Source organism: Eucyclogobius newberryi, unplaced genomic scaffold (genome assembly GCF_026437365.1).
Source record: "Eucyclogobius newberryi isolate DKJ021-1_F unplaced genomic scaffold, fEucNew1.0.hap1 SCAF_16, whole genome shotgun sequence".
Taxonomy (NCBI): Eukaryota; Metazoa; Chordata; class Actinopteri; order Gobiiformes; family Gobiidae; genus Eucyclogobius; species Eucyclogobius newberryi.
Window position 1 is genome coordinate 3,695,301 of NW_027315790.1, and position 115,256 is coordinate 3,810,556.

At 50.5% G+C, this 115,256-nt stretch overlaps 2 protein-coding genes across 2 annotated transcripts; one reads left to right on the forward strand and one right to left on the reverse strand.

The window, feature by feature from the left end:
- Positions 1-50,175: 50,175 nt before the first annotated feature.
- Positions 50,176-88,046, reverse strand: tfpi2 (tissue factor pathway inhibitor 2). The gene is made up of 5 exons (XM_072447298.1): positions 87,926-88,046; positions 87,436-87,612; positions 59,645-59,824; positions 53,793-53,978; positions 50,176-50,878 (listed from the first exon to the last, which is right to left on the reverse strand). Exons 1-5 carry the CDS (start codon positions 88,002-88,004, stop codon positions 50,796-50,798), a joined length of 705 nt encoding a protein of 234 aa, XP_072303399.1. The 5' UTR covers positions 88,005-88,046; the 3' UTR covers positions 50,176-50,795.
- Positions 88,047-91,449: 3,403 nt separating this feature from the next.
- On the forward strand, positions 91,450-95,450 carry gngt1 (guanine nucleotide binding protein (G protein), gamma transducing activity polypeptide 1). The gene is made up of 2 exons (XM_072447300.1): positions 91,450-91,598; positions 95,282-95,450. Exons 1-2 carry the CDS (start codon positions 91,503-91,505, stop codon positions 95,405-95,407), a joined length of 222 nt encoding a protein of 73 aa, XP_072303401.1. The 5' UTR covers positions 91,450-91,502; the 3' UTR covers positions 95,408-95,450.
- The last annotated feature ends 19,806 nt before the right edge of the window (positions 95,451-115,256 follow it).

A 115,256-nucleotide genomic window follows, 5' to 3' on the forward strand; every position in this document is an offset into this window, starting at 1 on the left:
GCTGATATATCCACCTGTATGCAACTGATGCATCCACCTGTATGCAGCTGATGCATCCACCTGTCTGCAGCTGATGCATCCACCTGTATGCAGCTGATGCATCCACCTTTATGCAGCTGATGGATCCACCTGTATGCAGCTGATGCATCCACCTTTATGCAGCTGATGCATCCACCTGTATGCAGCTGATGCATCCACCTGTATAAAGCTGATGCATCCACCTTTATGCAGCTGATGCATCCACCTGTATGCAGCTGATGCATCTACCTGTATGCAGCTGATGCATCCACCTGTCTGCAGCTGATGCATCCACCTGTATGCAGCTGATGCATCCACCTGTCTGCAGCTGATGCATCCACCTGTCTGCAGCTGATGCATCCACCTGTATGCAGCTGATGTATCCACCTGTCTGCAGCTGATGCATCCACTTGTATGCGCATCCACCTGTATGCAGCTGATGCATCCACCTGAATGCAGCTGATGCATCCACCTGTATGCAGCTGATGCATCCACCTGTATGCAGCTGATGCATCCACCTGTCTGCAGCTGATGCATCCACCTGTATGCAGCTGATGCATCCACCTGTTGATGCATCCACCTGTCTGCTGCTGATGCATCCACCTGTATGCAGCTGATGCATCCACCTGTCTGCAGCTGATGCATCCACCTGTATGCAGCTGAGGCATCCACCTGTCTGCAGCTGATGCATCCACCTGTCTGCTGCTGATGCATCCACCTGTCTGCAACTGATGCATCCACCTGTCTGCAGCTGATGCATCCACCTGTCTGCAGCTGATGCATCCACCTGTATGCAGCTGATGCAGCCACCTGTATGCAGCTGATGCATCCACCTGTATGCAGCTGATGCGTAGACCTGTATGCAGCTGATGCATCCACCTGTCTGCTGCTGATGCATCCACCTGTCTGCAACTGATGCATCCGCCTGTCTGCAGCTGATGCATCCACCTGTCTGCAGCTGATGCATCCACCTGTATGCAGCTGATGCAGCCACCTGTATGCAGCTGATGCATCCACCTGTCTGCAGCTGATGCATCCACCTGTATGCAGCTTATGCATACACCTGTATGCAGCTGATGCATAGACCTGTATGCAGCTGATACATCCACCTGTATGCAGCAGATGCATCCACCTGTATGCAGCTGATGCATCCACCTGTCTGCAGCTGATGCATCCACCTGTCTGCAGCTGATGCATCCACCTGTATGCAGCTGATGTATCCACCTGTCTGCAGCTGATGCATCCACCTGTATGCGAATCCACCTGTATGCAGCTGATGCATCCACCTGAATGCAGCTGATGCATCCACCTGTATGCAGCTGATGCATCCACCTGTCTGCAGCTGATGCATCCACCTGTATGCAGCTGATGCATCCACCTGTCTGCAGCTGATGCATCCACCTGTATGCAGCAGATGCATCCACCTGTCTGCAGCTGATGCATCCACCTGTATGCAGCAGATGCATCCACCTGTCTGCAGCTGATGCATCCACCTGTATGCAGCTGATGCATCCACCTGTCTGCAGCTGATGCATCCACCTGTCTGCAGCTGATGCATCCACCTGTATGCAGCAGATATATCCACCTGTATGCAGCAGATGCATCCACCTGTATGCAGCTGATGCATCCACCTGTCTGCAGCTGATGCATCCACCTGTCTGCAGCTGATGCATAGACCTGTTTGCAGCTGATGCATCCACCTGTATGCAGCCGATGCATAGACCTGTATGCAGCTGATGCATCCACCTTTCTGCAGCTGATGCATCCACCTGTATGCAGCTGATGCATCCACCTGTCTGCAGCTGATATATCCACCTGTATGCAACTGATGCATCCACCTGTATGCAGCTGATGCATCCACCTGTCTGCAGCTGATGCATCCACCTGTCTGCAGCTGATGCATCCACCTGTCTGCAGATGATGCATCCACCTCTATGCAGCTGATGCATCCACCTCTATGCAGCTGATGCATCCACCTTTCTGCAGCTGCTGCATCCACCTGTCTGCAGCTGATGCATCCACCTGTATGCAGCTGATGCATCCACCTGTCTGCAGCTGATGCATCCACCTGTATGCAGCAGATGCATCCACCTGTATGCAGCTGATGCATCCACCTGTCTGCAGCTGATGCATCCACCTGTATGCAGCTGATGCATCCACCTGTATGCAGCTGATGCATCCTCATGTATGCAGCTGATGCATCCACCTGTATGCAGCTGATGCAACCACCTGTATGAAGCTGATACATCCACCTGTCTGCAGATGATGCATCCACCTGTATGCAGCTGATGCATCCACCTGTCTGCAGCTGATGCATCCACCTGTATGCAGCTGATGCATCAACCTGTATGCAGCTGATGCATCCACCTGTCTGCAGCTGATGCATCCACCTGTATGCAGCTGATGCATCCACCTGTCTGCAGCTGATGCATAGACCTATCTGCAGCTGATGCATCTACCTATATGCATCTGATGCATCCACCTATATGCAGTTGATGCATCCACCTGTCTGCAGCTGATGCATCCTCATGTATGCAGCTGATGCATCCACCTGTCTGCAGCTGATGCATCCACCTGTCTGCAGCTGATGCATCCACCTGTATGCAGCAGATGCATCCACCTGTATGCAGCTGATGCATCCACCTGTCTGCAGCTGATGCATCCACCTGTCTGCAGCTGATGCATAGACCTGTATTTAGCTGATGCATCCACCTGTATGCAGCTGATGCATCCACCTGTATGCAGCCGATGCATAGACCTGTATGCAGCTGATGCATCCACCTTTCTGCGTCTGATGCATCCACCTGTCTGCAGCTGATGCATCCACCTGTATGCAGCTGATGCATCCACCTGTCTGCAGCTGATGCATCCACCTGTTTGCAGCTGATGCATCCACCTGTATGCAGCTGATGTATCCACCTGTCTGCAGCTGATGCATCCACCTGTATGCGCATCCACCTGTATGCAGCTGATGCATCCACCTGTATGCAGCTGATGCATCCACCTGTATGCAGCTGATGCATCCACCTGTCTGCAGCTGATGCATCCACCTGTATGCAGCAGATGCATCCACCTGTATGCAGCTGATGCATCCACCTGTCTGCAGCTGATGCATCCACCTGTATGCAGCTGATGCATCCACCTGTATGCAGCTGATACATCCACCTGTCTGCAGCTGATGCATCCACCTGTCTGCAGCTGATGCATCCACCTGTATGCAGCTGATGCATCCACCTGTATGCAGCTGATGCATCCACCTGTCTGCAGCTGATGCATCCACATGTATGCAGCTGATGCAACCACCTGTATGCAGCAGATGCATCCACCTGTATGCAGCTGATGCATCCACCTGTCTGCAGCTGATGCATCCACCTGTATGCAGCTGATGCATCCACCTGTATGCAGCTGTTACATCCACCTGTCTGCAGCTGATGCATCCACCTGTCTGCAGCTGATGCATCCACCTGTATGCAGCTGATGCATCCACCTGTATGCAGCTGATGCATCAACCTGTCTGCAGCTGATGCATCCACATGTATGCAGCTGATGCAACCACCTGTATGCAGCTGATACATCCACCTGTATGCAGCTGATGCATCCACCTGTATGCAGCTGATGCATCCACCTGTCTGCAGCTGATGCATAGACCTGTATGCAGCTGATGCATCCACCTGTATGCAGCTGATGCATCCACCTGTCTGCAGCTGATGCATCCACCTGTATGCGCATCCACCTGTATGCAGCTGATGCATCCACCTGTCTGCAGCTGATGCATCCACCTGTCTGCAGCTGTTTCATCCACCTGTATGCAGCTGATGCATCCACCTGTCTGCAGCTCATGCATGCACCTGTCTGCAGCTGATGCATCCACCTGTCTGCAGCTGATGCATCCACCTGTATGCAGCAGATGCATCCACCTGTATGCAGCTGATGAATCCACCTGTCTGCAGCTGATACATCCACCTGTATGCAGCTGATGCATCCACCTGTATGCAACTGATGCATCCACCTGTCTGCAGCTGATGCATCCACCTGTATGCAGCTGATGCATCAACCTGTCTGCAGCTGATGCATCCACCTGTATGCAGCTGATGCATCCACCTGTCTGCTGCTGATGCATCCACCTGTCTGCAACTGATGCATCCACCTGTATGCAGCTGATGCATCCACCTGTATGCAGCTGATGCATCCACCTGTCTGCTGCTGATGCATCCACCTGTCTGCAACTGATGCATCCTCCTGTCTGCAGCTGATGCATCCACCTGTCTGCAGCTGATGCAACCACTTGTATGCAGATGATGCAGCCACCTGTATGCAGCTGATGCATCCACCTGTATGCAGCTGATGCGTAGACCTGTATGCAGCTGATGCATCCACCTGTCTGCAGCTGATGCATCCACCTGTCTGCAGCTGATGCATCCACCTGTATGCAGCTTATGCATACACCTGTATGCAGCTGATGCATAGACCTGTATGCAGCTGATACATCCACCTGTATGCAGCAGATGCATCCACCTGTATGCAGCTGATGCATCCACCTGTATGCAGCTGATGCATCCACCTGTATGCAGCTGATGCATCCACCTGTCTGCAGCTGATGCATCCACCTGTATGCAGCTGATGCATCCACCTGTCTGCAGCTGATGCATTCACCTGTATGCAGCTGATGCATCCACCTGTATGCAGCTGATGCATTCACCTGTCTCACCTGTCTGCAGCTGATGCATCCACCTGTATGCAGCTGATGCATCCACCTGTCTGCAGCTGATATATCCACCTGTATGCAACTGATGCATCCACCTGTATGCAGCTGATGCATCCACCTGTCTGCAGCTGATGCATCCACCTGTATGCAGCTGATGCATCCACCTTTATGCAGCTGATGGATCCACCTGTATGCAGCTGATGCATCCACCTTTATGCAGCTGATGCATCCACCTGTATGCAGCTGATGCATCCACCTGTATAAAGCTGATGCATCCACCTTTATGCAGCTGATGCATCCACCTGTATGCAGCTGATGCATCTACCTGTATGCAGCTGATGCATCCACCTGTCTGCAGCTGATGCATCCACCTGTATGCAGCTGATGCATCCACCTGTCTGCAGCTGATGCATCCACCTGTCTGCAGCTGATGCATCCACCTGTATGCAGCTGATGTATCCACCTGTCTGCAGCTGATGCATCCACCTGTATGCGCATCCACCTGTATGCAGCTGATGCATCCACCTGTATGCGCATCCACCTGTATGCAGCTGATGCATCCACCTGAATGCAGCTGATGCATCCACCTGTATGCAGCTGATGCATCCACCTGTATGCAGCTGATGCATCCACCTGTCTGCAGCTGATGCATCCACCTGTATGCAGCTGATGCATCCACCTGTTGATGCATCCACCTGTCTGCTGCTGATGCATCCACCTGTATGCAGCTGATGCATCCACCTGTCTGCAGCTGATGCATCCACCTGTATGCAGCTGAGGCATCCACCTGTCTGCAGCTGATGCATCCACCTGTCTGCTGCTGATGCATCCACCTGTCTGCAACTGATGCATCCACCTGTCTGCAGCTGATGCATCCACCTGTCTGCAGCTGATGCATCCACCTGTATGCAGCTGATGCAGCCACCTGTATGCAGCTGATGCATCCACCTGTATGCAGCTGATGCGTAGACCTGTATGCAGCTGATGCATCCACCTGTCTGCTGCTGATGCATCCACCTGTCTGCAACTGATGCATCCGCCTGTCTGCAGCTGATGCATCCACCTGTCTGCAGCTGATGCATCCACCTGTATGCAGCTGATGCAGCCACCTGTATGCAGCTGATGCATCCACCTGTCTGCAGCTGATGCATCCACCTGTATGCAGCTTATGCATACACCTGTATGCAGCTGATGCATAGACCTGTATGCAGCTGATACATCCACCTGTATGCAGCAGATGCATCCACCTGTATGCAGCTGATGCATCCACCTGTCTGCAGCTGATGCATCCACCTGTCTGCAGCTGATGCATCCACCTGTATGCAGCTGATGTATCCACCTGTCTGCAGCTGATGCATCCACCTGTATGCGAATCCACCTGTATGCAGCTGATGCATCCACCTGAATGCAGCTGATGCATCCACCTGTAGGCAGCTGATGCATCCACCTGTCTGCAGCTGATGCATCCACCTGTATGCAGCTGATGCATCCACCTGTCTGCAGCTGATGCATCCACCTGTATGCAGCAGATGCATCCACCTGTCTGCAGCTGATGCATCCACCTGTATGCAGCAGATGCATCCACCTGTCTGCAGCTGATGCATCCACCTGTATGCAGCTGATGCATCCACCTGTCTGCAGCTGATGCATCCACCTGTCTGCAGCTGATGCATCCACCTGTATGCAGCAGATATATCCACCTGTATACAGCAGATGCATCCACCTGTATGCAGCTGATGCATCCACCTGTCTGCAGCTGATGCATCCACCTGTCTGCAGCTGATGCATAGACCTGTATGCAGCTGATGCATCCACCTGTATGCAGCCGATGCATAGACCTGTATGCAGCTGATGCATCCACCTTTCTGCAGCTGATGCATCCACCTGTATGCAGCTGATGCATCCACCTGTCTGCAGCTGATATATCCACCTGTATGCAACTGATGCATCCACCTGTATGCAGCTGATGCATCCACCTGTCTGCAGCTGATGCATCCACCTGTCTGCAGCTGATGCATCCACCTGTCTGCAGATGATGCATCCACCTCTATGCAGCTGATGCATCCACCTCTATGCAGCTGATGCATCCACCTTTCTGCAGCTGCTGCATCCACCTGTCTGCAGCTGATGCATCCACCTGTATGCAGCTGATGCATCCACCTGTCTGCAGCTGATGCATCCACCTGTATGCAGCAGATGCATCCACCTGTATGCAGCTGATGCATCCACCTGTCTGCAGCTGATGCATCCACCTGTATGCAGCTGATGCATCCACCTGTATGCAGCTGATGCATCCTCATGTATGCAGCTGATGCATCCACCTGTCTACAGCTGATGCATCCACCTTTATGCAGCTGATGCATCCACCTGTATGCAGCTGATGCATCCTCTTGTATGCAGCTGATGCATCCACCTGTCTGCAGCTGATGCATCCACCTGTCTACAACTGATCCATCCACCTTTATGCAGCTGATGCATCCACCTGTCTGCAGCTGATGCATCCACCTGTATGCAGCTGATGCATCCATCTTTATGCAGCTGATCCATCCACCTCTATGCAGCTGATGCATCCACCTGTCTGCAGCTGATGCATCCACCTGTATGCAGCTGATGCATCCACCTGTCTGCAGCTGATGCATCCACCTGTCTGCAGCTGATGCATCCACCTGTATGCAGCTGATGTATCCACCTGTCTGCAGCTGATGCATCCACCTGTATGCGAATCCACCTGTATGCAGCTGATGCATCCACCTGAATGCAGCTGATGCATCCACCTGTATGCAGCTGATGCATCCACCTGTCTGCAGCTGATGCATCCACCTGTATGCAGCTGATGCATCCACCTGTCTGCAGCTGATGCATCCACCTGTATGCAGCAGATGCATCCACCTGTCTGCAGCTGATGCATCCACCTGTATGCAGCAGATGCATCCACCTGTCTGCAGCTGATGCATCCACCTGTATGCAGCTGATGCATCCACCTGTCTGCAGCTGATGCATCCACCTGTCTGCAGCTGATGCATCCACCTGTATGCAGCAGATATATCCACCTGTATGCAGCAGATGCATCCACCTGTATGCAGCTGATGCATCCACCTGTCTGCAGCTGATGCATCCACCTGTCTGCAGCTGATGCATCCACCTGTATGCAGCTTATGCATACACCTGTATGCAGCTGATGCATAGACCTGTATGCAGCAGATGCATCCACCTGTATGCAGCTGATGCATCCACCTGTATGCAGCTGATGCATCCACCTGTATGCAGCTGATGCATCCACCTGTCTGCAGCTGATGCATCCACCTGTATGCAGCTGATGCATCCACCTGTCTGCAGCTGATGCATTCACCTGTATGCAGCTGATGCATCCACCTGTATGCAGCTGATGCATTCACCTGTCTCACCTGTCTGCAGCTGATGCATCCACCTGTATGCAGCTGATGCATCCACCTGTCTGCAGCTGATATATCCACCTGTATGCAACTGATGCATCCACCTGTATGCAGCTGATGCATCCACCTGTCTGCAGCTGATGCATCCACCTGTATGCAGCTGATGCATCCACCTTTATGCAGCTGATGGATCCACCTGTATGCAGCTGATGCATCCACCTTTATGCAGCTGATGCATCCACCTGTATGCAGCTGATGCATCCACCTGTATAAAGCTGATGCATCCACCTTTATGCAGCTGATGCATCCACCTGTATGCAGCTGATGCATATACCTGTATGCAGCTGATGCATCCACCTGTCTGCAGCTGATGCATCCACCTGTATGCAGCTGATGCATCCACCTGTCTGCAGCTGATGCATCCACCTGTCTGCAGCTGATGCATCCACCTGTATGCAGCTGATGTATCCACCTGTCTGCAGCTGATGCATCCACCTGTATGCGCATCCACCTGTATGCAGCTGATGCATCCACCTGAATGCAGCTGATGCATCCACCTGTATGCAGCTGATGCATCCACCTGTATGCAGCTGATGCATCCACCTGTCTGCAGCTGATGCATCCACCTGTATGCAGCTGATGCATCCACCTGTTGATGCATCCACCTGTCTGCTGCTGATGCATCCACCTGTATGCAGCTGATGCATCCACCTGTCTGCAGCTGATGCATCCACCTGTATGCAGCTGAGGCATCCACCTGTCTGCAGCTGATGCATCCACCTGTCTGCTGCTGATGCATCCACCTGTCTGCAACTGATGCATCCAACTGTCTGCAGCTGATGCATCCACCTGTCTGCAGCTGATGCATCCACCTGTATGCAGCTGATGCAGCCACCTGTATGCAGCTGATGCATCCACCTGTATGCAGCTGATGCGTAGACCTGTATGCAGCTGATGCATCCACCTGTCTGCTGCTGATGCATCCACCTGTCTGCAACTGATGCATCCGCCTGTCTGCAGCTGATGCATCCACCTGTCTGCAGCTGATGCATCCACCTGTCTGCAGCTGATGCAGCCACCTGTATGCAGCTGATGCATCCACCTGTCTGCAGCTGATGCATCCACCTGTATGCAGCTTATGCATACACCTGTATGCAGCTGATGCATAGACCTGTATGCAGCTGATACATCCACCTGTATGCAGCAGATGCATCCACCTGTATGCAGCTGATGCATCCACCTGTCTGCAGCTGATGCATCCACCTGTCTGCAGCTGATGCATCCACCTGTATGCAGCTGATGTATCCACCTGTCTGCAGCTGATGCATCCACCTTTATGCGAATCCACCTGTATGCAGCTGATGCATCCACCTGAATGCAGCTGATGCATCCACCTGTATGCAGCTGATGCATCCACCTGTCTGCAGCTGATGCATCCACCTGTATGCAGCTGATGCATCCACCTGTCTGCAGCTGATGCATCTACCTGTATGCAGCAGATGCATCCACCTGTCTGCAGCTGATGCATCCACCTGTATGCAGCAGATGCATCCACCTGTCTGCAGCTGATGCATCCACCTGTATGCAGCTGATGCATCCACCTGTCTGCAGCTGATGCATCCACCTGTCTGCAGCTGATGCATCCACCTGTATGCAGCAGATATATCCACCTGTATGCAGCAGATGCATCCACCTGTATGCAGCTGATGCATCCACCTGTCTGCAGCTGATGCATCCACCTGTCTGCAGCTGATGCATAGACCTGTATGCAGCTGATGCATCCACCTGTATGCAGCCGATGCATAGACCTGTATGCAGCTGATGCATCCACCTTTCTGCAGCTGATGCATCCACCTGTATGCAGCTGATGCATCCACCTGTCTGCAGCTGATATATCCACCTGTATGCAACTGATGCATCCACCTGTATGCAGCTGATGCATCCACCTGTCTGCAGCTGATGCATCCACCTGTCTGCAGCTGATGCATCCACCTGTCTGCAGATGATGCATCCACCTCTATGCAGCTGATGCATCCACCTCTATGCAGCTGATGCATCCACCTTTCTGCAGCTGCTGCATCCACCTGTCTGCAGCTGATGCATCCACCTGTATGCAGCTGATGCATCCACCTGTCTGCAGCTGATGCATCCACCTGTATGCAGCAGATGCATCCACCTGTATGCAGCTGATGCATCCACCTGTCTGCAGCTGATGCATCCACCTGTATGCAGCTGATGCATCCACCTGTATGCAGCTGATGCATCCTCATGTATGCAGCTGATGCATCCACCTGTCTACAGCTGATGCATCCACCTTTATGCAGCTGATGCATCCACCTGTATGCAGCTGATGCATCCTCTTGTATGCAGCTGATGCATCCACCTGTCTGCAGCTGATGCATCCACCTGTCTACAACTGATCCATTCACCTTTATGCAGCTGATGCATCCACCTGTCTGCAGCTGATGCATCCACCTGTATGCAGCTGATGCATCCATCTTTATGCAGCTGATGCATCCACCTCTATGCAGCTGATGCATCCACCTGTCTGCAGCTGATGCATCCACCTGTATGCAGCTGATGCATCCACCTGTCTGCAGCTGATGCATCCACCTGTCTGCAGCTGATGCATCCACCTGTATGCAGCTGATGTATCCACCTGTCTGCAGCTGATGCATCCACCTGTATGCGAATCCACCTGTATGCAGCTGATGCATCCACCTGAATGCAGCTGATGCATCCACCTGTATGCAGCTGATGCATCCACCTGTCTGAAGCTGATGCATCCACCTGTATGCAGCTGATGCATCCACCTGTCTGCAGCTGATGCATCCACCTGTATGCAGCAGATGCATCCACCTGTCTGCAGCTGATGCATCCACCTGTATGCAGCAGATGCATCCACCTGTCTGCAGCTGATGCATCCACCTGTATGCAGCTGATGCATCCACCTGTCTGCAGCTGATGCATCCACCTGTCTGCAGCTGATGCATCCACCTGTATGCAGCAGATATATCCACCTGTATGCAGCAGATGCATCCACCTGTATGCAGCTGATGCATCCACCTGTCTGCAGCTGATGCATCCACCTGTCTGCAGCTGATGCATAGACCTGTATGCAGCTGATGCATCCACCTGTATGCAGCCGATGCATAGACCTGTATGCAGCTGATGCATCCACCTTTCTGCAGCTGATGCATCCACCTGTATGCAGCTGATGCATCCACCTGTCTGCAGCTGATATATCCACCTGTATGCAACTGATGCATCCACCTGTATGCAGCTGATGCATCCACCTGTCTGCAGCTGATGCATCCACCTGTCTGCAGCTGATGCATCCACCTGTCTGCAGATGATGCATCCACCTCTATGCAGCTGATGCATCCACCTCTATGCAGCTGATGCATCCACCTTTCTGCAGCTGCTGCATCCACCTGTCTGCAGCTGATGCATCCACCTGTATGCAGCTGATGCATCCACCTGTCTGCAGCTGATGCATCCACCTGTATGCAGCAGATGCATCCACCTGTATGCAGCTGATGCATCCACCTGTCTGCAGCTGATGCATCCACCTGTATGCAGCTGATGCATCCACCTGTATGCAGCTGATGCATCCTCATGTATGCAGCTGATGCATCCACCTGTCTACAGCTGATGCATCCACCTTTATGCAGCTGATGCATCCACCTGTATGCAGCTGATGCATCCTCTTGTATGCAGCTGATGCATCCACCTGTCTGCAGCTGATGCATCCACCTGTCTACAACTGATCCATCCACCTTTATGCAGCTGATGCATCCACCTGTCTGCAGCTGATGCATCCACCTGTATGCAGCTGATGCATCCATCTTTATGCAGCTGATGCATCCACCTCTATGCAGCTGATGCATCCACCTGTCTGCAGCTGATGCATCCACCTGTATGCAGCTGATGCATCCACCTTTATGCAGCTGATGCATCCACCTGTATGCAGCTGATGCATCCACCTGTATAAAGCTGATGCATCCACCTTTATGCAGCTGATGCATCCACCTGTATGCAGCTGATGCATCTACCTGTCTGCAGCTGATGCATCCACCTGTCTACAGTTGATGCATCCACCTGTATGCAGCTGATGCATCTACCTGTATGCAGCTGATGCATCCACCTGTCTACAGTTGATGCATCCACCTGTATGCAGCTGATGCATCTACCTTTCTGCAACTGATGCATCCACCTGTCTGCAGCTGATGCATCCACCTGTATGCAGCTGATGCATCCACCTGTCTGCAGCTGATGCATCCACCTGTCAGCAGCTGATGCATCCACCTGTATGCAGCTGATGTATCCACCTGTCTGCAGCTGATGCATCCACCTGTATGCGCATCCACCTGTATGCAGCTGATGCATCCACCTGAATGCAGCTGATGCATCCACCTGTATGCAGCTTATGCATCCACCTGTATGCAGCTGATGCATCCACCTGTCTGCAGCTGATGCATCCACCTGTATGCAGCTGATGCATCCACCTGTTGATGCATCCACCTGTCTGCTGCTGATGCATCCACCTGTATGCAGCTGATGCATCCACCTGTCTGCAGCTGATGCATCCACCTGTATGCAGCTGATGCATCCACCTGTCTGCAGCTGATGCATCCACCTGTCTGCTGCTGATGCATCCACCTGTCTGCAACTGATGCATCCACCTGTCTGCAGCTGATGCATCCACCTGTATGCAGCTGATGCATCCACCTGTATGCAGCTGATGCAGCCACCTGTATGCAGCTGATCCATCCACCTGTATGCAGCTGATGCGTAGACCTGTATGCAGCTGATGCATCCACCTGTCTGCAGCTGATGCATCCACCTGTCTGCAGATGATGCATCCACCTCTATGCAGCTGATGCATCCACCTCTATGCAGCTGATGCATCCACCTTTCTGCAGCTGCTGCATCCACCTGTCTGCAGCTGATGCATCCACCTGTATGCAGCTGATGCATCCACCTGTCTGCAGCTGATGCATCCACCTGTATGCAGCAGATGCATCCACCTGTATGCAGCTGATGCATCCACCTGTCTGCAGCTGATGCATCCACCTGTATGCAGCTGATGCATCCACCTGTATGCAGCTGATGCATCCTCATGTATGCAGCTGATGCATCCACCTGTCTACAGCTGATGCATCCACCTTTATGCAGCTGATGCATCCACCTGTATGCAGCTGATGCATCCTCTTGTATGCAGCTGATGCATCCACCTGTCTGCAGCTGATGCATCCACCTGTCTACAACTGATCCATTCACCTTTATGCAGCTGATGCATCCACCTGTCTGCAGCTGATGCATCCACCTGTATGCAGCTGATGCATCCATCTTTATGCAGCTGATGCATCCACCTCTATGCAGCTGATGCATCCACCTGTCTGCAGCTGATGCATCCACCTGTATGCAGCTGATGCATCCACCTGTCTGCAGCTGATGCATCCACCTGTCTGCAGCTGATGCATCCACCTGTATGCAGCTGATGTATCCACCTGTCTGCAGCTGATGCATCCACCTGTATGCGAATCCACCTGTATGCAGCTGATGCATCCACCTGAATGCAGCTGATGCATCCACCTGTATGCAGCTGATGCATCCACCTGTCTGCAGCTGATGCATCCACCTGTATGCAGCTGATGCATCCACCTGTCTGCAGCTGATGCATCCACCTGTATGCAGCAGATGCATCCACCTGTCTGCAGCTGATGCATCCACCTGTATGCAGCAGATGCATCCACCTGTCTGCAGCTGATGCATCCACCTGTATGCAGCTGATGCATCCACCTGTCTGCAGCTGATGCATCCACCTGTCTGCAGCTGATGCATCCACCTGTATGCAGCAGATATATCCACCTGTATGCAGCAGATGCATCCACCTGTATGCAGCTGATGCATCCACCTGTCTGCAGCTGATGCATCCACCTGTCTGCAGCTGATGCATAGACCTGTATGCAGCTGATGCATCCACCTGTATGCAGCCGATGCATAGACCTGTATGCAGCTGATGCATCCACCTTTCTGCAGCTGATGCATCCACCTGTATGCAGCTGATGCATCCACCTGTCTGCAGCTGATATATCCACCTGTATGCAACTGATGCATCCACCTGTATGCAGCTGATGCATCCACCTGTCTGCAGCTGATGCATCCACCTGTCTGCAGCTGATGCATCCACCTGTCTGCAGATGATGCATCCACCTCTATGCAGCTGATGCATCCACCTCTATGCAGCTGATGCATCCACCTTTCTGCAGCTGCTGCATCCACCTGTCTGCAGCTGATGCATCCACCTGTATGCAGCTGATGCATCCACCTGTCTGCAGCTGATGCATCCACCTGTATGCAGCAGATGCATCCACCTGTATGCAGCTGATGCATCCACCTGTCTGCAGCTGATGCATCCACCTGTATGCAGCTGATGCATCCACCTGTATGCAGCTGATGCATCCTCATGTATGCAGCTGATGCATCCACCTGTCTACAGCTGATGCATCCACCTTTATGCAGCTGATGCATCCACCTGTATGCAGCTGATGCATCCTCTTGTATGCAGCTGATGCATCCACCTGTCTGCAGCTGATGCATCCACCTGTCTACAACTGATCCATCCACCTTTATGCAGCTGATGCATCCACCTGTCTGCAGCTGATGCATCCACCTGTATGCAGCTGATGCATCCATCTTTATGCAGCTGATGCATCCACCTCTATGCAGCTGATGCATCCACCTGTCTGCAGCTGATGCATCCACCTGTATGCAGCTGATGCATCCACCTTTATGCAGCTGATGCATCCACCTGTATGCAGCTGATGCATCCACCTGTATAAAGCTGATGCATCCACCTTTATGCAGCTGATGCATCCACCTGTATGCAGCTGATGCATCTACCTGTCTGCAGCTGATGCATCCACCTGTCTACAGTTGATGCATCCACCTGTATGCAGCTGATGCATCTACCTGTATGCAGCTGATGCATCCACCTGTCTACAGTTGATGCATCCACCTGTATGCAGCTGATGCATCTACCTTTCTGCAACTGATGCATCCACCTGTCTGCAGCTGATGCATCCACCTGTATGCAGCTGATGCATCCACCTGTCTGCAGCTGATGCATCCACCTGTCTGCAGCTGATGCATCCACCTGTATGCAGCTGATGTATCCACCTGTCTGCAGCTGATGCATCCACCTGTATGCGCATCCACCTGTATGCAGCTGATGCATCCACCTGAATGCAGCTGATGCATCCACCTGTATGCAGCTAATGCATCCACCTGTATGCAGCTGATGCATCCACCTGTCTGCAGCTGATGCATCCACCTGTATGCAGCTGATGCATCCACCTGTTGATGCATCCACCTGTCTGCTGCTGATGCATCCACCTGTATGCAGCTGATGCATCCACCTGTCTGCAGCTGATGCATCCACCTGTATGCAGCTGATGCATCCACCTGTCTGCAGCTGATGCATCCACCTGTCTGCTGCTGATGCATCCACCTGTCTGCAACTGATGCATCCACCTGTCTGCAGCTGATGCATCCACCTGTATGCAGCTGATGCATCCACCTGTATGCAGCTGATGCAGCCACCTGTATGCAGCTGATCCATCCACCTGTATGCAGCTGATGCGTAGACCTGTATGCAGCTGATGCATCCACCTGTCTGCAGCTGATGCATCCACCTGTCAACAGCTGATGCATCCACCTGTATGCAACTGATGCATCCGCCTGTCTGCAGCTTATGCATCCACCTGTCTGCAGCTGATGCATCCACCTGTATGCAGCTGATGCAGCCACCTGTATGCAGCTGATGCATCCACCTGTATGCAGCTGATGCGTAGACCTGTATGCAAATGATGCATCCTCCTGTCTGCAGCTGATGCATCCACCTGTCTGCAGCTGATGCATCCACCTGTATGCAGCTGATGCATCCACCTGTATGCAGCTGATGCATCCACCTGTATGCAGCTGATGCATCCACCTGTTTGCAGCTGATGCATCCACCTGTATGCAGCTGATGCATCCACCTGTCTGCAGCTGATGCATCCACCTGTATGCAGCTGATGCATCCACCTGTATGCAGCTGATGCATCCACCTGTATGCAGCTGATGCATTCACCTGTCTCACCTGTCTGCAGCTGATGCATCCACCTGTATGCAGCTGATGCATCCACCTGTCTGCAGCTGATATATCCACCTGTATGCAACTGATGCATCCACCTGTATGCAGCTGATGCATCCACCTGTCTGCAGCTGATGCATCCACCTGTCTGCAGCTGATGCATCCACCTGTCTGCAGATGATGCATCCACCTCTATGCAGCTGATGCATCCACCTGTATGCAGCTGATGCATCTACCTGTCTGCAGCTGATGCATCCACCTGTCTACAGTTGATGCATCCACCTGTATGCAGCTGATGCATCTACCTGTATGCAGCAGATGCATCCACCTGTCTGCAGCTGATGCATCTACCTGTCTGCAGCTGATGCATCCACCTGTCTACAGTTGATGCATCCACCTGTATGCAGCTGATGCATCTACCTTTCTGCAGCTGATGCATCCACCTGTCTGCAGCTGATGCATCCACCTGTATGCAGCTGATGCATCCACCTGTCTGCAGCTGATGCATCCACCTGTCTGCAGCTGATGCATCCACCTGTATGCAGCTGATACATCCACCTGTCTGCAGCTGATGCATCCACCTGTCTACAACTGATCCATCCACCTTTATGCAGCTGATGCATCCACCTGTCTGCAGCTGATGCATCCACCTGTATGCAGCTGATGCATCCATCTTTATGCAGCTGATGCATCCACCTCTATGCAGCTGATGCATCCACCTGTCTGCAGCTGATGCATCCACCTGTATGCAGCTGATGCATCTACCTGTATGCAGCTGATGCATCCACCTGTCTGCAGCTGATGCATCCACCTGTATGCAGCTGATGCATCCATCTTTATGCAGCTGATGCATCCACCTCTATGCAGCTGATGCATCCACCTGTCTGCAGCTGATGCATCCACCTGTATGCAGCTGATGCATCCACCTTTATGCAGCTGATGCATCCACCTGTCTGCAGATGATGCATCCACCTCTATGCAGCTGATGCATCCACCTGTCTACAGTTGATGCATCCACCTGTATGCAGCTGATGCATCTACCTTTCTGCAGCTGATGCATCCACCTGTCTGCAGCTGATGCATCCACCTGTATGCAGCTGATGCATCCACCTGTCTGCAGCTGATGCATCCACCTGTCTGCAGCTGATGCATCCACCTGTATGCAGCTGATGTATCCACCTGTCTGCAGCTGATGCATCCACCTGTATGCGCATCCACCTGTATGCAGCTGATGCATCCACCTGAATGCAGCTGATGCATCCACCTGTATGCAGCTAATGCATCCACCTGTATGCAGCTGATGCATCCACCTGTCTGCAGCTGATGCATCCACCTGTATGCAGCTGATGCATCCACCTGTTGATGCATCCACCTGTCTGCTGCTGATGCATCCACCTGTATGCAGCTGATGCATCCACCTGTCTGCAGCTGATGCATCCACCTGTATGCAGCTGATGCATCCACCTGTCTGCAGCTGATGCATCCACCTCTCTGCTGCTGATGCATCCACCTGTCTGCAACTGATGCATCCACCTGTCTGCAGCTGATGCATCCACCTGTATGCAGCTGATGCATCCACCTGTCTGCAGCTGATGCATCCACCTGTCTGCAGCTGATGCATCCACCTGTATGCAGCTGATGTATCCACCTGTCTGCAGCTGATGCATCCACCTGTATGCGCATCCACCTGTATGCAGCTGATGCATCCACCTGAATGCAGCTGATGCATCCACCTGTATGCAGCTAATGCATCCACCTGTATGCAGCTGATGCATCCACCTGTCTGCAGCTGATGCATCCACCTGTATGCAGCTGATGCATCCACCTGTTGATGCATCCACCTGTCTGCTGCTGATGCATCCACCTGTATGCAGCTGATGCATCCACCTGTCTGCAGCTGATGCATCCACCTGTATGCAGCTGATGCATCCACCTGTCTGCAGCTGATGCATCCACCTGTCTGCTGCTGATGCATCCACCTGTCTGCAACTGATGCATCCACCTGTCTGCAGCTGATGCATCCACCTGTATGCAGCTGATGCATCCACCTGTATGCAGCTGATGCAGCCACCTGTATGCAGCTGATGCATCCACCTGTATGCAGCTGATGCGTAGACCTGTATGCAGCTGATGCATCCACCTGTCTGCAGCTGATGCATCCACCTGTCAACAGCTGATGCATCCACCTGTATGCAACTGATGCATCCGCCTGTCTGCAGCTTATGCATCCACCTGTCTGCAGCTGATGCATCCACCTGTATGCAGCTGATGCAGCCACCTGTATGCAGCTGATGCATCCACCTGTATGCAGCTGATGCGTAGACCTGTATGCAAATGATGCATCCTCCTGTCTGCAGCTGATGCATCCACCTGTCTGCAGCTGATGCATCCACCTGTATGCAGCTGATGCATCCACCTGTATGCAGCTGATGCATCCACCTGTATGCAGCTGATGCAACCACCTGTCTGCAGCTGATGCATCCACCTGTATGCAGCTGATGCATCCACCTGTCTGCAGCTGATGCATCCACCTGTATGCAGCTGATGCATCCACCTGTATGCAGCTGATGCATCCACCTGTATGCAGCTGATGCATTCACCTGTCTCACCTGTCTGCAGCTGATGCATCCACCTGTATGCAGCTGATGCATCCACCTGTCTGCAGCTGATATATCCACCTGTATGCAACTGATGCATCCACCTGTATGCAGCTGATGCATCCACCTGTCTGCAGCTGATGCATCCACCTGTCTGCAGCTGATGCATCCACCTGTCTGCAGATGATGCATCCACCTCTATGCAGCTGATGCATCCACCTCTATGCAGCTGATGCATCCACCTTTCTGCAGCTGCTGCATCCACCTGTCTGCAGCTGATGCATCCACCTGTATGCAGCTGATGCATCCACCTGTCTGCAGCTGATGCATCCACCTGTATGCAGCAGATGCATCCACCTGTATGCAGCTGATGCATCCACCTGTCTGCAGCTGATGCATCCACCTGTATGCAGCTGATGCATCCACCTGTATGCAGCTGATGCATCCTCATGTATGCAGCTGATGCATCCACCTGTCTACAGCTGATGCATCCACCTTTATGCAGCTGATGCATCCACCTGTATGCAGCTGATGCATCCTCTTGTATGCAGCTGATGCATCCACCTGTCTGCAGCTGATGCATCCACCTGTCTACAACTGATCCATCCACCTTTATGCAGCTGATGCATCCACCTGTCTGCAGCTGATGCATCCACCTGTATGCAGCTGATGCATCCATCTTTATGCAGCTGATGCATCCACCTCTATGCAGCTGATGCATCCACCTGTCTGCAGCTGATGCATCCACCTGTATGCAGCTGATGCATCCACCTTTATGCAGCTGATGCATCCACCTGTATGCAGCTGATGCATCCACCTGTATAAAGCTGATGCATCCACCTTTATGCAGCTGATGCATCCACCTGTATGCAGCTGATGCATCTACCTGTCTGCAGCTGATGCATCCACCTGTCTACAGTTGATGCATCCACCTGTATGCAGCTGATGCATCTACCTGTATGCAGCAGATGCATCCACCTGTCTGCAGCTGATGCATCTACCTGTCTACAGTTGATGCATCCACCTGTATGCAGCTGATGCATCTACCTTTCTGCAGCTGATGCATCCACCTGTCTGCAGCTGATGCATCCACCTGTATGCAGCTGATGCATCCACCTGTCTGCAGCTGATGCATCCACCTGTCTGCAGCTGATGCATCCACCTGTATGCAGCTGATGCATCCACCTGTCTGCAGCTGATGCATCCACCTGTCTGCAGCTGATGCATCCACCTTTATGCAGCTGATGCATCCACCTGTCTGCAGCTGATGCATCCACCTGTATGCAGCTGATGCATCCATCTTTATGCAGCTGATGCATCCACCTCTATGCAGCTGATGCATCCACCTGTCTGCAGCTGATGCATCCACCTGTATGCAGCTGATGCATCCACCTTTATGCAGCTGATGGATCCACCTGTATGCAGCTGATGCATCCACCTGTATGCAGCTGATGCATCCACCTTTATGCAGCTGATGCATCCACCTGTATGCAGCTGATGCATCCACCTGTATAAAGCTGATGCATCCACCTTTATGCAGCTGATGCATCCACCTGTATGCAGCTGATGCATCTACCTGTATGCAGCTGATGCATCCACCTGTCTGCAGCTGATGCATCCACCTGTATGCAGCTGATGCATCCACCTGTCTGCAGCTGATGCATCCACCTGTCTGCAGCTGATGCATCCACCTGTATGCAGCTGATGCATCCACCTGTCTGCAGCTGATGCATCCACCTGTCTGCAGCTGATGTATCCACCTGTCTGCAGCTGATGCATCCACCTGTATGCGCATCCACCTGTATGCAGCTGATGCATCCACCTGAATGCAGCTGATGCATCCACCTGTATGCAGCTGATGCATCCACCTGTATGCAGCTGATGCATCCACCTGTCTGCAGCTGATGCATCCACCTGTATGCAGCTGATGCATCCACCTGTTGATGCATCCACCTGTCTGCTGCTGATGCATCCACCTGTATGCAGCTGATGCATCCACCTGTCTGCAGCTGATGCATCCACCTGTATGCAGCTGAGGCATCCACCTGTCTGCAGCTGATGCATCCACCTGTCTGCTGCTGATGCATCCACCTGTCTGCAACTGATGCATCCACCTGTCTGCAGCTGATGCATCCACCTGTCTGCAGCTGATGCATCCACCTGTATGCAGCTGATGCAGCCACCTGTATGCAGCTGATGCATCCACCTGTATGCAGCTGATGCGTAGACCTGTATGCAGCTGATGCATCCACCTGTCTGCTGCTGATGCATCCACCTGTCTGCAACTGATGCATCCGCCTGTCTGCAGCTGATGCATCCACCTGTCTGCAGCTGATGCATCCACCTGTATGCAGCTGATGCAGCCACCTGTATGCAGCGGATGCATCCACCTGTCTGCAGCTGATGCATCCACCTGTCTGCAGCTGATGCATCCACCTGTATGCAGCTTATGCATACACCTGTATGCAGCTGATGCATAGACCTGTATGCAGCTGATACATCCACCTGTATGCAGCAGAGGCATCCACCTGTATGCAGCTGATGCATCCACCTGTCTGCAGCTGATGCATCCACCTGTCTGCAGCTGATGCATCCACCTGTATGCAGCTGATGTATCCACCTGTCTGCAGCTGATGCATCCACCTGTATGCGAATCCACCTGTATGCAGCTGATGCATCCACCTGAATGCAGCTGATGCATCCACCTGTATGCAGCTGATGCATCCACCTGTCTGCAGCTGATGCATCCACCTGTATGCAGCTGATGCATCCACCTGTCTGCAGCTGATGCATCCACCTGTATGCAGCAGATGCATCCACCTGTCTGCAGCTGATGCATCCACCTGTATGCAGCAGATGCATCCACCTGTCTGCAGCTGATGCATCCACCTGTATGCAGCTGATGCATCCACCTGTCTGCAGCTGATGCATCCACCTGTCTGCAGCTGATGCATCCACCTGTATGCAGCAGATATATCCACCTGTATGCAGCAGATGCATCCACCTGTATGCAGCTGATGCATCCACCTGTCTGCAGCTGATGCATCCACCTGTCTGCAGCTGATGCATAGACCTGTATGCAGCTGATGCATCCACCTGTATGCAGCCGATGCATAGACCTGTATGCAGCTGATGCATCCACCTTTCTGCAGCTGATGCATCCACCTGTATGCAGCTGATGCATCCACCTGTCTGCAGCTGATATATCCACCTGTATGCAACTGATGCATCCACCTGTATGCAGCTGATGCATCCACCTGTCTGCAGCTGATGCATCCACCTGTCTGCAGCTGATGCATCCACCTGTCTGCAGATGATGCATCCACCTCTATGCAGCTGATGCATCCACCTCTATGCAGCTGATGCATCCACCTTTCTGCAGCTGCTGCATCCACCTGTCTGCAGCTGATGCATCCACCTGTATGCAGCTGATGCATCCACCTGTCTGCAGCTGATGCATCCACCTGTATGCAGCAGATGCATCCACCTGTATGCAGCTGATGCATCCACCTGTCTGCAGCTGATGCATCCACCTGTATGCAGCTGATGCATCCACCTGTATGCAGCTGATGCATCCTCATGTATGCAGCTGATGCATCCACCTGTCTACAGCTGATGCATCCACCTTTATGCAGCTGATGCATCCACCTGTATGCAGCTGATGCATCCTCTTGTATGCAGCTGATGCATCCACCTGTCTGCAGCTGATGCATCCACCTGTCTACAACTGATCCATCCACCTTTATGCAGCTGATGCATCCACCTGTCTGCAGCTGATGCATCCACCTGTATGCAGCTGATGCATCCATCTTTATGCAGCTGATGCATCCACCTCTATGCAGCTGATGCATCCACCTGTCTGCAGCTGATGCATCCACCTGTATGCAGCTGATGCATCCACCTTTATGCAGCTGATGCATCCACCTGTATGCAGCTGATGCATCCACCTGTATAAAGCTGATGCATCCACCTTTATGCAGCTGATGCATCCACCTGTATGCAGCTGATGCATCTACCTGTCTGCAGCTGATGCATCCACCTGTCTACAGTTGATGCATCCACCTGTATGCAGCTGATGCATCTACCTGTATGCAGCAGATGCATCCACCTGTCTGCAGCTGATGCATCTACCTGTCTGCAGCTGATGCATCCACCTGTCTACAGTTGATGCATCCACCTGTATGCAGCTGATGCATCTACCTTTCTGCAGCTGATGCATCCACCTGTCTGCAGCTGATGCATCCACCTGTATGCAGCTGATGCATCCACCTGTCTGCAGCTGATGCATCCACCTGTCTGCAGCTGATGCATCCACCTGTATGCAGCTGATGTATCCACCTGTCTGCAGCTGATGCATCCACCTGTATGCGCATCCACCTGTATGCAGCTGATGCATCCACCTGAATGCAGCTGATGCATCCACCTGTATGCAGCTAATGCATCCACCTGTATGCAGCTGATGCATCCACCTGTCTGCAGCTGATGCATCCACCTGTATGCAGCTGATGCATCCACCTGTTGATGCATCCACCTGTCTGCTGCTGATGCATCCACCTGTATGCAGCTGATGCATCCACCTGTCTGCAGCTGATGCATCCACCTGTATGCAGCTGATGCATCCACCTGTCTGCAGCTGATGCATCCACCTGTCTGCTGCTGATGCATCCACCTGTCTGTAACTGATGCATCCACCTGTCTGCAGCTGATGCATCCACCTGTCTGCAGCTGATGCATCCACCTGTATGCAGCTGATGCAGCCACCTGTATGCAGCTGATGCATCCACCTGTATGCAGCTGATGCGTAGACCTGTATGCAGCTGATGCATCCACCTGTCTGCAGCTGATGCATCCACCTGTCAACAGCTGATGCATCCACCTGTATGCAACTGATGCATCCGCCTGTCTGCAGCTGATGCATCCACCTGTCTGCAGCTGATGCATCCACCTGTATGCAGCTGATGCAGCCACCTGTATGCAGCTGATGCATCCACCTGTATGCAGCTGATGCGTAGACCTGTATGCAGCTGATGCATCCACCTGTCTGCAGATGATGCATCCACCTGTCTGCAGCTGATGCATCCACCTGTATGCAGCTGATGCATCCACCTGTATGCAGCTGATGCATCCACCTGTATGCAGCTGATGCATCCACCTGTCTGCAGCTGATGCATCCACCTGTATGCAGCTGATGCATCCACCTGTCTGCAGCTGATGCATCCACCTGTATGCAGCTGATGCATCCACCTGTATGCAGCTGATGCATTCACCTGTCTCACCTGTCTGCAGCTGATGCATCCACCTGTATGCAGCTGATGCATCCACCTGTCTGCAGCTGATATATCCACCTGTATGCAACTGATGCATCCACCTGTATGCAGCTGATGCATCCACCTGTCTGCAGCTGATGCATCCACCTGTCTGCAGCTGATGCATCCACCTGTCTGCAGATGATGCATCCACCTCTATGCAGCTGATGCATCCACCTCTATGCAGCTGATGCATCCACCTTTCTGCAGCTGCTGCATCCACCTGTCTGCAGCTGATGCATCCACCTGTATGCAGCTGATGCATCCACCTGTCTGCAGCTGATGCATCCACCTGTATGCAGCAGATGCATCCACCTGTATGCAGCTGATGCATCCACCTGTCTGCAGCTGATGCATCCACCTGTATGCAGCTGATGCATCCACCTGTATGCAGCTGATGCATCCTCATGTATGCAGCTGATGCATCCACCTGTCTACAGCTGATGCATCCACCTTTATGCAGCTGATGCATCCACCTGTATGCAGCTGATGCATCCTCTTGTATGCAGCTGATGCATCCACCTGTCTGCAGCTGATGCATCCACCTGTATGCAGCTGATGCATCTACCTGTCTGCAGCTGATGCATCCACCTGTCTACAGTTGATGCATCCACCTGTATGCAGCTGATGCATCTACCTGTATGCAGCAGATGCATCCACCTGTCTGCAGCTGATGCATCTACCTGTCTGCAGCTGATGCATCCACCTGTCTACAGTTGATGCATCCACCTGTATGCAGCTGATGCATCTACCTTTCTGCAGCTGATGCATCCACCTGTCTGCAGCTGATGCATCCACCTGTATGCAGCTGATGCATCCACCTGTCTGCAGCTGATGCATCCACCTGTCTGCAGCTGATGCATCCACCTGTATGCAGCTGATGTATCCACCTGTCTGCAGCTAATGCATCCACCTGTATGCGCATCCACCTGTATGCAGCTGATGCATCCACCTGAATGCAGCTGATGCATCCACCTGTATGCAGCTGATGCATCCACCTGTATGCAGCTGATGCATCCACCTGTCTGCAGCTGATGCATCCACCTGTATGCAGCTGATGCATCCACCTGTCTGCAGCTGATGCATCCACCTGTCTGCAGCTGATGCATCCACCTGTATGCAGCTGATGTATCCACCTGTCTGCAGCTAATGCATCCACCTGTATGCGCATCCACCTGTATGCAGCTGATGCATCCACCTGTCTGCAGCTGATGCATCCACCTGTATGCAGCTGATGCATCCACCTGTTGATGCATCCACCTGTCTGCTGCTGATGCATCCACCTGTATGCAGCTGATGCATCCACCTGTCTGCAGCTGATGCATCCACCTGTATGCAGCTGATGCATCCACCTGTCTGCAGCTGATGCATCCACCTGTATGCAGCTGAGGCATCCACCTGTCTGCAGCTGATGCATCCACCTGTCTGCTGCTGATGCATCCACCTGTCTGCAACTGATGCATCCACCTGTCTGCAGCTGATGCATCCACCTGTCTGCAGCTGATGCATCCACCTGAATGCAGCTGATGCAGCCACCTGTATGCAGCTGATGCATCCACCTGTATGCAGCTGATGCGTAGACCTGTATGCAGCTGATGCATCCACCTGTCTGCAGCTGATGCATCCACCTGTCAACAGCTGATGCATCCACCTGTATGCAACTGATGCATCCGCCTGTCTGCAGCTGATGCATCCACCTGTCTGCAGCTGATGCATCCACCTGTATGCAGCTGATGCAGCCACCTGTATGCAGCTGATGCATCCACCTGTATGCAGCTGATGCGTAGACCTGTATGCAGCTGATGCATCCACCTGTCTGCAGCTGATGCATCCACCTGTATGCAGCTTATGCATACACCTGTATGCAGCTGATGCATAGACCTGTATGCAGCTGATACATCCACCTGTATGCAGCAGATGCATCCACCTGTATGCAGCTGATGCATCCACCTGTATGCAGCTGATACATCCACCTGTATGCAGCAGATGCATCCACCTGTATGCAGCTGATGCATACACCTGTATGCAGCTGATGCATAGACCTGTATGCAGCTGATGCATCCACCTGTATGCAGCTGATGCATCCACCTGTATGCAGCTGATACATCCACCTGTCTGCAGATGATGCATCCACCTGTATGCAGCTGATGCATCCACCTGTCTGCAGCTGATGCATCCACCTGTATGCAGCTGATGCATCCACCTGTATGCAGCTGATGCATCCACCTGTCTGCAGCTGATGCATCCACCTTTATGCAGCAGATGCATCCACCTGTATGCAGCTGATGCATCCACCTGTCTGCAGCTGATGCATCCACCTGTATGCAGCTGATGCAACCACCTGTATGCAGCTGATACATCCACCTGTCTGCAGATGATGCATCCACCTGTATGCAGCTGATGCATCCACCTGTATGCAGCCGATGCATAGACCTGTATGCAGCTGATGCATCCACCTTTCTGCAGCTGATGCATCCACCTGTCTGCAGCTGATGCATCCACCTGTATGCAGCTGATGCATCCACCTGTCTGCAGCTGATGCATCCACCTGTCTGCAGCTGATGCATCCACCTGTATGCGGCTGATGTATCCACCTGTCTGCAGCTGATGCATCCACCTGTATGCGCATCCACCTGTATGCAGCTGATGCATCCACCTGAATCAGCTGATGCATCCACCTGTATGCAGCTTATGCATCCAGCTGTCTGCAGCTGATGCATCCACCTGTCTGCTGCTGATGCATCCACCTGTATGCAGCTGATGCATCCACCTGTCTGCAGCAGATGCATCCACCTGTACGCAGCTGATGCATCCACCTGTCTGCAGCTGATGCATCCACCTGTATGCAGCTGATGCATCCACCTTTATGCAGCTGATGCATCCACCTATCTGCAGCTGATGCATCCACCTGTCTGCAGCTGATGCATCCACCTGTATGCAGCAGATGCATCCACCTGTATGCAGCTGATGCATCCACCTGTCTGCAGCTGATGCATCCACCTGTATGCAGCTGATGCATCCACCTGTATGCAGCTGATACATCCACCTGTCTGCAGATGATGCATCCACCTGTCTGCAGCTGATGCATCCACATGTATGCAGCTGATGCATCCACCTGTATGCAGCTGATGCATCCACCTGTATGCAGCTGATACATCCACCTGTCTGCAGATGATGCATCCACCTGTATGCAGCTGATGCATCCACCTGTCTGCAGCTGATGCATCCACCTGTTTGCAGCTGATGCATCCACCTGTATGCAGCTGATGCATCCACCTGTCTGCAGCTGATGCATCCACCTGTATGCAGCTGATGCAACCACCTGTATGCAGCTGATACATCCACCTGTCTGCAGATGATGCATCCACCTGTATGCAGCTGATACATCCACCTGTATGCAGCTGATGCATCCACCTGTCTGCAGCTGATGCATCCACCTGTCTGCAGCTGATGCATCCACCTGTCTGCAGCTGATGCATCCACCTGTCTGCAGCTGATGCATCCACCTGTATGCAGCTGATGCAGCCACCTGTATGCAGCTGATGCATCCACCTGTATGCAGCTGATGCGTAGACCTGTATGCAGCTGATGCATCCACCTGTCTGCAGCTGATGCATCCACCTGTCAACAGCTGATGCATCCACCTGTATGCAACTGATGCATCCGCCTGTCTGCAGCTTATGCATCCACCTGTCTGCAGCTGATGCATCCACCTGTATGCAGCTGATGCAGCCACCTGTATGCAGCTGATGCATCCACCTGTATGCAGCTGATGCGTAGACCTGTATGCAGCTGATGCATCCACCTGTCTGCAGCTTATGCATACACCTGTATGCAGCTGATGCATAGACCTGTATGCAGCTGATACATCCACCTGTATGCAGCAGATGCATCCACCTGTATGCAGCTGATGCATCCACCTGTCTGCAGCTGATGCATCCACCTGTCTGCAGCTGATGCATCCACCTGTATGCAGCTGATGTATCCACCTGTCTGCAGCTGATGCATCCACCTGTATGCGAATCCACCTGTATGCAGCTGATGCATCCACCTGAATGCAGCTGATGCATCCACCTGTATGCAGCTGATGCATCCACCTGTCTGCAGCTGATGCATCCACCTGTCTGCAGCTGATGCATCCACCTGTATGGAGCTGATGTATCCACCTGTCTGCAGCTGATGCATCCACCTGTATGCGAATCCACCTGTATGCAGCTGATGCATCCACCTGAATGCAGCTGATGCATCCACCTGTATGCAGCTGATGCGTAGACCTGTATGCAGCTGATGCATCCACCTGTCTGCAGCTTATGCATACACCTGTATGCAGCTGATGCATAGACCTGTATGCAGCTGATACATCCACCTGTATGCAGCAGATGCATCCACCTGTATGCAGCTGATGCATCCACCTGTCTGCAGCTGATGCATCCACCTGTCTGCAGCTGATGCATCCACCTGTATGCAGCTGATGTATCCACCTGTCTGCAGCTGATGCATCCACCTGTATGCGAATCCACCTGTATGCAGCTGATGCATCCACCTGAATGCAGCTGATGCATCCACCTGTATGCAGCTGATGCATCCACCTGTCTGCAGCTGATGCATCCACCTGTATGCAGCTGATGCATTCACCTGTCTGCAGCTGATGCATCCACCTGTATGCAGCAGATGCATCCACCTGTCTGCAGCTGATGCATCCACCTGTATGCAGCAGATGCATCCACCTGTCTGCAGCTGATGCATCCACCTGTATGCAGCTGATGCATCCACCTGTCTGCTGCTGATGCATCCACCTGTTTGCAGCTGATGCATCCACCTGTATGCAGCTGATGCATCCACCTGTCTGCAGCTGATGCATCCACCTGTATGCAGCTGATGCAACCACCTGTATGCAGCTGATACATCCACCTGTCTGCAGATGATGCATCCACCTGTATGCAGCTGATACATCCACCTCTATGCAGCTGATGCATCCACCTGTCTGCAGCTGATGCATCCACCTGTCTGCAGCTGATGCATCCACCTGTCTGCAGCTGATGCATCCACCTGTCTGCAGCTGATGCATCCACCTGTATGCAGCTGATGCAGCCACCTGTATGCAGCTGATGCATCCACCTGTATGCAGCTGATGCGTAGACCTGTATGCAGCTGATGCATCCACCTGTCTGCAGCTGATGCATCCACCTGTCAACAGCTGATGCATCCACCTGTATGCAACTGATGCATCCGCCTGTCTGCAGCTGATGCATCCACCTGTCTGCAGCTGATGCATCCACCTGTATGCAGCTGATGCAGCCACCTGTATGCAGCTGATGCATCCACCTGTATGCAGCTGATGCGTAGACCTGTATGCAGCTGATGCATCCACCTGTCTGCAGCTTATGCATACACCTGTATGCAGCTGATGCATAGACCTGTATGCAGCTGATACATCCACCTGTATGCAGCAGATGCATCCACCTGTATGCAGCTGATGCATCCACCTGTCTGCAGCTTATGCATCCACCTGTCTGCAGCTGATGCATCCACCTGTATGCAGCTGATGTATCCACCTGTCTGCAGCTGATGCATCCACCTGTATGCGAATCCACCTGTATGCAGCTGATGCATCCACCTGAATGCAGCTGATGCATCCACCTGTATGCAGCTGATGCATCCACCTGTCTGCAGCTGATGCATCCACCTGTATGCAGCTGATGCATTCACCTGTCTGCAGCTGATGCATCCACCTGTATGCAGCAGATGCATCCACCTGTCTGCAGCTGATGCATCCACCTGTATGCAGCAGATGCATCCACCTGTCTGCAGCTGATGCATCCACCTGTATGCAGCTGATGCATCCACCTGTCTGCTGCTGATGCATCCACCTGTATGCAGCTGATGCATCCACCTGTCTGCAGCTGATGCATCCACCTGTATGCAGCAGATGCATCCACCTGTATGCAGCTGATGCATCCACCTGTCTGCAGCTGATGCATCCACCTGTATGCAGCTGATGCATCCACCTTAATGCAGCTGATGCATCCACCTATCTGCAGCTGATGCATCCACCTGTATGCAGCTGATACATCCACCTGTCTGCAGCTGATGCATCCACCTGTATGCAGCAGATGCATCCACCTGTATGCAGCTGATGCATCCACCTGTCTGCAGCTGATGCATCCACCTGTCTGCAGCTGATGCATCCACCTGTATGCAGCAGATATATCCACCTGTATGCAGCAGATGCATCCACCTGTATGCAGCTGATGCATCCACCTGTCTGCAGCTGATGCATCCACCTGTCTGCAGCTGATGCATAGACCTGTATGCAGCTGATGCATCCACCTGTATGCAGCCGATGCATAGACCTGTATGCAGCTGATGCATCCACCTTTCTGCAGCTGATGCATCCACCTGTATGCAGCTGATGCATCCACCTGTCTGCAGCTGATATATCCACCTGTATGCAACTGATGCATCCACCTGTATGCAGCTGATGCATCCACCTGTCTGCAGCTGATGCATCCACCTGTCTGCAGCTGATGCATCCACCTGTCTGCAGATGATGCATCCACCTCTATGCAGCTGATGCATCCACCTCTATGCAGCTGATGCATCCACCTTTCTGCAGCTGCTGCATCCACCTGTCTGCAGCTGATGCATCCACCTGTATGCAGCTGATGCATCCACCTTAATGCAGCTGATGCATTCACCTGTCTGCAGCTGATGCATCCACCTGTATGCAGCAGATGCATCCACCTGTATGCAGCTGATGCATCCACCTGTCTGCAGCTGATATATCCACCTGTATGCAACTGATGCATCCACCTGTATGCAGCTGATGCATCCACCTGTCTGCAGCTGATGCATCCACCTGTCTGCAGCTGATGCATCCACCTGTCTGCAGATGATGCATCCACCTCTATGCAGCTGATGCATCCACCTCTATGCAGCTGATGCATCCACCTTTCTGCAGCTGCTGCATCCACCTGTCTGCAGCTGATGCATCCACCTGTATGCAGCTGATGCATCCACCTGTATGCAGCTGATGCATTCACCTGTCTGCAGCTGATGCATCCACCTGTATGCAGCAGATGCATCCACCTGTATGCAGCTGATGCATTCACCTGTCTGCAGCTGATGCATCCACCTGTATGCAGCAGATGCATCCACCTGTCTGCAGCTGATGCATCCACCTGTATGCAGCAGATGCATCCACCTGTCTGCAGCTGATGCATCCACCTGTATGCAGCTGATGCATCCACCTGTCTGCTGCTGATGCATCCACCTGTATGCAGCTGATGCATCCACCTGTCTGCAGCTGATGCATCCACCTGTATGCAGCAGATGCATCCACCTGTATGCAGCTGATGCATCCACCTGTCTGCAGCTGATGCATCCACCTGTATGCAGCTGATGCATCCACCTTAATGCAGCTGATGCATCCACCTATCTGCAGCTGATGCATCCACCTGTATGCAGCTGATACATCCACCTGTCTGCAGCTGATGCATCCACCTGTATGCAGCAGATGCATCCACCTGTATGCAGCTGATGCATCCACCTGTCTGCAGCTGATGCATCCACCTGTCTGCAGCTGATGCATCCACCTGTATGCAGCAGATATATCCACCTGTATGCAGCAGATGCATCCACCTGTATGCAGCTGATGCATCCACCTGTCTGCAGCTGATGCATCCACCTGTCTGCAGCTGATGCATAGACCTGTATGCAGCTGATGCATCCACCTGTATGCAGCCGATGCATAGACCTGTATGCAGCTGATGCATCCACCTTTCTGCAGCTGATGCATCCACCTGTATGCAGCTGATGCATCCACCTGTCTGCAGCTGATATATCCACCTGTATGCAACTGATGCATCCACCTGTATGCAGCTGATGCATCCACCTGTCTGCAGCTGATGCATCCACCTGTCTGCAGCTGATGCATCCACCTGTCTGCAGATGATGCATCCACCTCTATGCAGCTGATGCATCCACCTCTATGCAGCTGATGCATCCACCTTTCTGCAGCTGCTGCATCCACCTGTCTGCAGCTGATGCATCCACCTGTATGCAGCTGATGCATCCACCTGTCTGCAGCTGATGCATCCACCTGTGTGCAGCAGATGCATCCACCTGTATGCAGCTGATGCATCCACCTGTCTGCAGCTGATGCATCCACCTGTATGCAGCTGATGCATCCACCTGTATGCAGCTGATGCATCCTCATGTATGCAGCTGATGCATCCACCTGTCTACAGCTGATGCATCCACCTTTATGCAGCTGATGCATCCACCTGTATGCAGCTGATGCATCCTCTTGTATGCAGCTGATGCATCCACCTGTCTGCAGCTGATGCATCCACCTGTCTACAACTGATCCATCCACCTTTATGCAGCTGATGCATCCACCTGTCTGCAGCTGATGCATCCACCTGTATGCAGCTGATGCATCCATCTTTATGCAGCTGATGCATCCACCTCTATGCAGCTGATGCATCCACCTGTCTGCAGCTGATGCATCCACCTGTATGCAGCTGATGCATCCACCTTTATGCAGCTGATGCATCCACCTGTATGCAGCTGATGCATCCACCTGTATAAAGCTGATGCATCCATTTTTATGCAGCTGATGCATCCACCTGTATGCAGCTGATGCATCTACCTGTCTGCAGCTGATGCATCCACCTGTCTACAGTTGATGCATCCACCTGTATGCAGCTGATGCATCTACCTGTATGCAGCAGATGCATCCACCTGTCTGCAGCTGATGCATCTACCTGTCTGCAGCTGATGCATCCACCTGTCTACAGTTGATGCATCCACCTGTATGCAGCTGATGCATCTACCTTTCTGCAGCTGATGCATCCACCTGTCTGCAGCTGATGCATCCACCTGTATGCAGCTGATGCATCCACCTGTCTGCAGCTGATGCATCCACCTGTCTGCAGCTGATGCATCCACCTGTATGCAGCTGATGTATCCACCTGTCTGCAGCTGATGCATCCACCTGTATGCGCATCCACCTGTATGCAGCTGATGCATCCACCTGAATGCAGCTGATGCATCCACCTGTATGCAGCTGATGCATCCACCTGTATGCAGCTGATGCATCCACCTGTCTGCAGCTGATGCATCCACCTGTATGCAGCTGATGCATCCACCTGTTGATGCATCCACCTGTCTGCTGCTGATGCATCCACCTGTATGCAGCTGATGCATCCACCTGTCTGCAGCTGATGCATCCACCTGTATGCAGCTGAGGCATCCACCTGTCTGCAGCTGATGCATCCACCTGTCTGCTGCTGATGCATCCACCTGTCTGCAACTGATGCATCCACCTGTCTGCAGCTGATGCATCCACCTGTCTGCAGCTGATGCATCCACCTGTATGCAGCTGATGCAGCCACCTGTATGCAGCTGATGCATCCACCTGTATGCAGCTGATGCGTAGACCTGTATGCAGCTGATGCATCCACCTGTCTGCAGCTGATGCATCCACCTGTGTGCAGCAGATGCATCCACCTGTATGCAGCTGATGCATCCACCTGTCTGCAGCTGATGCATCCACCTGTATGCAGCTGATGCATCCACCTGTATGCAGCTGATGCATCCTCTTGTATGCAGCTGATGCATCCACCTGTCTACAGCTGATGCATCCACCTTTATGCAGCTGATGCATCCACCTGTATGCAGCTGATGCATCCTCTTGTATGCAGCTGATGCATCCATCTGTCTGCAGCTGATGCATCCACCTGTCTACAACTGATCCATCCACCTTTATGCAGCTGATGCATCCACCTGTCTGCAGCTGATGCATCCACCTGTATGCAGCTGATGCATCCATCTTTATGCAGCTGATGCATCCACCTCTATGCAGCTGATGCATCCACCTGTCTGCAGCTGATGCATCCACCTGTATGCAGCTGATGCATCCACCTTTATGCAGCTGATGCATCCACCTGTATGCAGCTGATGCATCCACCTGTATAAAGCTGATGCATCCATTTTTATGCAGCTGATGCATCCACCTGTATGCAGCTGATGCATCTACCTGTCTGCAGCTGATGCATCCACCTGTCTACAGTTGATGCATCCACCTGTATGCAGCTGATGCATCTACCTGTATGCAGCAGATGCATCCACCTGTCTGCAGCTGATGCATCTACCTGTCTGCAGCTGATGCATCCACCTGTCTACAGTTGATGCATCCACCTGTATGCAGCTGATGCATCTACCTTTCTGCAGCTGATGCATCCACCTGTCTGCAGCTGATGCATCCACCTGTATGCAGCTGATGCATCCACCTGTCTGCAGCTGATGCATCCACCTGTCTGCAGCTGATGCATCCACCTGTATGCAGCTGATGTATCCACCTGTCTGCAGCTGATGCATCCACCTGTATGCGCATCCACCTGTATGCAGCTGATGCATCCACCTGAATGCAGCTGATGCATCCACCTGTATGCAGCTGATGCATCCACCTGTATGCAGCTGATGCATCCACCTGTCTGCAGCTGATGCATCCACCTGTATGCAGCTGATGCATCCACCTGTTGATGCATCCACCTGTCTGCTGCTGATGCATCCACCTGTATGCAGCTGATGCATCCACCTGTCTGCAGCTGATGCATCCACCTGTATGCAGCTGATGCATCCACCTGTCTGCAGCTGATGCATCCACCTGTCTGCTGCTGATGCATCCACCTGTCTGCAACTGATGCATCCACCTGTCTGCAGCTGATGCATCCACCTGTCTGCAGCTGATGCATCCACCTGTATGCAGCTGATGCAGCCACCTGTATGCAGCTGATGCATCCACCTGTATGCAGCTGATGCGTAGACCTGTATGCAGCTGATGCATCCACCTGTCTGCAGCTGATGCATCCACCTGTCAACAGCTGATGCATCCATCTGTATGCAACTGATGCATCCGCCTGTCTGAAGCTGATGCATCCACCTGTCTGCAGCTGATGCATCCACCTGTATGCAGCTGATGCAGCCACCTGTATGCAGCTGATGCATCCACCTGTATGCAGCTGATGCGTAGACCTGTATGCAGCTGATGCATCCACCTGTCTGCAGCTGATGCATCCACCTGTCTGCAGCTGATGCATCCACCTGTATGCAGCTGATGCATCCACCTGTATGCAGCTGATGCATCCACCTGTATGCAGCTGATGCATCCACCTGTCTGCAGCTGATGCATCCACCTGTATGCAGCTGATGCATCCACCTGTCTGCAGCTGATGCATCCACCTGTATGCAGCTGATGCATCCACCTGTATGCAGCTGATGCATTCACCTGTCTCACCTGTCTGCAGCTGATGCATCCACCTGTATGCAGCTGATGCATCCACCTGTCTGCAGCTGATATATCCACCTGTATGCAACTGATGCATCCACCTGTATGCAGCTGATGCATCCACCTGCCTGCAGCTGATGCATCCACCTGTCTGCAGCTGATGCATCCACCTGTCTGCAGATGATGCATCCACCTCTATGCAGCTGATGCATCCACCTCTATGCAGCTGATGCATCCACCTTTCTGCAGCTGCTGCATCCACCTGTCTGCAGCTGATGCATCCACCTGTATGCAGCTGATGCATCCACCTGTCTGCAGCTGATGCATCCACCTGTATGCAGCAGATGCATCCACCTGTATGCAGCTGATGCATCCACCTGTCTGCAGCTGATGCATCCACCTGTATGCAGCTGATGCATCCACCTGTATGCAGCTGATGCATCCTCATGTATGCAGCTGATGCATCCACCTGTCCACAGCTGATGCATCCACCTTTATGCAGCTGATGCATCCACCTGTATGCAGCTGATGCATCCTCTTGTATGCAGCTGATGCATCCACCTGTCTGCAGCTGATGCATCCACCTGTCTACAACTGATCCATCCACCTTTATGCAGCTGATGCATCCACCTGTCTGCAGCTGATGCATCCACCTGTATGCAGCTGATGCATCCATCTTTATGCAGCTGATGCATCCACCTCTATGCAGCTGATGCATCCACCTGTCTGCAGCTGATGCATCCACCTGTAAGCAGCTGATGCATCCACCTTTATGCAGCTGATGCAGCCACCTGTATGCAGCTGATGCATCCACCTGTATAAAGCTGATGCATCCACCTTTATGCAGCTGATGCATCCACCTGTATGCAGCTGATGCATCTACCTGTCTGCAGCTGATGCATCCACCTGTCTACAGTTGATGCATCCACCTGTATGCAGCTGATGCATCTACCTGTATGCAGCAGATGCATCCACCTGTCTGCAGCTGATGCATCTACCTGTCTGCAGCTGATGCATCCACCTGTCTACAGTTGATGCATCCACCTGTATGCAGCTGATGCATCTACCTTTCTGCAGCTGATGCATCCACCTGTCTGCAGCTGATGCATCCACCTGTATGCAGCTGATGCATCCACCTGTCTGCAGCTGATGCATCCACCTGTCTGCAGCTGATGCATCCACCTGTATGCAGCTGATGTATCCACCTGTCTGCAGCTGATGCATCCACCTGTATGCGCATCCACCTGTATGCAGCTGATGCATCCACCTGAATGCAGCTGATGCATCCACCTGTATGCAGCTGATGCATCCACCTGTATGCAGCTGATGCATCCACCTGTCTGCAGCTGATGCATCCACCTGTATGCAGCTGGTGCATCCACCTGTTGATGCATCCACCTGTCTGCTGCTGATGCATCCACCTGTATGCAGCTGATGCATCCACCTGTCTGCAGCTGATGCATCCACCTGTATGCAGCTGAGGCATCCACCTGTCTGCAGCTGATGCATCCACCTGTCTGCTGCTGATGCATCCACCTGTCTGCAACTGATGCATCCACCTGTCTGCAGCTGATGCATCCACCTGTCTGCAGCTGATGCATCCACCTGAATGCAGCTGATGCAGCCACCTGTATGCAGCTGATGCGTAGACCTGTATGCAGCTGATGCATCCACCTGTCTGCAGCTGATACATCCACCTGTCAACAGCTGATGCATCCACCTGTATGCAACTGATGCATCCGCCTGTCTGCAGCTGATGCATCCACCTGTCTGCAGCTGATGCATCCACCTGTATGCAGCTGATGCAGCCACCTGTATGCAGCTGATGCATCCACCTGTATGCAGCTGATGCGTAGACCTGTATGCAGCTGATGCATCCACCTGTCTGCAGCTGATGCATCCACCTGTCTGCAGCTGATGCATCCACCTGTATGCAGCTTATGCATACACCTGTATGCAGCTGATGCATAGACCTGTATGCAGCTGATACATCCACCTGTATGCAGCAGATGCATCCACCTGTATGCAGCTGATGCATCCACCTGTCTGCAGCTGATGTATCCACCTGTCTGCAGCTGATGCATCCACCTGTATGCGAATCCACCTGTATGCAGCTGATGCATCCACCTGAATGCAGCTGATGCATCCACCTGTATGCAGCTGATGCATCCACCTGTCTGCAGCTGATGCATCCACCTGTATGCAGCTGATGCATCCACCTGTCTGCAGCTGATGCATCCACCTGTATGCAGCAGATGCATCCGCCTGTCTGAAGCTGATGCATCCACCTGTATGCAGCTGATGCATCCACCTGTCTGCAGCTGATGCATCCACCTGTATGCAGCTGAGGCATCCACCTGTCTGCAGCTGATGCATCCACCTGTCTGCTGCTGATGCATCCACCTGTCTGCAACTGATGCATCCACCTGTCTGCAGCTGATGCATCCACCTGTCTGCAGCTGATGCATCCACCTGAATGCAGCTGATGCAGCCACCTGTATGCAGCTGATGCGTAGACCTGTATGCAGCTGATGCATCCACCTGTCTGCAGCTGATACATCCACCTGTCAACAGCTGATGCATCCACCTGTATGCAACTGATGCATCCGCCTGTCTGCAGCTGATGCATCCACCTGTCTGCAGCTGATGCATCCACCTGTATGCAGCTGATGCAGCCACCTGTATGCAGCTGATGCATCCACCTGTATGCAGCTGATGCGTAGACCTGTATGCAGCTGATGCATCCACCTGTCTGCAGCTGATGCATCCACCTGTCTGCAGCTGATGCATCCACCTGTATGCAGCTTATGCATACACCTGTATGCAGCTGATGCATAGACCTGTATGCAGCTGATACATCCACCTGTATGCAGCAGATGCATCCACCTGTATGCAGCTGATGCATCCACCTGTCTGCAGCTGATGTATCCACCTGTCTGCAGCTGATGCATCCACCTGTATGCGAATCCACCTGTATGCAGCTGATGCATCCACCTGAATGCAGCTGATGCATCCACCTGTATGCAGCTGATGCATCCACCTGTCTGCAGCTGATGCATCCACCTGTATGCAGCTGATGCATCCACCTGTCAACAGCTGATGCATCCATCTGTATGCAACTGATGCATCCGCCTGTCTGAAGCTGATGCATCCACCTGTCTGCAGCTGATGCATCCACCTGTATGCAGCTGATGCAGCCACCTGTATGCAGCTGATGCATCCACCTGTATGCAGCTGATGCGTAGACCTGTATGCAGCTGATGCATCCACCTGTCTGCAGCTGATGCATCCACCTGTCTGCAGCTGATGCATCCACCTGTATGCAGCTGATGCATCCACCTGTATGCAGCTGATGCATCCACCTGTATGCAGCTGATGCATCCACCTGTCTGCAGCTGATGCATCCACCTGTATGCAGCTGATGCATCCACCTGTCTGCAGCTGATGCATCCACCTGTATGCAGCTGATGCATCCACCTGTATGCAGCTGATGCATTCACCTGTCTCACCTGTCTGCAGCTGATGCATCCACCTGTATGCAGCTGATGCATCCACCTGTCTGCAGCTGATATATCCACCTGTATGCAACTGATGCATCCACCTGTATGCAGCTGATGCATCCACCTGCCTGCAGCTGATGCATCCACCTGTCTGCAGCTGATGCATCCACCTGTCTGCAGATGATGCATCCACCTCTATGCAGCTGATGCATCCACCTCTATGCAGCTGATGCATCCACCTTTCTGCAGCTGCTGCATCCACCTGTCTGCAGCTGATGCATCCACCTGTATGCAGCTGATGCATCCACCTGTCTGCAGCTGATGCATCCACCTGTATGCAGCAGATGCATCCACCTGTATGCAGCTGATGCATCCACCTGTCTGCAGCTGATGCATCCACCTGTATGCAGCTGATGCATCCACCTGTATGCAGCTGATGCATCCTCATGTATGCAGCTGATGCATCCACCTGTCCACAGCTGATGCATCCACCTTTATGCAGCTGATGCATCCACCTGTATGCAGCTGATGCATCCTCTTGTATGCAGCTGATGCATCCACCTGTCTGCAGCTGATGCATCCACCTGTCTACAACTGATCCATCCACCTTTATGCAGCTGATGCATCCACCTGTCTGCAGCTGATGCATCCACCTGTATGCAGCTGATGCATCCATCTTTATGCAGCTGATGCATCCACCTCTATGCAGCTGATGCATCCACCTGTCTGCAGCTGATGCATCCACCTGTAAGCAGCTGATGCATCCACCTTTATGCAGCTGATGCAGCCACCTGTATGCAGCTGATGCATCCACCTGTATAAAGCTGATGCATCCACCTTTATGCAGCTGATGCATCCACCTGTATGCAGCTGATGCATCTACCTGTCTGCAGCTGATGCATCCACCTGTCTACAGTTGATGCATCCACCTGTATGCAGCTGATGCATCTACCTGTATGCAGCAGATGCATCCACCTGTCTGCAGCTGATGCATCTACCTGTCTGCAGCTGATGCATCCACCTGTCTACAGTTGATGCATCCACCTGTATGCAGCTGATGCATCTACCTTTCTGCAGCTGATGCATCCACCTGTCTGCAGCTGATGCATCCACCTGTATGCAGCTGATGCATCCACCTGTCTGCAGCTGATGCATCCACCTGTCTGCAGCTGATGCATCCACCTGTATGCAGCTGATGTATCCACCTGTCTGCAGCTGATGCATCCACCTGTATGCGCATCCACCTGTATGCAGCTGATGCATCCACCTGAATGCAGCTGATGCATCCACCTGTATGCAGCTGATGCATCCACCTGTATGCAGCTGATGCATCCACCTGTCTGCAGCTGATGCATCCACCTGTATGCAGCTGGTGCATCCACCTGTTGATGCATCCACCTGTCTGCTGCTGATGCATCCACCTGTATGCAGCTGATGCATCCACCTGTCTGCAGCTGATGCATCCACCTGTATGCAGCTGAGGCATCCACCTGTCTGCAGCTGATGCATCCACCTGTCTGCTGCTGATGCATCCACCTGTCTGCAACTGATGCATCCACCTGTCTGCAGCTGATGCATCCACCTGTCTGCAGCTGATGCATCCACCTGAATGCAGCTGATGCAGCCACCTGTATGCAGCTGATGCGTAGACCTGTATGCAGCTGATGCATCCACCTGTCTGCAGCTGATACATCCACCTGTCAACAGCTGATGCATCCACCTGTATGCAACTGATGCATCCGCCTGTCTGCAGCTGATGCATCCACCTGTCTGCAGCTGATGCATCCACCTGTATGCAGCTGATGCAGCCACCTGTATGCAGCTGATGCATCCACCTGTATGCAGCTGATGCGTAGACCTGTATGCAGCTGATGCATCCACCTGTCTGCAGCTGATGCATCCACCTGTCTGCAGCTGATGCATCCACCTGTATGCAGCTTATGCATACACCTGTATGCAGCTGATGCATAGACCTGTATGCAGCTGATACATCCACCTGTATGCAGCAGATGCATCCACCTGTATGCAGCTGATGCATCCACCTGTCTGCAGCTGATGTATCCACCTGTCTGCAGCTGATGCATCCACCTGTATGCGAATCCACCTGTATGCAGCTGATGCATCCACCTGAATGCAGCTGATGCATCCACCTGTATGCAGCTGATGCATCCACCTGTCTGCAGCTGATGCATCCACCTGTATGCAGCTGATGCATCCACCTGTCTGCAGCTGATGCATCCACCTGTATGCAGCAGATGCATCCACCTGTCTGCAGCTGATGCATCCACCTGTATGCAGCAGATGCATCCACCTGTCTGCAGCTGATGCATCCACCTGTATGCAGCTGATGCATCCACCTGTCTGCAGCTGATGCATCCACCTGTCTGCAGCTGATGCATCCACCTGTATGCAGCAGATATATCCACCTGTATGCAGCAGATGCATCCACCTGTATGCAGCTGATGCATCCACCTGTCTGCAGCTGATGCATCCACCTGTCTGCAGCTGATGCATAGACCTGTATGCAGCTGATGCATCCACCTGTATGCAGCCGATGCATAGACCTGTATGCAGCTGATGCATCCACCTTTCTGCAGCTGATGCATCCACCTGTCTGCAGCTGATGCATCCACCTGTATGCAGCTGATGCATCCACCTGTCTGCAGCTGATGCATCCACCTGTCTGCAGCTGATGCATCCACCTGTATGCGGCTGATGTATCCACCTGTCTGCAGCTGATGCATCCACCTGTATGCGCATCCACCTGTATGCAGCTGATGCATCCACCTGAATGCAGCTGATGCATCCACCTGTATGCAGCTGATGCATCCAGCTGTCTGCAGCTGATGCATCCACCTTTCTGCTGCTGATGCATCCACCTGTATGCAGCTGATGCATCCACCTGTCTGCAGCTGATGCATCCACCTTTATGCAGCAGATGCATCCACCTGTATGCAGCTGATGCATCCACCTGTCTGCAGCTGATGCATCCACCTGTATGCAGCTAATGCATCCACCTTTATGCAGCTGATGCATCCACCTATCTGCAGCTGATGCATCCACCTGTATGCAGCTGATACATCCACCTGTCTGCAGCTGATGCATCCACCTGTCTGCAGCAGATGTATCCACCTGTAAACAGCTGATGCATCCACCTGTCTGCAGCTGATGCATCCACCTGTATGCAGCTGATGCATCCACCTGTATGCAGCTGATACATCCACCTGTCTGCAGATGATGCATCCACCTGTATGCAGCAGATGTATCCACCTGTAAACAGCTGATGCATCCACCTGTCTGCAGCTGATGCATCCACCTGTATGCAGCTGATGCATCCACCTGTATGCAGCTGATACATCCACCTGTCTGCAGATGATGCATCCACCTGTCTGCAGCTGATGCATCCACATGTATGCAGCTGATGCATCCACCTGTATGCAGCTGATGCATCCACCTGTATGCAGCTGATACATCCACCTGTCTGCAGATGATGCATCCACCTGTATGCAGCTGATGCATCCACCTGTCTGCAGCTGATGCATCCACCTGTATGCAGCTGATGCATCCACCTGTATGCAGCTGATGCATCCACCTGTCTGCAGCTGATGCATCCACCTTTATGCAGCAGATGCATCCACCTGTATGCAGCTGATGCATCCACCTGTCTGCAGCTGATGCATCCACCTGTATGCAGCTGATGCAACCACCTGTATGCAGCTGATACATCCACCTGTCTGCAGCTGATGCATCCACCTGTATGCAGCCGATGCATAGACCTGTATGCAGCTGATGCATCCACCTTTCTGCAGCTGATGCATCCACCTGTATGCAGCTGATGCATCCACCTGTCTGCAGCTGATGCATCCACCTGTCTGCAGCTGATGCATCCACCTGTATGCGGCTGATGTATCCACCTGTCTGCAGCTGATGCATCCACCTGTATGCGCATCCACCTGTATGCAGCTGATGCATCCACCGGAATGCAGCTGATGCATCCAGCTGTCTGCAGCTGATGCATCCACCTGTCTGCTGCTGATGCATCCACCTGTATGCAGCTGATGCATCCACCTGTCTGCAGCAGATGCATCCACCTGTATGCAGCTGATGCATCCACCTGTCTGCAGCTGATGCATCCACCTGTATGCAGCTGATGCATCCACCTTTATGCAGCTGATGCATCCACCTATCTGCAGCTGATGCATCCACCTGTATGCAGCTGATACATCCACCTGTCTGCAGCTGATGCATCCACCTGTATGCAGCAGATGCATCCACCTGTATGCAGCTGATGCATCCACCTGTCTGCAGCTGATGCATCCACCTGTATGCAGCTGATGCATCCACCTGTATGCAGCTGATACATCCACCTGTCTGCAGATGATGCATCCACCTGTCTGCAGCTGATGCATCCACATGTATGCAGCTGATGCATCCACCTGTATGCAGCTGATGCATCCACCTGTATGCAGCTGATACATCCACCTGTCTGCAGCTGATGCATCCACCTGTCTGCAGATGATGCATCCACCTGTATGCAGCTGATACATCCACCTGTATGCAGCTGATGCATCCACCTGTCTGCAGCTGATGCATCCACCTGTCTGCAGCTGATGCATCCACATGTATGCAGCTGATGCATCCACCTGTATGCAGCTGATGCATCCACCTGTATGCAGCTGATACATCCACCTGTCTGCAGCTGATGCATCCACCTGTCTGCAGATGATGCATCCACCTGTATGCAGCTGATACATCCACCTGTATGCAGCTGATGCATCCACCTGTCTGCAGCTGATGCATCCACCTGTCTGCAGCTGATGCACCCACCTGTATGCAGCTGATGCATCCACCTGTCTGCAGCTGATGCATCCACATGTATGCAGCTGATGCAACCACCTGTATGCAGCTGATTCATCCATCTGTCTGCAGCTGATACATCCACCTGTATGCAGCTGATGCATCCACCTGTCTGCAGCTGATGCATCCACCTGTCTGCAGCTGATGCATCCACCTGTATGCAGCAGATGCATCCACCTGTATGCAGCTGATGCATCCACCTGTCTGCAGCTGATGCATCCACCTGTCTGCAGCTGATGCATAGACCTGTATGCAGCTGATGCATCCACCTGTATGCAGCTGATGCATCCACCTGTATGCAGCCGATGCATCCACCTGTCTGCAGCTGATGCATCCACCTGTCTGCAGCTGATGCATCCACCTGTATGCAGCTGATGCATCCACCTGTCTGCAGCTGATGCATCCACCTGTCTGCAGCTGATGCATCCACCTGTCTGCAGCTGATGCATCCACCTGTATGCAGCTGATGCATCCACCTGTATGCAGCTGATGCATCCACCTATCTGCAGCTCTAAGGTTCAGCTCTGAGGTTCAGCTCTAAGGCTCAGCTCTAAGGCTCAGCTCTGAGGTTCAGCTCTAAGGTTCAGCTCTAAGGTTCAGCTCTAAGGCTCAGCTCTAAGGTTCAGCTCTAAGGCTCAGCTCTAAGGTTCAGCTCTGAGGTTCAGCTCTGAGGTTCAGCTCTGAGGCTCAGCTCTAAGGTTCAGCTCTAAGGCTCAGCTCTAAGGTTCAGCTCTGAGGTTCAGCTCTAAGGTTCAGCTCTAAGGTTCAGCTCTAAGGCTCAGCTCTAAGGCTCAGCTCTAAGGTTCAGCTCTAAGGCTCAGCTCTAAGGTTCAGCTCTAAGGCTCAGCTCTAAGGTTCAGCTCTAAGGTTCAGCTCTAAGGTTCAGCTCTGAGGTTCAGCTCTAAGGTTCAGCTCTAAGGTTCAGCTCTAAGGTTCAGGTCTAAGGCTCAGCTCTAAGGTTCAGCTCTAAGGTTCAGCTCTAAGGCTCAGCTCTAAGGTCCAGCTCTAAGGCTCAGCTCTAAGGTTCAGCTCTAAGGTTCAGCTCTAAGGCTCAGCTCTAAGGCTCAGCTCTAAGGTTCAGCTCTAAGGCTCAGCTCTAAGGCTCAGCTCTAAGGCTCAGCTCTAAGGTTCAGCTCTAGGGTTCAGCTCTAAGGTTCAGCTCTAAGGCTCAGCTCTAAGGCTCAGCTCTAAGGCTCAGCTCTAAGGCTCAGCTCTAAGGTTCAGCTCTAAGGCTCAGCTCTAAGGCTCAGCTCTAAGGCTCAGCTCTAAGGTTCAGCTCTAAGGTTCAGCTCTAAGGTTCAGCTCTAAGGCTCAGCTCTAAGGCTCAGCTCTAAGGCTCAGCTCTAAGGTTCAGCTCTAAGGTTCAGCTCTAAGGCTCAGCTCTAAGGTTCAGCTCTGAGGTTCAGCTCTAAGGTTCAGCTCTGAGGTTCAGCTCTAAGGTTCAGCTCTAAGGTTCAGCTCTAAGGCTCAGCTCTAAGGCTCAGCTCTAAGGTTCAGCTCTGAGGTTCAGCTCTAAGGCTCAGCTCTAAGGCTCAGCTCTAAGTTTCAGCTCTAAGGCTCAGCTCTAAGGTTCAGCTCTAAGGCTCAGCTCTAAGGTTCAGCTCTAAGGCTCAGCTCTGAGGTTCAGCTCTGAGGTTCAGCTCTGAGGTTCAGCTCTAAGGTTCAGCTCTAAGGTTCAGCTCTGAGGTTCAGCTCTGAGGTTCAGCTCTAAGGTTCAGCTCTAAGGTTCAGCTCTAAGTTTCAGCTCTAAGGCTCAGCTCTAAGGCTCAGCTCTAAGGTTCAGCTCTGAGGTTCAGCTCTAAGGCTCAGCTCTAAGGTTCAGCTCTAAGGCTCAGCTCTAAGGTTCAGCTCTAAGGCTCAGCTCTAAGGTTCAGCTCTAAGGTTCAGCTCTAAGGCTCAGCTCTAAGGCTCAGCTCTAAGGTTCAGCTCTAAGGTTCAGCTCTAAGGCTCAGCTCTAAGGCTCAGCTCTAAGGTTCAGCTCTAAGGTTCAGCTCTAAGGTCCTATGAGGCAAAATAAAAAGACTTTTTCACTAAATGATTCCTGTAATACCAAAGCTCTTGTTTTGCAAGATTTTATATTTTTGTGTTTTTATATAATATTTAATTTTATTGATTGATTTATTGGATGTTTTATTTGCATTTTATCAGGATGTCTTAGTTTTATTTTGTAATTGACAGGGAACCAATGAAAAGGTTGCTTTTCCCCTTAAATGATAAATACAAATAAAATACAAAAGACTGACAATTATCATTGACATATGGAAAATTAAAAATAATCACATTTGGACTTAATCTGAAAATGTGCCTTAATTTGCTTTTCCTTATGTGTCCTCTGGTCAGTTTATTGTATTTGTTGTTTAATGCCTGCAATTTAGAAAATGAATAAATAAACATAAAACATGTCGCACGTTTTATAAAAAGTACTGAGTACACACGTAATCTGTGCCACTACAGCCAATCAGAGAGCAGACTCTGCCACTCTCTCCTGCTCTGCATTAATGACTCATCACGTTCACATGGCCTGCCCCGCCCATGGGCCTGCCCCACCCATGGGCCTGCCCCGCCTCAGCATATGGACCGGTCCATGCTAGATTGTCTTGTGTGTTTCCGTAGCTTCCAGCACCTGTCATCCTGATTCTGATCCTGCCTGTTCCTGTTTTGACCTGCCCTTTAGGACTTTGGACCTTCTCTTTGTGTTACGACCTTGTTTTGTTCTGACAGTATCTTTGCTGTTCCTGCACTTTTCTGGACCGAGATGTCTGATCTTTTTACTGGATCTGCTCAAGTTATTCCTCCAGTTTGGGGGTCACTGTCCCAAGTGCTCCGGTCACTACGGCCACCACTGATACCTTCAGGCTCCAGGCCTTCTCCAGCTCCTCTCTGAGGCCTTGGTATTCCTCTAGTTTCTCAGTTTCCTTTTTCCGGATGTTTCCATCTCATGCACTGCAATGTCCACCACCACGGCTTTCCTCTGACCCTGAGACCACCATTATGTCCGGTTGGTTCCAATAACATTCTGTCTGTCTGTATCTGGAAGTCCCAGAGGACCTTGGCTCAGTCGTTCTCCACCTTTGGAGGTGTTTCCCACTTTGTCCTTGGGGTCTCCAGCTCGTGCTCTGCACAGATGTTTCTTACACTATGTCAGCTCCTGGTGATGGAGCTCCATGTGTGCTGTCCCTGCAGCATCTGCACCTGCAGTTATGTGTGGGATGGTCTCAGGCCCTTTGCACAGCCTACACCTTGGGTCTTGTCTGGTGTGGTAGATCTGGGCCTCTATTGATCTGGTGTTCAGGTCCTGCTCCTGTCCTGCTCCTGTCCTGCTCCTGTCCTGCCATGATCAGGGCCTCTGTCCTTCAGACCGGCTCTTTCTAACCATTGGTATGATTTTGTGATATCAGCCACATCAGTTATGTTCCGGTGGTACATCCCATGTAGGGGCGTGTCCTCCCATGTAGGGGCGTGTCCTCCCATGTAGGGGCGTGTCCTCTCATGTAGGGGCGTGTCCTCCCATGATGGTCCCTCCAGCGCCTCATCATCCTCTGTCCCTCATTGTCTGAGACATTCACTGAGCACGTCCTCTGTAGGAGCCTTGTCCTTGATGTACTTATGGATCTTGGACGTTTCGTCCTGGATAGTGGCTCTCACACTCACTAGTCCCGCCTCCTTCCTTACGGCTAGTGTACAGTCTCAGGGTGCTAGTGTACAGTCTCAGGTGCTGGATTTGGGATGGAACCCTCCATGATCAGGAGCTTTCGTGTCTTAACAGCTGTGGTCTGTATCTCCTCCTTTGGCCACCTGATTATTCCTGCAGGGTCAGATCACTGGCAGGGCGTGGCAGGGTCTGATCACTGGCAGGGCGTGGCTGTTTTTTGCAGTAGTTACAGCAGTGAGGGGGTTCAGACCTCTGCAGAACAGCAGTGAGGGGGTTCAGACCTCTGCAGATGCAGAACAGCAGTGAGGGGGTTCAGACCTCTGCAGAACAGCAGTGGGGGGGTTCAGACCTCTGCAGAACAGCAGTGAGGGGGTTCAGACCTCTGCAGAACAGCAGTGAGGGGGTTCAGACCTCTGCAGAACAGCAGTGGGGGGGTTCAGACCTCTGCAGAACCGCAGTGAGGGGGTTCAGACCTCTGCAGAACCGCAGTGAGGGGGTTCAGACCTCTGCAGAACAGCAGTGGGGGGTTCAGACCTCTGCAGAACAGCAGTGAGGGGGTTCAGACCTCTGCAGAACAGCAGTGAGGGGGTTCAGACCTCTGCAGAACCGCAGTGAGGGGGTTCAGACCTCTGCAGAACCGCAGTGAGGGGGTTCAGACCTCTGCAGAACAGCAGTGGGGGGTTCAGACCTCTGCAGAACAGCAGTGAGGGGGTTCAGACCTCTGCGGGTTCAGACCTCTGCAGAACAGCAGTGAGGGGGTTCAGACCTCTGCAGAACAGCAGTGAGGGGGTTCAGACCTCTGCAGAACAGCAGTGGGGGGGTTCAGACAGTGGGGACAGTGCATCACCTTGGTATATGCCACATTTGATGGTCACTTGTGCCATTGGCCTCAAGGGTGGTTTTCCACAGCTTCATGGAGTTCCCTCTGAAGGCTCTTAGAGCTCCATTGATGTTGTACAACTCCAAACATTCAATGATCCAAGTGTGTGACATTGAGTCGTATGTTTTCTTGTAATCTCTCTGTGTGTGTGTGTGTGTGTGTATGTGTGTGTGTGTGTGTGTGTGTGTGCGTGCGTGTGCGTGTGTGTGTGTGTGTTGAACTCAACCTATAAGAAATATCAGGGAAAAAGCTAGTGATTTGTATTAATTTTATTTGGCACAGAACAAACAAAAACACTGGATTCATGTGACACGGTACAATACAAATAATGTCATGTCATACACACTTGTCTTCTGCCACACAAATACATTTGTATCAATATTACGCCTGTCACTCAAGTCCATCTCATTACAAGCGATGCCTGTGGAGAGTATGTCACATGTGTCTTCATATGTCACATGTGTCCTCATATGTATGTCACATGTGTCCTCATATGTATGTCACATGTGTCCTCATATGTATGTCACATGTGTCCTCATGTATGTCACATGTGTCCTCATGTATGTCACATGTGTCCTCATGTATGTCACATGTGTCCTCATATGTATGTCACATGTGTCCTCGTATGTATGTCACATGTGTCCTCGTATGTATGTCACATGTGTCCTCATATGTATGTCACATGTGTCCTCGTATGTATGTCACATGTGTCCTCATATGTATGTCACATGTGTCCTCGTATGTATGTCACATGTGTCCTCATATGTCACATGTGTCCTCGTATGTATGTCACATGTGTCCTCGTATGTATGTCACATGTGTCCTCGTATGTATGTCACATGTGTCCTCATATGCATGTCACATGTGTCCTCATATGTATGTCACATGTGTCCTCGTATGTATGTCACATGTGTCCTCGTATGTATGTCACATGTGTCCTCATATGTATGTCACATGTGTCCTCATATGTATGTCACATGTGTCCTCGTATGTATGTCACATGTGTCCTCATATGTATGTCACATGTGTCCTCGTATGTATGTCACATGTGTCCTCGTATGTATGTCACATGTGTCCTCGTATGTATGTCACATGTGTCCTCGTATGTGTGTCACATGTGTCCTCATATGTATGTCACATGTGTCCTCGTATGTATGTCACATGTGTCCTCATATGTATGTCACATGTGTCCTCATATGTATGTCACATGTGTCCTCGTATGTATGTCACATGTGTCCTCATATGTATGTCACATGTGTCCTCGTATGTATGTCACATGTGTCCTCGTATGTATGTCACATGTGTCCTCGTATGTATGTCACATGTGTCCTCGTATGTATGTCACATGTGTCCTCGTATGTATGTCACATGTGTCCTCGTATGTATGTCACATGTGTCCTCGTATGTATGTCACATGTGTCCTCGTATGTATGTCACATGTGTCCTCGTATGTATGTCACATGTGTCCTCGTATGTATGTCACATGTGTCCTCATATGTATGTCACATGTGTCCTCATATGTATGTCACATGTGTCCTCATGTATGTCACATGTGTCCTCGTATGTATGTCACATGTGTCCTCGTATGTATGTCACATGTGTCCTCGTATGTATGTCACATGTGTCCTCGTATGTATGTCACATGTGTCCTCATATGTATGTCACATGTGTCCTCATATGTATGTCGCATGTGTCCTCATATGTATGTCACATGTGTCCTCGTATGTATGTCACATGTGTCCTCGTATGTATGTCACATGTGTCCTCGTATGTATGTCACATGTGTCCTCATATGTATGTCACATGTGTCCTCGTATGTATGTCACATGTGTCCTCATATGTATGTCACATGTGTCCTCATATGTATGTCACATGTGTCCTCGTATGTATGTCACATGTGTCCTCATATGTATGTCACATGTGTCCTCATAAACATGTGAAATACACATTACAGCAGATTACAAGTGTTTGAATCGATTACATAAATACAACATAAATAATCAGTGCGACAGTTGAACATGGCTCAAAAATGATAATCTGATATCTAAAATTGAATTGAAATCTGAAATTCATTCATATGTTCTGTCTTGTCCTTCCTTTGTTTTATCCTGATCCTGGACATGAAGAAAACTCATACTTTTACTCAAAAGCTCAACTATGGCTTTGTTAATATAGAATATGTCACTTATAATCTCTTTTGGCAAAATCCTCTTGCTGTCTCCGCCTGTGTCTCCGCCTGTGTCTCCGCCTGTGTCTCCGCCTGTGTCTCCGCCTGTGTCTCCGCCTGTGTCTCTGCGTCTGAATCTGTCTCTGTCCTTATCTGTGTTCGTCTCTGTATCTGTCTTTGCACTGGCTCCTCCCGGGCCCCTCGTCCTCAGTGCTGGTGGTCCAGAGGCTCAGAACGGTCAGAAGCTCGGACGGTCCGAGGCTGGGAGCGGTCAGAGGCTCGGAGCGGTCAGAGGCTCAGAGTGGTCAGAGGCTGGTTCTTGCTGTGTCTTATGCGTCGCACTTTCCTCTGGACCGAGTGCTTTTTAAGCCCTGGAAAGAGAAGACACTGTGGACAAATGAAGGACAAAAGCAGCCAAAGTCCAAGTCAGTCCTAATATTAAGTATAACATTTTTGATATTTATCAAATTGATGGTCGGAGGGTCAGAGGGAGAGGGTCAGAGGAGCAGAGGGTCAGAGGAGCTGAGGGTCAGAGGGAGTGGGTCAGAGGGAGAGGGTCAGAGGGAGAGGAGCAGAGGGTCAGAGGGAGAGGGTCAGAGGAGCAGAGGGTCAGAGGAGCAGAGGGTCAGAGGAGCTGAGGGTCAGAGGGAGTGGGTCAGAGGGAGAGGAGCAGAGGGTCAGAGGGAGAGGGTCAGAGGGACAGGAGCAGAGGGTCAGAGGGAGAGGGTCAGAGGAGCAGAGGAGCAGAGGGTCAGAGGGAGTGGGTCAGAGGGAGAGGGTCAGAGGGAGAGGGTCAGAGGAGCAGAGGGTCAGAGGAGCTGAGGGTCAGAGGGAGTGGGTCAGAGGGAGAGGGTCAGAGGAGCAGAGGGTCAGAGGAGCTGAGGGTCAGAGGGAGTGGGTCAGAGGGAGAGGGTCAGAGGAGCAGAGGGTCAGAGGAGCTGAGGGTCAGAGGGAGTGGGTCAGAGGGAGAGGGTCAGAGGAGCAGAGGGTCAGAGGAGCAGAGGGTCAGAGGGAGAGGGTCAGAGGGAGAGGGTCAGAGGGAGAGGGTCAGAGGGAGAGGGTCAGAGGAGCAGAGGGTCAGAGGGAGTGGGTCAGAGGGAGAGGGTCAGAGGAGCAGAGGGTCAGATGAACACAAAGGTGACGGTGTCTCACAGACACTGTTGTGAAGCTCGTGAACAGGATTGATCTTTTACACCACCGTGTCCTGGGTCATTCATCCTCATAATTTTTTCCGTCCCTGTTTGGTTTTTACTTTGTTGTTTTAAAATCAGTCAATCCTGACAGCTTGTGTCCACTGTCTGGTACATGAGCCCTGTGAGCCCTATTGGAGCTAACATTTTGAGGCCAATCGCAAAAATCAAGTAGAAAACAATAATGCATATGCAAGTAAACATAGAGTTTAGTGAGAACTGGTTTTGATTGAAGACATCACATGGAAACAATGACAAATGCCAAGCAGCAAGTTCAGTCGGGCGTATCTGGCCCCGGCAGTGTTGGCTCAGCTTCTGCTCTGCACAATCACTGCATGTTCTCCCCGTGTCTTCCTCCGGGTGCTCTGGTTTCCCCTCGACCCCCCGACCCCCCCTCGACAGATCGCATCATCTCTCGTCTCCTCAGATTTCGTCTCTTTTGAGCTCGAACAGTCTTTCTCTGTCATTTTTGTTCTGTAACTGAAGGAACTCACTAAACACACACCGGCATATCAACCACACATGTGAAGCCAGGGCAACGTGCTGCTATGGGAACCAGGCTGCAGGTGTGCACTAGCACGCAGGGAATGATTGACATGTGGGACAATTACTCGGCTGTCCACGTCACCAGGAAATTAGTCTCAGATTTGGCGCCAAAAAAATCCTCTCTTCTTCCTTTAGCACACTTTCTAAAGCGCTGGATGCAGTACAGGCTGATATTGGACATTGTTGTTGCACATTGGGCCTCTCCATTTGGGCCTGGGCAGCCTAGAACCTACAGGCAGTACGTCTCCTCATATTTCACTTTTATCACACGTAACCAAAAACTATGACGAAATGATATTATTATTGTATAATTTATCATCAACACAGCTCATTAATAAGTCTATTATTTTACTATTTAAGTATAGTAATATATTCATTACTTGCATTTTTTTTTTATTCTTTAATGTATTAATTCATAAATTAACTTAATTTTGAAGGTCAGTGAGGCGTTATTTAGAGCACTCATCATTTTGAATTACTGGTGTTACTGGATAAAGTGCAGCCACTGGTTCTTTGCACACGTCCAGATCAATGTGTTCAACAGTCACACAGCGTGAGCATTAATCACAATCACAGGCCCTACGACTGTGTCCCAAGGCCGGCCCAGCCCACATTTCCCATTCATTGGCTGAAGTCCATGCTTTATGATCAGATCAATGCACTGCGCACACGTGTCAGCCGTGTTGGGACCCAGTGTCGTCTGGGGGCCAATCTGTATACGAGAATCTGCACTACGCTAGTTTACTTTACTTATTTACGACAGGCACAATATACGTACATTAAAAAGGGACTAACAGTCGCTTGAGTTCTCAAATCGGCGAAAAATCCTCTATAATTCCTTTAAGTCATGTAAAATCATGAAAATGAAATGATGTGTTTGATTATTGACCTACTGACCTGACACTGCACATGCTCATGCGTTTCAGCATTTTTAAATGTACATTTTAATGGCAGTATTTCAGAGGGACACGCCCCTGCACGCCCGTGTGCTCCAGGAGTTACCAGGAACAACAGCCCAGTGGGTCGTGGGTCGCTATACATCCAAATTCTGTCTCACTTTGGATCGCTGGGGCAACAGTGGAGGTGGCACTTTATTAATCCAGACCAAAGTGAACCAGTCTCAATGTGGCTTTTGTGTCCTCTAAAAGAAGAGGTGGGACGGAACTAGAACTGGGACTGAACTCTGAAACTGAATCGGCCCTGGCATTTAACCTTAAACTGTGCTAGGTGCTAGTCCTGGTACAGAACCTGGTACTGGCCCTGGTACTGGCCCTGGACTGGCCCTGGTACTGGCCCTGGTACTGGCCCTGGTACTGGCCCTGGTACTGGCCCTGGACTGGACCTGGTACTGGACCTGGACCTGGTACTGGACCTGATACTGGACTGGACCTGATACTGGACTGGACCTGGACCTCATACTGGACCTGGACTGGACCTGGACCTCATACTGGACCTGGACTGGACCTGGACCTCATACTGGACCTGGACTGGACCTGGACCTCATACTGGACCTGGACTGGACCTGGTTTTCTGTGTGCATAAGCCTGACCTGTTGGCAGATCTGGGCTGCACTCGTCCATGCAGCTCTGCCTGGACACAAAGTTGTTGCTGCTGCCCCCGCAGCCCGAGTACAGGAACTGTTCACACATCCGTGAGGCGGCGTTGTAGTAGAAGCGGGGGATGGACGCGGAACACGTGCCTTTGTCCAGAGGGTCCCGACACAGGACGGGGACGTCTGCAGAGGAACCACAGAGGGATGTAAGTACATGTTCAGAGGGTTATCATCAGCCCAGAATATATTCCAGATCAATGTAGAGCTATTGATTGGACATAAAACTATATAAATGTAAAAATAATCATATTCATAGTGCATGGGAACATTGTCTTCTTATGGTGGAGTGTGAGCAGAGACACCATGTGCAAATACCAGTAACACAATACAACAACCAGCCAATCACAGAACACATGTTATCAAATCCCTTTCAACCAATGAGCTCGAAGCATGAGCCCAAACCATGTTAAATGGCCAATCAAAATGATACAGACTCGATACAACGACAGGAAGTTCAGCTTGGACCATAGTCATTAGTTAACTTGACGCGTTAGTACTTTTTTAACGAGGAACATAACACGTTACTTTTGTGCACGCATGTAATCGAATACTTCCCAAGTTACTTTTTCAAACCATAAAGCGTTAGTTTTGGCATTGATCTGTGTTAATCTGTCAACACAAGAGATAAATAAAGCTCATATACTCTCCTTGTTTATTTGATATTTTAATGATTATGTTACGCAAAGAGAGTAAAACAATGTTAATTATTGGTAACGCAAGAGTATTCTAACGCGTTACTTTAATAACAAAGTAGCGCAGTAACGCAACACAATAGTTTTACCAGGGCAGTAATGAGGTCATGGCTGAAATGGTTGTAGTAACTTTGACAAGAATATAATATGATCAAATATTTTCACCAACAACAGAAAAACAAACGTAGTGATGAAAATAGTGCAATTATGTTTCCTTCCCAAATAGTGTAGTTGGAGATGTAATCGCTAACTTAGATTCGGGAGCAGGACCACGCCTCAACCTCTTACTTCCCCAGCAACCACACCTCCTCTCTTTAACCACGCCTCTTATTACCCAGAAGGCCTATATATGCAAAGGCCAATCCCAGCATCTCTTGTCGTCTCTGCTCTCTCGACAGAGAGACACTCAGTACAGCGCGTTCATTCAAACAACCATGAGCCATTTCCTCAGATTCTGATCCGTTCCTAATCTGAGCAATTCAGTCTGAAACATTCAGTCGGTCAGTTCCCCCCAGGACTCACCCAGCGTGATTCCACAGCTCCAAACACCACCAGCTCCTCCGCACCTGCGTCTCTCACGGACCCCACCTCCGGGCGTCCACACAGAACACCGACCTCCACTCCACAGCAACGGCCTGGACCCACGCGCGCTCCTTCTCGCTCTCTGACCCTCATTTTTACCGGGCGCTATCCGAGCTTCCGGAGCGGGGCACGGCTCCCGCGCCGGCCGGCGCGCTCCGTGCGTCGCTCCGTGTGCTGCGCCAGGCGCGCGTCTCCACTCAGGAGGACACCAGAGACAGTACCGCAGCGGGCGCAGCGGGCCGAAGCCGGTGGACATTTCTTTCAGACGCTACGTCAATAAATATCCATGTTTTCGTCAGCCTCACTTCCTGGTTCCACGTCCGTCCGGAGGTGCGCAGTTGATGACGTCACCATTGCTCCACGGGCCGCAGTGCGACCTCTCAGCTCCCCCTGGTGGCGGGAGCCAGGTTGTACAACTCAATTTAAAGCCAGATTAAACAACGTTCATAGGGACTCTGCAATGTCCCAGCTTGTCTTAACAATGTTGAGTTCAAACACTCCCTCTTTTCTCAAACTTTCTCATCAATTCTCATCACCTTTGCTGCAGCTGCACTCGACTCCCTCAACATTCTTTCCTCTATCCCTCCTCTGTACCTACATTTTACTGCATGTACCATCAACGTACCATCTTCTCTGCGCTGGCTCTTTACCATCCACTATCATTCTGGCTTAAGCTAATCTTTCTTTCACCTTCTGTTCATGCTGTTCATCGTTCCTACTCTTCTCACGTGAACTCTCAAGCTTCCTTTTTCTTTTCTCATGCAACCTTCACACCTCGTAGGCTCACAATTCATGCTTCCACTAAATTACTTTCATGTCACATTCAGCTGTCTGGCTTCGCCGCCACATGTTAGCCACAGGTATCTCCAAAGATTCTGTTTCTAGCATTGCGGCAGGTTCTCATCTTCTCATTCGCATATTACCTTAAGTAAAAAAAAAAAATTCCCCAGCTCTGGCTTTTCATGCTACCTCATCTTTCCATGTTCGCCTTGCAGCTCAACGCGCAGGCTCAACGCGCAGGCTCAACGCGCAGGCTCAACGCGCAGGCTCAACGCGCAGGCTCAACGCGCAGGCTCAACGCGCAGGCTCAACGCGCAGGCTCAACGCGCAGGCTCAACGCGCAGGCTCAACGCGCAGGCTCAACGCGCAGGCTCAACGCGCAGGCTCAACGCGCAGGCTCAACGCGCAGGCTCAACGCGCAGGCTCAACGCGCAGGCTCAACGCAACTCATCTCTCAGCTCAGCTCAACGCACAGCTCACAGCTCAAATAGCTCAATTCACAGCTACAGCTCACAGCTCAACTCACAGCTACAGCTCAATAGCTCAGCTCACAGCTCAATAGCATCCACGCTCGCCCACGCTCGCCCCAGAGCATCCACGCTCGCCCACGCTCGCCCCAGAGCATCCACGCTCGCCCACGCTCGCCCCAGAGCATCCACGCTCGCCCCAGAGCATCCACGCTCGCCCACGCTCGCCCCAGAGCATCCACGCTCGCCCACGCTCGCCCCAGAGCATCCACGCTCGCCCACGCTCGCCCCAGAGCATCCACGCTCGCCCACGCTCGCCCCAGAGCATCCACGCTCGCCCACGCTCGCCCCAGAGCATCCACGCTCGCCCACGCTCGCCCCAGAGCATCCACGCTCGCCCACGCTCGCCCCAGAGCATCCACGCTCGCCCACGCTCGCCCCAGAGCATCCACGCTCGCCCACGCTCGCCCCAGAGCATCCACGCTCGCCCACGCTCGCCCCAGAGCATCCACGCTCGCCCCAGAGCATCCACGCTCGCCCCAGAGCATCCACGCTCGCCCCAGAGCATCCACGCTCGCCCCAGAGCATCCACGCTCGCCCCAGAGCATCCACGCTCGCCCACGCTCGCCCCAGAGCATCCTCGCTCGCCCCAGAGCGTCGCAGCCTCGCTCGCCCCAGAGCATCCTCGCTCGCCCCAGAGCATCCTCGCTCGCCCCAGAGCAGCCGTTCATCCCTCATCCCGCTCTATTCCCCCCCCCCCTCCCCTTCCCCATTCATCCAAACCATTCGACCCCTTCCCCATTCATCCCACATCCCACTCAAGCTTTTCCGCATCCTCAGAGCCCCGCCCGCAGCCACACGCTCGCTCGGAGCCCCGCCCCGCAGCCACACGCTCGCTAAGAGCCCCGCCGGTAACACGTTCACTCCAAGCACGAATCTCATCAGCAGCCGCGCTCGCCCCGACCCACGGCAGCATCCTCATGCTCGCCCCAATCCATGTATTCATTTCCCAGAGCCTCTCTCTGAGCCACCGGGCACAGGGACGTCTACCACAGAGCCACCGGGATACGCCCCTCTGGTTCTCAACAGTCTCTCCTTCGACCCTCTGCTCGTACAGAGTCCGTTCTCCACTCGATCTTTCGACTCTTCATTCATCCCTCCCTTAATCACTCATCCCGCTCCATTCCCCCCCCCCCTCCCCTTCCCCATTCATCCAAACCATTCGACCCCTTCCCCATTCATCCCACATCCCACTCAAGCTTTTCTGCGTCCTCACCAGGGTCTCATCGGGCACCGGGAAGCAGTCTCTCTCCGGAACAGTCACCGGGCACCGGGATACTCATCCATCTCACATTCCCTCCTTCTTTTCAGAAGAAACATCTCTCAACGTGCGCCTTATCCACCGCGCATCGGTCGGTGCATTGGAGACCGCTCGGAGCGCTCCGGCCCCTTCCAACCCATTCCAGCTGCCGTGCGTACTACACGGTCCTCAGGCGCTTGGTCTCCTCTACCAGGCATTCACATAATGCCAGAATTATACCCCACTATCGTTCTGGACATTTTGGTGGTTTGATCAGTCGGGAGGCCTCCAGCTCCACGGAGAAGCTGGAGGCCTCCAGCTCCACGGAGAAGCTGGAGGCCTCCAGCTCCACGGAGAAGCTGGGAGGCCTCCAGCTCCACGGAGAAGCTGGGAGGCCTCCAGCTCCACGGAGAAGCTGGGAGGCCTCCAGCTCCACGGAGAAGCTGGGAGGCCTCCAGCTCCACGGAGAAGCTGGGAGGCCTCCAGCTCCACGGAGAAGCTGGGAGGCCTCCAGCTCCACGGAGAAGCTGGGAGGCCTCCAGCTCCACGGAGAAGCTGGGAGGCCTCCAGCTCCACGGAGAAGCTGGGAGGCCTCCAGCTCCACGGAGAAGCTGGGAGGCCTCCAGCTCCACGGAACAGCTGGGAGGCCTCCAGCTCCATGGAGCAGTCCGGGACTGACTCGCTGAGCCACGTCTCCGTGAAGCACAAAACAGGAGATGAAGAAAACAACGCCAGTTCCTCCAGTTTGTTGGAAAGTGAGTTCATGTTGGAGGCGTCCGTGCACCAGGTTTCCTAAGGGGCTCGAGGGGCCCCGCTTGTTCCACTCGGCCGCGCGTCTCACTCTTTTGACTAAAAAACGGACTAATTCTGCAGCAGATGTTAAAAAAACTGGAACTAAAATCCGTGGTTGTGATGGTTAAGAGCTCTTCATGGGTATAAAAGCATGCGGACACACAATTCACGCACAAAAACAGAAAAAAGCAAAGTGCACTGAAACACCGTGTGCGGTGCCATCTTGGACGAATGTGGGTCTGCAGGATTATTTAACCAAGGCTTTTGGCACGTGTTTGGGCTACGTTTGTTGTCCATCTCAAATGTTAAAGTGCTGACCTCTTTAGACAAACATAGAAGGACGTTGCTAATGTGATTGCATCCATAAAAAAGATGATCACAAAGATGTTAGTGGCAGCTCAACATTGATGTAAAAACACGTTTACTGTAGTCCAGCATCACAATGATCTAAATGTGATTCTTTTTTTAATTTTTGCAAATGAAACACAAATTTACATAAAAACACTGTATTATTTTCTCGCTTGAATCCTGTGCTGTTTATACCCTAATGATCAGGTTATGAAAAAATTATATATCCATACAATATATAGTATTTCCAATGTTAATTTAAGTTTGAAAAGCTTTTTTTCCATGCTTATTCTTTTGCTTGAGAAACATTTTCAAATTGTACAAATCATGTGGAACGTAGATTGACCAATTGGGAAAAAAGTGTAATTTATTCACAATAAATAAAAGTGATTTGTTCCAATCCAATACTAGCGAGTATTACCATAGTCGATTATCAATCGATATTGCTTCGTCTGTAACATAAAGTTATTTTAGTTTGGTCAGAAAACACACCACGTCCTGACAGTCTGGACATGACTGTCAAAACAGAACAATTTCAGCTCAGCAGTCGTCATGACAAGAAAATAGCAACTCAATATTAATGAGACTTTTGCAATACCCAAAACCCGACCTTGGTCCAAGTCAAAACCCATTTATTTCCCTGGACTATAAGAGCAGCTGTTTGGATCTGGACTATGGCACAACCCGAACGTAAAGTCCAGACGCTTTGGTGCAGTTGAAAAGCACTGGACACAGAGGACACAGTGAGCACAAAGTGGACTGACCTATTGTGGGGCTGCAGAAGTGACAGTGGAGTGGACACAGAGTGGACAGTGGTTGAGGACTGACCTTTTGGGGGGCTGCAGAGGTGCGTGCAGGATGCCAGGTCAGGGAAGCGGTTGGCGTTGCCATGGCAGCCTCCATAGTAGAAGGGCTCACACTGCAGAGAGCCCATGTTGAAGAAGAACCTGGGGAACAGTGCGCGGCAGGGGCCCTGGTCCATGGGCCAGCGGCACGTCCAGGGGACCTCTGAGACAACACAGTTTATCATGAGCAAGAACCACTGAGCCAATCCAATCACTCAGGAACAAAACATGAAGTGTAAAGTGTTACTACAAGTCCAAATGTTGTAGTGTTATTCACGTCCTCCCACTAGAGGGCATCAGGCTGCTCAGTGACGGTGGGGGCGGGGTTTATCTGACACTCTCCTCCCCTGCAGTATATCAGTATATCAGTATATCACGGATGTGCCACTATTGTCCAGCTGAGCCAGTTTTTGACCACAACCAAACAAAAGGAAAGTCGACCACAAAGAATATTTTCTGTTGTTTAAAATAAACAGTTCAAGGAGTTTACCAGCCTCTTCCAATGGCCAACGCACAGATAATGAACCATATACTGTTCGCTGGCCAAATGTATTAAAAGTTTTAAACAAATTTATAATAGGATTTAATCATTAAAAATATTGAGACTCTTTACGATGGTGCAACATCAATAATTTAAATTAAATTGTCATTTGACAGACTCGCTGACTCTGGAGAGAGGAGTAAGGCAGGGTTGATGGGCCAGAGCATAAAATTGCCCGCTCTGCAGAAGATGTTTTACTGTATTTAACCAAACTAGAAATGTCCATATCAAATGCGATGCATTTCGTACATGACATTGGTCCAATGTCTGGATACAAATTTAATGAGTGAAATGATTTTACTGAGAGTCATGTGGTGCCTGAGGTTCCTGTACAGGTCTTATACTGAGAGTCATGTGGTGCCTGAGGTTCCTGTACAGGTCTTATACTGAGAGTCATGTGGTGCCTGAGGTTCCTGTACAGGTCTTATACTGAGAGTCATGTGGTGCCGGGGAGGACAAAGTCACATGTCTGGATGGAATGTTGCTGATTTTTCCCTAACACCAGGTCAAAGTGTCCATTTCTCACCAGGAAATGCAACTGTTGGATAAACGGCGTCACCAGGAGACAAACCACCATCATGTTTCTCAATAATAATGGACTGAAATGAACAAAGCGCTGCAGACGGTTTTTGACAGTGTCACTTTTGGCGGCAGGAAAAAAGGACATAACACAAACATCACCAATGATCAAAGACGGAAATGACATGGAACAGACATCAGACAAATGGAAAAAAATACATTCAGACTGAATTTGGAAATTTAAAACAAATCTAACTTTAAATGTGCTTTGTTTATGTTGTGTTCTATGTTCCATGTTTGTTTTATACAAATATATATTAAAACCAAAAGGCTCCTGAAGACAGCATGAGTATTCTGTACATTAGATATGAGCACGTTTCCACATTTCTCCCATCACACACCATCAAACACCATCACACATCATCACAAACACCATCAAACACCATCACACATCATCACAAACACCATCAAACACCATCACACACCATCACACACCATCAGACACATCACACACACCATCAAACACCATCACACACACCATCACACACCATCACACACCATCACACACCATCGCACACCATCACACACACCATCACACACACACACACCACAAACACCATCAACACCCATCACACACCACCACCCACCATCAACCACCATCACACCCACCACACCCACCACCACACACCACACACCACCCACACACACCACACCACACCACCCCCAACCACACCCATCACACCCCACCCACCCCACCCCCCACACCCACCACCACACACCACCAACACCCCACACCCCACCACATACCACATCCCAACACCTCACACACACACACACCACACACCACCACACACCCCCACACACACCATCACACACACACACCATCAACACCACACACACACCACCAACACCATCACACACCATCAAACACCCACTACCATCACACACCATCACCCACCACCACACCACCCCCCCCACACACCCAACAAACACCACCAAACACAACCACACACCATCCCACATCACCACAACCCACCATCACACCCACACACCCACACACCATCACACACCACCACACACACCAACACACCATCAACCCCACACACCCCATCACACACCATCACACACCATCCACACCATCACACACACCAACCACCACACACACACACACCCATCACACACCATACACACACCACACACACCACACACACCACCCACACCATCACCACACCATCAAACACCATCACACACCATCAACACCATCACACACCAGCAAACACACACACACCCACACCACCATCACACACCCACACACACACCACAACACCACACCACACCACCATCACACACTCCATCACCCAACACCACACCCACACACCCACCAACACACACCATCACACACACACACACACCATCAAACACCATCACACACCACACACACATCACACACCATCACACACCATCAAACACCATCACACACCATCACACACATCACACACCATCACACACCATCACACACATCAGACACCATCACACACCATCAAACACCATCACACACCATCACACACATCACACACCATCACACACCATCACACACATCACACCATCACACACCATCAAACACCATCACACACCATCACACACCATCAAACACCATCACACACCATCACACACATCACACACCATAACACACCATCACACACCATCACACACCATCACACACCATCAAACACACCATCACACACCATCACACACATCACACACCATCACACACCATCACACACCATCACACACCATCACACACCATCAAACACCATCACACACACCATCACACACACCATCACACACCATCACACACCATCAAACACCATCACACACCATCACACACATCACACACCATCACACACCATCACACACCATCAAACACATCACACACCATCACACACCATCAAACACCATCACACACCATCAAACACACCATCAAACACACCATCACACACCATCACACACCATCAAACACCATCACACATCATCACACACCATCAAACACCATCAAACACACACACACCATCAAACACCATCACACACCATCACACACACCATCACACACACCATCACATCACACACATCACACACACCATCAAACAACATCACACACACCATCAAACACCATCACACACCATCAAACACACCATCAAACACAATCAAACACAATCACACACCATCACACATCATCACAAACACCATCAAACACCATCACACACCATCACACACCATCACACACATCACACACACCATCAAACACCATCACACACACCATCACACACCATCACACACCATCGCACACCATCACACACACCATCACACACACACACCATCACACACATCATACACACACACACACAAACACAACATCAAACACCATCACACACCATCGAACACACCATCACATCACACACATCACACACACACACACCATCAAACAACATCACACACACCATCAAACATCATCACACACACCATCAAACACCATCACACACCATCACACACACACCATCACATACCATCACACACCATCAAACACCATCAAACAACATCACACACACCATCAAACAACATCACACACACCATCAAACATCATCACACACACCATCAAACACCATCACACACCATCACACACACACCATCACATACCTTCACACACCATCAAACACCATCACACACCATCACACACACCATCACACACACCATCAAACACCATCAAACACAATCACACACCATCACACACCATCACACACCATCACACACCATCACAAACACCATCAAACACCATCACACACCATCACACACACCATCAAACACCATCACACACACCATCACACACCATCACACACCATGGCACACCATCACACACACCATCACACACACACCATCAAACACACCATCACACACATCACACACACCATCAAACACCATCACACACCATCACACACACACACACACACACACACACCATCAAACACCATCAAACACCATCACACACCATCAAACACAATGACACACCATCAAACACCATCAAACACCATCACACACCATCACACACCATCACACACCATCACACACCATCACACACACCATCACACACCATCACACACACCATCAAACACCATCAAACACCATCACACACCATCAAACACCATCATGCACCATCACGTACACCATCACAAACACACACACACACCATCAAATACCATCACACACACCATCACACACCATCAAACACACCATCAAACACCATCACACACCATCACACACCATCACACACACCATCAAACGCCATCACACACACCATCAAACACCATCAAACACCATCACTCAAAATCACACACCATCAAACACCATCACACAACATCACACACCATCACACACCATCAAACACCATCACATCACACACATCACACACACCATCAAACAACATCACACACACCATCAAACACCATCACACACACCATCACATACCATCACACATTACACACATCACAAACACCATCACACACATCACACACACACACCATCAAACACCATCACACACATCACACACACACACACACACCATCAAACACCATCACACACCATCACACACACCATCAAACAACATCACACACACCATCAAACACCATCACACACACCATCACATACCATCACACAGCATCAAACACCATCAAACACCATCAAACACCATCACACATCATCACACACACACACCATCAAACACCATCACACACATCACACACACACACACACACCATCAAACACCATCACACACCATCACACACACCATCACACACACCATCACATCACACACATCACACACACCATCAAACAACATCACACACACCATCAAACACCATCAAACACCATCACACACACCATCACATACCATCACACAGCATCAAACACCATCACACACCATCACACACACCATCAAACACCATCAAACACAATCACACACCATCACACATCATCACAAACACCATCAAACACCATCACACACCATCGCACACCATCACACACACCATCACACACACACACACCATCAAACACACCATCACACACACCATCAAACACATCACACACACCATCAAACACCATCATACACCATCACACACACCATCAAACACCATCAAACACCATCACACACAATCACACACCATCACACACCATCAAACACCATCACGCACTATCAAACACACACCATCAAACACCATCACACACCATCATACACACCATCACATACACCATCAAACACCATCAAACACCATCAAACACATCACACACCATCACACATCACACACACCATCAAACACCATCACACACACCATCACACACACCATCACATCACACACATCACACACACCATCAAACAACATCACACACACCATCAAACACCATCACACACCATCAAACAACATCAGATACCATCACACACCATCAAACACCATCACACACCATCACACACACCATCACACACACCATCAAACACCATCAAACACAATCACACACCATCACACATCATCACAAACACCATCAAACTCCATCACACACCATCACTAACACCATCACACACCATCACACACCATCGCACACCATCACACACACCATCACACACACCATCAAACACCATCAAACACCATCACACACCATCAAACACCATCAAACACCATCACACACTATCAAACACACACACACCATCAAACACCATCACACACCATCACACACACCATCACACACACCATCACACACACCATCACACACCATCACACACACCATCACACACACCATCACACACCATCAAACACACCATCACACACACCATATCACACACCATCACACACATCACACACACCATCAAACACCATCACACACACCATCAAACACCATCACACACCATCAAACACCATCAAACACCATCAAACACACCACACACCATCAAACACCATCATACACCATCACGCACACCATCACACACACACACACACCATCAAATACCATCACACACCATCAAACACCATCACAGACCATCACACACATCACACACCATCACAAACACCATCAAACACCATCACACACCATCACACACACACACATCACACACACCATCACACACACACACACACACACACACACACACACCATCAAATACCATCACACACCATCACACACACCATCACACACATCACACACCATCAAACACCATCACACACCATCACACACATCACACACCATCACACACCATCACACACATCAGACACCATCACACACCATCAAACACCATCACACACATCACACACCATCACACACACCATCACACACCATCACACACATCACACACCATCACACACCATCACACACACCATCACACACCATCACACACATCACACACCATCACACACCATCACACACATCACACACATCACACACATCACACACCATCAAACAAGGCAAGGCAAGGCAAGGCAAGTTTATTTGTAGAGCACATTTCATACACAAGGCAATTCAAAGTGCTTCACACAGCAGGAAAATGCATTCAAATCACAAAGAAATTACAAAAATACAATAAAATTAACTAAATTAAAAATTATCAATCCAACTGATTTTCTAAACTAATAAAATCACAAACAAAAGAGAAGAGTGCAACGATAAAAATTAACTACAATAAAATTAACTAAATTAAAAATTATCAATCCAACTGATTTTCTAAACTAATAAAATGACAAACAAAAGAGAAGAGTGCAAAGAAAAAATCCTTTCAGTCATATGCGCAGCTAAACAAAACTGTTTTTAGCTTAGATTTGAACATTGTCAGAGTAGAAGCCTGTCTCACATCTTCAGGAAGACTGTTCCAGATTTTAGCTGCATAAAACTGAAACGCAGATTCCCCATGTTTAGTCCTGACTCTGGCACCAGCAGGAGGCCGGTCCTTGAGGTCCTCAGAGTCCGAGATGGTTCATATGGCACTAACATATCCAAGATGTACTTTGGTGCTAGGCCATGGAGAGACTTGTACACAAGCAGAGCTGCTTTAAAGTCTCTTCTCTGAGCCACAGGGAGCCAGTGCAGAGACCTGAGAACAGGACTAATGTGATCATACTTCCTGGTTCTAGTCAGGACCCGAGCAGCAGCGTTCTGGATGTACTGCAGCTGTTTTACAACTCGTTTGGAGAGACCAGTCAGGACCCGAGCAGCAGCGTTCTGGATGTACTGCAGCTGTTTTACAACTCGTTTGGAGAGACCAGTGAGCAGGCCGTTACAGTCTAATCTACTGGAGACAAACACATGGATAAGTCTCTCTAAATCTGGTTTTGACACTATATTTTTGATTTTGGCAATGTTTTTTAGATGGTAAAAAGCTGCTGATGTTATTGATTTGACGTGGCTGTTAAAGTTCAAGTCTGAGTCCATTATTACCCCCAGATTTCTAATTTGGTTTGTAGGTTTTAGAGCGAGACTCTGGAGGTGACCGCTAACACTTTCTCTTTGTTTCTGTGGGCCAAAAACAATTATTTCAGTCTTGTCTGAGTTCAGCTGGAGAAAGTTGTTTTGCATCCACAAACTGATCTGTTGGATGCAGTGACAGAGTGAATCTACTGGTCCATTGTCACCTGCCGATAGTGAAATATAGATCTGAGTGTCGTCTGCATAATTGTGATAGGACACATTTTCACTGCGTATCAACTGACCTAACGGCAGCATGTAGAGGTTGAACAGAAGGGGACCCAGGACTGACCCTTGGGGCACTCCACAGGTCAGGGTCATGTGGTCTGAGACACAGCTACCAATTTCAACAAAGTACTTCCTGTCTTCCAGATAGGACCTTAACCAGTTTAGGGCAGTGCCAGTGATGCCCACCCAGTCCTCTAGTCTCTGTAAGAGGATCCCATGATCGACAGTGTCAAAAGCAGCACTCAGATCTAACAGAATTAAGACAGAGGCTTTGCCCGTGTCAGTGTTCAGGCGGATGTCATTTGTCACCTTGACAAGAGCAGTCTCAGTGCTGTGATGAGGTCTAAAACCTGACTGAAAAACATCAAATGAGTTGTTTATTAAGAGGAAATCTGTGAGCTGTTGGTAAACAACCTTTTCAAGGACTTTGCCCCAAAAATGGCAGATTAGAGATGGGCCGGTAATGACTCAGTACTGCGGCATCAAGACTGCTCTTCTTTAGGAGAGGCTTTATGACCGCAGTTTTCAAAGACATTGGGAATGTTCCAGATTGAAGCGACATGTTAACTATGTGAGTGAATGGTGCTAACAAACTGTTCAGCACAGACTTTAGAAATTTGGTGGGTCACACATCAAGGCAGCATGTAGATGAACTCAGACTGGTGATGATCTCATGGACAGTTTTGTCAGTTACTGGTGCAAAGTGAGTTAGCTCTAAGTGTCTTGGTGGTTTTAGGGTAATTTTTTGCATTGTGGGATTTATAGCATTTTTAATGCCCTGAACTTTGTCATTAAAGAATAATGCAAACTCATTACACTTGGATGTGGAAATGAGTTCTAACGGCAGCTGAGCTGGAGGGTTTGTTAATCTGTTTACTGTGGCAAACAGGACACGCGAGTTGTTACTGCAGCTTCCAATTATTTCAGAAAAATATCTTTCCCTAGTTCTACATAAGATTAGGTTGTACATGTTCAGCTTTTCTTTGTAAATCTCTTTTTGAACCTGGAGCTTTGACTTGCGCCATTTCCGTTCGGCCCTGCGGCACTCCCTTTTCTGTGCCCTGACCGAATCATCATTTCTCCACGGCGCCTTCTGCTTATTTTTAACCATTTTAGCCTTTATAGGGGCGATAGTGTCCAGAACATTCAAAACACTAGATGTAACAGAGTTCAACAAATCATTTACATTAGAACATGAGACATTTTCAAAGTTTATCATTTCCATAAACAGTGCACCTGTGCCATCACTTATGTGTCTCCTCTGAACAACTGCAGGAACAACCGGAGGTTTGGGAGAAACAGACAGGTCAAAGAAGACACAGAAATGATCAGACAGAGCAACATCGATCACATTAACATTTGAAATATTTACCCCCTTTGTAATTATGAGATCTAGAGTGTGTCCTTTGCTGTGGGTGGGGCCTCTCACATGATGAGTAAGACTGAAGGTTTCAAGGACAGCATCAAGATCTTTAGCGTTTCTGTCACAAATATTATCAACATGCACATTGAAATCACCTGTAATGACCAAACCATCAAAGTCTGTGCATATGACTGAAAGCATCTCAGTAAAATCATCAATAAAACGTTGGCAGTGCTGGGGAGGCTTGTATAAAACAATGAAGAGAATGGATGGAGACCGTTTTAGCTCCATTTTAAAGGATACATACTCAAATGATGAAAACACCCCAAAAGACAACCTGCAGGTAATTATTTCATCTCTAAAGACAGCACAGACTCCACCCCCTTTTTTGTTTTCTCGTGTTTCAGATTCAAACTTAAAGTTGGGTGGAGCAGATTCTATCAGAACTACATTTCCTGTGTTTTTGTCAAGCCATGTTTCAGTTAAAAACATAAAATCAAGATTATAAGAAGAAATACAATTATTAATTAAGAGAGATTTGTTACACAAGGATCTGACATTTAGCACAGCAAGTTTCAGACTAGTTTCAGTGAGACTGGGCTTTATCTTCTCACAGGGAATATGAATCACATTTCTCAGATTGGGCCTGACTCGCATTTTGTTTTTCCATCTGTGTGATGATGTGACTACAGAAATAGCACTAGGGGGGGCTCTTTTTACATAGGGCCCCGGGTTGGTTTGATTTTTAATGTGACAATAAGTCCCGGCAACGCTGAGACCCAGTGCATCCTAGCTATGGGAGATAGCTAGGATCACACACACCATCACACACACCATCACACACACCATCACACACATCACATACACTGTAGGGGAATGGAGATGGACATTCCACGGCCAGATAACAGAAAATCTCTCTTTGAACATTGGGGTTTTTTCGTTCTCCCTGTCTCCCTCACCGCAGGGGAGCCGCTGTGACTTTTTTGATAACAGATCTTCTTCTCCCCACAGTCTTACAGGAAGACGCCCCGATGAAAACTGTTTTATGTGATTATGCCATGAATGTTTGAATCAACTCCCTACACCGCATGTTTCACCTTGTGTTACGTATTTTTCCACTGTTTAAGGTTTTATATTCCCAATGCTTGATTTTCGAGCGCCCATCACAGGTGAAAGAAGATGTAAAATGTGTCTACCTCAAGAAATAATGTGCACAAACTGCCAAAAGTGTTTAACGTGTAAATGTTAAAACAGGGTTCAATGTTTTTACCATTATTATTTACGTTACTCCAGTTTTATTTTCTCGGTCAGGAAAATGTTAAACAGGAAGTTCTCGCAGTAGCGCCCGCCCCTGTCGCTCCCAGCATGCCCTGCGGGCCAGGTATCAAAAGGACGCTCCAAGCTAGAAACGCTCTTTTTGTTCTCTTCTTGTTCTTCTATCTTGAAGCCGTCTCCACGGACGCGCTTTCACTTTTCCTTTGTCTCAACAAAATCCGTCCGTCACGTGGTCGACAAGGCCATGCCAGTCTAGGACTCTGAAACCACCTGAAACCACCTGGAACTACCTGGAACTACGCTTAAGCGCTAAACCGGACAGAGACTTTCTTTGCTACTTCGTTTCTTTTCTTTTTGAAGTAATCTACGCCGTTTACGTGGATCAGCACTACGTCCTCATCTGAGTAAAGGCCGCGTGAGGAGCTAATACACCGCTAAAGCGTTCTACCGCCAAGGAACTCCCCGACATCGCCTCCGCTGCCGCCGCCGCTTCAAGGAGGTCGCAGCACACCGCTCCACGCGACCCCTCGCTCCCCGGCGCAGCACACCGCTCCCCGGCGCCAAGGACCTTACAGCACGTCGCAGCCTCCTCCGCTCCACGCGACGCATCGCTCCCCGACCGCCGCCAGCTCCACGGCCGCCGCCCGCTTCACGAACCTTCGCCGCCACACCGCTCCACGCGACGCCCCGCTACGGACCTCGTCCGCGGACAAGGACCAGTCGGACCGACTCTACAGAACCGTAAGCCGAGTCCATTGCGTGCGGTCCGTTTTGTGGCATGATTTGGGTAGAGCTCAGCTGTTCCTCCTCCCTTTAGCTTCTCACTTTCCCTCTTTTTGATATAGATTAGCATAGACACGTTTGATTATCAAAGGCAAAACCCTGGTTTAACATTATCTGCATGAAATCTGCTGTTAAATCTGATATAACGTCACCTGTGATTTACCTGTGCGCATTTCTGCTCCGGTGTTTTGATTGCCCTTTTGATAAATAAACTACACGAAAGAGTTATTGACTATTGTTTGTTTGATTAGACTATGTGAAAGTCCCTGAATCGTGAAACACCCTTCAGACCTTTTTAACGAGCGCGATTAAGGACCGTATCTTAGCTCTTTGGGTTTAACCCTGGTGCCCCGTCTTGTCTCGTTTCTGCTAAGAAATCTTCCTTAATCATAAACTGAATACATGTAGTTTGAGACCCTACATATTTGATGCCCCCGCGTGAGCCGATTAAAACTTTTCATAGTCTATGAATCAGATTAGTACTCATAAACTTTTGTGGACGTTTGAACTCAAACTGTATGCTGCTGTGTCGATGCTGGAATATGAGACTGCTTTGTGAACTTGCCTGCGCTGTAACGATGCTTGGATAAACCGTACGCTGCTGTTACTGTACGCAAACCGCCTAGTTACTTCACGAACACGTGCACAAGATAATTATCGAACCTGGGGAAGCTTATTAGGGCTGTAACGCCGCATAAGCACATCCACCCCAAGACGGCAGGGGCAGTACGGCGAGTTTCCCGTCCCCGAACAACTGCCACGCTCGTGAATATTTTTGGCTCGCTACCAAATGACACGAGCAGAAGCTAGTACGTAGGCTACGGCCCTGAGCTAGCACAAACACGAGCCGAGCTAGTACGCTAAATGCCATGTTGTTGTGCTAACCGCCATTTTGTCTTTACAAACCACGCGGCCGAGCGTGGATGCTAATGCTAACACATGAGCTAAATGCGAACAAAGCCGTGTAGAGCGCGCTGAGTGACGACTCGACGCTAACTCTGACCCCCCATAGAGGCGGTCCCAGGCGCCCTGCGCCCAGCTGGAATTCCTCCGGAGGAAAACTGTCCAGCCCAGGAGCTTTGTCTCCACCTAGTGGTCATTAAATTGAATCACACCCTTTGCGGAGCTCTGTCTCCACCTAGTGGTCATTAATTTGAATCACACTCTTAGCGGAGCTTTGCCTCCACCTAGTGGTCATTAAATTGAATCACACTCTTAGCGGAGCCTTGTCTCCACCTAGTGGTCATTAAATTGAATCACACTCTTTGCGGAGCTCTGTCTCCATCTAGTGGTCATTAAATTGAATCACACTCTTTGCGGAGCTCTGTCTCCATCTAGTGGTCATTAAATTGAATCACACTCTTAGCGGAGCTTTGTCTCCATCTAGTGATCATTAAATTGAATCACACGCTTAGCGGAGCTTTGTCTCCATCTGGTGGTGGGTAAATTGTACTACACTTTACCCTTAGGCTGACCCTGTTCCCCTGTCAACACACACCGGGGGGTGACAATCAAGTCTCACCTAGACACTAACAAGATTAGTGTTTACTTTCACACTGCATGCTCCTCGCTGCTAACACAGATTGTTTAAATGCTTTCGCACAGTTTCCCTACTGCTGTTTTAACGCTTTAATCAATATTTTTCTTTTAGAAGTGCATGGCCTGTTTTAACTAACCGCTTTGTACCTGTTCTGCTGCAAGTGTGTACACGCCCCAGAACAACACCTTGGTTAACGCTCGCTCTGCACAGCTGACGCTGTTTTAACGCGTTAATCAATATTTTTCTTTTGAAATGCATGGCCTGTTTTAATTAACCGCTGTGTATCTGTTTTGCAAGTGCTTGCATGCTCCTAAGCTCACACCTTGTTTAACGCTCGTTCTGCACAGCCGACGCTGTTGTAACGCGTTAATCAATGTTTTTCTTTTAGAAGTGCATGGCCTGTTTTAACTAACCGCTTTGTACCTGTTCTGCTGCAAGTGTGCACACGCCCCAGAACAACACCTTGTTTAAAGCTCGTTCTGCACAGCTGACGCTGCTGTTTAACGCTTTGATTAAACAAATTTTTTCCTTTCTATACACTGCATGAATTTCAACCAATCTCCGCAGGTGTACCCCGGCGCTAAGTAACACTTCACTGTGAATGCTGCACGCTATCAGAATAACAGCTTGTTTACCTGTTTGATTGCCTACTGAACGCCGGTCAAGAACAGCGAGTGTCGCCCCGATCAGACCTCTTGTTACGTAACTGCATGGCCCTGACCCCGCTAAGCCTTGCCGTGGAACCTAGTGAAGTGCCGTGGACACTGCATGCGTCCATGGTTGATGTCTAATTGCAATGCCATTTAACATGCCTTGTTAACTGTTGTTTCATCCAAACATCAACACCCGCACGACTGCATGCCCCGCTCACGCACGAACTAGCAAGCTCCACGCAGCTACACGCACAAAGGTTAGCCTAGCCACAGTAACTTAACACGAACACTCTAAAACGTTTCTTTTAAATTCTCCTAAGCGAGCGATTTTAATTCAGAAACTATCGGCGTCCCGACATATCGGTCCCACTTGACTGAATTGATCCAGGCAACTCACAGACCTGGCGACTTGGGACCCTCTCGTCCCGACCCTGCCTAAAGTAAACATGGCGGACTCTGATAGTGATGTCATTCACTGGCCTGTAGACAACCTACACAAGTCCATGGTAGACTATACCAGTGAAGTAGCCCCTGGTGTCCTGGGAAGGAACAGGCTCCTGTCCAACAGGAACCTTCACAAGGACCTCGCGCTGTGGATTGGACTCCAACAGGCGCCAAAGGCTAAGGACATGGCCGAATGGGCAAGCCACGTTGCTATCGATTTGTATCTCATCCTGGAAAGGACCTGGGAACTCCTTGAACTTGAGCATCACAAATCGGAAGCCAGGAAGACAGACCTGGAGGCACAGAGAACTGAGACCGCCGACCTCAGAACGGAGCTTGACCGAGCCAACGCAGACGTTGCGCTGCTAACACAGAGCGTTGACGCCAGGTCAAGATCTGAGAGAGCAAAGGAGGACGAAACCTCCTACCTCCGACAGGAGCTTCAACGGGCGGAGCAGAAATTTGCTGACCAGGAAGCTGATCTGGAAGATGCCAAGCACGCGCTCCATCGATCCATTCAGGCGACTGAAAAGGCAGAGACTGAGCTGCATGCCCTTAGACTCCAGATAAGAGACCTGACTGACAGGCAAAGCCGTGCGAAACCGTCCTACGACCGACCGAGTACAGACAACCGGGAGGACCACGGGCGGGGGACTCAACCCAGTCCAACCCCCGTGGCCCGCCTGGACCCACAGAGGAAGGAAGAAAGGGGAGACAGGACAGACTGTAGCTGGCCACCACGGGACCACGACTACGACAGACGTAAGAGCCCCACCCCGTACGCTGACCATGACCGACCCAGAGACGATCGAACCTCCGACTCTGACATGCATGGACGAACCTACGGGGGGAGGAGCCCAAGCCGGACCTACACTGACGGTAGACGACTGGGGGACGCCCGTGACCGAGACAAGTCCCGGTACCACCCCGGACCCGACTCTACCAGCTCCGCCCGACGTTATTCGGACTATGACCTACGGGACAGGCGACGCGACAGACGTGACAGCCCCCGTAGACATCACGCCGAACTACAGGACGCGCGACGAGACGACCACGGTAGCCCCCGCAGGCACTACGATGACCACAGGGACGCGCGACGAGATGACCGTGGGGACACTCGTAGGTACCCCGACGACTTCAGGGACACTCGTAGGTACCCCGACGACTTCAGGGATACTCGTGAAGACTATCGCGCGGGCAGAGACCCCGATAGACGCCACCGAGGCCCGACCGACCATGACTTCGACAAAATAGCCAGGCATATCTCTCGGTTTGAGCCCAAGCCAGGCGTCGCTAACGACACCAGCGCGTACCTGAGAGACATCGACTTCTATGCTGGACGCCTGTCGGATCCGTCAATCAAAGACAAGATCTTCTTGATCAAACTAACGTCCAGCCGAGACGTTAGCAGCTTCATGGAACGCCAACCTCCTTACGTCCTGAAGGACTATGAGCTCTTGTGTCATGCTCTCCTCGAAGAGTACTCAGATACAGGCACCTCAATAGGGTTGCCTGCTGCCCTGATGTGCAAGCAAGACAGACACGAGGCTCCTCAAGCCTACTACGACCGATTGAGGAAAGCGTATTTTGGAGCACAAAACGAAGCAGGGATGGAGGAGGACAAACATTTCAAATCTTTGTTCCTACAGAACCTCCACCCCGCAACCAGCTACCACCTGGGCGTGGCAGCCTGCCCAATAACTCAAAGCAGCCGCCAGCTGCGAGATTTAGCGGTAAGGAGCTACACCAAACAGGCAGGAACAACAATCAGAACCCAAGGCCACTCTTCCGTCCTGAGCGTCGAAAGACCTCTCGAGCTAGAGGGCACCTTGGAAAACCATCGCTCGGGAGACACCCGAGGACCGCAAAGACCGTTTAGGGACAGGGAGAACGCCTCAGGTAGGTATAACAACCGAAGGGATACCAGACCGTTCAGAAGGGACTCCCGGCCTAACGGCTCAACGAAGGAAGAAACCCAAGGAGACTCCGCAGGTAAGGCTTCCTCTAAACTGAGTCTCGACGCTTTGAACCTCAGTAAAGAACAGCTGAGTATGGTGCTGAAAATGATCCAAGACATGAAATGGAACCAGAAAAGTAAAGCGGAGGTCCTCGCCGTAACCTCCCTCGGACCTGAGACGAGTGATAACTCAGCGCTCAGCCAATTGGAAGACGAGTTAGAAGGCTTCTATCGGAGCCCTGTGGACCTGGACCCTCTGTCGGAAACACCTGTCACTGGGGACCAACCCCCTGAAGACCAGGAACTTGACAGCGACGATCAAACGCGACCGGAGGCCAACGACGTCTTTGTGGTCCAGGTAAGTTCTATCTCCAGCCCAAAGGATAACGACCCGTCGATCATCCAATGCGAGCCCCCCTTTACCCAGTTTCTTGGTAACCTTTCCGAAAAGGGAGCCTTATCTTTCAGTCCTCTTGGAGGACAACTTCGTGCATGATGCACTCCTTGATACAGTCGCCGACATCAGCTTGATCTCTCGCGAACTTTTCAGAACCTTACAAAAAGTGGCCCAGCACTCTCAACGAGAACTGAAGTCACAGCCCTGCTGCTTGGAAATCCGACCTTACTCTCAGGTCAACACCACCCTTGACGAGGTGGCCCTGATCCAGATAACGATCGGCCCCATGAAACTGATGCATCCTGTTTACGTTTCACCTTTGAATTCTATTCCCCTTCTTTTAGGTCAAGAGCTGCTCAGTCGCTTCGAGCCACTGGTTGATTTTAAACGACTCAAAATCTGGGCACAAGTCCGTCGACCTCTGCCCACGCCCCAATCAACTCCGCCAGTTCAGTGCAGTGCCATCGTGACCCCTCCCGAGGTCGACGTGCCGCCAGACAAAGACCTCAACGACCTAGCCGACTCCCTGGCAAAACAAGGGGCCCTTGAAGGGGCTCCCTGTAACTTACAGGCTGACTCACTGGACAGTGAGTTGATGCCCACCCAGCCCACCCTTTCGGTGGCCGCGATCACACGGCCCCAGCCCGATCGCGCCCTTCTTAAAGTGGCTCCGATCTTCGCTTCCTCTGACCTTGTGTCTCTACAAGCAGCCGATGGGGCTATAAGCCGCATCATCGGTTTCCCTCCTGACCCTGCGCCAAGTGCCATCCCTCCTGATGCACTTGCTGCCGACGCATCTCTCGCCGCGCTGTGGCGCACAAGAGAGAACTTCACCTTGCGTCATGGACTGCTGGTGTTTGCCTCTGAGATCCTCACTGCACCCGCATTTGTGGTACCTCAGAGCCTCCGGGGGGTTATGCTGACGCACGCACACGACGCGCCAACAGCTGGCCTCCGGGGGGTCAACGCCACATACGAACTCTTGACCGACCGACAGATGACCCTCCCCCTACACCTGTTGTACAAACCGGGAGAGGTTAGCATCGCAACCACCTACACCACCCACCAATACATGTTGGACTTACAGGAGCACCTGAAAGCGACCTTCTCTTTCGCTCAGAAGAAGCTTGAGAAAAGTGCAAAGGATTGCAAGGCTTACTACGATCAGAAAGCCCCAAACGACAAGGTATGGTATTACATCTTAGCGCACCCGATCGGACAGACAAGAGACTGGCTAACCAAGCTAACCCGAAAGCTCTTCCCACGTTGGTCCGGACCCTACGAGATTGTCAACAAACGATCTCCGGTGGTGTACCACGTGAAGATCACCAAAGGACGCAGAGAACCTACTCTGAAGTGGGTTCATCGCAACCAAATCAAAGCGCACCAAAACCCCATGGGACATGTCAGGGATGTCGATAGTTCCAACTAGAACACAACTCTGACATCACCAAAGGACGCAGAGAACCTACTCTGAAGTGGGTTCATCGCAACCAAATCAAAGCGCACCAAAACCCCATGGGACATGTCAGGGATGCCGATAGTTCCAACTAGAACACAACTCCGACAAACACACGCCCGTTAGGGACTGTACTAACAACTGTTTTGCACGGATTGTAAAGTCTACTAACCCTAACCACTAAAACCTAATCATCAAAGAATTACGTGTTAGTGTCTCTAAAAACATCCCCAGATGTATGTTGACAGAAGCATGTGGTCACAACGCCTCCTCCTGATGGCATGTGACACTTACAGACCCCAGACGTTATTGCGTATCGTGATAGCAATACATGACAGTACCGGCGGCGTTTGCTGTTAAAAACCTGTGACAGCAGGCAGCGCGTGCCCAACCTTCGTGGCGGTGCGAGACCAGGTCACAGAGACCTGGGCTAAAATAGTTGGGGGGCCGTTGACTCGTGAACACTTCCCTCCGAGAGGCGATCCTCCACTATGACAAGCATGACACAGCAGCACGAGTTGTTCTGCCCCAACGACACCTAACACAGGCGCCACCTACTGGAGCTTGGAAAATTTTAGCCAAATCCCCGACTTACAGCTGGTCCTAAGCCCGCAAAGTCCCTACCACTAGCCTCGTATGTTAATCTCCCCTGCATGCAAACCATAGAGTAGAATATCCTGTCACCTGTTTCGAACAGAAGCGGTCCAACCTAGAAGTTGCCCCTTCGCTAGGGTGAAACGTATGTCAAGAACCTTGTTAACCACTTTGTTTTTTTTTCCACCATAGACATCCACTTTGATAAGCTACCTCGGTGTCTTAGAGTCTTGTTTCTACGCCCAAATTCTTGCACTAGGAGTCAAGAGCTCTTGCATGGTTTACCACTCCCTCTGAGGATGATGTGCTGAGAGTTAGTAGCCTAGGGATAGTGTAACACCCACTAGCACCTGCCCCTCAGCCCAAATAGGATAAAGCGACCAGTCCAGGTTCAGAGGTTTACCCAAATCATGCCACTCTGTGCCGCTCGCTGACTCGGTAAGGACATTCCCTTTGACATTTGCCCGATGCTTCTTCATCGGAGAACCAACGGCCAATCGGGGGGTTGTAGGGGAATGGAGATGGACATTCCACGGCCAGATAACAGAAAATCTCTCTTTGAACATTGGGGTTTTTTCGTTCTCCCTGTCTCCCTCACCGCAGGGGAGCCGCTGTGACTTTTTTGATAACAGATCTTCTTCTCCCCACAGTCTTACAGGAAGACGCCCCGATGAAAACTGTTTTATGTGATTATGCCATGAATGTTTGAATCAACTCCCTACACCGCATGTTTCACCTTGTGTTACGTATTTTTCCACTGTTTAAGGTTTTATATTCCCAATGCTTGATTTTCGAGCGCCCATCACAGGTGAAAGAAGATGTAAAATGTGTCTACCTCAAGAAATAATGTGCACAAACTGCCAAAAGTGTTTAACGTGTAAATGTTAAAACAGGGTTCAATGTTTTTACCATTATTATTTACGTTACTCCAGTTTTATTTTCTCGGTCAGGAAAATGTTAAACAGGAAGTTCTCGCAGTAGCGCCCGCCCCTGTCGCTCCCAGCATGCCCTGCGGGCCAGGTATCAAAAGGACGCTCCAAGCTAGAAACGCTCTTTTTGTTCTCTTCTTGTTCTTCTATCTTGAAGCCGTCTCCACGGACGCGCTTTCACTTTTCCTTTGTCTCAACAAAATCCGTCCGTCACGTGGTCGACAAGGCCATGCCAGTCTAGGACTCTGAAACCACCTGAAACCACCTGGAACTACCTGGAACTACGCTTAAGCGCTAAACCGGACAGAGACTTTCTTTGCTACTTCGTTTCTTTTCTTTTTGAAGTAATCTACGCCGTTTACGTGGATCAGCACTACGTCCTCATCTGAGTAAAGGCCGCGTGAGGAGCTAATACACCGCTAAAGCGTTCTACCGCCAAGGAACTCCCCGACATCGCCTCCGCTGCCCCCGCCGCTTCAAGGAGGTCGCAGCACACCGCTCCACGCGACCCCTCGCTCCCCGGCGCAGCACACCGCTCCCCGGCGCCAAGGACCTTACAGCACGTCGCAGCCTCCTCCGCTCCACGCGACGCATCGCTCCCCGACCGCCGCCAGCTCCACGGCCGCCGCCCGCTTCACGAACCTTCGCCGCCACACCGCTCCACGCGACGCCCCGCTACGGACCTCGTCCGCGGACAAGGACCAGTCGGACCGACTCTACAGAACCGTAAGCCGAGTCCATTGCGTGCGGTCCGTTTTGTGGCATGATTTGGGTAGAGCTCAGCTGTTCCTCCTCCCTTTAGCTTCTCACTTTCCCTCTTTTTGATATAGATTAGCATAGACACGTTTGATTATCAAAGGCAAAACCCTGGTTTAACATTATCTGCATGAAATCTGCTGTTAAATCTGATATAACGTCACCTGTGATTTACCTGTGCGCATTTCTGCTCCGGTGTTTTGATTGCCCTTTTGATAAATAAACTACACGAAAGAGTTATTGACTATTGTTTGTTTGATTAGACTATGTGAAAGTCCCTGAATCGTGAAACACCCTTCAGACCTTTTTAACGAGCGCGATTAAGGACCGTATCTTAGCTCTTTGGGTTTAACCCTGGTGCCCCGTCTTGTCTCGTTTCTGCTAAGAAATCTTCCTTAATCATAAACTGAATACATGTAGTTTGAGACCCTACAACACCATCACACACCATCACACACACCATCAAACACCATCAAACAACATCACATACACCATCAAACACCATCACACACACCATCAAACACCATCACATACCATCACACCATCAAACACCATCACACACCATCACACACATCACACACCATCACACACCATCACACACATCAGACACCATCACACACCATCAAACACCATCAAACACCATCACACACATCACACACCATCACACACCATCACACACACCGTCACACACCATCACACACCATCACACACCATCACACACCATCACACATCACACACATCACACCATCACACACCATCAAACACCATCACACACCATCACACACACCATCACACACCATCAAACACACCATCACACACCATTACACACATCACACACCATAACACACCATCACACACCATCACATACCATCACACACCATCAAACACACCATCACACACCATCACACACCATCAAACACCATCACACACCATCAAAAACACCATCAAACACCATCACACACCATCATACACCATCAAATACACACCATCAAACACCATCACACACCATCAAATACACACCATCAAACACCATCAAACACACACCATCAAGCACCATCACACACCATCAAACACACCATCAAACACCATCACACACCATCACACACACACACACACCATCAAACACCATCACACACCATCACACACCATCACACACATCAAACACCATCACACACCATCACATCACACACATCACACACACCATCAAACAACATCACACACACCATCAAACACCATCACACACACCATCAAACACCATCACACACCATCACACACACACCATCACACACCATCAAACACCATCACACACCATCACACACACCATCACACTCACCATCAAACACCATCAAACACAATCACACACCATCACACACCATCACACACCATCACAAACACCATCACACACCATCAAACACCATCACACACACCATCACACACCATCACACACCATCACACACCATCACACACACCATCAGACACACACACACACACCATCAAACACACCATCACACACACCATCACACACATCACACACACCATCAAACACCATCACACACACACACCATTAAACACCATCACACACCATCAAACACAATGACACACCATCAAACACCATCAAACACCATCACACACCATCACACACCATCACACACACCATCACACACACCATCAAACACCATCAAACACCATCAAACACCATCATACACCATCACGCACACCATCACACACACACACAAACACACACACCATCAAATATCATCACACACACCATCACACACCATCAAACACACCATCAAACACACCATCAAACACAATCACACACCATCACACACACCATCAAACACCATCAAACACCATCACTCACCATCACACACCATCAAACACCATCACACAACATCACACACCATCACACACCATCAAACACCATCACATACATCACACACCATCACACACCATCACACACACACCATCAAACACATCACACACCATCACACATTACACACATCACAAACACCATCACACACATCACACACACCATCAAACACCATCAAACACCATCACACATCATCACACACACCATCAAACACCATCACACACATCACACACATCACACACACACCATCAAACAACATCACACACACCATCAAACACCATCAAACACCATCACACACCATCAAACACCATCACACACCATCACACACACCATCACACACACCATCAAACACCATCAAACACCATCACACACCATCAGACACATCACACACACCATCAAACACCATCACACACACCATCACACACCATCGCACACATCACACACACATCACACACCATCACACACACCATCACACACATCACACACATCACACACCATCACACACATCATACACCATCACACACCATCACACACATCACACACCATCAAACACCATCAAACACCATCACACACCATCACACACACCATCACACACCATCACACACACCATCACACACATTACACACACCATCAAACACCATCACACACCATCACACACCATCACACACACCATATCACACACCATCAAACACCATCACACACCATCAAACACACCATCACACACACCATAGACACACCATCACACACATCACACACACCATCAAACACCATCACACACCATCACACACCATCACACACACCATCAAACACCATCACACACCATCAAACACCATCAAACACATCACACACCATCAAACACCATCATACACCATCACGCACACCATCAAACCATCACACACCATCACACACCATCAAACACACACACACACACACACACAACATCAAACACCATCACACGCCATCACATCACACACATCACACACACCATCAAACAACATCACACACACCATCAAACACCATCACACACATCATCAAACACCATCACACACCATCACACACACCATCACATACCATCACACACCATCAAACACCATCACACACCATCACACAAACCATCACACACACCATCAAACACCATCAAACACAATCACACACTGTCACACACCATCACACACCATCACACACCATCACACACCATCACAAACACCATCAAACACCATCACACACCATCACACACCATCAAACACCATCACACACACCATCACACACCATCACACACCATCGCACACCATCACACACACCATCACACACACACACCATCAAACACACCATCATACACACCATCACACCCATCACACACACCATCACACACCATCACACACACACACACCATCAAACACCATCAAACACCATCACACACCATCAAACACAATGACACACCATCAGACACCATCAAACACCATCAAACACCATCACACACACTATCACACACCATCACACACATCACACACCATCACACACCATCACACACATCACACACCATCACACACCATCACACACATCACACACCATCACACACATCACACACCATCAAACACCATCACACACCATCACACAAACCATCACATACACCATCAAACACCATCAAACACAATCACACACCATCACACACCATCACACACCATCACACACCATCACAAACACCATCAAACACCATCACACACCATCAAACACCATCACACACACCATCACACACCATCACACACCATCGCACACATCACACACACCATCACACACACACACACACCATCAAACACACCATCATACACACCATCACACACACCATCACACACCATCACACACACACACACCATCAAATACCATCAAACACCATCACACACCATCAAACACAATGACACACCATCAGACACCATCAAACACCATCAAACACCATCACACACACTATCACACACCATCACACACCATCACACACATCACACACCATCACACACCATCACACACATCACACACCATCACACACCATCACACACATCACACACCATCAAACACCATCACACACCATCACACACCATCAAACACCATCACACACCATCACACACCATCACACACATCACACACCATCACACACCATCACACACATCACACACCATCACACACCATCAAACACCATCACACACCATCAAACACCATCACACACATCACACACCATCACACACCATCAAACACCATCACACACCATCACACACCATCAAACACCATCACACACCATCACACACATCACACACCATCACACACATCACACACCATCACACACACCATCACACACATCACACACATCACACACCATCACACACATCACACACCATCACACACCATCACACACATCACACACCATCAAACACCATCACACACCATCACACACATCACACACCATCACACACCATCACACACCATCACACACACACCATCAAACACCATCACACACCATCAAACACCATCAAACACCATCACACACACCATCAAACACCATCAAACACCATCACACACCATCACACACCATCAAACACCATCACACACCATCACACACACCATCAAACACCATCAAACACCATCACACACCATCACACACACCATCACACACCATCACACACACCATCACACACATCACACACACCATCAAACACCATCACACACCATCACACACCATCACACACACCATCAAACAAGACGCGGCGCAGAAAATGATGAAGAGATTATGCTCTAGTCACGTGCTGCGCACTGAAGAAGGACCAACACACACCCACATCAGGTTTCGGCCAATCACAGAAGACGTGAGATTCTCACTGAGACAAAAGGGCGTGTCCTGCTCCTGTCACTCAGACATGTCTCAGGTCTAAACTCAGACAAGTGACAATTACAGGTTTTGACAAGAAACATGAGTTTCTCACTCTCTCATCTCAATGTGGTCATCTCACAGTTTGGGTTGAATGGGATGTGCCGTAGGGCCTCTAGGGCCCCTAGGGCCCGTGGACCATGTGGATTGAGTAAACAAACATGAGTGACAGGTGACATTATTTGGAGAGTTCATAACTTCTAAATATAAACTTACTAAAGGATGTTCAGGATGTTCACTAGAGGTGAATCAGCTCCATCAAGCTACTATCGTTTTATCAACGCGTCACATGTGATGTGAAGACAGACATGAGGGGGAGGGGCCAGAACATGAGGGGGAGGGGCCAGAACATGAGGGGGAGGGGCCAGAACATGAGGGGGAGGGGCAGAACATGAGGGGGAGGGGTCAGAACATGAGGGGGAGGGGCCAGAACATGAGGGGGAGGGGTCAGAACATGAGGGGGAGGGGCCAGAACATGAGGGGGAGGGGCAGGGGCAGAACATGAGGGGGAGGGGTCAGAACATGAGGGGGAGGGGCCAGAACATGAGGGGGAGGGGCAGAACATGAGGGGGAGGGGTCAGAACATGAGGGGGAGGGGCCAGAACATGAGGGGGAGGGGCAGAACATGAGGGGGAGGGGTCAGAACATGAGGGGGAGGGGCCAGTACATGAGGGGGAGGGGCCAGGACATGAGGGGGAGGGGCAGAACATGAGGGGGAGGGGTCAGAACATGAGGGGGAGGGGCCAGAACATGAGGGGGAGGGGCAGAACATGAGGGGGAGGGGTCAGAACATGAGGGGGAGGGGCCAGAACATGAGGGGGAGGGGCCAGAACATGAGGGGGAGGGTCAAGAACATTCGGATGCCAAATGCCATAAAACAACAACAACAACAACAACAACATGAGGGGGAGGGGCAGAACATGAGGGGGAGGGGCCAGAACATGAGGGGGAGGGGCCAGAACATGAGGGGGAGGGGCAGAACATGAGGGGGGGGTCAGAACATGAGGGGGAGGGGCCAGAACATGAGGGGGAGGGGTCAGAACATGAGGGGGAGGGGCCAGAACATGAGGGGGAGGGGCAGAACATGAGGGGGAGGGGTCAGAACATGAGGGGGAGGGGCCAGAACATGAGGGGGAGGGGCCAGAACATGAGGGGGAGGGGCAGAACATGAGGGGGAGGGGTCAGAACATGAGGGGGAGGGGCCAGAACATGAGGGGGAGGGGCCAGAACATGAGGGGGAGGGGCAGAACATGAGGGGGAGGGGTCAGAACATGAGGGGGAGGGGCCAGAACATGAGGGGGAGGGGCAGAACATGAGGGGGAGGGGTCAGAACATGAGGGGGAGGGGCCAGAACATGAGGGGGAGGGGCCAGAACATGAGGGGGAGGGTCAAGAACATTCGGATGCCAAATGCCATAAAACAACAACAACAACAACAACAACATGAGGGGGAGGGGCCAGAACATGAGGGGGAGGGGCAGAACATGAGGGGGAGGGGTCAGAACATGAGGGGGAGGGGCCAGAACATGAGGGGGAGGGGCCAGAACATGAGGGGGAGGGGCAGAACATGAGGGGGAGGGGTCAGAACATGAGGGGGAGGGGCCAGAACATGAGGGGGAGGGGCAGAACATGAGGGGGAGGGGTCAGAACATGAGGGGGAGGGGCCAGAACATGAGGGGGAGGGGCCAGAACATGAGGGGGAGGGGCAGAACATGAGGGGGAGGGGTCAGAACATGAGGGGGAGGGGCCAGAACATGAGGGGGAGGGGCAGAACATGAGGGGGAGGGGTCAGAACATGAGGGGGAGGGGCCAGAACATGAGGGGGAGGGGCAGAACATGAGGGGGAGGGGCCAGAACATGAGGGGGAGGGGCAGAACATGAGGGGGAGGGGCAGAACATGAGGGGGAGGGGTCAGAATATGAGGGGGAGGGGCCAGAACATGAGGGGGAGGGGCAGAACATGAGGGGGAGGGGTCAGAACATGAGGGGGAGGGGCAGAACATGAGGGGGAGGGGTCAGAACATGAGGGGGAGGGGCCAGAACATGAGGGGGAGGGGCCAGAACATGAGGGGGAGGGGCAGAACATGAGGGGGAGGGGTCAGAACATGAGGGGGAGGGGCCAGAACATGAGGGGGAGGGGCAGAACATGAGGGGGAGGGGTCAGAACATGAGGGGGAGGGGCCAGAACATTAGGGGGAGGGGCCAGAACATTCGGATGCCAACCGCCATAAAACAACAACAACAACAACAACAACAACATGAGGGGGAGGGGCCAGAACATGAGGGGGAGGGGCAGAACATGAGGGGGAGGGGTCAGAACATGAGGGGGAGGGGCCAGAACATGAGGGGGAGGGGCCAGAACATAAGGGGGAGGGGCAGAACATGAGGGGGAGGGGTCAGAACATGAGGGGGAGGGGCCAGAACATGAGGGGGAGGGGCAGAACATGAGGGGGAGGGGTCAGAACATGAGGGGGAGGGGCCAGAACATGAGGGGGAGGGGCCAGAACATGAGGGGGAGGGGCAGAACATGAGGGGGAGGGGTCAGAACATGAGGGGGAGGGGCCAGAACATGAGGGGGAGGGGCAGAACATGAGGGGGAGGGGTCAGAACATGAGGGGGAGGGGCCAGAACATGAGGGGGAGGGGCAGAACATGAGGGGGAGGGGTCAGAACATGAGGGGGAGGGGCAGAACATGAGGGGGAGGGGCAGAACATGAGGGGGAGGGGTCAGAACATGAGGGGGAGGGGCCAGAACATGAGGGGGAGGGGCAGAACATGAGGGGGAGGGGTCAGAACATGAGGGGGAGGGGCCAGAACATGAGAGGGAGGGGCCAGAACATTAGGGGGAGGGGCCAGTACATGAGGGGGAGGGGCCAGTACGAAAAAAATTCAGTCTTTTCAGCTTCAACCCATTTTGAGACGATCCCTAACAATGACAGTGTTTGACTTGTGGTGGAGGGTTTAAGACACTGCACATATGCCACGTGATAACTGCATGTCCCTCCCTTTTCTCTCCTCTCACTCTTCAAGCCACAAAAGACTTTAAACTAAACTTACTTGGGATCCTGAAGCACGTCTTGTGGCACTTCTGGTACGTGAGGAAGTTGTTGGCGTTTCCCTGGCAACCTCCGTAGTAGAAGCGCTCGCACCTCTGGGTCAGTGTGTTGTAGTAGAAGCGCAGGATGTCCCCCCGGCAGGGGCCCTCGTCCGCGGGCTGAAGACACACTGCAGCGGCTGCACAAGAGCACAACGTCTCAACACCAAGTTCTACACGGGACTGACGTGTCCTGCGCGTGCGGGAGCTGCGCGTGCGGGAGCTGCGCGTGCGGGAGCTGCGCGTGCGGGAGCTGCGCGTGCGGGAGCTGCGCGAGCAGCTTTAGGCTGCGTGTTTCAAAGTTCCAAAATGTCTTATGACCAGGGTTAGGGTTCTGGAATGCACTTGGAATGATAGAAAAGTTACAATGGGACGAAGCAAACACTAAACCGGTCTGGACCGGGACAAAGGACTGAAGTGAGTGATAAAGTGGACAGAACAGTTAAGACCTACCGTGGTCCCGCAGAGACAGCGTCCTTCCCCTCCCGCACAGGACACTCAAGGACACGAAGACTCCGACCCAGCGCTGCATGCTGAAGCGGGACGGGCTCGGGACCGGGACGGGCTCGGGATGAGCCGGGACTGCGCTGCTCTGGACATTAAGTGCGTCAGTGAGGCGGGGCCGTGTCTGTGAATCACCGACACGCTCCGCGCGCGGATTACCGTACAGCGCGTGACGTCACTAATGCGCGTAAATGTGTAAAAGAGAAATAATAATGATAATAATAGGATTTAATGAAGGAGGAGGAGCTCACGGCTCTGTGGGTCAAGGGTCACGACCACAGCCATGGGTGGGTCTAAGTCTGGGGCCCCGGGAGACCACGGGAGACCACAAGAGACCACCGGAGACCACGGGAGACCACAAGAGACCACCGGAGACCACGGGAGACCACAGGATACCACGGGAGACCACGGGAGACCACCGGAGACCACGGGAGACCACCGGAGACCACGGGATACCACAGGGGACCACGGGAGACCACAATAGACCACAGGAGACCACCAGAGACCACGGGAGACCACAATAGACCACAGGAGACCACCAGAGACCACGGGAGACCACAAGAGACCACCGGAGACCACGGGAGACCACAGGATACCACCAGAGACCACGGGAGACCACGGGAGACCACGGGAGACCACCGGAGACCACCGGAGACCACGGGAGACCACAAGAGACCACCGGAGACCACGTGAGACCACAGGATACCACCAGAGACCACGGGAGACCACAGGATACCACGGGAGACCACGGGAGACCACCGGAGACCACGGGAGACCACCGGAGACCACGTGAGACCACAGGATACCACGGGAGACCACGGGAGACCACAAGAGACCACCGGAGACCACGGGAGACCACAGGATACCACGGGAGACCACGGGAGACCACCGGAGACCACGGGAGACCACAAGAGACCACCGGAGACCACGGGAGACCACAGGATACCACGGGAGACCACGGGAGACCACCGGAGACCACGGGAGACCACCGGAGACCACGGGATACCACAGGGGACCACGGGAGACCACAGGGGACCACAGGAGACCACAGGGGACCACAGGAGACCACAGGATACCATGGGAGACCACGGGAGACCACAGGAGACGACGGGAGACCAAAGGGGACCACAGGATACCATGGGAGACCACGGGAGACCACAGGAGACGACGGGAGACCACAGGGGACCACGGGAGACCACAGGGGACCACAGGAGACCACAGGGGACCACGGGAGACCACAGGGGACCACGGGAGACCACAGGGGACCACAGGAGACCACAGGATACCATGGGAGACCACGGGAGACCACAGGAGACGACGGGAGACCACAGGGGACCACGGGAGACCACAGGGGACCACAGGAGACCACAGGGGACCACAGGAGACCACAGGATACCACGGGAGACCACGGGAGACCACAGGAGACGACGGGAGACCACAGGGGACCACGGGAGACCACAGGGGACCACAGGATACCATGGGAGACCACGGGAGACCACAGGAGACGACGGGAGACCACAGGGGACCACGGGAGACCACAGGGGACCACAGGAGACCACAGGGGACCACGGGAGACCACAGGGGACCACGGGAGACCACAGGGGACCACAGGAGACCACAGGATACCATGGGAGACCACGGGAGACCACAGGAGACGACGGGAGACCACAGGGGACCACGGGAGACCACAGGGGACCACAGGAGACCACAGAGGACCACGGGAGACCACAGGGGACCACAGGAGACCACGGGAGACCACAGGGGACCACGGGAGACCACAGGGGACCACAGGAGACCACAGGGGACCACGGGAGACCACAGGGGACCACGGGAGACCACAGGGGACCACAGGAGACCACAGGGGACCACGGGAGACCACCCGAACACTTACTAACCCAGATGGAGTTGATGTGACACACGCCTGAGCTGAAGAGGAGGCAAGTTTCTGTCCCTTTTTAAATGTGAAAATGCAAAAATTTGACCTGGTTTATGGTTTATTCTAACACTGAGCACATCTTCCTGTTTTTTAAATGATTTCAGCGACAATATTCAAACAAATGTATAAAGTATAAGAGACTAAAATACATTGACCCATGAGGTTTGTCTTTTTGTTGAAACTTTGGACCACGTTTCACTCCATAAATAAACTGGTGATTCACAGTGTGTATTATTTTTACAGTATTTCCTGTTGCTCCATATTTAACTTAATATCATTGTTCTGCTGCTGTTTTTATAGCCAGGATGCCCTTCCTGTCTCAGCCCGGGCCTGAGCCACAGAGTTACTTTGCTTGGAACCTTCCATCATAGGGCATTATTCATCTCATCTCTTGTGCATTTATTCATGATGTTTTTCTCATGATTGTTACAGTGAGTGGGCTTGTCTCTGACCTGCACCTTGACCTCATGTCCACAGCCTGTTTCCATGGAAAGAGATATATTTAATGTAATATAGAACATTCTATGAAAAGCAAGAGCAAAAGACGGTTGAGAATCTGAAGTCGTGATGTTGAGCTCCGTAAAGTTAAGACAATGAAACTGTCAAAATCACTTTATACATTTCATAATCCAACTGAAAGAATAATTGAGTGAAAGTGTAAGTAAAATAAAATAAAAAATAATGCAAATTGAGATGATTACACATGAACTTTGAGTAAATAACACTTTTACACAGCCAAGAGTCATTTTCATACATATTATTGAAGCAGATACTGAGGACCAAGAAATGACTCGAGAAATATATATATTTTTTTGTATTTGTGGAAACTACTGTTCAAGTGTAACTGTACGTAACATCTGAGCTCATACTTTAGTGTATAATGTCTTGAAAGCGTGAGTGGACTGGATGAGCTGTTGCTGATGCAGTTGTTTGGCTAATGCTGGTTCACCTTGACTTGACCTTGACACTAAACTGTGATTAGCTGCTGTTGTAGCGAGAGCGCCGCCTGTGGCTGTGTGCGCCCGGCTGGTGGTCATAGAGCCACGCCCACGCCACACCCCACACGCCACACCCCACACGCCACACGCCCACTCACTCCACAGCAGGAGGTCCTCAGAACATCAGACTCTTTTCTGCTGCTCTCAATGAAAGCTGGAAGTTGCTGAGCACAAACATTTGGAGCTTGTTCTAATCAGATTATGGGATTACAATAGTTTATATAGAGGTCAGTCCAACGGGTCAGCAAAGACACCACAGCCTGTGTTTGGTCAACAGCCGTGAGTACCACATTGTCTATTCCTCTGTCTCTGCTCCTGCTCCTCTTCTGCTCCTTCTCCTCTGCTTCTCTGCTCCTCCTCTGCTCCTTTTCTGTCTCTGCGCTTCCTTCTCTGCTCCTCCTCCTCCGCTCCTCTGGCTCTGCTCCTTTTCTGTCTCTGCTCCTCCTTCTTTGCTCCTCTGGCTCGGCTCCTCCTCCTCCTCTCCTCCTCCTCCTCTGCTCTTCCTTCTTTGCTCCTCTGGCTCTGCTCCTCCTCCTCCTCCTCCTCCTCCGCTCTTCTGGTTCTGCTCCTGATCGACTCTTTGTTTCAGAAAATGCCTGTGATAAACGTGGACGACCTCACGGACAAGGATAAAGCTGTGATGGAGGTAACGCAGCTGAAGACAGAGGTGAAGCTGGAGAGGTGGAAGGTCAGTGAGGACTCGACAGTGGCGAGTATAGTACATGGAGATGGTAGTGACCCTCAGTATTGATCCTCTACACTGTTGTTGTGCCCCTGGTCAGGACACTGACCAGCGAACTGAAGTTAGAACAAAGTGAAGTGTTAGCAATTCATGGCTAAATATTGTGCATTATTTGTATTATTATTGGACTTTAAGCATGCTCTTGATTGTGGCATCCTGGGAAAGCTGTAAGACCAGACGGTGTCTCCCCTTCCATCCTGAGACATTGGGCAGAGGAGGTGTCTCCCGTCTCACAGACATTTTTAACACCTCCTGGAGTCATGCCATGTCCCAGCTTCAAGTCATCCAACATTGTCCCTGTCCCCAAGAAGCCCCAGATCACTGGACGTAATGACAACAGACCTGTGGCGCTGACATCTGTTTTGCGCCTGTCTTGCCCCATCTCATTTCCTTCTCCTCCCTCCTTCTGGACCCCCTGCTGGACCCTCTGCTGGACCCCCTGCTGGACCCCTGCTGGACCCCCTGCTGGACCCCCTGCTGGACCCCCTGCTGGACCCCCTGCAGTTCGCCTAAAGAGCTAACTAGGCTGTGCACTCCACTTCACCCTGAAGCATCTGGACTCCCCGGAAACCTACACCAGGATCCTGTTTGTGGACTTCAGCTCTATATTCAACACCACCTCCTGCTCTGCTCCAGGACAAGCTCTCCCAGCTCAACGTGCCTGACTCCACCTGCAGGGGGAGCACTGACTCCACCTGCAGGGGGAGCACTGACTCCACCTGCAGGGGGATCACTGACTTCCTGGTGGATCGGAGGCAGTGTTTGCAGCTGGGGAAGAATGTCTCAGAATTCCAGCACGGGAGCTCCACAGGGCTGTGTACTTTCTCCCCTGCTCTTCTCCCTGTACACAAACTGCCGCACATCCAGCGATGACTCCGTAATACTGACAACGCCACCCTCATCAGGCTCATCTTGGACGAGGATGAGTCTGTCTACAGGAAGGAAGTGGATCGGCTGGTGTCCAGGTGAATTGGTAACGACCTGGAGCTCAACGTCCAGAAGACAGTGGAGATGATCGTGGGCTTCAGGAAAGTCACAACCATACAGACCCCCTCCTGAAGGATTCCCCCATCACCACCGTGAACTCCTTCCGCTCCCTCTTCAGCACCATCACTCAAGACCTCAAGTGGAAGCCCACCATCAGCTCCCTTATCAAGAAGGCCCAGCAGAGGATGTACTTTCTGCGGCAGCGAGACTACTCGCCGTTGAGAAGGTGATCGGCTGCAGGACCTGTTCATCTCCTGAACTTGGGAATGAGCAGGTTTTTGACCCTTCTCACCCTGGACTCTGGGTATTTGAGCAACTCCCGTCAGGCAGGAGGCTACGGTCCATCCGGACCAGAACCTGCGGCCACAAGGAACGTTTCTTTCCCTCTGCCCTTGGACTGATGAACACCTCATTGCACCTTAATAATAAGGATAATGTTTATTAAAGGTTACAGCTTTGTAAACTTTGAGTCCTGTCTTTGAGCCGTATTTAGCTCTGATTAAGAGTTCTCCTTCACTGCTCTCTCTCTGAACGTTCTCCTTCACTGCTCTCTCTGAACGTTCTCCTTCACTGCTCTCTCTGAACGTTCTCCATCACTGCTCTCGCTCTGAACGTTCTCCTTCACTGCTCTCTCTCTGAACGTTCTCCTTCACTGCTCTCTCTCTGAACGTTCTCCTTCACTGCTCTCTCTCTGAACGTTCTCCTTCACTGCTCTCGCTCTGAACGTTCTCCTTCACTGCTCTCGCTCTGAACGTTCTCCTTCACTGCTCTCTCTGAACGTTCTCCTTCACTGCTCTCGCTCTGAACGTTCTCCTTCACTGCTCTCGCTCTGAACGTTCTCCTTCACTGCTCTCGCTCTGAACGTTCTCCTTCTCTGCTCTCTCTCTGAACGTTCTCCTTCACTGCTCTCTCTGAACGTTCTCCTTCTCTGCTCTCTCTCTGAACGTTCTCCTTCACTGCTCTCTCTCTGAACGTTCTCCTTCACTACTCTCTCTCTGAACGTTCTCCTTCACTGCTCTCGCTCTGAACGTTCTCCTTCACTGCTCTCTCTGAACGTTCTCCTTCACTGCTCTCGCTCTGAACGTTCTCCTTCACTGCTCTCGCTCTGAACGTTCTCCTTCACTGCTCTCGCTCTGAACGTTCTCCTTCTCTGCTCTCTCTCTGAACGTTCTCCTTCACTGCTCTCGCTCTGAACGTTCTCCTTCACTGCTCTCTCTCTGAACGTTCTCCTTACCTACTCTCTCTGAACGTTCTCCTTCACTGCTCTCGCTCTGAACGTTCTCCTTCTCTGCTCTCTCGCTCTGAACGTTCTCCTTCACTGCTCTCTCTCTGAACGTTCTCCTTCTCTGCTCTCTCTCTGAACGTTCTCCTTCTCTGCTCTCTCGCTCTGAACGTTCTCCTTCACTGCTCTCTCTCTGAACGTTCTCCTTCACTGCTCTCGCTCTGAACGTTCTCCTTCACTGCTCTCTCTGAACGTTCTCCTTCACTGCTCTCGCTCTGAACGTTCTCCTTCACTGCTCTCGCTCTGAACGTTCTCCTTCACTGCTCTCTCGCTCTGAACGTTCTCCTTCTCTGCTCTCTCGCTCTGAACGTTCTCCTTCACTGCTCTCTCTCTGAACGTTCTCCTTCTCTGCTCTCTCTCTGAACGTTCTCCTTCACTGCTCTCGCTCTGAACGTTCTCCTTCACTGCTCTCTCTCTGAACGTTCTCCTTCACTGCTCTCTCTGAACGTTCTCCTTCACTGCTCTCGCTCTGAACGTTCTCCTTCACTGCTCTCTCTCTGAACGTTCTCCTTCACTGCTCTCGCTCTGAACGTTCTCCTTCACTGCTCTCGCTCTGAACGTTCTCCATCACTGCTCTCTCGCTCTGAACGTTCTCCTTCACTGCTCTCGCTCTGAACGTTCTCCTTCACTGCTCTCTCTCTGAACGTTCTCCTTCACTGCTCTCGCTCTGAACGTTCTCCTTCACTGCTCTCGCTCTGAACGTTCTCCTTCACTGCTCTCTCTGAACGTTCTCCTTCACTGCTCTCGCTCTGAACGTTCTCCTTCACTGCTCTCTCTCTGAACGTTCTCCTTCACTGCTCTCTCTCTGAACGTTCTCCTTCACTGCTCTCTCTGAACGTTCTCCATCACTGCTCTCTCGCTCTGAACGTTCTCCTTCACTGCTCTCGCTCTGAACGTTCTCCTTCACTGCTCTCTCTCTGAACGTTCTCCTTCACTGCTCTCGCTCTGAACGTTCTCCTTCACTGCTCTCGCTCTGAACGTTCTCCTTCACTGCTCTCTCTGAACGTTCTCCTTCACTGCTCTCGCTCTGAACGTTCTCCTTCACTGCTCTCTCTCTGAACGTTCTCCTTCACTGCTCTCTCTCTGAACGTTCTCCTTCACTGCTCTCGCTCTGAACGTTCTCCTTCACTGCTCTCGCTCTGAACGTTCTCCTTCACTGCTCTCTCTGAACGTTCTCCTTCACTGCTCTCGCTCTGAACGTTCTCCTTCACTGCTCTCTCTGAACGTTCTCCTTCTCTGCTCTCTCGCTCTGAACGTTCTCCTTCACTGCTCTCGCTCTGAACGTTCTCCTTCACTGCTCTCTCTCTGAACGTTCTCCTTCACTGCTCTCTCTGAACGTTCTCCTTCTCTTCTCTCTCAGACGTCCAAATGCTGTGAGGAGATCCGTGACTACATTCAGGCCCTGGTGGACGAGGACACGCTGGTGAAAGGGATCTCAGAGGATAAGAACCCGTTCAAGGAGAAGGGCGGCTGCGTCATCTGCTGAATATCACTGTGTACTATGTGAATTATAAACAGCTTTACACAAATGTTTATGAACTCAATTGTACATGAATATGTAACGTATTTGAAAGACCATGGCCACCAGGAGGAGCTAAAGAGTGTGTCGATGTTCTCCTCATGAGCAGAGATGCTGGAAATTACATGATTAAATGACAATGTTGTGTAACGTCTCCATCTTTCAGCACGGCTCCTCGGACAGTTCATCTTCAGAATTGTGTTTGCATAAGAAGGCTTTTCTCCTTTGGATGAGAATATGCCACGACCTACAGAGAGTTAGTTCCAGCTTTTATTTTATTTAACAATATTGTTATGCAAAACCTTTAATATTGCTTCCATTACTAAGCATTTTTCCACATTTAACCAAATTTAAAGGGAGGAGTATTATTATTTAATACTCCTCCCTTTAAATATGTCGCTGTGTTCCAGATTTGAGGTACACGTGTTTAAATCAAATATAGTTTTTATTAAGAACAATTGTATGGATGATTTATTCTCAATTACAAAAACATTGGACCTAATGGACAAGTTGTTGCAGAATTCGCCTCACATGAGTCTTTCATTGCGTTGGGTGTTCAGACCTCTCTCTCTGTTTGAATGCTCATATATATTGGTCTTGCATGATCTCACACAAGGCATTTGTGCTGATCTAAAGCATGTTTCCAATAACAGATTAATCACAGATGGGCTTTTTCACTTCATCCAGCCCTAAACACATTGCACCCCTCAACGTTTTTGTGAATAAGCTCGCAAAACCACAGCCGTGCGTGAACGCAAAGACGACAACAGAAAATGACACTGGTTCTGTGTGTGTCTATGAAAAAGCAGATCCAATGTCTCTCGTGCGTTAACACACTTGCAACAGATCCTGGTCTTTCAAATAAAACGACATATTTTGTTGTTTTGTTTGATCACAAATTATGTCAAATGAAGTTGTTCAGATTCCAGACTTGCTCAATGCAATTTGTAGCATAGATCCAGGTAAAAACTTATTTTCTGATGATAACAGCCACTGATGCTGGTCAAAAACGTCTACTCGTAGTTTCACGACGTGGTTAGTACATTGCTGCCCCCTACCTGCAAGGCGGTTAAACACCACCAACATCTAGGGATTGTTTCCTTATGGAGTTTAAGAGTTAGGTTTTAGTGTTCATGACACAATCCATCCATCTTCTTCAGCTTATCCGCTTGTCGCGGGGGCAGCAGCCTCAGCAGGGACTCCCAGACTACCTCCTCCCCAGACACTTCCTCCAACTCTTCTAGGGGGATCCCGAGGCGTTCCCAGGCCAGCCGAGAAACATAGTCCCTCCAGCGTGTCCTGGGTCTTCCACTGGGCCTCCTCCAGGTGGGACATGCCCAAAGGTCCGGGTTTGATGGAGCCATCAGGACAACGTTGTCTGCAAACAGCAGAGATGGAATCCTGTGGTCCCCAAACCGGATACCCTCCGACCCCTGACCACACCCTCTGACCCCTGACTGCGCCTAGAAATTCTGTCCATAAAAACTATGAACAGAACCGGTGACAAAGCGCAGCCCTGAGGAGTCCCTCACTGGGAACAGGTCTGACTTACTGCAGTGAACACAGCTCCTGCTCCGGTCATACAGGGACCGGACAGCCCTGAGCAAAGGGCCCCGGACCCCGTACTCCCGGAACACCCCCCAAAGGACACCCCGAGGGACACGATCGAAAGCCTTCTCCAGATCCACAAAGCACATGTGGACTGGTTGGGCAAACTCCCATGAACCCTCGAGCACCCGATGGAGGGTATAGAGCTGGTCCAGTGTTCCACGAACTGGACGAAAACCACTCTGCTCCTCCTGAATCCGAGGTTCGACTATCGGTCGGATTCTCCTCTCCAGTACCCTGGAATAGACCTTACCCGGGAGGCTGAGGAGTGTGATCCCTCTGTAGTTGGAACACACCCTCCGGTCCCCCTTCTTGAACAGAGGGACCACCACCCCGGTCTGCCGGTCCAGAGGCACTGTCCCCGAACGCCACGTGATGTTGCAGAGACGTGTCAACCAAGACAGTCCTACAACATCCAGATACTTTAGGTACTCAGGGCGGATCTCATCCACCCCCGGAGCCACCGAGGAGTTTGCGAACAACCTCAGTGACTTCATCTTGGGTGATGGATGAGTCAGCCCCTGAGTCCCCGGTCTCTACTTCCTCTTCGGAAGACGTGATGGTGGGATTAAGGAGGTCCTCAAAGTATTCCTTCCACCGTCCGACCACATCCGCAGTCGAGATCAGCAGGTCTCCACCCGCACCGTAAACGGTGTTGGTGAGGCACCCCCTCCTGAGGCGCCAGACGGTTTGCCAGAATTTCTTTGGGGCCCACCGATAGTCCTCCTCCATGGCCTCCCCGAACTCCTCCCAGGCCCGGGTTTTTGACTCTGCGGCTGTCGCCCGCCTGGCATGTCGATACCTGTCGATGACCTCAGGAGACCTACAAGCCAGAGTGGCCTGATAGGCCTCCTTCTTCAGTCTGACGGCATCCCTTACATCCGGTGTCCACCACCGGGTTCGGGGGTTGCCGCCGCGACAGGCACCGGAGACCTTGCGACCACAACTCCGAGCAGCCGCATCGACAATGGAGGCGGCGAACATGGTCCACTCGGACTCAATGTCCCGGAGGTGCGAGTTTAACAGAGGGCTCCGCAAGACGTTCCCAACAGACCCTCACAATATGCTTGGGGTCTGCCAAGTCTGTCCGGCTTCTTCCTCTGCCAGCGGATCCAACTCACCACCAGGTGGTGCTCTATAACTCTGCCCCGCTCTTCACCCGAGCGTCCAAGACACGCGGCCGGAGGTCAGAGGTCAGATGAGAACAAAGTCGATCATTGACCTCCGGCCTGTGTCCTGGTGCCACGTGACCTGATGGACCTTCTGCTTGAACATGATGGACAATCCGTGGCTAGCACAGAAGTCCAATAACTGAACACCGCTCAGGTTCAGTTCAGGGAAACCGTTCTTCCCAATCACCCCTCTCCAGGTGTCACTGTCATTGCCAACATGGGCGTTGAAGTCCCCCAGTAGAACGGAGGCCCGGTGCACTGTCCAGTTCTCCTCCCAGGGACTCCAAGAAGGCCGGGTACTCTGCACTGCTGTTCAGCCCGTAGGCCGAACAGCAGTGAGAGACCTTTCCCCCACCCGAATGTGTAGGGAATAACTGGGGTGAACCCCAACACGTGGCGGCTGAGCTGAGGGGCTGTAAGCCCACACCAGCCCCGCCCACACCAGCCCCGCCTCTCCCCGCGGGCAACACCAGAGAAGTGGAGCGTCCAGCCCCTCTCGAGGAGCTGGTTCCAGAGCCCAAACTTCATGACACAATATTCTCCCATAAAAATATGACATAACCCTACTCAATGTTTAGTTATTCCATCTCTCGGACAGCTTCTTCCCTCAATGAGATTCCGGTCTTCTCTAGAAACATCATTTATGTTGAGGAACATTTTAGCTGCACTCAGAACCATGTACATCCGCTCAGAATCCCCTTTGATGCTAAATGTTCAATTTAGCACAGCTGAAATGAAGGAAAGAAAATTATTTAAAAGAGTTTTAGTGTCATTAAATAGATAAATATTTAGATTTCCTGTCATTAAATAGATAAATATGAATAATTAGTCGTTAACAGGCGGAGACAAAAAGGCTGTTGCACTGATTAAAAGATGAACCCGTCCACTTCACATCACAGGCTTATGTGTTTTTTTAAGATGTTGTTTGAGGTTATTGCGTTGCAGGAGAAGAACTCGCTTGACATTACTTCTGTATTTTAAAATATTTTTATTCACAGAAACAGCATCAATACAACAGACAAGGCGACATTTGACTGAGAGCTCCTTTGTGATCAAATCTGGAGTCAGCCGATCCTAATTTTACACAAGTTTATATAGATAGTCCCAGCCTCTTCAGAAAAGGCAGATCCCCCATTTGACCTCTTTTAGTGCTTACCAGCACTTCAAGCAGTAAAACAGTAAAGCAGCAAACAGGGTAAAACAGGGTTAAACTCGAAGTCTTATGACCAGCGAGTATGAGAGCGAAAAACCTACTAAACATTCTAAACACCTTCTTGTTTTTCCTGTTTTTGCTAAGTTGGCAAAAATGATCTCGTGGCCCCAATCGATTGTTGTCTTAAACGATCGGCTTCCACCCTTTGGCTCTCCTCGGTCACGTCCCCTTGATCCCTTGATGACCTAAATAACCTCCATTCCTTCATTAATGGCAACATTGAATTTAGAAGAAAATATTACGTTATCATCCATTTGACTGAATCTACAATCGCTACAGCGTGAGGACATCCATGTTACCGCACGAGTAAAACATCCAAACATGAGTATCACATCACTCTTTTCAATTTACTTCTTGCACACTCTGAACCTTCTCTCACAACCTTTCACCACTGGTATGTTGTCTTCAGAGATGTTGATATGTCCAAGCCTTCTCCTCTGATATTCTCAATGTCCACTCCAGTTATCGTCCATGTCCATTGTCCCTTGAACAGCACTTCAGCGGCGTCCTCGGAACAAAAATAACTGACCAGTATTACACATAATATATAAAGGTAACAAATAATGTGTTCATAAAAACGACCGAATTAGTAAAATAAATCATGAAATGTCTAATGACAAAAACAAAAACAAACGAATAATAAATGAGAAATGTACATAACTCCTCCCCACTTACATAACTCCTCCCCCTTAACATTTTAAGAAAAACATCAACATAAATTAGGACTCTTTGTGAGTTAAGGTAAATAACTATCAACTAATTCTAAAGCTATTCCCATTTCAGTTGTTGATGTAATAGTCAATGTTCTTGCTATTATAGTCGACAACTTCATATTCAGTGTAATCCCCTTCTCTGCTGCCTCCCTCTTAACTGTCGTAACCTTCTCTCCTTTGCAGACATTGGCTCTGACACTGAGCCGCTCACCCTCAGAGTCACTTTGCACATTTTGTACACGTCTATCCAAACGTTTTTACCCGGCACAAATGTATAATTTGGATTATAATATCTACAAGTCCCCTTGATCTTCACGTGTAACATTTCTCATTTCTAATGCACCAAAAGTTCCAAAGTCACAGCTACTTTTTCCCCCACAGTCACTTCAAGTTTAGTGACTGTATCTCTCTGGTTTCCAGACGGCTCTGTCATATGTAGACAATTTATTATCAAAACGCCACCGTATATATTTAACATATGCTTGCATCTCGTCCTCTATTAGCTCTAAACTATGGCCCTTCCCACTAGTGCGCGGAGTTGGCAGGTGTCTTCCCGTCACCAACTCATGTAGTGTCATTCCCAAGTTGAACGACCATCAAAACCAGCTGAAGCTGCTTCCACCCAGTTCAAACCTGTTTGTTGGCAAATTTTAACTCTGCAATTTTCCAAAACGCTATTCATTTTCTCACATATCCGTTGTGGCTGTGGTCTGCACACTGATCCAAATCTCTGATTAATTCCCAATTTCTGCTAAATCAATCTATCAGTTTTATCCAGTTTTATAAATTTTTTCAGGTTTATTCAACAAACTCTTTGTCTTTGCTTTTTTCCAATTTTCCTGAAAAGATTCTGTCTGGTTAACCCCGCCTACGACTTCTCCACACAAAAACATGACAACAGATTGTGTATTTCTTCTTACATTGTTTTTCACACATCTGCCTATGACATGGTATTATATCTACAAGAAACCCATTTAAAAGACTTGAACTAGAACCGGTTATGATAAACTTTACTACTCCTCATAAAGGAAACATAAGAGGGGCGTGGCAATATTGAGCTCAAGCAAAATAGCCTTTATACGCGAAACAATAAAGAACAATTGTGCTGGTTAAAGGAACTATAAATTATAAGCTATGTTTATTTGATAAATGTACATGTTCCACCAGGAAGCGACCTCACTTTCGTTACTATAGTAATAGATTTGCCTGCAAACCACTCTGAGCAAACCCTTGTCTGTGGCGGTGACTGGAACTTACATGTTCAGCCGACATTAGATGTTTCAAACTCACAAGTACTTTACCAAGTACTGGTAAAATGATAAATAATACATTTCTCAAACTAATTGATAATATCGGGTTTATTGATATCTGGAGAGAGGTTAATCCTAGAGTCCGCCAGTATACACACTTCTCTAGTCCACAAAAATATACTAGAATAGACTTTCCTTTTTTTACTTTTTTAAATTTTGAACAAAGATAGGTAAAAATGTACAGAGGTGGACATAGGTACAATAGATTTAAGAGATGATGCTCCTATTTACATCACTGTAGAGTTGGAACAAAAACAAACTCTAGAAATACTAGGAAAACTAGCGTTAGTTATAGATTTTGTTATTTCCTTCAAGCATAGTAGGGGATTCTTACTAGTACAAGTACTGTAAGGTTATTCATGTCCTCCCACTTCTGAAAGAGGGCGGGGCATTCAAGGTTGATATCGATTAAAGAATTGTTCAAGATTTCAAACATGACACACTGCATAAGTGTGGGTATGTTTGATATCATATTTTAAGAGTAAATTGGGGCACCAGCCGTATATTCGGCATTTAACAATTCTATAATCAAATATCTAAATTCATTAATTTATTAAAAATTAATGTTGCTTGTTAATCTGAAGGTTTTTGTGAATGTAAAAGTGACATTGACCCATTCTCTGGAAATGCATGAACACTCTGGAACTTCATGATGTAACTCTAGATGATACTCCAGATGAAACTGAGTTTGTCTTATTTCTCTCCCTGACTACCCCTGGAGGTTGGGTTTTGGCGCCATTGTTCAACCAATCAGCACGCACGCTGAGTCAGAGCTTGATAAGGGAAGAAGATCTGGAGTAATGCAGCCATTGTTTAGCTTTAACATTGGGCCACATAGTTACAAAGGTCAAATGATTCACAAGACAAGTTATAAAACAGTTAAATGAACATGCAGAACACAATAACATTATGTACAGTAAAGTCACTTGTGGACAAAGTCTGTAACCAGATGATCGTTTAGTAAAACCGCACAGACTTTTTAGCGTTTTATCTTTGGTCTTGGAGAGAAAATGACTTTGAGTTCATTTTAATCCAAAAGAAGTCATTCAATGGAAAAAGTTCTTTCCAACGTTCAAAGTGTATCTGCTCCCGCATTGACCATAAACCTCCACGTGGGGGTTGTACGTGGTACCACCTTAGCCCGCATTCCTGTCACCATGGCAACATCCAGAGGTCATCTGAAGGTCGCTACACATAAATGACCAATATTAACCTGTGTGGGTTTTATATTTCTGCCTGTTACAGGACCTGCACACGGCGCAGCGTGGACACTAGTGATGCGCAGGTTGGGTTTTGACCCACAGGTCGGGTTGGGTTTTGACCCACAGGTCAGGTTGGGTTTTGACCCACAGGTCGGATTGGGTTTTGACCCACAGGTCGGGTTGGGCCGGGATAAAAAATTCTCGTGTCATTACGGGTCAGGTTTGGATGGGTTACATTTTTCTCAAACGTCCGTGCTCCGCCAGTGTCGTTGTATTTTGCTTGTATTTTTTAGATAAAGAAACAACGCTCTGGGGCTGTATTTCAATATATTATTTTATTTATTTATTTTATATTTTAAATGTTGGGAAAATGGGGAAATCAAACATTGATATTGCTCCATTGCTTGTACATGAGGCCATGAGGAACATCCCTCTCACAGGAGGTGCTTTTGAATGCCACACTTATCAGTCATTGGTTCAAACACTATGACCATATATGGACTGGCATTATCTCAATCCAGCCTCAAGCGGCCAAGTCCAGCCTCTTCACGCCAGCCTCAAGGTCGGCAAGGTGGCAAGAGAGCGCCCTGGCCCCGCCCCCGGATACAAACTGAACATTTAAACACATTTCTATTTTACCGGCGACCCCCCTTTTCTCCTCCATAAAGAAAGACCTTGAAAAATGGAACCTTATCCCACACTTGAGTCTAAGTCGAAGAATAATATAAAATTAAAGCCGCAATGATGGTTCTCGCCTTCCCGCACGACCGCCTTCCCGCCGACCGCCTTTTGATCGCGATTGCCCCGACACTGCATTCTCTTAGACTTTATTCTTTAAACCCCTTCCTCCCTGTACCTCCGTCACCTAGCAACAGAGACCCGCCGGCCGCCGCTAATGCTGATGCTAAGGCTAATGCTAAGACCACAGCACGAGAGGAAATGTTCCATCGGAATAAAAGAGGAAGAGGAAGTGAAGGCATTCATTGCGCCTCTGCTGGCCAATTGTGAAAATACACAATATCTGCAATGCACTTTTTTCATGGCGTCTGGAGGAGAATATAAACCATGAGTTTCAAACAAACCAGACAATGTTGAGTTTTTCACACAATGTGTAGGGGGCGCTATAGAGTAAATTTGTTACATGGTATTCATTATTTCCAATCAGACATAAAAACACATTAGTGAGTGAAATATGAGCTCCGTACATCATTTCCATTAGACGTGACTTGTCCTTGAAAAAACAGGAAATTAAGCCTTTTTTGAGGGCGTGTTACGCAGAGACCGTAAAGAATATCAACATTCTTTTGAACATTTATCTCATGTGTCTAGGCCAAAGATTAAGAGTTTCATGTTTTTTCTTTGTTGAACTAGTCGTCACTGTTACGACAGGCGTTCTCACAACCTCCATTTTATTGGAGTTCGGGCCGAGCCGATCGCGTCTATGTCCCATGTGTGACCTATGACCCCATGTGTGACCTATGTCCCATGTGTGACCTATGACTCCATGTGTGACCTATGTCCCATGTGTGACCTATGACCCCATGTGGGACCTATGACCCCATGTGTGACCTATGTCCCATGTGGGACCTATGACCCCATGTGTGACCTATGTCCCATGTGTGACCTATGTCCCCATGTGTGACCTATGTCCCATGTGTGACCTATGACCCCATGTGGGACCTATGACCCCATGTGTGACCTATGTCCCATGTGTGACCTATGACCCCATGTGTGACCTATGTCCCATGTGTGACCTATGACCCCATGTGTGACCTATGACCCCATGTGGGACCTATGACCCCATGTGTGACTTATGTCCCATGTGTGACCTATGACTCCATGTGTGACCTATGACCCATGTGTGACCTATGACCCCATGTGTGACCTATGTCCCATGTGTGACCTATGACTCCATGTGTGACCTATGACTCTATGTGTGACCTATGACCCCATGTGTGACCTATGACTCCATGTGTGACCTATGACCCCATGTGTGACCTATGACCCCATGTGTGACCTATGACATCATGTGTGACCTATGTCCCATGTGTGACATTCATCAATGTTCAGGGTCAAAAATGCCCGAGTTGTGGCAAAATGACCATGAAAAAAGAAGAAGAAGAAGAAGAAGAAGAAGAAGAAGAAGAAAAAACCTGGCAAGAACAAAGTCTCGTTCAAGCCAATGAATGTCTTGCCCTGATGTGTCTATTTATTCCAGACAATTTCCATACCCAACCCGCTGTTTGAAGAATGGATTAAAACAAGATTAAAGGTGGTATGGACGATTTTTTTCAGCAAATTTTTTATCATATTTCCTCGTGGTGTGGATAAATAATTTGTCCTGCCACGTATCAATCATAAAACACACCTACCGCTCACCTGCAGCCGCGTCAGGCTCGTCCCCACGTTTCCGCGTGCCTAAGCGCATGGATCTATCATAATATAGTTCCCTCAGTGTACGGGGCAAAATGAAGACGGAGAAAGACAGTTGGAGCTGACGCAGAAGTGGACAGAAATCTACGGGAGACGAGAGATGCGATGCGCTCCGTTGCGCTAATAAACAAACGCACGTGTGTGTTATATCAGTCCGCACGGGGGAGTGGCATGCGCACTTCCGCCTGCGTTCTCAAATCGCCGAAAAATCGTCCATACCGCCTTTAAGGTTTGTATGGCAGGGTAAAAAAACATTTGTACGATTCAGGACCCTAAAGTTACCAAAGGAAGAAAGGGGGTTGGGGCCTGCTGTACTGGTGTGACCCGGAGTATGAGGCACAATGTAAAGTATTGAGTGTGATTTTGAAGCAGAACTTAATAAGTATTTACACATAAGAAGTTATTATGATCAATAAATAAAGCATTCATTTTCCACCACTAGTTCCCGTTAGGGGTCGGAGGTGACTGTAGCCTATCCCAGTGACCCGCTCATAAACAAACAAAGCTTGATTAAGACATAACAATCAGAACTCTCAAGGGGAATAATAACTAAAGTATATAAATGCATTAATGACCCGGACAACCAATATACAAAATACATTAGAATGAAATGGGAAAAAGAGGGTCATTTTGATTTGATGGACGAGGAGTTGGAAAGTGTTTGTATTTCACAAAGAAGAACCACAAGATCTCCTTCTGTTGGAAGATGTTGTTGTTGTTGTTGTTGTTTTATGGCGGTTGGCATCCGAGTGTTGCATTACCGCCAGACTTTATTCCTCAGACGTTTCGTAGTCCTTAGACTCTGTCGTAGTCCGTAAAAGTACTCCTCCCATTGCTTTGGTGTTACAAAGCCCATGAGGTCATGATATGTCTTTGTGACTAGAATAGTTGTTGTTGTGTCAGAGACCAACCGGCTTTATTCCAGGGAGACTCTTCTTCATCTTCCTCTCCCTCTTTGACGTTCGGTGCTTTGGAAGTACAAAGCCCATGAGGTCATGGGACGTCTTTGTTGTTTTACAAAGCCCATGAGGTCATGGGACGTCTTTGTCGTTTTATCCTTTAGAAGTCCTTCTTCCATCACTTTGGTGTTTCTAGGCCCATGATGTCAAAGCGCGTTAGAACATCCTCTTGCTCCTCATCCTCGGCTCAGTCTCCAACACCCCCCACCTCTATAAACGTTTACCCAGCCCTGTGCTACATAAGTAAGCAACCACAGCCTGACACAAACCCTGTGACTGAATCGCCAGAACGTTCCGCAGATTGAACTCCCGCCCATTATTCCGAAACCACAAGGCCAACCCGGCCCTTTCTCTATCATAAGCCTCACAGCAAACCAGTCTCTGGCACCCGACAGTGACCACACAGACCGGTCGGGTGTTTACCTATCCTACTCAGTGACCAATTGAGTCCAGTATGGCCAATCCTCATGCGGGCGAAGGCCCTTTCCTTCCACGCGTTCCTGCCCATAGACCCGCAAGGACCCACACTACCCTGTACGTGATAGAGATGCCGTCCAGTAACACAGTGGCTCCAAAATTCCTGCCAAAGGCCGACCACATGACTCTTGATAACGGGCTTGATTTCAGATTTGCTTAACTCAACCGCCACATCAATTGATGGCCGCCTAAGGGAACGTTTAGCCAGTGCATCAGCCATTTCGTTACCATCCACCCCCACATGCGCAGGGACCCAAAAGAAGGAAACCCTCACATCCTTCCTGGACAGGGAGAGCATCAGACAGAAGATGCCATTCAACACATCCTGTCTGCAATCCGATTTCCCAGATTTAATGCTTTGCAATGCAGAAAGGCTGTCAGAGGCCACCACAATGCCGCAACACTGCAAAGCAGATTCCGCCCATTCCAATGCCAACCGTATCGCTATGAGTTCCGACGTGAAAACAGAAAGGCGATCTGTCAACCTCTTCTTGACCGCCAGCCCCAGGTCAGGCACAAAATAAGCGGCGCCAGTACGCCCACTCTCAGGATCCCTAGACCCGTCGGTATAAATAAACACATCACCTGAGTGCTTATCGATGAGCGCTTGAACGGCAAACTGCGGTGCCCTCCCAGCGACTCCTCTAAGCTTGCCATGCAAGCTAACATCAACAGGAGCCGGGACAAACTTCCACGGAGCTATAGCAGACAAAGCCACCGACGGGCTCACACGCAGATCACCAACCCCCGCAAGCCGCGCCTTCGCATTTCCTACCTGGCTAAAAACCATACTGCTAGCCTCACTCTGCCCCCCATCAACCCTGAGAAAGTCCCTCACCGGGTGAGAGCTCGTATGACCTTGCACATTCACCCAGTAAGCCAACAGAAGTTCTAGCCACCGGAGCCGTAACGGCAATTCCCCCAACTCAACCTGCAGCGCCGAGACAGGGGAGGTCCTAAAAGCCCTACAGCAGATGCGCAAGGCCTGGGCTTGCTCCACATCAAGTTTCTTTAAGTTAGTCTCAGCCGCAGACATGTAGGCTATACAGCCATAATCAATAGCCGCCCTCATGACGGCCCGATAAATACCCAGGAGCGACCTTCTGCTGGCCCCCCAGTCCTGGCCGGATAGACAACGAAGCAAGTTATTCACCCTTTTGCATTTACCACTGACCTCATCAATGTGCTGACGCCAACTAAGCCTCTCGTCAAAGGTGACCCCCAAGAACCTCACCTCCCTGACCTGTTCGAGCACCTGCCCATGCAGTCGAAGGGAGACATCCCTATGCCCATTGAAGAAACAGATCACTTGAGACTTCCGTACGGACAGTTTAAACCCCCACTTCAGGGTCCACTGCTCCACCTGCTGTATTGCCCTTTGCAGTTTCGCCTCGTAAAACCGGAGATTCCTCCCTCTCACCCATAGAGCGCCATCGTCAGCATAAAGGCTCCTCCCAACAGACCCATCCACGTCGTCAAAGATGTCCTTAATCATAACATTGAACAAGATAGGGCTGCACACACTCCCCTGCGGGATCCCATTCTCCACCCCATAGACCCCAGAGTAAGCAGCGCCCACTCTGGTTTGGATACGCCGGCCAGACAGAAAGCTCCGGACCCAGTTAAACAGTTTACCCTTCACACCACACTTCCGCAGCTTAATGAGGAGCCCATCCTTCCAAACCATATCGTACGCCTTCTCCACATCGAAGAGCACCGCAATAACCTTTTCTTTCTGAGCCCTGGCCAGCTGGATATCAGATTCCAAACACAACACGGAATCCATGGTGTTCCTGCCCCTACGGAAACCACTCTGGTGCGCGGGAAGCAAACCCTGACTCTCCAAGAAGTAATCCAACCGCTCGGTAACCATGCGCTCCATCGTTTTCCCGAGCTGCGACGTCAAGGCAATCGGCCTATAACTTGAAGGGTCAGACGCTGGCCTACCCGGCTTCAGAACCGGCACCACCGTAGACTGTTTCCACGCAGATGGAACACAACCCAACACGGTTGAAAAGACCCAGGACTAGCCCAAGCGTGTCATCAGTCAAATGAGAGAGCATGTCATAGCACACCTCATCTTTACCCGGGGCTGTCTGTTTCGCCTTAGAAAGTGCTCTCCTTAGCTCAAACAAACTAAACGGAAGGTCAAGGTCATCTTGAGTCGAAGGCTGGTGCCCAATCAGCTCAGAATTCTGGGCCAGAGTACTCTCCCTGTAGTGCCTTTCTGCAGGTGAGAGATTGTCAGAGCTGTGCACCGACACAAAGGTGCTGGCCAACAGTTCAGCTTTGTCAACGTCGCTGACTGCTTCAACACCAATCAGTATTAGGACCGGGGTCCCATGACGGCGCTCAACCCCATGCATCCGCTTAATCATCCCCCAAACATCCCTGAGACGCGTTTCTCTCCCAATTTTGGAACAATACCGCCTCCAATAGGCACTCTTGGCCGTTCTTACAGTTTTCCGCACAACAGCGCGGGCCCTCTTGTAGTCAATGAGGGCACCCTCAGTGTGGGTAACCCTTAGCCGGCGAAACGCCGCATTTCTCGCCCTAACAGCATGACCACATGCTTCATTCCACCACGGCACCCGCTTCCTATGTCCACTACCACCACTCTTAGGAATCGTGCCTACCGCTGACTGCGTGATGAGCGAGACAATTGCACTATTGAGATCATCCACCTGAGTCAATCCTCCTTCCTGCAGAACCCTAGAACCATCATCAGCTTTCCTCAGGAAAGCCCCCCAGTTCGCCCTTGCCAACTGCCACCTCTGGATCCTCGTCCCCCTGACCACACAGCTCCCAAAGCCAATCTCGGTGCGGACTAGATAGTGATCGCTACCAAAAGAAAGATTACCAAGAACCTCCCAACTACAAACACCAGCTAACTCCTTGGACACAAGCGTAAGATCTATTGCACTTTCTGTACCGGTCCCCATATTATAGCGGGTCCCACTCCCATCATTCAGACAAACCAACTCCCTTTGATTGATAAAACCCTCTACCACCTGCCCATACCTATCGGTACCACTACCGCCCCACAAAGCGCTATGCGCATTAAAATCCCCACACCACACGGCCTTTCCCCGAACATCCTTACCGATACTATGTAAGGACTCTAACGTTAACTCACCACACGGATTATAAAGGTTAACCACAGTAACAGCTTCACCACCCAGCCAGACCCTCACCGCCAGAGCCTCCGGCGCTTTACTCACACTGACAACAACGTAATTTAGGTCATCTCGGACAAACACAGCCACACCTCCGCCTCTACACTGCTCCCTATCATTCCTAACACACACATACCCTTGTATCCCAAAACCCCACCTAGGTCGTAACCAAGTCTCCTGCACGCACATAACGTGAGGCTTGTTCAACAAGGTAGAGACAAAATGCTTAAATTCCTGGCCATTAGCAAGAAGACTACGCGCATTCCATTGCAAGACAACCACCGCCATTATGAGCCCCCGGAACCTGACGGCGCATCGGGAGCCCCCCCACTCCCACTGCCAGAATGGGGCAGGGTGCCTTCCCGCAGCGCATCCTCTATCTCCGTCCACTCGGGACCCCCAGCTCCAAAATACTTCCCTGCAGCCTTAGCGATGATCTTAGTCTTTTCGGATCTCTTCTTGGTTTGACCAGTACAGTTAATCACTTCCACCATAAAGAGGAAGAAATCTTTCCTCTTCACAACCAGTACATCCTCCGCACCCACAGGGCCTCTGCCCGTGGAAGCCACACTCACAGGCATCCCAGTGGGGACCTCCCCCTGGCCGCGGGCAACGCTGCCCCCTCCCCTGTCGCCTAGGACACCAGCAGCACTGGCAGCCCCCACTGCATCCACCGTCACCTGACTACCAGACACCTTCTTGACCGCATCCGCGTAGGATATGCCTTGAGAGGCTCTAACTTTTTGCACCTCAGCAGCCCTCTTGCTGAACACGCATCCCCCGTAGGCAGAGCTATGCTCTCCCCCACAGTTACAGCACTTGAGTTTTGCTCCGTCGTCACACTTCCCATACTCGTGGTCTCCTGCACATTTACCACACTTCTGCTTCCCTCTACAGACCGCTGCAATATGCCCAAAGCGCTGGCACTTGAAGCAACGCAGGGGCGGCAGAACATATGGGCGTACGCCATACCGCATGTACCCAACGCACACCACACGAGGCAGGATCCCACCTTCAAATCTAATCATTATCGACAGGCTGTCACACCTTACCCCATCCCGGGTCATCTTCAACCGCCTATCATCCACCACCTTAGCTCCAGTCAAATTCTCCTTTATGTCATCCACAGATGTCGTCGTAGGGACGCCTACGATAACTCCCCTGACCGTGCCTCTTACAGCATCAGACACAAGAATGTCCTTCCCCCCAGACACTTAGCTTCAATCGCCTTCCTTTGCTGAGCCACGTCCTTGCACACGACCAGCAGCGAGCCATCCCTAAGGACACTCGCATGCTTGACCACTCCCACAGCTACAGTCAGGCTCCTTGTCAACGCCATCGGATCCCACCCCTTAAAGGACGCATTATCCTGCGCGAGCTTTATGAACACCTTACACTGTGAACTCACATCCCCGATATCTGCAACCCCCCCGCCCTGCTCCTCACCGAGAGAGCCCTCCATAGACGAGCAAGAAGACGCCCTACGCTGCACAGAATCAGTGGCTCCAGGGGAGTCCTCCCCGCTGTTCATATCGTCACCGACCAGGTCACGCCTCCTCTTCCTCTTCCCCGTCATACGGACCGAGGCGCTCCTCTATGTTGCCGCAATATCCAAACAACGCTCAATAATCCACCGTCAGCGATGTTGTTATTGGCAGAGGCCCACCCGTCGTTGATGTGTAATCCATCCAAGTTGTGTTGTTGTTGTTGTTGTTGTTGTTTTATGGCGGTTGGCATCCAAGTGTTGCATTACCGCCAGACTTTATTCCTCAGACTTTGTCGTAGTTGTTGTTGTTGTTGTTGTTGTTGTTTTATGGCGGTTGGCATCCAAGTGTTGCATTACCGCCAGACTTTATTCCTCAGACTTTGTCGTAGTCCTCAGACTCTGTCGTAGTCCGTAAAAGTACTCCTTCCATTGCTTTGGTGTTACAAAGCCCATGAGGTCATGATATGTCTTTGTGACTAAAATAGTTGTTGTTGTTTCAGAGACCAACCGGCTTTATTCCAGGGAGACTCTTCTTCATCTTCCTCTCCTTCTTTGACGTTCGGTGCTTCCACCATACAGCTTTATTCTTTAGGCTTCATTCTATAGGCTTTAATATGTCCACTGATGTCGCCGCTTGGTAGCCGTGCGTCTACGAGACTGGGCGAGGACAGGAGACCACCCCCACCCACATCTCGTCACTCTGATCACTCTGACTCCCCACAAGCAGACCCCCATCACTCCGACTCCCATTTAGCGCCTTTAGCCTGTTTTCTATATCTGCCCAATCAAGCTCCTTTGTTCCAAGGAATCTCCCTGCAGCTTTAGCAATGATCCTGATCCTTTCAGTTCTGCTTTGAGTCTGAGCAGCACAGTTTACAACATCCACCATAAAGAGTACAAAATCCTCCCTATCCACAACCAGGGTATTCTCATTAATTCTGGAACCTGCACACTTGGGACCTCCACTCTTGAAACCTTCACACTTCTTGGGAGCCACGCTGGCCTCTCTCATTTCGCCCTGGCTGGGAGCAGCGCTGGCTCCTCTCTCTGTATTTACTCTAAACTCGTTACTTGAAACTTTCTTGACTGCATCTGCATAGGATATACCTTGAGAGACCTTTATTTTCTGCACCTCAGCAGCTCTTTTGCTAAACCTGCATCCCCCGTAGGCAGAGCTATGTTCTTCCCCACAGTTACAGCACTTCAGTTTTGCACCCACGTCACACTTCCCATACTCATGATCTCCTGCACATTTACCACACCTTTGCCTCCCTCTACAGACCGCTGCAATATGCCCAAAGCGCTGGCACTTAAAGCAACGCAGGGGCGGCGGAACATATGGCCTGACGCTATAGCACATGTACCCAATGAACACCTTACTAGGTAGGCACCTCCCTTCAAGTGTTACCATTACCGACAAGCTGTCACATCTTACCCCAAACCGGGTCACCTTCAAACGCCTAGCGTCCACCACCGTAACTCCCGTCAAATTCTCCTTAACTTCATCCACAGACGTCGCCGTAGGGACACCTACGATAACTCCTCTGACCGTGTTTCTTTCAGCATTAGACACAAGAATGTCCTTTCCACCCAGACGTTTAGTTCCAATCGCCTTCCGTTGCTGAGCCGCGTCCTTGCACACGACCAGCAGCGAGCCATCTCTAAGGACACTCGCACTCTTGATCACTCCCACAGCTACAGTTAGGCTCTTTGACAATGCCACTGAATTCCACTCCTTAAAGGATGCACTATCCTGTGCAAGCTTTATGATCACCTTACAGTCTCTGCTCTCACCCCGGACATCAATAGCTTCAGCCTCATCCTGCTGCTCATTCCCAGAACCCTCGGACGAGCTAAGGGACTTTTTACGTTTCCGGGCACGTGCAGGCAGAAAAGGCTGCTCCTCCACGCCGTCCAGAACGTCTTCCATCCCCGATCCACTCTCCTCCGCCATCTCCCGTCTCTCCAGACCGGGTAGTCCTCAGACTCTGTCGTAGTCCGTAAAAGTACTCCTTCCATTGCTTTGGTGTTACAAAGCCCATGAGGTCATGATATGTCTTTGTGACTAGAATAGTTGTTGTTGTTGGTCATGATATGTCTTTGTGACTAGAATAGTTGTTGTTGTGTCAGAGACCAACCGGCTTTATTCCAGGGAGACTCTTCTTCATCTTCCTCTCCCTCTTTGACGTTCGGTGCTTTGGAAGTACAAAGCCCATGAGGTCATGGGACGTCTTTGTTGTTTTACAAAGCCCATGAGGTCATGGGACGTCTTTGTCGTTTTATCCTTTAGAAGTCCTTCTTCCATCACTTTGGTGTTTCTAGGCCCATGAAGTCAAAGCGCGTTAGAACATCCTCTTGCTCCTCATCCTCGGCTCAGTCTCCAACACCCCCCACCTCTATAAACGTTTACCCAGCCCTGTGCTACATAAGTAAGCAACCACAGCCTGACACAAACCCTGTGACTGAATCGCCAGAACGTTCCGCAGATTGAACTCCCGCCCATTATTCCGAAACCACAAGGCCAACCCGGCCCTTTCCCTATCATAAGCCTCACAGCAAATCAGCACATGCTCGACAGTCTCTGGCACCCGACAGTGACCACACAGACCGGTCGGGTGTTTGCCTATCCTACTCAGTGACCAATTGAGTCCAGTATGGCCAATCCTCATGCGGGCGAAGGCCCTTTCCTCCCACGCGTTCCTGCCCATAGACCCGCAAGGACCCACACTACCCTGTACGTGATAGAGATGCCGTCCAGTAACACAGTGGCTCCAAAATTCCTGCCAAAGGCCGACCACATGACTCTTGATAACGGGCTTGATTTCAGATTTGCTTAACTCAACCGCCACATCAATTGATGGCCGCCTAAGGGAACGTTTAGCCAGTGCATCAGCCATTTCGTTACCATCCACCCCCACATGCGCAGGGACCCAAAAGAAGGAAACCCTCACATCCTTCCTGGACAGGGAGAGCATCAGACAGAAGATGCCATTCAACACATCCTGTCTGCAATCCGATTTCCCAGATTTAATGCTTTGCAATGCAGAAAGGCTGTCAGAGGCCACCACAATGCCGCAACACTGCAAAGCAGATTCCGCCCATTCCAATGCCAACCGTATCGCTATGAGTTCCGACGTGAAAACAGAAAGGCGATCTGTCAACCTCTTCTTGACCGCCAGCCCCAGGTCAGGCACAAAATAAGCGGCGCCAGTACGCCGAATGTGACCCGTTTCTTTATAAAACCATGTCAAAGTGGGAGGAGCTGAATGTTGGAGAAGTGTGGTTGCCAGGAGGCACATCATTATCATGTGGTTTGGGACTGTCCTGTTGCACAGAACTGTTGGACAGAAATGAATAAGACACTATAGACACCACCGTCCCATTGGACTTGACTCAGAACCCCAGAACAAGAATGGATTCCTCTGGAAGACACATTTGGCGGCTGGAAAAGACCATCACAAAACAAAATGGATGAGACAAACTGCTCAGATAATAAAGGACCAACACCATAACTGACATACAAAAAAAATCACTTATGGACTGAACTCGGAAAAGGACAAATTTGATATAAACTGAACTAAATGGGACTCAAATCTTTGACCTGGAGTGCTTTAACTTTGCTTTTTATTTTTATCTGGATGCACTATTTTTCTATGATAATTTACACCTTGTTTTTTCTCTGGTCCCGCTCTGTCTGTTCCTTTGGTACCGTTGATTGATCTGTGTTTAAAGTGAAATATTTCTACTAAACTCTATCTTATTTGGGCGTTAAAGTTGACAAGATTTGATACGTGTTGATCTTAACTTTGGACCAAAAAAAAACAAAATAAAAAAAAATCTCCAGAACTGGAGTTGAAAATAAATATTAATGTTACTGGAATAACTGAAAAAGAATACATCTTTGTTTTCCAAGCAATTTCCTGTTGTCAAAAATACTGTATGTGCAATAATGTCATATTCATGTGCAATACTCATGCGCAATAGTGTCATATTCATGTGCAATACTCATGCGCAATAATCTCATATTCATGTGCAATACTCATACGCAATAATGTCATATTCATGTG

Excerpts from the sequence above, each read along its gene's own strand:
- gngt1 (XM_072447300.1), top strand. The coding sequence starts at position 91,503 with ATGCCTGTGATAAACGTGGACGACCTCACGGACAAGGATAAAGCTGTG. Across the intron at positions 91,599-95,281 it reads TGAAGCTGGAGAGGTGGAAG|ACGTCCAAATGCTGTGAGGA; the intron begins GTCAGTGAGGAC and ends CTTCTCTCTCAG.
- tfpi2 (XM_072447298.1), bottom strand. The coding sequence starts at position 88,004 with ATGCAGCGCTGGGTCGGAGTCTTCGTGTCCTTGAGTGTCCTGTGCGGG. Across the intron at positions 87,613-87,925 it reads GCTGTCTCTGCGGGACCACG|CCGCTGCAGTGTGTCTTCAG; the intron begins GTAGGTCTTAAC and ends GCTCTTGTGCAG. Across the intron at positions 53,979-59,644 it reads CCTCTGCAGCCCCCCAAAAG|ACGTCCCCGTCCTGTGTCGG; the intron begins GTCAGTCCTCAA and ends GTTCCTCTGCAG.